Raw genomic sequence first — 104,792 nt, forward strand, 5'->3', positions numbered from 1 at the left:
GTCACATACACATGGTTAGCAGATGTTAATGCGAGTGTAGCGAAATGCTTGTGCTTCTAGTTCGGACAATGCAGTAATAACCAACAAGTAATCTAACCTAACAATTCCACAACTACTACCTTATACACACAAGTGTAAAGGGATAAAGAATATGTACATAAAGATATATGAATGAGTGATGGTACAGAACGGCATAGGCAAGATGCAGTAGATGGTATAGAGTACAGTATATACATATGAGATGAGTAATGTAGGGTATGTAAACATAAAGTGGCATAGTTTAAAGTGGCTAGTGATACATGTATTACATAAAGATGGCAAGATGCAGTAGATGATATAGAGTACAGTAAATACATATACATATGAGATGAGTAATATAGGGTATGTAAACATTATATTAAGTGGCATTGTTTAAAGTGGCTAGTGATACATTTTTACATAATTTCCATCAATTCCCATTATTAAAGTGGCTGGAGTTGAGTCAGTATGTTGGCAGCGGCCACTAAATGTTAGTGGTGGCTGTTTAACAGTCTGATGGCCTTGAGATAGAAGCTGTTTTTCAGTCTCTCGGTCCCTGCTTTGATGCACCTGTACTGACCTCGCCTTCTGGATGATAGCGGGGTGAACAGGCAGTGGCTCGGGTGGTTGTTGTCCTTAATGATCTTTATGGCCTTCCTGTGACATCGGGTGGTGTAGGTGTACTGGAGGGCAGGTAGTTTGCACCCGGTGATGCGTTGTGCAGACCGCACTACCCTCTGGAGAGCCTTACGGTTGTGGGCGGAGCAGTTGCCGTACCAGGCGGTGATACAGCCCGACAGGATGCTCTCGATTGTGCATCTGTAGAAGTTTGTGAGTGCTTTTGGTGACAAGCCAAATTTCTTCAGCCTCCTGAGGTTGAAGAGGCGCTGCTGCGCCTTCTTCACAACGCTGTCTGTGTGGGTGGACCAATTCAGTTTGTCCGTGATGTGTACACCGAGGAACTTAAAACTTTCCACCTTCTCCACTACTGTCCCGTCGATGTGGATAGGGGGGTGCTCCCTCTGCTGTTTCCTGAAGTCCACAATCATCTCCTTTGTTTTGTTGACGTTGAGTGTGAGGTTATTTTCCTGACACCACACTCCGAGGGCCCTCACCTCCTCCCTGTAGGCTGTCTCGTCGTTGTTGGTAATCAAGCCTACCACTGTAGTGTCGTCCGCAAACTTGATGATTGAGTTGGAGGCGTGCATGACCACGCAGTCGTGGGTGAACAGGGAGTACAGGAGAGGGCTCAGAAAACACCCTTGTGGGGCCTCAGTGTTGAGGATCAGCGGGAAGGAGATGTTGTTACCTACCCTCACCACCTGGGGGCGGCCCGTCAGGAAGTCCAGGACCCAGTTGCACAGGGCGGGGTCGAGACCCAGGGTCTCGAGCTTGATGACGAGTTTGGAGGGTACTATGGTGTTAAATGCTGAGCTGTAGTCGATGAACAGCATTCTCACATAGGTATTCCTCTTGTCCAGATGGGTTAGGGCAGTGTGCAGTGTGGTTGCGATTGCGTCGTCTGTGGACCTATTGGGTCGGTAAGCAAATTGGAGTGGGTCTAGGGTGTCAGGTAGGGTGGAGGTGATATGGTCCTTAACTAGTCTCTCAAAGCACTTCATGATGACGGAAGTGAGTGCTACGGGGCGGTAGTCGTTTAGCTCAGTTACCTTAGCTTTCTTGGGAACAGGAACAATGGTGGCCCTCTTGAAGCATGTGGGAACAGCAGACTGGGATAAGGATTGATTGAATATGTCCTTAATAACACCAGCCAGCTGGTCTGCGCATGCTCTGAGGACGCGGCTTCCCACAATAAGTTGGGTGAATTTTGGCCCATTCCTCCTGACAGAGCTGATGTAACGGCGTCAGGTTTGTAGGCCTCCTTGCTCGCACACGCTTTTTCAGTTCTGTCCACAAATGTTCTATAGGATTGAGGTCAGGGCTTTGTGATGGCCACTCCAATACCTTGACTGTGTCCTTAAGCCATTTTGCCACAACTTTGGAAGTATGCTTGGGGTCATTGTCCATTTGGAAGACCCCTTTGCGACCAAGCTCTAACTTCCTGAATGATGTCTTGAGATGTTGCTTACAATTTTTTGTGCTTCTACACCTGCATTGCTTGCTGTTTGGGGTTTTAGGCTGGGTTTCAGAACAGCACTTTGAGATATCAGCTGATGTAAGAAGGGCTATGTAAATAAATTTGATTTGATTTGCTTCACTATATCCACATCATTTTCCAACCTCATGATGCCATCTATTTTGTGAAGTGCACCAGGCCGTCCCGCAGCAAAGCACCCCCACAACATGATGCTGCCACCCCCGTGCTTCACAGTTGGGATGGTGTTCTTCAGCTTGCAAGCATCCCCCGTTTTCCTCCAAACATAACGATGGTCGTTATGGCCAAACAGTTCTATTTTTGTTTCATCAGACCAGCGGACATTTCTCCAAAAAGTACGATCTTTGTCCCCATGTGCAGTTGCAGATTAACGTGGTACCTTCAGGCATTTGGAAATTGCTCCCAAGGATGAACCAGACTTGTGGAGGTCTACAATTTTTTTTCTGAGGTCTTGGTTGATTTCTTTTGATTTTCCCATGATGACAAGCAAAGAGGCACTGAGTTTGAAGGTAGGCCTTGAAATACATCCACAGGTACACCTCCAATTGACTCAAATAATGTCAGTTTGCCTATCAAAAGCTTCAAAAGCCATGACATCATTTTCTGGAATTTTCCAAGCTGTGTAAAGGCACAGTCAACTTAGTGTATGTAAAATTCTGACCCACTGGAATTGTGATACAGTGAAATAATCTGTCTGTAAACAATCTTTTTAAATTACTTGTCATGCACAAAGTAGATATCCTAACCGACTTGCGAAAACTATAGTTTGTTATCAATAAATTTGTGGAGTGGTGGAAAAACTAGTTTTAATGACTCCAACCTAAGTGTATATAAACTTCCGACTTCAACTGTATATATGTGTGTGTGTATATACACTGCTCAAAAAAAATAAAGGGAACACTAAAATAACACATCCTAGATCTGAATGAATGAAATATTCTTATTAAATACTTTTTTCTTTACATAGTTGAATGTGCTGACAACAAAATCACACAAAAATTATCAATGGAAATCAAATTTATCAACCCATGGAGGTCTGGATTTGGAGTCACACTCAAAATTAAAGTGGAAAACCACACTACAGGCTGATCCAACTTTGATGTAATGTCCTTAAAACAAGTCAAAATGAGGCTCTGTAGTGTGTGTGGCCTCCACGTGCCTGTATGACCTCCCTACAACTCCTGGGCATGCTCCTGATGAGGTGGCGGATGGTCTCCTGAGGGATCTCCTTCCAGACCTGGACTAAAGCATCCGCCAACTCCTGGACAGTCTGTGGTGCAACGTGGCGTTGGTGGATGGAGCGAGACATGATGTCCCAGATGTGCTCAATTGGATTCAGGTCTGGGGAACGGGCGGGCCAGTCCATAGCATCAATGCCTTCCTCTTGCAGGAACTGCTGACACACTCCAGCCACATGAGGTCTAGCATTGTTTTGCATTAGGAGGAACCCAGGGCCAACCGCACCAGCATATGGTCTCACAAGGGGTCTGAGGATCTCATCTCGGTACCTAATGGCAGTCAGGCTACCTCTGGCGAGCACATGGAGGGCTGTGCGGCCCCCCCAAAGAAATGCCACCCCACACCATGACTGACCCACCGCCAAACCGGTCATGCTGGAGGATGTTGCAGGCAGCAGAACGTTCTCCACGGCGTCTCCAGACTCTGTCACGTGCTCAGTGTGAACCTGCTTTCATCTGTGAAGAGCACAGGGCGCCAGTGGCGAATTTGCCAATCTTTGTGTTCTCTGGCAAATGCCAAACGTCCTGCACGGTGTTGGGCTGTAAGCACAACCCCCACCTGTGGACGTCGGGCCCTCATACCACCCTCATGGAGTCTGTTTCTGACCGTTTGAGCAGACACATGCACATTTGTGGCCTGCTGGAGGTCATTTTGCAGGGCTCTGGCAGTGCTCCCCTCCTGCTCCTCCTTGCACAAAGGCGGAGGTAGCGGTCCTGCTGCTGGGTTGTTGCCCTCCTACGGCCTCCACCACGTCTCCTGATGTACTGGCCTGTCTCCTGGTAGCGCCTCCATGCTCTGGACACTACGCTGACAGACACAGCAAAACTTCTTGCCACAGCTCGCATTGATGTGCCATCCTGGATGAGCTGCACTACCTGAGCCACTTGTGTGGGTTGTAGAATCCGTCTCATGCTATCACTAGAGTGAAAGCACTGCCAGCATTCAAAAGTGACCAAAACATCAGCCAGGAAGCATAGGAACTGAGAAGTGGTCTGTGGTCACCACCTGCAGAACCACTCCTTTATTGGGGGTGTCTTGCTAATTGCCTATAATTTCCACCTGTTGTCTATTCCATTTGCACAACAGCATGTGAAATTTATTGTCAATCAGTGTTGCTTCCTAAGTGGACAGTTTGATTTCACAGAAGTGTGATTGACTTGGAGTTACATTGTGTTGTTTAAGTGTTCCCTTTATTTTTTTGAGCAGTGTATATATATGCAGTGCCTTGCAAAAGTGATTGTCCCCCTTGGCGTTTTTCCTATTTTGCATTACAACCTGTAATTTATTTTTATTTGGATTTCATGTAATGGACATACAAAAAATAGTCCAAATTGGTGAAGTGAAATGAAATAAAATGTTGTCTTGTTTGTTTGGGGGTGAATACTTTCGCAAGTCACTGTATATATTACTTTTTGGAAAACTCTCAAAGCCTAACTTAATTTACATAAACTGCAATGAAAATCGGTGGTCAGCTGGCTTGAAGGGTGTATTTAGGGCGGTGCACAATTGGCCCAGCGTCACCCGGTTAGGGTTTGGCCGGGGTAGGCCGTCATTGTAAATAATAACTTGTTCTTAACTGGCTTGCCTAGTTAAATAAAATAAATAAATAAAAATTGTCGCAAAATGTATCATTATTCTCCAGGCCATTTAAATGTTGAGCTCAAGGTGATTTAATCCTCCAACCGCTAAAGAGTTTCTGAAGTTAGGGGGTGTCCGATGTTGGGGGAAAATTTGCTAGCTAACTCGAAAATGCATCTTCTTTAGGAGTGCTATTGACTACTGACCATTCATCCACACCCATCATTGCAGGTAATTTATGACAAATGTATAAAGGATATGTTTTATAAACTCATGAGCACCAGCCAGCGTATTAGCCTGATTTTGTTAGCTTAGGAAAATATGTGGTACATTCTTGTTGTATTATATTTCTTCGCCACAAGAGTGTGACATTGAGTAATTTCAGCTCAATTTTTATATATTTTGAATACTAAAATGGATGATAGTTTATTCTGATGTTGTAAATATGAGATTACACGTGGAAACTCTATTTATTTTTAGTGTAGTAAATTAGGAATTATTCGAAATAGTGAAATCCACTATACGATCATAATGACTAATAGACATTTGGATAGTTTTTTTGTTAATATATTAAACAGTAGATATATGGAGAGTTGCTGTGGGAGTGCTATTTATATCCCGTCGACTACTGACCAGTCATCCATACTGTGTGTCCCATCATTGCAGCTTTGGAAATAAATGAACTATCCATCCATTGCTCCTTCCTGTGTTGACTTACTGACTTGAGGGACGGGAACAGGAAGGTCACACCTGCGTGCACAGTGTTAATCGTTACCATGCTTCAGATATAAAGTACTTCAGTCTCCATTGTCAAGTTAATTATATTGTGCCATCTAGAGCACGACATGGCAGAAGATTAAACAAAAAAACAGGAAAATTTCCAGTGCTAGTTGAATGAGTGAGAATGCGGACTTCACCAGCAGACTACTAAAACTAGTGGCTAGTTAGCAGGCTAATGCTAACTTGGGTGAAACAACGGTATTGTTGGCTATCAAGCTTGGGATTAGCAGCAATGCAGTCGTTTACAACACCATCTCCGTTGTCATTGACTGGAAACCACTCAGAAAATTGGCGGAAATGGTAACAAAGTCAGAGGCTAGGAAAAGAGCAGTTTTGCTACACTGCATCGGAGACGACCCACTGGAGATATACAACACAATGGAGATCACATACGCCACCCGGAAAACAAGAAACTGGGAAAACAAAAAACTGTCCGAGGTGATGAAAGCATTTGAAAATTACTGCTCACCACGCAGGAATCCTGTGTTCGAGAGACATCAGTTTTGGGCACACAAGTTCAATGAACAGGCAGGTATTGACTGAGAGCACGCAGCTGTGAGTTCAAAGACACAGAGGATAGGGATGTACCGATATTACATTTTGGGCCAATACCGATATCCAATATTTTCCTTGCCAAAAAAAACTATACCGATAACCGATATTTACAATTTTAGCGGCCTTTTAAGCATTATAGTACAGTTAAATAGTTAACACGCACACACACTGACCAAAAAGTTATTTTGTTGGCATTTACGTATGTCCCCATTACCAGTAAAACATAATCAAAACCTATATCTTTCACTTACTTGCTGTGCTGTTTCATTGTTCATTTGTTCAGTCTCAACCAGGATTTCATCATACATGTCAAGCAGTGAAGTTTCAGCTCTGTCTGTCCGTGGCCTCTCTTCCTTGGTGGGCACTGTCACTGTGTCCGTTTTCATCTTGTTCATCTGTGTCTGTAACATTTCACGTAAACCCTGTTTCTTGTCTGCATCGAAGTAGCAGTCCTTGTACCTAGCATTGAGCATGGTGGCGACACAGTAATGGCTCAGAGAGAAAAAGCCACCGAATCGCTTGTTCACAGCCTCTAGTAGAGTACTTTTCCAATTTACCCAACGGTCTGTGTTGGCATTTATGTTGAGCAGGCGTTTCAATGCCATGACAGGGTATCACGTTTGCTGCAGATGCAGTTGAGCTTATTTCTCAAGTCAGTTGTTCGAATGAAGCTAACTAGTGTGTTCATGTTTCCAAGTTTCAAACATGTTCTCAAATGCCATTGAAATGGCAGCAGCGATATGAGAACCAGCACATTCTTGAGCATGCAATACGGCTTTCCTCAGTACGAAATCCTCATTGACCTACTGTGCTGTCAGACTCGTAATGCTCATGGGGCTGATATCGCTGGTCCAATTGTCTGTCGTGACGCCACGCCCATAGCAAGTAGCTCATGGATGTGAGTTTCAACAATGCTGTGTAACTCCGGTAGGGCAACATCTGAAAAATAGCGCCTACTTGGTAGTGTGTACCGGTGCTCGATCAGTCGGCGAAAGCCAACATCATCCACGACGGAGAACGGTTGATTGTCAAGGGCCATGAATTCTTTGAGTTATCTCTCTGAAATGTTCTTACTTTTTCAAATGACTGCTCGACTTGTTGACTGCTCGATCCACACAGCAGACATTGTGGGCTAGGTTAGGAATGCTATGTTGCACGTGTAGCGCTATATTTTTTGTGGCGTCATTACGTCATGTACCTACGTTATATAGGTATGCACGGTAGCTTTGACATCGGTTTTGCACATCGCCGTTAAACTAGACATCGGGCCGATGTTGGCATTTGTAGCTAATATCGGCCGATTCCAATATGCATACCGATATATCGTGCATCCCTAACAGAGGATCTAATGCTAAAGGACAAAATTGTGTTTAGCATCACAGATAGTGGACTAAGAGAGAAACTACTCTCCATTTCAGATTTAACCCTAGCTAAGGCCATAGATGTTTCCCGTGCAAAATAAGTTGCATCAGCTCAGGCTAAAGCTATGTCAGCTAGCAATAACATAGAACAGTTTGTGCATGCTATGGAAAAAAAGGGCCTCCATGTTAAGCAATCACGAGCACAGTCAGAACAAAGACAGGCCGCTCGCTCAACCAGCGAGCAGCAGACAAAGACTTGTGGAAAAACACACAAACCATAGAGGTGCCCTGCATTTAATGTTGAGTGTAAAAAGTGTGGCAAGAGAAATCACTTTGCAGCTGTGTGTAGGTCAGGGACAGATGTTGCTCCTGTTGAAACAGAGGTTAGGGAAGTGGACATGTTGTTCATAGGTGCAGTGACACAAGCACACAAAAAAAGATGCTGGCTGGCTGGCACACAAACTTGCGTATAGGGGAACAGACGGTCAACTTTAAGTTAGACACAGGAGCTGAAGCTAATGTGCTCACAAGCAATAGCAGACAAATTGTCCAAGCAATTCAAAGTGAAAGAGACTGACACTGTACTCGTAGCCTATGGAGGCACCCGCATCAAACCAAAGGGCATCATGACATTGCAAGTGCACATGCGGCACAAACAAGCCCATCTACAGTTCTATGTTACAGATGCATCTGACACACCACTGCTAGGCAGAGAGGCATGTGTGCAGCTTGACCAAAAATGAAAAGTTGCAACAGTTGCATGCCATGCTCCACCTTGCTCCTTGCTCCAAGGAAGAGCTGCTCAAGCTCTATGCATCTGTGTTTAAAGGACTATGTGAGTTTCCATGCCAACACCACATCTACATTGATCCAAAAGTCCCTCCTGTTGTTCATGGATGTAGGAAAATCCCATATGCTGTGCTTGACAGGCTGAAAGAGACATTGGACATTCAAGAGCAGATGGGTGTGGTCAGCAAAGTAACCAAACCATCAGTGTGGGGCAGCAGCCTATTCCTAACAGAAAATAAAAATTTCTCTCTTAGGGTGTGTCTGGATCCTAAGGACCGGAACAAGGCCATACAGCACCAACACTTCTCCATTCCCACCTCAGAGGATGTGCAATGCAAGAAGATATTCACTATCATAGATGAGAAGGAGGGGTATTGGCAAATAAAGCTGGATGAGGAATCAGATGATCTCTGCACATTCAATACCACATGGGGTAGGTACCGGTTTAATCGCTTACCTTTTTTGCATAAAAAGGTATTTCAGCAGATTAACTCAGTTTTGGTGACATTGATGGTGTCTATGTAATTGCAAATGACACGATAATGGCAGCAGCCACCAAAGAAGAGCATGGCCGCATTCTACAGCAGGTGATGGACAGAGCTATCCATCTGAATGTGAAGTTAAATGCTGAGAAGATATAATACATGGTGAGTGAAGTGAAGTACATGGGGCCCATCATCAGCGCAGAAAGGGTTAAAGCAGACATCTCCAAGGTGACAGCAATCACACAGATTCCCCTACCAAAAGACAGAAAAGATCTACAGAGGTTACTGGATATGACACGTTTCCTAACCCAGTAATAACCAAGATGAAGCAACGCTCACTGCACCACTCAGAATGCTCCTCAGGAAGGACATGGCGTGGCAGTGGCACCCAGAACTACAAGCAGTACTGGAGAGACTGAAAAAAGCCATCTCCACTACGGCGCTGCTGAAATTCTTCCAATTCACAGGAAGATATTGAAATACAAGCTGATGCATCCAAAGATGGAGTTGGAGCTGTTCTGATGCAAAGTAAACAGCCTTTGCATCCAGAGCTCTGTCTGGGGCAGAACAAAATTATGCCCAGATAAAAAAAGAACTCCTGGCAATCGTGTTCGCACTGAAGAGGTTTCACCAGTATGTCTATAGTGTCCCGGTCAGTTCAATCTGACCACAAACCACTTGAGGCTATAACCACCAGGCCTATTGGAAAGGCGCCTGCCTGTCTTCAAAGGATGCTCCTTCAAATACAGAAATATGATATTCACATCGTCTACACCCCAGGTAAAGACATGTTAATAGCAGACACGCTATCCAGGGATGGACCCCAGACTGCCTCACATGAAGTGTGACCTCAGTGACGAGAGGTCACACTTCTCCACACATCAGCCACTGGAGGGTGCTGTTATGCAACAGCTGAGAGCAGTCACAGATGCAGACAGTGAGATGTAGCTGCTGAGGAACCTACACAGAGATGGATGGCCACACAAGAAGAAAAGTGCACCACTGAAAGTGGAAACCTATTGGCACATCAGACTCTCTTTACATTGAAGATGGACTGCTCATGGTAAACAAACGTATTATCATTCCCAAAGACTTTTTAGAACTGAGGTACTTAAGAGGCTCCACATTGCACATCAGGGCAGTGTCACAACCTGACCTTAGAGAGCCTTTTTGTTTCTCTATTTGGTTAGGTCAGGGTGTGATTAGGGTGGGCATTTTAGTTTTTAGTTTTCTATGTTGGCCTGGTATGGTTCCCAATCAGAGGAAACTCTATCGTTGTCTCTGATTGGGGATCATATTTAGGCAGCCTTTTCCCACCTGTTGTTTGTGGGATCTTGTTTTTGTGTAACTTCCTGTGAGCAGCCCAGAACGTCACGTTTAGTTTTTCTTCTGTTTTGTTTGGTGAGTTTGTTATTTATTAAACATGTGGAATTCTACGCACGCTGCGCCTTGGTCCAATCATTATAACTATCGTGACAAGCAGTCAACGCTTCTTAGCGCATGCCAGAGCTCTCATGTATTGGCCAGGCCTCACTGAAGATGTCCGAATGACGGTTGAATCGTGCACTTCCTGTCAAAAAAAAAACGCCCAGCAACCGAAAGGAACCACTCCTACCCCACACAGTGCCTGACATGGCAAAAAATCGCTGTTGATATCTTTGAGTTCCAAGGGCGCTCATTCCTTCTGATAGTGTACTACTACTCCAAATATCCAGAGGTGCTGTCGGACAAGACATCAGGTACTGTCATAGCAAAGTTTAAAGCTGTGTTTACTAGACATGGTATTGCAGCTGAACTGATTGCAGATCATGTACCCTTTTCAAGTGCTGAGATGGATCATGTTTGCAAAAGAGTGGGGTTTCAAAATCATTCATTCTAGTCCAGGGTTTCCCCAGTCAAAGGGAATGGCTGAGAGGACCATTAAGTCAGTGAAAAACATGCTCACGTCAACAGCACAGACAGGTGTTGACCCTCACGCAGCTCTACTGAACCTGAGAAACACACCTGTCATGGGTCTGCAGTACTCTTCTGCTCAGCTACTCATGGGGCATGTCCTACGCTCCAACCTACCTACAAGTAAAGCAGCCCTTCAGCCAGTGACTCCCAAAAATGTCCAGCATGGCTTGAAACGCAGATAGCTGCAGCAGAAGACAATCTATGACAAAACGGCATCACCACTTCCTTCATTTCGGGAGGGAGAGAGCGTGCATGGAGAGGTACAAAAGGATGTCAGCCAGGAACAGCGGTGAGAATCAGAGATAAACCGTGATCATATGATATCATCACACCCGCAGGAGCTCGCTACCGCTGAAACAGGAAGCATCTCAGACCTGACAGAACAGCCAGGTTAACAAAGAAGTCACAATCACTGACTCTGATTCAGACCAGGAGGTCGAAGAGGAAACACAAAGACACAAACTAACACAGATAGAACATGACAAATGACAGAGCACCAGAACCCTCTCATAGAGAATCACACCAGTCAATGCACCAGAGTAGGCAGGTGCTCTAAATTATCAGTGAGGCTACATGACTATGTGCTTGAGTGAGTCAGGGGTAAAACCTGGTATTGTAAGTGAAACTAGACCACCACCTACCTTTGACTCTACAGCAGTATTAAAAATACTATATTCTTCTTAAAAGCTTATGTTTACTTGCAAGCTCTAGCTAAGGGGGGGGATGTAATATTTTTTTAACCTTCATTTAACTAGGTAAGTCAGTAAGAACTAATTCTTATTTACAATGACAGCCTAGGAACATTGGGTTAATTGCCTTGTTCAGGGGCAGAACAACAGATTTTTACCCTGTCAGCTCAGGGATTCGATCTAGCAACCTTTCAGCTGCTGGCCCCACGCTCTAACCACTAGGCTACCTGCCATCCCTGCATCTTTAATGATAGTCCATAACTCCTTTGCGTTTTAACAGACAATCAGTATCAGTTGAAGGTCAAGGAGATATGTATATTAGCTGTCTTGCAGTTTGATATTTGTCTGCGTGAACAGTGTTAGTCGTTACCATGCTTCAGATATAAAGCTAAAAGTAACAGTACTTCAGTCTCCATTGTCAAGTTCATTCTACTGTGCCATCTAGAGCACGACAGGCTCTACTTAGGCTGATTAGAAATCCTCGTGATTTTGTTGAATGATTTTCAATTTGAGCGTCATTTCTATATAGTCTACACTTTCTCGTTCTGAACTTGTAACTTGTTGTGGCTTTGCGACAATGATCAAGAGCAGCTGCTCACCGATTTGACAGCTCCAACACAGTTACACCTCCTGAGTCATGACACTGCTAAAACGTTAGCTATGCAGGTGTCGGCTATTGTCGGTTAATGCTTGATCTGATTGAATCTAGGCCAAGGTGTGTTTCACAGGACAGACTAGTTCCAATGACTACACAGTCTAAAAAACACAAATGATGCATGTTATGGGTTACATCATTAGAATAATCCAATTGAGGACTTTGGCTTTACAAATCCATTTAATTCATTTGGGAGGCATTCTTCCCAAGGACGCATGACTGGTAATGCTGTTAGTGAATGCTGATACACTAAACAGTTACATACATCAGGTTAGGTGCTCACCTTTACTGCAAGGTAGAGGACAGACTACTCATGTATTCTACTACATTAAATGTGTACTGTCTGTGGGTGTGTGCCAGTGGGCCAGATTTCTGTCCACATTATGAGACAAAAGTCCATAGAGAATCACCAGCGCATATAACCTGCAGTTAACTCACTTTGCTGAAAACCTCCTGTGAACATAAAAAGCAACAAATCCCCCTTGGATTATGCTTCTTCCCCATGCATGGTGTTTCTATAGTGAAAGAAGCTTTGGGAGTCTCATAATGGATTGTTAGAATCTCTTTAGGGTGATGCCCTCCCTATGGGATGAATGGAGGACAGATGAGAGAGAACTGATCCCTCTCTCTGCATGGCGTAAATCCCTTGGTGAAAGATGGGGTTTGTATGGGGCAGAGTTGATGCAATACTATGGGGAGGTGGCAGTATTGAGCCTGAGGCAATAGAGAGAGAAAACATTAGCCCTCCGGGACTACCCCCCTTGATGACCACTGATGAAAGTCCTTCACTGTTGTGTAGCGTGTTTACACTGAGACAAATCCATGTCACATATCCTTGAATATAGCCAATTACAGGTTGTGAGTCACATATACCACAAAACAAATTGTGGTTGTTGAATGACATAATCCAGCTCTGAGACACTGTGTATTTTGTTTACCTTTAATTAACTAGGCAAGTCAGCTAAGAACAAATTCTTATTTACAATGACGGCCTACCCCAGGCCAAACCCCAACCCGGACAAAGCTGGGCCCTTTGTGCACCGCCCTATGGGACTCTCAATCACAGCCAGTTGTGATACAGCCTGGAATTTAACCAGGGTCTGTTGTGATGCCTCCAGCACTGAGATGCAGTGCCTTAGACCACTGCGCCACTCAGGAGCTAGTCTACTTGGACAAGACCTTACATGCTGGCTGCTGTTTATGTTCCTTCCCTCACAGAGCAGTGGTGGTATATTTGGAATGGGGTCTTGGGTCAATGATGTATATAAACCCTGGATTGCTGATGCTATGTATTGGCCACTAAGAGGCTTTGAAGCCCCAGGTCGGCCATATTGGCACTCCCCAGTAGGCGCAGTCCTCGATAGGAACGGATGGAATTCCACAGTATTTCAATTAAATGTTTCAAGGACAAAATAACATGTATTTAAGTATTTTTTTTATTGTAGTGGGGACAGTAACATTAGTCATCTAGAAAAAATGATACCAAGATGGAGGCATGGGGGCTTCAGCACAGTGCCCCCTATCAGTTATCTAGTGTATATATAAATCATTGGGTTAAACCTGTGCTTGGAGCTGTCAGCCCGTTGGGTAGGTATGTCCTCCCTTACTTTACTTCCTGGCTGTTTGTTTGTCATCACAGTGCCGTGGCTGCCCTGACCTCTCTAACCCCTCTGGGCCTGAGAGATCCAATGGCTTGATCCCTCCATTCTCGTAAAAACTGTTAAATCCCCTTGGATTGATGAGGAATAGAAAAGTTGTATGGTTGAGAGGAATGAGGCAAAGGGTATGGCAATTAAGCCTGGCAGCCCAACGGATTGGCCTAACTGATACTGCAAATTAAAACTTCTTTGGGACTGGGGGGGCAGTATTGAGTAGCTTGGATGAATAAGGTGCCCAGAGTAAACTGCCTGCTACTCAGGCCCAGAAGCTAGAATATGCATATATATTTATACATCGTTTGACATGTTTCTATGAAGGTTAATGGAACTTTTTGACTTTTCGTCTGGACCTAGTGCCTGCACATCGTGCATTTGGATTACTGGACTAAACGCGCAAACAAAAAGGAAGTATTTGGACATAAATTATGGACTTTATCAAACATAACAAACATTTATTGTGGAACTGCTATTCCTGGGAGTGCATTCTGATGAAGATCATCAAAGGTAAGTGAATATTTATAATGCTATTTCTGAGTTTTGTGACACCTCTGCTTGGTTGAAAAATGGCTATGTTTTTCTGTTGCTAGGCGCTGACCTAACATAATTGCATGGTGTGCTTTTACCGTTAAGTATTTTTGAAATCTGACACAGCGGATGCATTAAGGAGAAGTGTATCTATAATCGTATGTATAACACTTGTATCTTAGATCAATGTTTATGAGTATTTCTGTAATTTGATGTGGCTCTCTGCACTTTCACCGGATGTTTGTTTGAGACAATGCATTTCTGAACATAACGCACCAATTTCAAATGAGGTTTTTGGACATAAAGATGATCTTTATTGAACAAAACACACATTTATTGTCTAACATGGAGTACTGGGAGTACCATCCGGTGAAGATCATCAAAGGTTAGTGATTCATTTTAACGCTATTTCTGTCTTTTGTGACACCTCTCCTTCTTTGGAAAATGGCTGTATGGTTTTCTGTGACTAGGCGCTGACCTAACATAATCGCAAGGTGTCCTTTCGCCGTAAAGCCTTTTTTGAAATCAGACACTGTGGCTGGATTAACAAGAAGTTTATCTTTAAAATGGTGTATAATACTTGTATGTTTGAGGAATTTTAATTGAGATTTCTGTTTGAATTTGGCGCCCTGCAATTTCACTGGCTGTTGGCGAGGTGGAACGCTAGCGTCCCACATATCCCAGAGAGGTTAAGAAATCATGTGACTAAACTAAATAGAAAGAAATAGAAACTACACTATGAAACAAAGATAAATTATAAAAAGAATGATAGTAAAAAGCTTTGGGGCACCTTAAATGACATTTAAAAAAATATATAAAAAATAAATAAAAAGCCCACTCGGCTCCTTCATTTATTGAATCAGATGGCTCATTCATCACAAAGCCCACTGATATTGCAAAGCACTTGAATGACTTTTTCATTGGCAAGATAAGCAAACTTAGGGATGACATGCCAGAAACAAACGTTGACACTACACATCCAAGTATATCGGACCAAATTATAAAAGACAAGAATTGTACTTTTGATTTCCGTAAAGTCAGTGTGGAAGAGGTGAAAAAATGATTGTTGTCTATCAACAATGACAAGCCACCGGGGTCTGACAATCTGGATGGAAAATTACTGAGGATAATAGCAGACAATATTGCGACTCCTTTTTGCCACATCTTCAATTTAAGCCTACTAGAGAGTGTGTGCCCTCAGGCCTGGAGGGAAGCTAAAGTCATTCCGCTACCCAAGAATAGTCCCCTTACCTGGCTCAAATAGCCGACCAATCAGCCTGTTACCAACCCTTAGTAAACTTCTGGAAAAAATTGCGTTTAACCAGATGCAATGCTATTTCACAGTAAACAAATTGACAACAGAATTTCAGCATGCTTATAGGGAAGGACACTCAACAAGCACAGCACTTACACAAATGACTGATGATTGGCTGAGAGAAATTGATGATAAAATGATTGTGGAGGCTGTCTTGTTAAACTTCAGTGCAGCTTTTTACATTATCGATCATAGTCTGCTGTTGGAAAAACTTGTGTTATGGCTTTACACCCCCTGCTATAATGTGGATAAAGAGTCTAACAGAACACAAAGGGTGTTCTTTAATGGAAGCCTTTCAAATAGAATCCAGTTAGAATCAGGAATTCTCCAGGGTAGCTGTTTAGGCCCCTTGCTTTTTTCAATTTTTACTAACGACATGCCACTGACTTTGAGTAAAGCCAGAGTGTCTATGTATGCGGATGACTCAACACTATACACGTCAGCTACTACAGCGACTGAAATGACTGCAACACTCAACAAAGAGCTGCAGTTAGTTTCAGAGTGGGTGGCAAGGACTAAGTTAGCCCTAAATATTTCTAAAACTAAAGAATTGTATTTGGAACAAAACACTCACTAAACCCTAAACCTCAACTAAATCTTGTAATAAATAATGTGGAAACTGAGCACGTTGAGATGACTAAACTGCTTGGACTAACCCTAGACTAAACTGTCATGGTCAAAACATATTGATGCAGTAGTAGCTAAGATGGGGAGAAGTCTGTCTATAATAAATGGGTACTCTGCCTTCTTAACAACACTATCAACAAGGCAGGTCCTACAGGCCCTAGTTTTGTCGCACCTTGACTACTTTTCAGTCGTCACAAAAAAGGACTTAGGAAAATTGCAATTGGCTCAGAACAGGGCAGCACGGCTGGCCCTTGGATGTACACAGAGAGCTAATATTAATAATATGCATGCCAATCGCTCTGAGCTGAAAGTGGAGGAGAGATTGGCTTCATCACTACTTTTATTTATGAGAGGCATGTTGAATGCACCGAGCTATCTGTCTAAACTACTGGTACACAGCTCGGACACGCATGCATACCCCACAAGACATGCCACAAGAGGTCTCTTCACAGTCCTCAAGTCCAGAACAGACTATGGGAGACTAACAGTGTATACAGTACTACGTAGAGCCATGACTACATGGAACTTTATTCCACATCAAGTAACTGACACAAGCAGTAAAATTTGATTTAAAAAACAGATTAAAAAACACCTTATAGAACAGTGGGGACTGTGACGCAACACAAACATTGGCACAGGCACACGCAACTAGCACACACACACACAAAAAACATCTGTAAATGTATTGTAATGTTTTTAAAATTGTATTTTTTTAAGCTAATGGGGATCCATAATAAATACAAATACAAATAAAGACAAGATTAGCTGGAAGTTAACCACTCCTGTTCTCTAAAATTCATCCTTATCTGCACACAAAAAAGAGACGCCAACAAAGGAGATGTATGGGAAAATGGCCAAGAATATGGAACACACACACATACGCTGAAGAAAAAAATACTTAATTTACAATGTAGGCTACTGTATCTAAGGGTGTAAGTATTTCCATAATCTCAATTAGCAGGAAACAGTCAATTACTAAGTTGGCAGCCCTCTCTGGGAGCATGTCATAGTAAAGAACTGGTTGAGCTGATAACTCAAACACACTCACACAGTTGTCTTTACTTGCTGACAGATTCCAACATGGTTCTCAGCTCTCTGACTGAAACAGTCTCCAAACATCTTCTCCATTCAAAATAGTGTCAAAGACACAACTGATAAAATCAGCTAATAAATACATTGTGCAGAAGCTCATACCATATTATGGATACCAGATCATGTTTATTTGTACCTATGTTACAAATCATTAACAATGAGTAAATCTGGACAAACATTTTTTACATTTTGAAACTTTCAAAGATCATGCTTTTTAAACAGGCAGACATAAACACAAACACACATATACATACCTATCTATTGCTCCATCTGCCAATGCATGTCAACCAACCTTAGCAGCAAATCAAAAAGGCAGGCAAGTGACTTACTCCAAGGAAAACACCCTTATCAGACTTTGGAAGTGATTCAATATCCACCCTCTCCAGCATGAGACTCCTTTGGCTCTGAGACAACCTGCTGCGTCTGTCTGTGGGGTCTGTAGTGCCAGGTAACACTCAGCTTATGCAAATACTTCCTCTACCTCGCTCTGTCTCACTCACCCTCCCTCTCTCACTTTCTAGCACTCTCCTCCTCACCTACTCTCTATCATGCACACTGTCACTCATACAGCCCAAGAAATGGTCATTGGGGATACATGGGGATGTCGATTCTCTAAAGGGGGATTTTAGAGAACATTTAACCCATTTTATAACCCAAATAATCACAACTACTATGCGTTAGACCAGAAACCTGTGCTGCCCTAGGAATGCCCAACTTAATACCCATTACACATGATACATTATGACTGCTATGTATGAATACTGGCTATAGGGGTTTAAAACATGAGGAAATTATTGGAAGAGGACATACTACATTGCATATACTATGACCTGCCATACAGGTCAATTAAATGGCCAAGCTTAACTTTCCATTTAGAATACAGAGAATTCATTAAGCACTGTCTAATCTTCCACTACTTAAGTGAGTAACCTTTATCTAAATTCCATTAAACCAGCTTAAGGTTTTATCAGCTCTTCTTGGCATTGGTTGCTCTGTGCTGTACACAAACATTCGATTCTGAGTATGTACAGTACAGAGAAGTGACATGAATTGGCTGAACCTCTCTTTTCATTGGTCTGAACACAGTCACCTTACTGTGTTTACATCCTTTTTAAAGCTGCTTTATTAGGCTGACCAACATAGTGGACAGCTGCTTCTCTACTGAATGACAAACAGGCAATTTAATATTTGTATATCTTTGTCTTCCTATTAGAGCTCATTGTACAATTTAATTGTAGGCTTCTAGAAAACAAAGATACACTGTCTTCAGACCTACTGCCCTCGAGTTTATGTCCTCTGCCTCCAGTCATCACTGTTACTTACCAACAGAGGAAAATACCATTAACTATCACTAGTGACTAATGGTAATCTCATTAGGACTCCTAAGCTCCTGATTTGATCTTTCACTTAACGAGCAAACCGGAGTGTGAACAGGTGGAATTATAGGTTGTAGTGTAGCCAGAGTTTCTCATTCAGCTGTTATATAGAGTGACATAAGTCAGAGGGATAAACCACTATTAAAATCATCTCACTGTGATGGAGCAGCAGTGAGCAGGAAAAGAGACTCCAGGGCTTTTCTGTTTCAAGAAGCTCAAGTAATATATTAAACCCAACCATACACATCAGGTCCTCAAAGCTAGGGACTACAAACACAGTTGCACTTAACGAGTTGCACGTCTACAATAATGGCATCTCTCCGCTCCTGGAGGACTTGTGTTCATAAGTGGGAAAATCGGAAAATAGTACTACTTGTAAAGTGGGAGCAATGAGTGTGCATTTACATGCCTTCAACTCATTGAGAACACCAATTGGCTGATGGCAAACAAGCTGTTAGCTGTACTTTCAGTTTATGGTTATCATGCTTGTAAACAAAATTAGTTAACATGTTAGATGGCTTTTTCTAAATGTTTCGTTGCCTTTTTCTAAATGTTTCGTTGCCTTTAACTGCAGAAAATGCTGTTATCGAGGTAATTTCCTTAGTACTGTATGTGACGTCAGCATGTGGGAGAAGTCGGAGCTCAGATGGTAGACAAGTTTTCCACTAGTAATTAGCAGTTGGAGGGGTGTTCAAGTGGACTTTTCCCAGTCGTATGCTGGTATTTGAGAACACTATTTGAAAAGTCACCTAAAGCGTGAGAGGAATACTGATGCTGAGGCAGAGGGTTCATAATGAGGATGACTGGCTACTATTCTGAACTGTGTGGTGAGCTTTCTGGCACCCAGAGCTGCCGAGGCATCACCCAAGTGGTGTTCCAGAGTGGAAGAGAAGTCCAGTGGTTATAAGAATCAGGCTGGTTCCCAGACTTGCCCTCTACAAGCAGACTCCATCTACCATCCTCTGACCAGCTCTTTCCGCTCAAGCCATGAACTGACCCCCTCCATCTTCAGAGGATACAGCTTTTAAAGACTTGGCCTCTATTGGCTGACCTGTCATGATTGCTTGTTTAAAGCGCTTTGAGATTCTATGAAAAGCGGTTAACTAGATGTTACGAACACAGAATTATATTTGAGAGTCCTGGAGAACATGCTCACACTGTCACAGATCAGCTCTCTGATCTCACATCCCCTCAGCCTTGCCTTTACCCATATTGGCCCAAACTCCAATAAATACACACTTAATTTGTCCATACTGTACGTTGCTTGGTCCGCAGATGATTTCAATGTGACTGGAATAGTTGTGTTGCACTATAATTGCCCTCAAATGACAGCTCTGGCACACTGTCCCTAATGCCCACTAACGAATAAGTCAACTAGCTACCCTTCCAATGGGATCCCATTAGACTGAACATAAGGCGGTTATTGGATGAGGCTTTGGGATGAGCTGTTCTCCTCAGTTAGCCAATTCCACTCTTACCGACCTGCCAAATCCATTTAGCTGGGGTAGGGGTTAAATGGGGGTAACCCTAAACCCGTGGTCCATTAAGGACCCATCTGGACCCCAGCCATGGCCCTGTCAACCCCTAAAACAACATCTCATTAATGTGCCAATCCAACCCTCACCCAGCAGTGAGGTTGTGGCTAACAAGGACAGAGGTAACATTTGCATTCTGAGTTAGATTTTAACAAGCAAGGGCTAGAACTTCGTACCGGAAGAAATTGCTCCATTCCTCAACACTGCAATGTTTCCATAAGAGACAAAACAATTGGATAGGTAGACGCACTTTATTCCTAAAACAGAAGCTGCACCATCTGTAGCGGCACACATTTATATGTACACACATATACACACAATTCTCAAAATCTGTCATATAAAATATATAATCTGACAACCTGTACCTCATATCCCATTTATCTGAATGCATTGAATTACTGTGCAACAGACTCCGCCACTTTGGCTGAGCTGTAAATCATGTCCACTCAAAAGGAGAGGATATAAATGCCCAGCCTACTTAAATCTGTACATCAGGGCAATACCCTTTGAAAAAATAATACTCTAAAAGCGGCCTACAGCAAATTCACTTGAGCGGGTTTTGGTTTTGTAATTGAGAAAATTACTTTACATTTTAAACCAATTCCTTTTAAAGTGAAATGGCAATACACAACCTTTAGATGTTTTATATATAAAAGATAAAGAAATACAAATGACACATTTAAAAACGTACAATAAATAATATATATATATATGCAGGCATTTCATTAAGATAAAATTATCAGAAGATTGAAATCTAAGATTATTAAAAAGACTATTCTCCTTTATGAAAAGTCCCTCATCATCCAAAATGGACACTTGGCATTTGATTGATAGGCTAGGACACCTCCAGTGCTGCCATGGAGCAGCTGGCTGGGGGGGAGATTCCTTATGGCCATGCCCCCAACCTGCAGTGTTGAGGGTCCATCCACTTCAGGGAATCCCCTACCATTTGTTTCATGATGAGGTCCATAGATCTCCCTTGATATCCTTGTTCAGAGCATGTTCATGATAAAGTTGTACATCTGGTTGAGCACCACAAAGTGAACAGGCAGACAGGAGCGCCGGTCCTGAGTGGCAGGGTCACACGTCAGCCAGGAGAGGGCGTTGTACTGCTCCAGCACAAACCTTTCAGGGGAAGAGAGCACATCACTAGGTATAACTAAATATACATTAAATTCACCCCTTTTTTCTGCCCATCAAATCAATGTATTGTCCATTTGTTATTTCATTTGGCTTCCATTCCATTTGAGCAGTGTACCTGAGCACATCTGAGGTGTGGTTGGAGTCCAGAGGGTGGGAGTGTTTGCTGTGGAGGAGCTCGTCTGATTGAACCGAGGACACGTGGAGGTGCAGGGAGGCCTGGGGAGGGACGACAGACAAGAGGTCAGCTAGAAGAACACCTGAACATCGCACCAGTTACATTAGAAAAGGGAAACATTCAAATGACAGGACTCCTGATCAAGTAACGCATAAATGTGCTGCTGAGTTTTAGGACCCGAGAAGAACAAAAGCCATTGCGAGCAGTTTAACTGTCAGGGGAGCGGTAGATAGGTACCTTGAGGAACAGTGGGCACTGGTTCTGTGCCTGGGGGCAGGCTGACCAGAACCAGTCAGGCAGGGGGCCAGCATTGGCTGTGGAGATGAAGTAGCCCAGAGCCATAGGCTGTTGCAGGATGTTCAGGGCCTCCTCATGGGACTCCATACGGTCTGTGCTTTGGCCCTGGAACACACAGGGACACCACCAATCCTTATTCAACCTTCATTTACCAGTAGTCAGGTAAGCATACTCCTGCTGGTAGTGTTGTGTAGGGGCAGAGAGGGGCTTACCTTGCTGCCATCTCCCCCTTGGTGATAGTGTCCACCCGGGGAGTGAACAGGGGAGGTGGTGGGGGAGTTAGGCAGGATGTTGATGAGGTCAGGGTCCACCATGTCGTTATCAAACAGGTCAAAGATGCCCATCCCATCTGAACCATCTATGGAGAGCGATAAACACAAAGAGTCATTCAAGACTATATCCCAGTAGTTTAGACAGAGCTGCTCTGTCTCCCTGTTTCGGGTAACGTTGCCCTGTGTAGAGCCAGACTACAGCCAGAGCCTAGAAATGCATCAACATCTACAGTGTGTGTGTGTTACTGACCAGGGTTTATGGGGTTGAAGGCGATGTCTAGGTTCTGTTCGGTGGTGCCGTTGTTCACCTGCACCATTGCCGAGGTGGGGAACACCAGGATGTGGGTGCAGGACGTGTCCTGAGGAGTGCTCAGCTGGGACGTCTGCATGTTCAGAGTGGTGCTGCGGCCGAACACTGAGCCTGTCGACACAGAGTCTACACAGCAGAGAGAGGGGTTAACACGATACAGACATCACAAAAACATTTCAGGAAACTCAGTGGACTCAGACGGGGGAAGCATGGCCGCATTGTGCTGCCATCACTCAAGGTTCAACTTTTGTTAGTTTTTACCTGGCATGATGACAAAGGAGCCCTGAGGCTCCATGGCGACCAGGCAGGCGCTGAGGATGCTGGGAGTGTCTGCGGCAGAGATGCCACACATCCTGCAGGTCTCCTTGAGGCGCTTGCTGAGAGACTGCAGGTTCCTTCTGCTCAGCAGAATACTCCAATCTGGAAAACAGAGGGAGATAGGTGTCGTCAGTCAGGGCACAACAATATAAATGCAACACGTGACAATTTCAAAGATTTTGAGTCACAGTTCATATGAGGAAATCAGTCAATTGGAATGCCATTTTCTGCTTCAAGGAAGTGTGTACAGATACTTGCGAACATGGGGCCGTGCATTATCACGATGAATGACACGACAAATGGGCCTCAAGATCTTGTCCCTGTATATCTGTGCATTGAAATTGCAATCGATAAAATGCAATTGTGTTCGTTGTCCACAGCTTATGCCTGCCCATACCATAGCCCCACCATGGGGCACTCTGTTCACAAAGTTGACATCAGCAAACCACTCGCCCACACAACGCACGCTGTCTGTCATCTGCCAGGTACGGTTGAAACAGAATCATCTGTGAAGAGCACACTTCTTCTCAAGCGTGCCAGTGGCCATCGAAGGTGAGCATTTGCCCACTAAAGTCGGTTACAACGCAGTCCGGTCAAGACCCTGGTGAGGACGAAGAGCAATCAGATGAGCTTCCCTGAAATGTTTTCTGAGTTTGTGCAGAAATTCTTTGGTTGTGCAGACCCAGTTTTATCAGCTGTCCGGATGGCTGGTCTCATGATGTCGCAGGTGAAAAAGCAGGATGTAGAGGTCCTTGGCTGGCGTGTTACATGTGGTCTGCGGTTCTGAGGCTGGCTGAACGTACTGCCAATTCTCGAAAACGACGAGGCGGCTTATGGTAGAAAAATTAACATTCAATTCTTTGGCAACAACTCTGGAGGACATTCCTACAGTCAACATGCCAATTGCAGACTCCCTCAACTTGAGACATCTGTGGCATTGTGTTGTGTGACAAAACTGAACATTTTAGAGTGGCCTTTTATTGTCCCCAGCAGGGGTCTCTTGGATCATCAAGGTATAAGCAAGGACTAGTAAAATCTTACCTCATTTGCACACACTGTATATAGACTTTTCTATTGTGTTATTGACTGTACGTTTGCTTATCCCATGTGTAACTGTGTTGTTTGTGTCGTACTGCTTTGCTTTATCTTGGCACGGTCGCAGCTGTAAATGAGAACTTGTTCTCAACTGGCCTACCTGGTTAAATAAAGGTGAAATAAAATAAGTGCACCTGTGTAATTTTTATGCTGTTTAAATCAGTTCTTGATATGCCACACCTGTCAGGTGGATGGATTATCATGGCAAAGGAGAAATGCTCACTAACAGGTGAGACAAACTTGTGTAATTTCTTTTAGAGAAATAAGCTTTTTGTGCATGTGAATTTTTTTGGAGATCTTTTACTTCAACTCATGAAACATGGGACCAACACTTTACATGTTGCGCTTATATTTTTTGTTCAGTGTATATCTCCCCCGTCTGGTGGAGTTTGGACTAGTGTGGCATACCTCGTAACTCTCCGTGGCCCATTCTGCCCAGGCGGCCAATCACCACCCTCCAGGGCAGTGATGTCACCTGCACCAAGCCTAGACACCACTCCCACAGCTTCTGCAGGCCCAGTCGTCTGGCTGAACCCTTTTTCCTCCGAGCCCTGGACAGAGGACACAACAAACAGTCACGAAAGAGAAAGATTCCTGAATTGAATTTGTTTGCATGTCAAGTGTCTACCATTTGGCAGGTTGTGTGTGTGTGTCACTGACCTGTTAGGCACGTCGATGCTGATGATGCATGTCTCCAGAAGCTCTCCTGATTGGTCAGTACAGGAGGCTAGGAGCCAGCGTTGGTCATGCGACAGGCAGTAGCCCACAAACAGCACATTGTACTTCTGAGAGGCCTCACCGAACGTCTCCCCCAGCTCTGTCTGCTTGTCCTTGATGGGTGCCAGGATGAACGGTGGTGTGTACAGACGCAGACATTCTGGCCTCTGCACAGGTGTAAAAGTCAAAAGGTCATGGGTCAGACCAATGGTTCCTTATGTTTCACTTAGCAAGCTGTATTTAGTAAGCCATTGTCTTTATTCAACAGAGCAGTGGTCTCTTGGATCATCAAGGTATATGCAAGGACTAGCCAAAGACCAGGATGTTATATTAAACAGACCATTCACATTGTGACAGTTTCTAAAAACCGATCAGCAGTCTAAATCAATCCAGGAATAATATTTGTGAGGTTTTGTGCAGTTTCCTATGTGTGGTGTGTTGTTTACCTCTGTGCTCCTCAGTGCCATGTCGATGGCCAGGCCTGGGCCGAAGCCCGTCAGAGCCTTGATGTTGGTGTTGCCGGGGAGGGGTCGTCTGCACTGGGTGAACACCGAGAAGGCCAGGGACTTGAGGTGCTGACCGTACAGATGGCGCTCCTCAATGCGCACAGGCTGCAACAGGTACTGACAGGGAATGATCTGACCAACAACACAGCATATTGTTAGAAACAGCCTTTTTAAACACACCAACCCCCACAGGGGTTTGAGATAACTTGTCTGTAGAGCCAATGCGCTGAACATAAATGTGAATGGTCTGCAGTCTGGCTACATGTATCAAGTCCTCCATTACCTGCACAGACACAGAGTTTCTGATGTGAGGTGGCAGGAACTGGAGCATCTCCACATAGCAGCGCAGCAGACCCAGCGTCCACACACTGGAGTGGGTGTCCCTCTCCCCGTAGCTGAAGGGGTCCACAATGTAAACCACAATGGATGGGGGGAACGTCACAGCGTGGGACTCTCCGTCTGTAGGGACGCCCACCTTGTCTCTCTCTAATGTGCTGTAGAGAGAGCAGCAGTTGCGTCAAAGGTCCAACAGCCAACTAGCTTTAAGTATTAAAGACATTTAGCAGGCCAAATGTTATTTTCCAGACAAGTCTGGTGCATAAAAATGGGAGAGATGGGTAAGGTTATGCAGTCGTAATTCAGACTATTCCAAGTGCGAGCCAATTACAAATTTAGGGCTACAAGAAAATTTAGGTGCTACAGAAAATCATTTAAACTCAGTGTACATACGTCTCTACGGGCTCGGTGCTGGCCTGGGGCTGGTTGGCAGTGGGGCCATTCTCCCCTGCAGTCTGAGCACCCGACTGGGGCCCATTCTGGGAGACGCTGCCCTGCAGGCCTGATGTCCCATATGGTGTGTAGGAGCTGGGCTTGGCCGACGGCATTCCTACCCCCCCTATCCCTCCCATTGCCTGGGGGCCTGTGGAGGAGGGTGGGGTGCTGTTGGTGTTGGCAGGCTGGGCAGTGCTGCTGCTGGTGGCGCTCTGGGGACCTGAGAAGGGGGTCGTGGGGGACTGGGAGGAGGAGAACTGGGGGGAGGCCACAGTGGGGCCACGCTGGTTCAACAGAGAGCTGTCCAGAGACTGTCCAGCCAGGTATGGAGCTGAGGAGAGTAACAAATAAGTAAAGAAAAAGATAGCCAATGTCAAATATTAAACTCAACTCAGAAAATAACCAATAAAATACATCTGAATATTTGCTTCTTATACAAGCCACATCAAAAATTATAAACCCAAAAGAGATCCCATCTCTTATTCAGTACAATCTCCTGAAATAGAAGACGGCAATCTAATGAAGACGTACCCAGGTCATGCCGGCACACTTGAGCGTACAGTTTGAGTTTGCTGAAGGCTTCGCTGTTCCCGTTACTGCTGGCCATCTTGAGGAACCAGTCACTGAGAGGCTGCTCTGCCCGGTTCCTGCCCTCTGCTGTACCAACCCGCAATATTCCATCTGCATGAGTCTTACAGATTGGTCTGTGCTGACCCAGTCGACAGGCCTGCAAAGAGGAAAAACATGGGTAAATGTACCAATTTTCTCAAACATTTATGTTTTATTAGACTATCGAGGTTGTCTATGTGCGTGAGAGTATGTGTGTCTGCTTACCTCGTACGTGGCCGTAAGGTCCTTGAAGAAGCTCTTAGCCCCACGGAGCAGAGCCTCATTCTCAGGACAGATGACAACATATCCCACGTCCCTGTGGGAGCCGAAGGGGTCCAGCAGCAACTTTTCCCAGTAAGGCAGGCCGAAGGGCGACAGCACCACAAAGTCATACTCATAGCCCACCAGGAAGGTAGGGATGGGGAGGGGCTCTGGAGACTCGTCAGTGCCTAATGGTTCAGAGAGCAGGGACAGTCAGACTCATTGCAGAAGGAGTTGAGGGCGGCAGGTAACCTAGCGGATAGTACCACTGGGCCAGTAACTGAAAAGTTGGCTGTTTGGAATCGACTAGGTGAAAAAAATATATTGACGTGCCCTTGAGCAAGGTACTTAGACCTATTTGCTCCTGTAAGTCGCTCTGGATCAGAGCGTCTGCTAAATTACAACAACAAAAAAGTTAAAAAATAATAATAAATGTAGGTTGTCACATTACAAACACTTGTTTCTTACCAAAAAAATCCTGATAAATCTATATGATCTTTACATATTTAGAGCGCATGTTATACCAGGGATGGAAAATGCTTTGTGTAAACTTAAACCAGATATAAAGTATGTAGAAAAGATAATGGACCTATATATTTTTATATAATATTATATTTGAGAACTACAATCACCAAAATAAAAGCTAGACAATCAGGGTGAACTAAATTTAGTAGTATGGATTCTGTCATTATGTTTAAGCAAAAGAACACAGCATTAGCAAAGTCAAAATTCATGGATTGCAGGAAATTATATTTCAAATGGCAAAGTTGTCAGCTCCATGACAAAATGTAAAATTTAAGGAAATTTGTATTAAACTGCAAAATTCTCTCAGCTCCACGACAAAACGGAGTGGAATAGCACGACATCTGCATTTCTTTTTCAGTTCTCAGCTCCATGGAGACATTTATAGAATTGCAAGAATTCTATTCAATTCAGCCGCACCGACAGGCCACCACCTAAGCCTGTTATTGATCCAGAAAAAACCCTGGATCTTTATGTATTATTATTGCTTAATTTTTTTAAGTCCTTGTGTTTACCGTAGGATCCCCTGCCGGCCATCTTGTGAAACTGCTGCCAGGTGAGAGGTCCCTGAACGCCCCAGGAACGTACGCTTCTCTTCTTCTGGATGGCATCTTGGAGTACAGGCTGGAGGGAGAGCAGCACCCGCAGCACATCCTGAGAGAACAGCCTGCTCACTTCTGCAGCTGGAGGGAGAAACAAGAGGGTGGGAAGGCTCGGCATCATACAAACATACATCTAACCAAGAAGACTGTGTTTCACATGAGAGGAGTAGGAAGAGAGAGGAAAATAAGTAAAAAGTAGGAGGGGAAACAAGTTTGTGCATTATCAATGAGTGAAGGAGCAGACTCACCTTTGCGTTTAGGCCAGTTGTGTAGACACGTGCTCTTAACCAGCGCCTCGTCCACCTTTCCTCCTGACATGTTGTCCATGAACTGCCGGCCATGCTCCAGAGCCATGTAGCAGTCGTTATAGCAGTCCCTCTCCTCTACCCGTAGAGAAGAGTGAGAGGGACCGGAGGACAACGCTTTGGGGTACTCCACCCCAGCCATGCGGGAGAATGGGTTGGTGCACTGGTCCTGCAGCAACAGGATGAGCTCGTCTGGGGGCCTCTCTGTGGGGTTGCCGATCCTGTGAAGGGAGGCAGCGCGCAGCTCCTGGAAACGCCTCTCAGAGTCCCGGCCGGCGTCCGAGCCACGCCCCACCACGTCCAGCTCATCCTCCAGGAAGAGACCGGCCGAGCTGCCGTAGCGACGGTTGACCACGGCGCTGAAACCACAAGTGCAGGGGTACTGGGCCTCGCCGTTGTCGTTAAGATACACGCCCACATCAGCGCCACGGATGTTCATGTTGCACACGCACACGCAGCAGCTGTCAAAGTTACAGTCCTTGAAGAGGTTCATGACGGACTCAGAGAGGATGAGGGTGACGTAGAGGCTGTGGGCCTCAGGGATGGAGGGCACAGTGGCTGGCTCCACTGAGCTGAGAGGTCGGCAAGTGGAAGGGGTGGAGGCGGGCGAGTAGAGGTCAGAGTTGTCGTATTTGAGCGATCCCTGGACACTGGCAGGCCCTCTTGGGGTGCGCGGGGTACGGGGAGTGCGTGGGGTGGGGGCGGAGAAGCGGGGTGTGGCCGGGGAGGGCAGGATGCCCGTGCCGCTGTTGCTGGGTGGGGCACTGTTGGACATGAAGGGAGTGTGGGTCTGCGGTGTGTAGCTCTGGTAGTCTGGCTCCACACTGGGGATGTTACTGAAATAAGGAGACAACACCACACACATTAAAACCCCTGACACACATTTGGGTACATGAGACTTGCATAATTCAAGTGGACCAGTCTGATTGGTTACCCGTCTTTGGTGAGGAGGCCCATGGTTGGCACAGGGGGTATGAGCTCCAGTTTGCCCATGTTCCAGCTGGGTGTGTAAACACAGTCCTCTGGCAGCTTGATGGGCATCATACACTGACTGGGCAGCATCTTCAGCGGAGCAAACATGGAGCAGCCCGTGAATGCCTTGCACGCCTCTGACTTATAAACAAATGAGAAGTCCTGGAGGTATATGTGGGAAGAGAAGGAAAATAAGCCACTAACACTTCAGCAAGTCTTAGCTAAATAAAACTATTGAAGCAGAGACCAGCATGAATAGACAGTGTGTCAGTCTTATCCACCCCCCCCCCCTAAAAAAAACCTTGCACTTGTATTTTCCTACAAGCACCGGCTTGGATAACCCCGGAGGGAAAAATGTACTTAACTGCAAGTCATTCTGGATAAGGGTACCTGCTAAATGACTAAAATGTAGAACTTCCACGCTAGGCTGAAGTGTTCAAAGGCCAGTTAAAGGCCCAGTGCAGTTAAAAATGAGATTTTACTGTGCTTAAATATTTCCACACGAGGTTAAAATAATACTGTGAAAATGATAATGTAAGAGCTGTTTGAAAAGACCACCTGGAAATTCTGCCCGTTTTGGTGGGATGAAGTTTTGGCATGCCTGGCGACATCAAGTTAATAGACCAATAACAAAGAGCATTTCAAACCTCTGCTAATAAAGGCTATTTTTCAGGTTACATATCCCTCCCATTATGCTCATCCAATTAGGCCCCACACTCCAACCACTCCCAGACAGTCCTAACAAAATTCTTGCTTGAGAAATTGCTCTTTGCTTAGAAGCCATGAAGTGCTTTGAAAGGCTGGTCATGGCTCACATCAACACCATTATCCCAGAAATATTAGACCCACTCCAATTTGCATACCGCCCTAACAGATCCACAGATGATGCAATCTCTATTGCACTCCACACTGCCCTTTCCCACCTGGACAAAAGGAACACCTATGTGAGAATGCTATTCATTGACTACAACTCAGTGTTCAACACCATAGTGCGCTTAAAGCTCATCAATAAGCTAAGGACCCTGGGACTAAACAGCTCCCTCTGCAACTGGATCCTGGACTTCCATGACGGGCCACCCCCGGGTGGTAAGGATAGGCAACAACATATCTGCCGCCCTGATCCTCAACACAGGGGCCCCTCAAGGGTGCGTGCTCAGTCCCCTTCTGTTCTCCCTGTTCACTCATGACTGCACGGCCAGGCACGACTCCAACACCAACATTAAGTTTGCCGATGACAAGTGGCCTGATCACCGACAATGATGAGACAGCCTATAGGGAGGTCAGAGACCTGACCGTGTGGTGCAAGGACAACAACCTCTCCCTCAACGTGATCAAGACAAAAGGAGATGATTGTGGACTACAGGAAAAGGAAGACAGAGCACACCCCCATTCTCATCGACGGGGCTGTAGTGGAGCAGGTTGAGAGCTTCAAGTTCTCAACTTGTTCTCACATCAACAAACTAACAAGGTCCAAGCACACCAAGACAGTCGTGAAGAGGGCACAACAAAACCTATTCCCCCTCAGGAGACTGAAAAGATTTGGCATGGGTCCTCAGATCCTCAAAAGGTTTTACAGCTGCACCATCGAGAACATCCTGACTGGTTGCATCACTGCCTGGGTATGGCAACTGCTCAGCTTCCGACCGCAAGGCACTACAGAGGATAGTGCGTACGGCCCAGTACACCACTGGGGCCAAGCTTCCTGACATCCAGGACCTCTATACCAGGCAGTGTCAGAGGAATGACCTAAAAATTGTCAGACTCCAGCCACCTTAGCCATAGACTGTTCTCTCTGCTACCGCACAGAAAGCAGTACCGGAGCACCAAGTCTAGGTCCAAAGGTCTTCTAAACAGATTCTACCCCCAAGCCATAAGACTCCTGAACATCTAATCAAATGGATACTAAGACTATTTGCATTGCTCCCCCCTCTTCTACACTGCAGCTACTCTGTTATTATCTATGCATAGTCACTTTAATAACTCTACATGTACATATTACCTCGCCACTGGTGCCCCTGCACATTGACCTTGTACCGGTACCCACTGTATATAGCGCCGCTATTGTTCATTTACTGCTGCTCTTTATACATGTTATTTTTAATCTTACTTTTTAAAGTTCTTTTCTTAAAACTGCATTTCACTGTCATGTCTACAGCTGTTGTATTCGGCACGTGACAAACAAAATTTGATTAGATTTTTGACCATTTTAATTGAAAACAATAACAGTAAGGTACTTAATTATCACCCTGAAATGATTTGATATCGAGATGAAAATGGCTGCATTGGGCCTTTAAGTTACCTTGATCTCAGAAGGCTTGGGGCTGCAAAAGCCTTCCTCCACCTCCATCTTGTAGTGGCTGCTAAACTGGCTCCCATCCAGCAGAGTGAGGCCCACCCCAGCCTCCAGGCCACCGTAGTCCTTCCCCCCAGTGTTCATGGGGGAGTAGCCCATGATGTGCTGCTCCAGGGAGGGAGGGGTGGGGAACATCTTGTGCAGGTCAGCTGAGCCTGGGGACAGGAAGGTGAATGGAATAATCACCCCATTGTTTGGTAAATTAATGTAGGATACAGTGATGACCTAAAGAGGAACTTTAAGGAAGGAATTGGAGAAAGGGAACATACTTATGCAGGACAGAGGGTCCAGATTTGATGTTTTGTGTTCCTTACTGCCAAACTTGTCTCCATTAACTCCTGCTCTCCTGGATCCAGGCTGTTGGGGACAGAACATTTAGAATGTTTTAAACAGGCTTTGATCAAAACATGTAGAGATATTTTTTAAGACTTTACACAATGTTCTGTTAGCAAAGTATCAACGGGGGATATGGAAACAGACAAAAGGATATGTAATCCAAACGATGTCCCCCCTGTGTAGATGATAACTACAGTGCCTTCAGTAAGTATTCATACCTCTTAACTTATTCCACATTGTTGTTACAGCCCGAATTCAAAGATTGATAAAATATTTTTTCCCCCACCCATCTACATACAATTTCCCATGATAAAGTGAACAAATGTTTTGAGGAATTTTTGTAAATCTCATTTAAATAAGTATTCACACCCCAGAGTCAATACTTTGTAGAAGCACCTTTGGCGGCGATTACAGATTTGAGTCGTCATGGGTATGTCTGTATCCTCTTTGCACACCTGGATTGGGGGATTTTCTCAAGCTCTGTTAAGTTAGATGGGGAGCAGCAGTGGACAGCAATCTTCAAGTCATTCCACAGATTTTCAATGAGATTCAAGTCTGGGCTTTGGCTGGGCAACTCAAGGACTTTCACATTCTTGTTCTGAAGCCAATCCAGCCTTACTTTGGCTGTATGCTTGGAGTTGTTGTCCCGTTGGAAGGTAAATCTTTGCCACAGTCTAAGGTTGTTTGCACAATAAAGCAGGTTCTTATCAAGGATTTACCTGTATTTGGCTCCATTCATTTCCCCCCATCTATCCTTAGTCTTGCAGTCCCTGCCGCTGAAAAGCATCCCCATAGCATGATGCTGACACCACCATGCTTCACAGTAGGGATGGTGTTAGATGTGTGATGAGCTGTGCTTGGTTTTCTCCAGACATAGCGCTTTGCATTCAGGCAAAATAGTAAATGTTTTACTTCATCGGACCACATTATATTTTGCCTTATGCTCAGTCTTTCACATGCCTTTTTACAAATTCCGGTTGTGCTGTCATGTGCCTTTTTCCTCAGGAGTGGCTTCTGTCTGGCCACTCTTCCATAAAGCCCAGATTGCTGAAAGGCTGTATAGACTGTAGAGACCGATGTCCTTCTGGCAGGTTCTCCCATCTCAGCCAAGGAACTCTGTAGTTCTGTCAGAGTGTTCATTGGGTTCTTGGCCACCTCCCTGACCAAGGTACTTCTTGCCAGGTTGCTCAGTTTGGTCAGACAGCCAACTCTATCCAGAGTCTGGGTAGTTCCAATTTTTCAACACTCTAGAAATGATTTTATACCTTGCCTAATCACAATTCTGTCTCCGACATCTACTGACAGTTGATTCAACTTAATTGTGTAGTATCGGTTCTTACATGCACTGTCAACTGTGGGACCTTATATAGACAGGTGTGTTTCTTTCTAAAATCAACTGAATTGGCCATTGGTGGACTCCAATCAAGTTGTAGTAACATCAAGGATGATCAAAGGAAATTTGATGTGCCTGAGCTCAATTTGAACTGTCATAGCAAAGGAGTGCATTTAATTTTCAATAAATTTGCTAAAATCTCTAAAAACATGTTTTAACTTTGTCAGTATGGGGTAGTGTGTGTAGATGGGCGAGAATTTGTATTGAATCTATTTTGAATTCAGGCTGTAGCACAACAAAATGTGGATTACGTCAAAGGGAATGAATACTTTCTAGAGGCACTGTATACTCTACTGACCGCTAGCTCATCTTCGTCTGAGTTGAAGAGGTTGTCCAGGTCGTTGATGGACACAGCCAGGTCTGTCTCATGGATGAGGCTGGTGGAGGGTACAGGCTTTCCACCAGCTGCACCCTGACCATCTGCACGCACACACAAACAGGGAGAGAGAAGACAGACAACAAAGGAAGCCCCCTCTAACCACTCTGGATGACCATTTTATTGACATTCCAATCTTTTATAGTTTTACAAAAGTGATTAAAACAAAGTCTTCAACAAGAAGGAAATGCTCACCATCTGCTGAGGTCCCACTGCCATCGTCACCCTAAGAGAAACAAACACCAGCATAAAACGTGTTATTCTCTTGGCATCTGCTACATCAGTGGTTCCCAACCAGGGGTACTAAGACCCCTGGGGGGTACTTGTCTATCCACAAGGGGTACTTTGAGAAGACTCATGAGGCCATAAGCTTACTGGTAAAATGCACGAGGGAGTACTTCAGGGGTACTACGGGCAAAGCAAAATTCAGTTGGTGGTACAGTAAGCAAAAAAGGTTGGGAACCACTGTGCTACATCATCCCATAAGCAAAGGCGTAGTATACACATCAGTCAACTGAACTAACAAATCCTACCACATTAGGTAAGATTAGGAAAAGTGTATAGGGATAACTATGGAATTAATTATTAGAAACTCATGTTTGATACTCACCTTGTGTCTCTTGCTGGTCTCTCTGTCCGAGCCAGGTTTGTCCTTCTTGTCAGTGAAAGTGAACTCCTCGTCTCCCTCCACGAAGGCGTAGGGGTCTGGTTCCTCCTCCTGGTCCTCGTCAGCCATGGCAGCCGCCAGGTGGCTGTTCCTCCTCTGGGTGTAGGTCCTCACCAGGTCTTCAGACACCTTCAGAGGCCTGCCAGAGCCAGACATCAATCTGAGAGGAGACAATGTTACATAGATGATCAGAGAATCATGTGAAAGGAGGGGAAACTGCATATATAATGCTCCAAGTGGATGTACACAGAGAGAGAGTGGGAGAAACCAAATATCTATCATAGCCACTCATCACCTTAGTGCTTATAGTAAGGTTTAACATTACATGTTGAAAGAGAGGAGGGGTAGTGTACTCACTCTGTGACAGAGACAATGTTCTCCTGCCCTCCTCCTTCCCCGGAGTCATCCTGTAGTTTGTCCACAGGCAACAGTGGTGTGAAGAAGTCTGAGGTCTTCTTCCGTGGCAGGTTGAAGTACTTCCAGGGGTTGTGGGCCGAGTCTTCGTTGGGGTTGATGGCTGATCCCACATAGACAGTGGGTTCCAGGGAATCAGGGTAGGCAGGGGGGAAAGGCAGAGGCAGGGGCTCCAGGTGGGGCTCGTCAGACGAGGTCTTTTGGGGCAGCAGGCAGGGCTCGGAGGAGGGGGGGTAAAAGTGTTGGTGGATGGGTGTGGAGGAGCTCTTCATGGCCCCAGGGTCTTCCTCCCCGCGCTCGCAGGGGTGGGGGCTGAGAGGAGGGGGCTGGGGGGAGCCGGCCAGGTCTTGGAGGGGCCTGTGGGTGTGCAACATGGGGGCTTTGGAAGGGGCCGTGTCCACGTGGTGCAGGCTGGGGTAGGGGCCCTCATCCTGGGTTCTCATACACAGCCTCTGGGGCTCCATGGCCTGCTCCTCAAACACATAGCTGCGGTGGTGGAAGGGTGTCTGGGGCCTCTTCTGCTGCTTCTCCCCCTTCTCCAGCTTCTCGCCCAGCTTGTGTTTGGGCAGCGGCTGTGAGGGCTGGCCCACCGACGGGGGGTTTCCTGAGGTGCTGCCTGATCGTTGCTTCTGGTTTTTATGCCTGGGGTAAAGAGAGACAAATTATTTGAATAGCAATTTACTGAATGTTCACTTCCAAGGTGTCTGTGATTAAATCAGATCCCCTAAAGCATGCATTCCCAAACTGGGGTATGCCAAATAAAAGTGATAATTTTTTTTTTTTACATTTTCAAACAGTCCATTTATATTTTCCAACGGGGCTATACATTTGGGTGAGGTTTTTTCCTTGCTTGAGTAGCCTCGTTTCACTGCCAAAAATAAAATTAAACCATCTAGTGTTCAGCGAAATAACACCACAATGTCAAATACAGGTAGCCTAGTCAAATAATTAACATCCAAACACATTAAACATTACTCTCTCGCGGGAATTCTACTAACGGTCCGTATGTAGCCAAACGTAGCTGCTGCTCATTCCGTTTGCTCGAAAATGGGTGAATGGTAAAAAAGAAAAAGCAAGGCCCGCATCCATAGACACACATACCAGCTCTACTGGTAGTACTGCTACTACCAGCAGTACGACACCTGCACCTGTCGATGACAAGTTGTTCTGCTTCCACGAGCACATCAGCTAGCATTAGTAATTCTACATTTGTTGTTAGCCCAGCTAGCATGGACACTGACAGTTGTGATCTGATGCAGCCGAAGAGCTACTGCCCCCTTACCCGGGAAAGCACCTTACAGACAGGGACGTTGGACCATCGGAGAGGCGCAAATACGATGAGAACTACATCGATTTGGGGTTCACTTATATTGGGAGTAGTGCCTTTCCTCAGTCAGTGTGTTATAGGTGCAAAGGTACTATCTCACAACTCGATGAAACCTTCACTCTTGCGCAGACATTTAGAAACAAAAACATGCCCATTTAAAAAAATAAGCCACGGGAGTTTGAGAGAATTAAGATGACTTTCAAGTAGTAAGACATGTATAAAAGCAACAGATACTATTAATAAGGAGCTAGCAGCGTCTTATATGGTGAGCTACCGAGTGGCTAGGACAGGCAAGCCCCATACTAATGTAAGTCGCTCTGGATAAGAGCGTCTGCTAAATGACTTAAATGTAAATGTAATGTGGGGGACTTAATTCTTCCTGCTGCCGCAGATATGGCTGGGGGAAAAGGCCCCAAAACTATACTAACAATGCCTTCATCAAACATTGTTTCACAATGCATCAGCGACATGGCAGGAGATGTTTTGAAACAATTACTGCGTCGCATACAAGCCAGTGAATTCTATGCTTTACAGCTGGATGAGTCAACAAACGTGGCAGGCCTGGCACAGCTCCTGGTATATGGCCGTTACGTTTATGGGTGGGTCAATTAAGGAAGACCTCTTCAGCAAACCACTGGAAATTATTTTTTAAAGTACTGGAGAGCTTTGTGACATCAAATGGACTTTGGTGGTCAAGATGAGTTGGTATCTGTACTACTGATGGCGCAAAAGCCATAACAGGGAGACATAGTGGAGTGGTAACGTGCGTGTAAGCAGTTGCTCCTGACGCCACTTGGGTACACTACAGCATCCACCGAGAGGCTCTTACTGCCAAAGGAATGCATGACAGCTTAAGATATGTTTTGGACACTACAGTGAAAATTGAGGCTATGATTCAGAAGTTGGAGTTCTTCTCTATCTGCATAAACAAGGACAACAGACAGGTCTTTCCATCATTGTATGATTTGTGTAAATGAACTCAAGCTTACGGACAATGTCAAATGTGATATACAGTGGCTTGCAAAAATATTCACCCCCGTTGGCATTTTTCCTATTTTGTTGCCTTACAACCTGGAATTAAAATAGATTTTTTGGGGGGGAGGGTTGTATCATTTGATTTACACAACATGCCTACCAATTTTTTATTGTGAAACAAGAAATAAGACAGAAAATAGAACTTGAGCATGCATAACTATTCACCCCCCCAAAGTCAATACTTTGTAGAGCAACCTTTGCAGCAATTACAGCTGCAAGTCTCTTGGGGTATGTGTCTCTATAAGCTTGGTACATCTAGCCACTGGGATTTTTGCCCATTCTTCAAGGTAAAACTGCTCCAGCGCCTTCAAGTTGGATGGGTTCCGCTGGTGTACAGCAATGTTTAAGTCATACCACAGATTCTCAATTGGATTGAGGTCTGGGCTTTGACTAGGCCATTCCAAGACATTTAAATGTTTTCCCTTAAACCACTCAAGTGTTGCTTTAGCAGTATGCTTAGGGTTATTGTCCTGCTGGAAGGTGAATCTCCGTCCCAGTCTCAAATCTCTGGAAGACTGAAACAGGTTTCCCTAAAGAATTTCCCTGTATTTAGCGCCATCCATCATTCCTTCAAATCTGACCAGTTTCCCAGTCCCTGCCGATTGAAAAACATCCCCACAGCATGATGCTGCCACCATAATGTTCTCGGGGTGATGAGAGGTGTTGGGTTTGCGCCAGACATAGTGTTTTCCTTGATGGCCAAAAAGCTCAATTTTTTTTTTATGGAAGAGTACCTTCTTCCATATGTTTGGGGAGTCTCCCACATGCCTTTTGGCAAACACCAAAATGTGTTTGCTTATTTCTGTCTTTAAGCAATGGCTTTTTCTGGCCACTCCTCCGTAAAGCCCAGCTCCGTGGATTGTACGGCTTAAAGTGGTCCTATGGATAGATACTCCAATCTCCACTGTGGAGCTTTGCAGCTCCTTCATGGTTATTTTTCATCTCTTTGTTGCCCCTCTGATTAATGCCCTCCTTGCCTGGGACGTGAGTTTTGGTGGGCGGCCCTCTTGGCATGTTTGTTGTGGTGTCATATTCTTTCCATATTTTAATAATGGATTTAATGGTGCTCCATGGGATGTTCAAAGTTTATTCTGATATTTTTTTAGAACCCAACCCTGATCTGTACTTCTTCACAACTTCGTCCCTGCCCTGTTTGTAGAGCTCCTTGGTGTTCATAGTGCCGCTTGCTTGGTGGTGCCCCTTGCTTAGTGGTGTTGCAGACTCTGGGGCCTTTCAGAACAGGTGTATTTTTACTCAGATCATGTGACACTTAAAGTCCACCTGTGTGCAATCTAACTAATTGTGTGACTTCTGAAGGTAATTGGTTGCACCAGATCTTATTTAGGGTCTTCATAGCAAAGGGGGTGAATACATATGCATGCACCACTTTTCCGTTTTTTTTGAACTTTTTTAAATAAGTAACTTCTTTCATTTCCCTTCACCAATTTTGACTAGTTTGTTTATGTTCATTACATGAAATCAAAATCATTTAAAATTACAGCTTGTAATGCAACAAAATTGGAAAAACACCAAGGGGGATGAATACTTTTGCATGGTACTGTAGCGAAGCACCTGAGTGAGTTGGGTGTGCAATTACACGGGTACTTTCCCGAAAAAGATGACACAAACAACTGGATTCGTTATCCCTTTCATGCCCTGCCTCCAGTCCACTTACCGATATCTGAACAAGAAAGCCTCGTCGAAATTGCAACAAGCGGTTCTGTGAAAATGTAATTTAATCAGAAGCTACTACCAAATTTCTGGATAGGGCTGCGCTCAGAGTAACTTGCCTTGGCAAAACTCACTGTTAAGACACTGATTCCCTTTGCAACCACGTACCTATATGTGTGGATTCCCGGCCCGCACTAGTATAAAAACTAAATACAGGCACAGACTGTGTGTGGAAAATGATTTAAGACTGAGACTCTCTCTAATATAACCCAACATTGCAGAGGTATGTGCATCCTTTCAAGCACATCCTTCTCATTAACCTGTGTTGAGTTATTCACAATTTTCGATGAACAAATAAAGTTTTATATTTAAGATGGCTAAATAAAGAGCAAAATTATATTTAAAATATTATTATTTGTGCCCTGGTCCTAATAAGAGCTCTTTGTCACTTCGCACAAGCCAGGTTGTGAAAAACTCACACTCATTCTTATGTTTAATAAATGTATCGTATAGTGTGTGTGTGTGTGTGGCAGGCTTACAATGATGGCAAAAAAAACAGCATTTGAGAATGCGCTGACCCTGGTGCTAGAGGGGGTACGCAGCTGCAGGTTGAATGTTTGAAGGGGTACGGGACTATAAAAAATTTGGGAACCACTGCCCTAAAGGACTCTGGTGAGTTATGGGGGAAAATTCACATCAGCCTAAAACACATAAAATATGGCCCACAGGCCAGATCTGGCCCATGACACAATTCTATCCGGCTTTCACAATGATTAGGGTTGCCAATTCATTTTGGCCCGCTTCCATACCGCACACGACGCGCTGCACTACAAGTCCCAGCAAGCACTGCCAACTTGTTGAGCGCCAAAGGCAGTGCATTGCCACACACACCTCCTCCCAGACTCAGGAGCCAGCCAGACATCTTCGTGTCAAAAATCTATTAGATAAAGGATTCACACAGAGTATAAATTACTACTAAAGGACACACGCGCAAGTATAAATTAGTTAACAGTTGAGTCATCTACTTGATGAAATTACAGCCCGATGTGCTTGCACATCAACTCAACATCAATTGCGCTGTCCCGTTTTGAGCACGTAGCAGAGGGAAAGTACACAGGCAGTCCTCCTAGGCTACTAAAATGTTGCAGTCTGGCTTCGGTTTTTAAAGCTTCACAATGAATAACCCACCCAAAAAACAAAACTTAAATGTTTTACTAGGGTAAAATGGGATGGACAAATATTATTTATCTTGTTTCATGTTAAATTGCTATATAGAGCACCCCATGGTCAACTTCAAAAATTTTAAAGGCGCATATTTTTTCAATAAAACAAATGCCAGTGTGGGTCACAGTTGTATGCACATTATATTCTAAAAACAAACATACTATTTCTGGCCTGTAAATTATTTTTATACAATATGGCCCGTGTGGTGATTGAGTTAGACAATCCTGGCCTACAACAACCCCCACCGTTATAAACATGATCCACAGTACCTTGAGCAGTTGCAGTGTGCCCTATGCGAGAACTCCACAAAATCCCACACTCCTGTTTTGTCCCCCTCCTCCTCCTCACAGGTACCGTTGGTCAATGTAGCAAACTTCCTCCTGACAAAGAACCAGACAAACAGAGCTCAGCAGACAGACTCCTTCAATAGACCAGTAGTATACGAATCAGTAGGGTGAGGTGACGGGTAGTGTACGTACTTGTTCTGGGCCCGGTTGGTAGTACACTCCTGCCACACGCTCTCCACCACCTGGGCAGCCAGCCTGCGGGGGATCTTGCTGCCGTGGATACCGCTGCTGTTGGAGCTGAAACCATCCACTGTCGAGCAGAGCTTCAACCACCTCTGTGCTGCCTGAGAATCTACAGGGGAAAAGAAAGTAACTTACGTGATAATGCCCGAGAAGCCGGTGTTTGGAAGATATATAGGCACAGGTGTTAGTACCGCGAAGAAGTCGAGGGCCGGCAAACCGTGAGAATATAGTCACCAAACACTGGCTTCGAGGGCATTATCACTTATACAACGGGTTACCAACATATTTAAATAATGATTGACATATTTTCCTTCATAAACATTCTGGGGCCTCCCGAGTGGTGCAGCGGTCTAAGGCACTGATCAGTGCACAAGGCGTCACTACAGATCCGGGTTCGATCCAGGGCTGTCGCAGCCAGCCGCGATCATGAGACAGCTTCGTCCAGGTTAGGGGAGGGTTTGGCCTCCCCTAACCCGAAGCCATGCACACTGTACGGTGTTTCCTCCGACACAAATGGTGCGGGTGGCTTCCAGGTTAAGCGAGCAGTGTCAAGAAGCAGTGCAGCTTGGCTGGGTCATTTTTTTGTAGGACGCATGGCTCTCAACCTTCGCCTCTCGAGTTCGCACGGGAGTTGCAACAACAGGACAAGACTAACTACCAATTGGATATAACGAAATTGGGGAGAAAGTGGGGGGGAGTAGCAAAAAAACAAACAAAAAAAGCCCCTTTGTTTTGATGTATTTAGTCATACTATTTCATCTTTCCACAAGATGTAGTCCTGACACAAATCTAGGCTTGCTACCCAAGCCGGCGGGTCATTCGTTCTATCGGTTCGGTTGCCAGAGACATAACCCAGTCGTTAAGTATTTTTGTTCTAAATCTATGGACGCGACTCGGGCGTTCGTTCTAAATGTTCCGTTGCTATTATAACAGTATAGCTTCCGTCCCTCTCTTCGCCCCAACCTGCGCTCAAACCAGGGACCCTCCGCACACATCAACTGCCTCCTACGAAGCATCGTTACCCATTGCTCCACAAAAGCCGCAGCCCTTGTAGAGCAAGGGGAACAACTACTTCAAGGTCTCAGAGCGAGTGACGTCACCGATTGAAACGCTATTAGCGCGCACCCCGCTAACTAGCTAGCCATTTCACATCGATTACACCATGATGGCTGGCAACGTTCTTATCCCTTGCTTGCTAGCCAGCCAACTTCAACTAACAGTCACATCAAACAGTTTTTTGGGGGATACATTCATAACAATGAGCTAATGATGCGATTTCACCTGGCATTGGCTCTCTCGCCAGGCCACTGTTGAGAAGAGATAGCCAACTACACAGCGAACACAATCACTTCAAACTGAAGCAGGAATGACAACAAACTAGCTGCATTATGTATTTTTCGATTGACATATCTTTGTGTGTATATAACACATATACATAAACACACAAATTATGCTGATTCATGATTTCGACTGACTGAGAAAAGCTGCCAATATGTCTGTCTAGTCCCAACTCCAGAAACGCTCATTACTATGGGACAGCAGGTGTTCGAATTTCAATATTGAAACAATGTTGCAAATGTCAGAGATAGACAGCAAGGTTAATACAAATCTCCGCAGTTGAAAACCAAATGTTAGTCTAAAAGAAATGGGAGATAATGTCTAGATGGTTTTTAGTGTAGATCTAGTATATAAATTGTCTGGCTGGGCTGATGAGACTGGATTGCACAGTCAGATGGAACAGAGTAAATAGGCATTTCAACGTCATAGATTTAGACAGCGGTAACTTGTGGAATAGACACCGGCTGAAATGCGGTTTTTACCAAATCAGCATCCAGGATTAGGCCTACCCGTAGTATAAATTAATATAATACTCAGTATTAGTGTACACTACTCACTTATCAAAATAATCAGTTAGCCATTGTGCTTCTACATCTGCATTGCTTGCTCTTGGGGGTTTTAGGTGGAGTATCTGTATAAGCACTTTGTGACAAGTGTTGAAATTTGATTGATTGAACGCATCAATGTTAAATAATTCAAAAGATGGACACTGAACCCAGACAGCTACACTTGCAGAGTTTGTGGTCCTAATAGACTAATTAGTAAAATGGTAAGGCTACCTGTTTGGGCCTCCTCCGGTGATGTGGGAGGGGTAAGGGTGACAGAGGACATGGCAGGGTCTCTGTGGGCCCCCTGGCCCTCACACAGGACGGGTGAGGGGTTGGCTGATCCCTGTGGGGCCAGGGCAGGTAGGTCTGACTGGGGAACCAGTACTAGACAGGCAGGGTACACCATCCTCACTCCAGCTGGAACAGATCAGCATAACACATTTAGTCAGTGAGTCTCCATCAGAAAAACACACAACTGCAATACCACATACTAACCATTAGAATAACATCCACACTGGACAACACACAACTGTAGCAACAACCCCCATCTTACCAACAAGGACCTCCACGGCTGCTAGTGAGTCGTCCTCCCAGTCTGCATCCTCCATCTTGTCCTCGGGGCGGTCCTTGGCGCTGGGGCTAATGGGATAGAACTGCCTCCACTCCTCAATAAGTTTCTGGGTGGGGTGGTCAGACATCTTGAAGGACTGGCCCGTGACCGTCCCGTTCAGACCGTATGGACTCAAGATGACTGTGGAAGGGAGAGAGGGGACATGAAGTGTGAGGTCAGCACAGGTCAGAATAGAGTCTTGACTAGAGATAATTAATTTATGACAGCAGAGAGCAAGACTATGCTTTAATTATAAATACTACTGCATTGCCTTTGACATAAAAAACCTATGGACATTCTAGTATCTAACCAATGGCAGGTAGATCAACTGTTGTCTCAATAGGATATGGCTGGGTGACCAGGATATAGCTGGGTGACCAGGCCATGACTGGTTAGACCCACCTTGCAGGGGGCTGGCATTTTGTTGTGCCAGGCTCAGATGTTCTTCACCTAGCCTCTGAACAGGCTGGTGCTGGGCAATCTCCACGCTGGTGCACACGTTACTGTCCCCATGCAGGAAAAAGGTGAACGCACACGACAAGTGCTCACTGCAGAGGGGATGGAAAAACAGTCATTCTCAGATCAATCTGGAAATACACTGCTCAAAAAAATAAAGGGAACACTTAAACAACACAATGTAACTCCAAGTCAATCACACTTCTGTGAAATCAAACTGTCCACTTAGGAAGCAACACTGATTGACAATAAATTTCACATGCTGTTGTGCAAATGGAATAGACAAAAGGTGGAAATTATAGGCAATTAGCAAGACACCCCCAATAAAGGAGTGATTCTGCAGGTGGTGACCACAGACCACTTCTCAGTTCCTATGCTTCCTGGCTGATGTTTTGGTCTCTTTTGAATGCTGGCGGTGCTCTCACTCTAGTGGTAGCATGAGACGGAGTCTACAACCCACACAAGTGGCTCAGGTAGTGCAGCTCATCCAGGATGGCACATCAATGCGAGCTGTGGCAAGAAGGTTTGCTGTGTCTGTCAGCGTAGTGTCCAGAGCATGGAGGCGCTACCAGGAGACAGGCCAGTACATCAGGAGACGTGGAGGAGGCCGTAGGAGGGCAACAACCCAGCAGCAGGACCGCTACCTCTGCCTTTATGCAAGGAGGAGCACTGCCAGAGCCCTGCAAAATGACCTCCAGCAGGCCACAAATGTGCATGTGTCTGCTCAAACGGTCAGAAACAGACTCCATGAGGGTGGTATGAGGGCCCGACGTCCACAGGTGGGGGTTGTGCTTACAGCCCAACACCGTGCAGGACGTTTGGCATTTGCCAGAGAACACCAATATTGGCAAATTCGCCACTGGCGCCCTGTGCTCTTCACAGATGAAAGCGGGTTCACACTGAGCACATGTGACAGACGTGACAGAGTCTGGAGACGCCGTGGAGAACGTTCTGCTGCCTGCAACATCCTCCAGCATGACCGGTTTGGCGATGGGTCAGTCATGGTGTGGGGTGGCATTTCTTTGTGGGGCCGCACAGCCCTCCATGTGCTCGCCAGAGGTAGCCTGACTGCCATTAGGTACCGAGATGAGATCCTCAGACCCCTTGTGAGACCATATGCTGACACATGCACATTTGTGGCCTGCTGGAGGTCATTTTGCAGGGCTCTGGCAGTGCACCTCCTTGCACAAAGGCGGAGGTAGCGGTCCTGCTGCTGGGTTGTTGCCCTCCTACGGCCTCCTCCACGTCTCCTGATGTACTGGCCTGTCTCCTGGTAGCGCCTCCATGCTCTGGACACTACGCTGACAGACACAGCAAACCTTTTTGCCACAGCTCGCATTGATGTGCCATCCTGGATGAACTGCACTACCTGAGCCACTTGTGTGGGTTGTAGACTCCGTCTCATGCTACCACTAGAGTGAGAGCACCGCCAGCATTCAAAAGTGACCAAAACATCAGCCAGGAAGCATAGGAACTGAGAAGTGGTCTGTGGTCACCACCTGCAGAATCACTCCTTTTTTGGGGGTGTCTTGCTAATTGCCTATAATTTCCACCTTTTGTCTATTCCATTTGCACAACAGCATGTGGAATGTATTGTCAATCAGTGTTGCTTCCTAAGTGGACAGTTTGATTTCACAGAAGTGTGATTGACTTGGAGTTACATTGTGTTGTTTAAGTGTTCCCTTTATTTTTTTGAGCAGTGTATAATGGTCGGTACGATATTCCTTAGAGAAGCAATCAGAGTGAAACATCAAAAGATTCAATGTCTTATGAGATACAGAAAAATAACAGAAAGCTAAATAATTTATTGTCAATTGGATTAACTGGTACCAGGACAAATGACAGGTTACATAAATGCAAAAGAATGTGCAATTAAACGGGGTTAAACAGTGAGGTGACAGGATACTACAGCCAAATTAAAACTACATCAAACAAATCTACAGTCCTATGAGGATGTTAGCAGGGCTGGGGCTTGAAATTAAAAGGTAAACAAAGCTCTGCTGCTGTATGCTGAGTAAAGTCCCATATTCATGATTTCTTGACAGACCAAGCCAGTCAAGATAGACTGGTTTATTACAAATCCGTGCATTCTTCCCTTCTCCCTGACTGAGGCTCACTCATGTTATACGTGCACTGAACAGCTAACAGTAAGTAGTGATAAAAAACAAAAACTATTCCCATTTGTTTTTCCTCAATCGAAAAGGAGCTTAGGTGGTGGGTGTGGCAGGGGGTATGGCAATGGGCTTGGTCGGCGCTGAAATTCTCTACACAATTTCCTGCAATTCTACCATTTTCTCCATGGAGCGATGATCATTTTTTGAAGTTTAAAAGCTAATTTCGTGCTATACTACATATTCTGCAATGGAGCGAAGAGAAAATGTTATAGTTTTAAAGCTAATTTACTGCAGTTATATGCATTTTGCTATGGCTAACGCGATGTTCTTATGCTCAAAACAAAATCAATACTGCTAAATTCATTGTTTTTGGAATGATTAATTCTCCCTGATTGACAAGCTTTTATTTTGGTGATTGTAGTACTCAAAGCTTATTATAAAAAATATATATATACACAGCGCTTTGTAAAGTATTCTGACCCTTGAAGGTCCCCAAGAACACAGTGGCCTCCATTCTTAAATGGAAGACGTTTGGAACCACCAAGACTCTTCGAAGAGCTGGCCGCCCAGCCAAACTGAGCAATCGGGGGAGAAGGGCCTTGGTCGGAGAGGTGACCAACAACCCGATGTTCACTCTGACAGAGCTCCAGAGTTCCTCTGTGGAGATGGGAGAAACTTCCAGAAAGACAAACATCTCTGCAGCACCCCACCAATCCGGCCTTTATGGTAAAGTGACCAGGCGGAAGCCACTCCTCAGTAAAAGGCACATGACAGCCCACTTGGAGTTTGCCACAAGGCACCTAAAGACTCTCAGACCATGAGAACCAAGATTGAACTCCTTGGCCTGAATGCCAAGCGTCACGTCTGGAGGAAAACTGGCACCATCCCTATGGTGAAGCATGGCGGCAGCATCATTCTGTGGGAATGTTTTTCAGCGGCAGGGACTGGAATACTAGTCAGGATCGAGTGAAAGATGAACGGATCCAAGTTCAGAGAGATCCTCAATGTAAACCTGCTCCAGAGCGCTCAGGACCTCAGACTATGGTGAAGGTTCACCTTCCAAGCACATAGCCAAGACAACGCAGGAGTGGCTTCGGGACAAGTCTCAATGTCCTTGAGTGGGCCTGCCAGAGCCCAGACTTGAACCCGATCGAACATCTCTGGAGAGACCTGAAAATAGCTGTGCAGCAACGCTCCCCATCCAACCAGACAGAGCTTGAGAGGATCTGCAGAGAAGAATGGAAGAAACTCCCCAAATACAGGTGTGCCAAGCTTGTAGTGTCATACCCAAGAAGATTCTAGGCTGTAATCGCTGCCAACGGTGCTTCAACAAAGTACTGAGTAAAGGGTCTGAATACTTATGTAAATGTTTTTTATTATTGTTATTAAATTAGCGAAAATGTCTAAAAACCTGTTTTTAATTTGTCATTATGGGGTAGTGTGTAGATTGAAGAGGAATTGCTTTTATTTAATCAATTTTAGAATAAGGCTGTAACCAAACAAAATGTTGAACAAGTCAAGGAGTCTGAATACTTTCCGAAGGCACTGTAGGTCTATTATCTTTCTACATACCTTCTCTCTGTTTTTAGTTGCTTAAGTATACACAAAGCGGTTTTCATCTAAAAATGTAGTTAATCTACTTTGGACATAGGCAGCCCGTCAAGGATTACAACGGTAGAAATCTTTCCAGTCAAGTCATTAAACAAACCTTGATTTGCTATAAGGTTGAATCAAAGATGGGAATGTTGGCACGAGAAGGCACCTGACAGGGTTACCATTTTCAAACAAATCTTTACAATCAAAACTTTTACAGTCTGTGTCACATAGATAGCAGCTACATTACTTTGCTGAAAGGATAATAGTCTCAACATACCAGAAATACACAAGTCACATATAAACTGAAGACTATATGACAGGGTATTGGTCTGTTCCTAGAGCGACAGGACCATGTCTGCACCACAGAAAAAGCTCATTGTCCATGAATGGGTCAGAGGATGGGTGTGAGGGTTGAGAGAAAAGGAGAGCAGGGAAGGGAGTGAGGACCAGAGTGGCAACAACATTCCTCACATATTTGTTGTGCACTTTATGTCATTAAAATCTACCTCCAGGTGCCAATGCCTGCTTACTGTGAGGAAAATTATCAGTGAGGCCTGAGCCCTGGCCTTCAACCAGCATGGACAAGACAGAAGATTATTTTAGTTTCAGTTAAAAGTGATCCTCCAAAACACCAACATTCCTTAAATAGGCCTAGTTAAAAATAGACTATTATGGAATTTAAATGTTAAACAACAAGGCTTTATTTCCTCACGAGTGCTGCACAGCCAAGCGGCTAAACATACCAAAACAGTTCCTGTTGACATGGTTAGTGTAAAACCACAGTGCAGACTCAGCATGTTCCAAAGACAGCCCTGTTTACCAGACAGAGAGTACAGGCGACAGTGAGACCGCTGGATCTCACTCACACCCCCACCCACTCTCATTTTCACCAAGTCCAAGCAGGCACTGCTTCAACACCCACTTGTAGACGTCTTAATCCAGAACATTGGAGGCCAAGGGGCCAATTCTCAAACACTTCACACCTGTAAACACATCGTGACACCTTAACCCCCCAGTGAACATGCATTGCAATCACCTCAATTCTATCTCATTCTACCGTGTGTGTGGGGTGGGGGCTCTGAAATTAACAGAGCAAAACGGAAATGCTTGAATTACTTGGACAGGCAAAACAGACAGGGCTCAAATTAGCTCCTCAAGACACTCCAGGATTCCCCCAGGCCCCATTCAAGTGCAGGGGGAAGCCAAAACTGTGATGTCATTCCCCTTAAAGAACCATTCGGGCACACATTTTTTTCTCGAGGCAAGCCTAAGTCAGTAGCCGAAGTCTATGCCCCTTCATCTGCGATTAGTCAAGAGTAGCGATTCTTCAATAATTTATGTTACCATTCAAGGAGAGACTACTCATTTTTATGCACATTTTTACATTGACAAATATTGCACCAAACAACTTTGATGTAAAATTGGGTGACCAAAATTATCTCTGCAAAATCGTCAAAATTAATGACGGATTTATTGAGTTCTTAGATTAATTCTGACAATTTTCAATAAGTGTATACTGGCTACGTCGTCTCAAAATGGACAAACAGTACCATTGACGTTTTTCCCCCTAGATTTTCAAGCGAAGGTCTTTAAGGGAGTGTGCGAGCACACCTGTTAGGTTGGCCTAGCCGAACTGAAGCATGCTCACGCATAACAGGGCAAGAATTAATACAGTATGCATGTCTACTCTCAGCAGCAGAACAAAACAATCTGGTGCTTGTTCAGCCTGAGACAGGCATAGATTCCCTAATCTTTCCAAATTAATTTAATGGCAGTATAGTAGTTATTTTGGAAATCAGTCAGATAATCTGTGCAGGCTGACTCACGTGAACAAGTATACATTCACCTGTACTGACAAATACTCTACGGACAACAGGAACAGGAAACTCTAGACATCCAAGTAATCCAGCCGGGCTATTAACAGAAAAGAATACCGAAGCGGACATGAACTAAACATATGCTACCTTTGAAGAGCAAAGTGTCCTAGGTCGATTTCAATGAATCCATCTATACAATTTACCTCAGGGTTTGTTTCAAGAATAAATCATAAGGGACAAAAGTGTCAGATAGTGAGTAAATGACAAAGTGTCTACATTTCTATGGCCTGTGTTAGAAAGCATATGCCCAAACATCAAGAGGAAAACTATCACACTAAGAAACGGCTGAATTTCACACTAGACACCAATGCATGTCATTAACAACTTTGATTGGCATCCACTCAATTTACTGTAGGCCTACATTTGTATCCAACCAATTTACTTGGCAGACATTTTAATCCAGTGCAATGCATTTCTAAAATCAATAAGGAAGTACACTGATCAGGATGACTAGTTGACCTGCTGTATACATTTACTAGAAACAGTCAACAGAGCACTCTGCAATACTGATGAAGACATCAATGCACTGGTTACAGAAGAGGGTTATTAAGGGGACTCTAACCTCTTATTGATGGGCTTCTCATCCTTCTCGTAGGGCTTGACAAACCACTTGCCAATACGGACAAAGCTGCGGTTCATGAGGCAACGCTCCAACAGGTTATGGACAGCTTTGAACAGGAGTGTGCGGCACTCATAGGACAAGCCACTCTCCCACTCGCCGTCCTCCTCACCTGAGCCAGGAAGAGAGAAAAGACAGTCAGATTCCTGCTGAATGTTCCATCAACATCACAACTGTAAACAAGAACTCAAGAATTGGTGGTGTCACTTTTTGCCATGGGTTCAAACACTTCAGATAAAGATAGGATGGGAATGTTTGACCATCTGCCAATGTTTACAATAAAACTCAACACATTATGCAACCATGTACATAATATGTTAAAGGGAACTCCACTCAAAAACAAGTCAAGCGGTCTCGCCTTCAAGATATTTGACATTCAAGAACCAAAGTGTCACCACCCACATCATGAAGATATATATTTTTTTGCTTTGTCAGTGGCAAGGCCTATAAGATCTAGCCACCAGGCAGCCCCTTAGCTCCCTACAGGGTAAAGCTAACTACTTTAAAAGGAGCTGCGACCACAATGAAAAAGCTGATGGGAGATATAATTTATGCGTTCATATGATTGGTATCGTGATGTGCAAACCCACTCCCAACAACAGGCAGAACTCAAAACTGTAGGCCCAACATGTAAACTACTTGCATCTTTTGTTAATGAAAGATGCAGGCAGTCATTGAAGTGTGTCAGCCTGTGGACTACTGTGGGTCCTCAACTGAGCAGTGTCTCTCCCCATTTGCATGACACTTGCAGCCCCTCTCCCAAGTATCAACTGAGAGTTCATCCTAACTCCAATGCCATGTGAGCAACAAGCAACCCTTCCTGTGGCAGAGGCTAGCCCTTACTTGACAGCTCGTGGTGGATGAGCTCGGCGAAGCTGGGGTCATCCCCCCACCAGAAGAGCCAGAGCTCGCGGCGACCCGGGGTGTGGTGCCTTCGCCACACGCTTAGCACATCGGCCGCCAGGCACCGACTGAAGCTGCACAGGATGGGGTCCTCCTCCGTCACGGGGAACAGGATGGGCGAGGAAGTGGGCCCCTGCCACACAAAACGTCGCCATTTTATCCCAGTCAGGTCAGCCTGGGGGACAGGGTGAGAAAAGAGAGCTGAGACAGAGGCCCAATCCAAAAAATGAACACTACACCATGTGCACTTGTAGAGATTTGAGAGGATTTGACAGGTGCAAAGAATATGGTACTAGCTCCACCTTGCCATCTGATAGGCTAGGTGGAAGTTTCACCATATTGCTTATACCAACCAAATCCTTTCAGATCTCCAAAAGTGCATAGGGTCCATTTGGGATTGGCCCAGAAAGGCTTCAAGCCCGCTGAATGCAAAGCAGTGCAGTAGTAGCCTGACAACTTTAACAGCTGCACTATCCAATCAATGTGAAGCACCTCCAAATACAAAATGTAAAGGAATGCACCTGTTCCTTCTGTGCAACCTAACCTTCCAACTCATTAGTCTTCAAAGGGTGGGAAATCCCTTTCTATCAAAGTAATTAGTGCCAATGGATATTACCTGGAATACCTTTGAATGCTATGCAACACATTTGCCAGAAAAATAATATAGTACCAATTCAAAATATGACAAGATATTTCTTATATCCTAGTTTCAATAAAATATACAGTTTCAGAATCACTAAAACTATTTGTTGTTTTTGTCACAATGCGTTAATGCGTTGCTTTATCTTGGCCAGGCTGCAGTTGTAAATTAGAACTTGTTCTCAACTGTCCAACCTGGTTAAATAAAGGTGAAATAAAAAAATAAAAAATAACTAGTAGCCTATAGTTCATATTATGTACACTTATCTGGGTACCCTGCTTAAAGTTCTATCCATAGGGGAGTACCACATAATACTACAATGAGGAAGTGTGCAACTCAGTAGATTCTTGAGTTGTAGTTGACAGCATTGGCAATAGGAATGCTCACTGAAGAAAACAATACTGTAGACATAATCATAGGCTGACTCATGATATTGTTGGCCTAAAAAGTTAGCCATAACTAGCTAGCTACCTAGCCAAGCATCAAGTTGTAAACAAACAAGGAACACCATGACTAGTTACTAACTAGTTGGATATATGCAATTGCAGTCAAAATACATTGCTAATGGTGCTGATGTGAAGAATAATAAACAAATCTCACAATGACAGACATCACAAAACAAACTGAACCTAGCAAGCCAGTTAGCCAACATTAGCTAAATTAGCTAGCTAGTGAGCGACATGATATAGGTAACTAAGTATTTTTGTAGTTGAATCTGGTGAACTTCAATTGCTATAAACTAACATGTCAACCAATACTAATGTTAGCTAGCTAACGTTAGCGCACTTGCAAAATTGCATTAGCCAGCAATCTAGAACAGGCCTTGACGCCTCCACAGTCAGCTGTAGTCAAGCGGTTTAGCTTGCTGACTGGCTAGCCAAAATGGCTTTCTGGCCTCAGTTTGAGCTAGCTAACGTTAGCATGCTAATAGCGAGTTTAATCACTTACCAGGCAAAATAGGTTGGAGTGGCAGTCCTCCAAACTGGCCCCGTTTGGTACAAAACATGAACTCATCCTCACAGAGTGGTTGAACAATCCATCGTCTCAGTTACAGAGAAGAGCAATATTCAGCTAAGTTTTAAGCTATTTAATCTGGATAGAGTATTTCGTCAAATACCCCATAAAACTAAGATGCTAACTGGCTAGTTATTTATACAACCGGTTGATGATGGCTAGCCACTACGCTAGCTAAACAATATCGCTGTCTTGATAGCCAGCTAACACAACTAGTTAGCTTTCTACGCTAACAAATTCATCAACCCCACTTCGAGTCCGTTTTCTTACTTTACTACACAATACGTTTAATAAAATATATACACGAACCATACCACAACCTCACCATAAAGTAATCTACTAGTAATCTTAAACAATTTCAGAGCAAAGAAACTCTCCCCTCTTGAGTTTCGCTAGCTAACATAGCCAAGTCAGACTAAATAAAAACAGTTAGCTAACACCACCCTTCTATTCCCCATAGTCGCCGGAATCCGATAAAACTATAAAAACTTTCACTCAAATACTGAAATCATGATGTAAATGTCCAGTATGGTTAAGCATTTGCGTTCACTGATTCTCGGGTCCTGCAGGTTTCCATTTGAATTCATGGATTGAATTCTTTAATGGCGGCCAGGAGGACAACTCTGCCTCCCAACTCCCATTGGCCAATGTGTGGTAACGGGAAAAGAGGGGGGGGGGGGGGGGGGGGGGGGGGCTTTTGGAGTTTTCCCTGGCAATTAAAATATATATATATTATATGAAACATTTCTAGGTATACCCTTGTACTGTATACCTAGAAGGGATAGATATATAGATACAATATAAATCTGTTTTTATAAATAACACCTACTACTATCAATAACATACAGTGGCTATTTCTATATCACTTTTGTGTGCATCCTAGATATGGGTGCTGTTGCCTACTAGAATATATGGGAAATATATGGGAAGGTGAGATAAGGAATACCTGGGAGAATGCGATGAGAATGCTGACCTTGAGTTTGTCTGTCCATCAGGGAAACACTAATGCTCTGTGCTTAATGGAAATAGTAAAAACATAACCTCTCATCCTGGCCCAAGGCAGTCCTGAGGCTGCACCTGAACATCGCAGGTAACCCTCAAGACACATAGGTCTCCTGCAAAAAAGCCCAACATGTCACCAAAACTGGGCACATATGTACTAAATGTTTGAATTTGTGAAAGGTTTCTCATGTTATTTTTCAGAAGGTAACATGACATAAGGTAGATTCAAAAGGTAAATAGAGGTTAATGAAGGGGAATCATACCTCAAACATACACATAACTGCATGGGGGAGCTCTGACAGAATTTTGTCTTGATGCGTGAAAAACACTAAAATCGTTCCTATGACTTGAATGGGATTTATGCCACAAATGCTAAAACGTTATCATGGAATCAGTGCCAGGGAAACTAAACAAAAAAAAAAATGAATTGCTCTCATATCTTGTCCATAGACTGCTTACAGGGTAAGAACACCAATGTGCCATTTTGTAGTTTGGATGAACTATCCCTTTACATTTAAGTCATTTATCAGATGCTCTTATCCAGTGGTGTAAAGTACTTAAGTCAAAATACTTTAAAGTGCTACTTAAGTAGTTTTTTGGGGTATCTGTACTTTACTATTTATATTTTGACAACTTTTACTTTTACTTCACTACATTCCTAAAAAGAATATTCTACTTTTTACTCCATACATTTTCCCTGACAACCCAAAGTACTCATTACATTTTGAATGCTTAGCAGGACAGGGAAATTGTGAAATTGACACACTTATCAAGAGAACACGTGGTCATCGCTACTGCCTATGGTCTGGCGGACTCACTAAACACAAATGCATCTTTTGTAAATAATGTCTGAGTGTTGGAGTGTGACCCTGTCTATCTGTACATTTTCTAAACAAGAAAATGGTACTGTCTGCTTTGCTTAATTTGAGGAATTTGAAATGATTTATACTTTTGACACTTAAGTATATTTGAGAAATTACATTTACTTTTGATACCTAAGTATATTTGAGCAATTACATTTACTTTTGATACTTAAGTTTATTTAAAACCAAATAAATACTATTTTAAAGTACTATTTTACTGGGTGACTTTCACTTTTACTTGAGTAACTTTCTATTAGGGTATCTATATTTTTACTCAAGTATGACAATTGGGTACTTTTTCCACTACTGCTCTTATCCAGAGCGACTTACCGCTGCAATTTGGGTTGCTCAAGTGCACAGACAATAGTTTTTCACCTAGTCGGCATGGGAATTCAAATTCCAACCAGAACATCAATACATCCACTTTTCATCTAATAAAATCTCATAAAATCTTAAATACGTTTGAAAAAGCAAAAGATAAAATTGATTCATTTCACAAAATATATGGTTCATTATGAGTCTCAAATAAAAAGTGTCTATCACTGTTTTTATCTGGCAAAATCCAAACAAGTGCACCGTGTCATGCAGTACCACTTATCACCATGTGGCAGTAGCACCAGTAAGATACATTTATTTTTACGGAAATTGGCAGCAGCCACCCCGTCTGACTCTCAGACTGGCTACTGCTGGTTTAGAGGGGTTTAGTAGCATAGAAGACATCCTCTTCCACAGCGAAGAGGACGTCAAATAATTCATACATGAGGTTGTTGACACTGGCAAATATTATTCAAGGAGAGCTGGTACAACAGGCTGGAATGCTGAGTTACTTGAACTGGCCATATTTACTTTATGCCAAGGTTGGCCACGCAGCAAAATTTAATCTAGGCAGTATACAAACCAGATGAGGTTTAACACTTTTTAAAGTCTACACTACCGGTCAAAAGTTTTAGAACAAATACTCATTCAAGTAAAAAAAAAAAAGGGTATACTGAAGATAGCCCTATTTGGTAAAAGACCAAGTCCATATTATGGCAAGAACAGCTCAAATAAGCAAAGAGAAATGACAGTCCATCATTACTTTAAGACATGAAAGTCAGTCAATATGGAGCATTACAAGAACTGAAAGTTTCTTTAAGTGCAGTCTCAAAAACCATCAAGCGCTATGATGAAACTGGCTCTCATGTGGACCGCCACAGGAATGGAAGACCCAGAGTTACCTCTGCTCCAGAGGATAAGTTCATTAGAGTTACCAGCCTCAGAAATTGCAGCCTAAATAAATGCTTCAGAGTTCAAGTACCAGACATCTCAACATCAACTGTTCAGAGAAGACTGTGTGAATCAGGCCTTCATGGTCAAATTGCTGCAAAGAAACCACTACTAAAGGACACCAATAACAAGAAGAGACGTACTTGGGCCAAGAAACACGAGCAATGGACATTAAACTGGTGGAAATTTGTCCTTTGGTCTGGAGTCCAAACTTGAGATTTTTGGTTCCAGCCGCCATGTCTTTGTGAGACAAGGTGTGGGTGAACAGATGACCTCTGCATGTGTATTTCCCACCGTAAAGCATGGAGGAGGTGGTGTTACAGTGTGGGGGAGCTTTGTTGGTGACACTGTCAATGATTTCTTTAGAATTCAAGGCACACTTAACCAGCATGGCTACCAGAGCATTCTGCAGCGATTACGCCATCCCATCTGGTTCGGGCTTAGTGGGACGATCATTTGTTTTTCAACAGGACAATGACCCAACACACCTCCAGGCTGTGTAAGGGCTATTTTACCAAGGAGAGTGATGGAGTGCTTCATCAGATGACCTGGCCTCCACAATCACCCGACCTCAACCAAATTTAGATGGTTTGGGATGTGTCGGACCGCAGAGTGAAGGAAAAGCAGCCAACAAGTGCTCAGCATGTGGGAATTCCTTCAAGACAGTTGGAAAAGCATTCCAGGTGAAGCTGGTTAACAGAATGCCAAGAGTATGCAAAGCTATCAAGGTAAAGGGTGGCTACTTTGAAGAATCTAAAATAGTTAGATTTGTTTAACACTTTCTTGGTTACTACATGATTCCATGTGTTATTTCATAGTTTATGTCTTCACTATTATTCTACAAAGTAGAAAATAGCAAAAATAAAGAATAACCCTTGAATGAGTAGGTCCTAAAACTTTTGACCAGTAGTGTAGGTCATAGTCCTTGGACTTTGTCACAGTAATTCTAGTCCCACTAAGCAAATGGTACCTTCCCAACAATTAAAAATACACTATGACAGAGCTATTCATTTTAGTGTGGTGCATATTGTTTAATATTAGAGAATGTGCATGTACTCATTTAGTTCTTACCCAACAACATTCTCTTCTCTATCAGTACAATAATACAAATGTAATAACCAAAAGTCCACATTCAGCTAGTAATTCAAAATGTAAAAAGTAAACATGTATTTTTATTGAGGCCCTCATGAATTGATCCATCATTGATATAGCACAGTAGATGCATCCCTTTTGTAAAATACTTAAGACATAAAGCTATGTTCAGAACCTCAGCTTATTGATACCCCTCCCAATCATTTGTTTTCAATTAACAATAATTTGTATGATTTCTTCCTGAGCCAGGAAGCAACCTTCAAGAAATACTGTCAAATCTCCCAAGTGTTCAGTGGAAGCAATTCATTCCTCATCAGCAGTCAATCATCTAACATGAAGGACTTTGGATGATGTTTTATATACTGCACGTTAGTGTGAATTGTGATGGGTCACATTTGATACGTTTTATCTCATTCCTTTTTTTTGTGGTAGGATGGAGTAATAAAAAAAGTTAAATATCCATAGTGATGCCCCGTCCCGCTGGTCCAGTCCTGTTAGGGGTCAGGCTGCAGAGGTCAAGGGGACCTGAGGGAGTGGCCTCGTCTGCCGAGCTCAGCTGCAGCACACTGGAGGTTACAGCCTTGGGGAGACTTCAGGTAGTGATTGTGTGTGTAGAAGTGAAATTTAGATTTTCATTGTCTCTAGTGTCCTTATCTTAAAAAATAAAGAATAATTATAAACAAAGAAAAAAAGTCCTCTAAGATGAGCTGCTGGTCATAGGTTCATGCGTAAATGCTCGGGCCTCTTGGCCATGACGGGGTAGGCCTGTTGTTTGAACTGGGACAGGTTGGCCCCCGTAGGCTGGCGGATGGGTAGGGGGGCTGAGGCCTCAGAGCTGGACTGCACATCCATCTGTTCTGGGGTTGACACATACATGACCTGCTCCTGTGGCGACTGGAGACATAGAGAGGATCCGCCGGGCATCAATGGGCCCCGGGGCCACACGTCACCGGCAGAGAACTTGAGAGGGCTGAAAAGGAATAGGGGACATACCTTGACTATGTGGTGATGTGGCATACTCAATGTTGTACAAGATATTTAGGAACAGCTGAAGAGGCTGAAATGACAGAATACCTGACTGGTGTTCTTGGGCTCCCCAAAAACCGTCGGGGTGAGCGGATTTTTGGCTCGAATGAGAACTTTTCCTTTACATTTTCCAGTACTGATGGAGCAACATACGTAAAGCCCTGCAGGAGCAATAACAGAGGGGTTACTGTCACCAGTACTGCCTACCAAGGTATAAGGAGAAATTAAGGTGAATTCTGTCATATCATGCTTTTGTCTTATGAGCAAAATTAACACAAACACATGTACTACGCGATTTAGACAGGTTCCGAATTTATGTTAAACAGCACAGCTGAAAAATATATGGCATATGGAAATCATAAGAGGGCGGTTTACGGAGACAGGTGGGATGGACAGAGTAGCCGAGAGGTGGGTTTAAAAGCTCATGTTCTATAATAGTTATGACTGAAAACATGATGTATAAGTACTGTCTAGATGTAATGTATATCAAATTACTTTATTCTTGCTATGTAAAAAAAAAAGTGTAATGTGTATGTTACAAAATAAAAAGCTGTAAAAAATAAAAACATGTAATCTCTAACAAGATATGTAGCAGTCTTACCAGAAAGGCTTGGTTGGCGCTTTCACTAAGCGTAGAGTCGTCTGGGCTGTCTACTGGTGTCTGGCTGGTGAACTTGGAGTCAAACTGGCTCACATCTTCAGCAGATTGCTATGGATACAAGAGATCAGGTATGTTACAGAGTCTAATGCCTTTGAGAGCTGGAAAGGTTGTCTAAAACAAACGGAAGCTCTTCTTCTGCTTACCAGGAAAGGCTTGAATGGAGCCTCCACTTTCCTGGCCAGGAGCTCTTCCCAGTTAATGTGTCGGAAGAAGGCATGAGCCTAAGGGAAGATAAGCAAGCAAAATATTATAATAATAGCATTTTAATTTCAATACTTCCCTGTCCCCTCTCACTTTTGAACACTTCTATTTAGGGTCATCTTTTTTGTTGTATTGTGATCAGAGGCTTGAGACAAAGTGTTGCTTGTCAGAATGGGGTAGAATCTCGAACTCAAGGTTGAGGTTACATTTGTCTTGTCAGCATCAAGTCACTCCATCCAAAAATGTTCCACTCCTTCTCTTGTTCTCACCTGCACCTCTGTAGCATCTCCAGACCCTGCTCCAAGCCTTGACGAGGCATTTCTCTTCAGAAGCTGAAAAACAAGAACAAGTAATAATACATATGCGATAACCAAAATGAAAATAAAAAGGTCAAATATGTTAAAATAGTCACCCTTTTCAGGAGATCTCTGGCTTCTTGTGTGAGGTAGGGTGGGAGGTTCAGCTTGCATTTTAAGATTTTGTCAATGGTCTTCTTCCTGTTTTCACCAGTGAAGGGTGGCTACATTTGAAAAATAAAATAACCTTGGGTCAACACTAGGGCTGTGGCAGTCATGAAATTTCGTCAGCCGGTGATTGTCAAGCAAATAACTGTTGGTATCACAGTAATTGACCATTAATTAACATTAACACATTTAGCATCTCCTGGCTTCCACACAAGCCACTGTTGCAGACCGTTGGAACATCTACATTTTAAAGTCTAATAATACCATGTAATACCTGCACAAAAAAAACCCATCTATTTTAAACAACTCTAAAGAAGCATGACATGAAGAAAATGTCTATTTCAGAAAAGAATAACATACTCCGAGTTGTTCTCCGGCGCCATCTTGTCAACGTATGGACAAGGCTGACATTTTACGTATTCCTAACCAAGTGTTTTTTTTTGATAGTTTCTTTGCGTTGTTTAACTTATTTGTACACAATGTTGCTGCTACCGTCTCTTATGACCGAAAAAAACTTCTGGACATCAGAACTGCGATTACTCACCACGGACTGGCACAATGCTTTTTTCCTTTAACAATTCCGACGTGAATGACAGATTGCTTTCCCGGGAACAGGCCCGCTTTCAAGGAGCGGGACTCTAACTCAGAAGCTTAGAAAAAATCCTTCTATGCCCTCAAGCATCAATACAGGACTAAGATCGAATTGTATTACGCCGGCTCTGACGCTCGTCGGATGTGGCAGGGCTTGCCAACCATTAGACTACAAAGGGAAGCACAGCCGAGAGCTTCCTAGTGACACGAGCCTACCAGACGAGCTGAACTACTTCTTTGCTTGCTTCGAGGTAAATAACACTGAAACATGCATGAGAGCACCAGCTGTTCAGGAAAACTGATCACGCTCTCCGCAGCCCATGTGAGTAAGACCTTTAAACAGGTCAACATTCACAAGGCCGCATGGCCAGACGGATTACCAGGACGTGTACTTTTAGCATGTGCTGACCAACTGGCAAGTGTCTTCACTGACATTTTCAACTTCCCCCTGTCCAAGTCTGTAATACCAACATATTTTAAGCAGACCACTATAGTCCCTATGCCCAAGAACACTAAGGTAACCTGCCAAAATGATAACTGACCCGTAGCACTCACATCTGTAGCCATGAAGAGTTTGAAAGGCTGGTCATGTCTCACATCAACGCCATCATCCCAGACCCACTCCAATTTGGATATTGCCCCAACAGATCCACAGATGATGCAATCTCTATTGCACTTCCCACCTGGACAAAAGGAACACCTATGTGAGAATGCTATTCGTTGTCTACAGCTCAGCGTTCAACACAATAGTGCCCTCAAAGCTCATCAATAAGCTAAGGACCCTGGGACAAAACACCTCCCTCTGCAACTGGATCCTAGACTTTCTGATGGGCCACCCCCAGGTGGTAAGGGTAGGTAACAACACATCCGCCATGCTGATCCTCAACACAGGGGCCCCTCAGGGGTGCGTGCTCAGTCCCCTCCTGTACTCCCTGTTCACTCATGACTGCACGGCCAGGCATGGCTCCAACCTCATCATTAAGTCGATGACACAGAGGTAGGCCTGATCACCCACAACGAGACAGCCTATAGGGAGGTGGTCAGAGACCTGGCCTCCCTCAACGTGATCAAGACAAAGGAGATGATTGTGGAATACAGGAAAAGGAGGACCGAGCACGCCCCCATTCTCTTCGACTGGGCTGTAGTGGAGCAGGTTCAGAGCTTCAAGTTCCTTGGTGTCCACATCACCAACAACCATGGTCCAAGCACACCAAGACAGTCGTGAAGAGGGCACGACAAAACCTATTCACCCCCAGGAGACAAAAGATTTGGCATGGGTCCTCAGATCCTCAAAAAGATTCTACAGCTGCACCATCGAGAGCATCCTGACTGGTTGCATCACTGCCTGGTATGGCAACTCCTCGGCCTCCGACCGCAAGGCACAACAGAGGGCAGTGCGTACGGCCCAGTACATCACTGGGGCCCAGTACATCACTGGCTTCCTGCCATCCAGGACCTCTATATCAGGCGGTGTCAGAGGAAGGCCCTAGAAATTGTCAAAGACTCCAGCCACCCTCGTCATAGACCGTTCCCTCTTCTACTGCACGGCGGTAGAAAAGGTCCAAGAGGCTTCTAAACAGCTTCTACCCCCAAGACATAAGACTCCTGAACATGTAATCAAATGGCTACCCAGACGATTTACATTGCCCCCCCCCCCCCCCCTTTACGCCGCTGCAACTCTCTGTTATCTATAGACAGTCACTTTAATAACTCTACCTACAGCGCCTTGAAAAAGTATTCATCCCCCTTGACGTTTTTCCTATTTTGTTGCATTACAACCTGTCATTTAAACAGATTTTTATTTGGACTTTATGTAATGGACATACACAAAATAGTCCAAATTGGTGAAGTGAATTGAAAGAAATTAAATAATTAAAAGCAAAAGTGGTGCGTGCATATGTATTCACCCCCTTTGCTATGAAGCCCCTAAATTAGATCTGGTGCAACCAATTACCTTCAGAAGTCACATAATTAGTTAAATAAAGTCCACTTGTGTGCAATCTAAGTGTCACATGATCCATCACATGATCTCAGTACATATACACCCATTCTGAAAGGCCCCAGTCTTCAACACCACTAAGCAAGGGGCACCACCAAGCAAGTGGCACCATGAAGACCAAGGAGCTCTCCAAACAAGTCAGGGACAAAGTTGTGGAAAAGTTCAGATAAGGGTTGGGTTATAAAAAACATCAGAAACTTTGAACATCCCACGGAGCACCATTAAATCCATTATTAAAAAATGGAAAGATAATGGCACCACAACAAACCTGCCGAGAGAGCCGCCCACCAAAACTCACAGACCAGGCAAGGAGGGCATTAATCAGAGAGGCAACAAAGAGACCAAAGATAACGCTGAAGGAGCTGCAAAGCTCCACAGCGGAGATTGGAGTATCTGTCCATAGGACCACTTTAAGCCATACACTCCCCTGAGCTGGGCTTTACGGAAAAGTGTAGCCAGAAAAAAAGCCATTGCTTAATGAAAAAAAATGTGGGAGTCTCCCCAAACATATGAAAGTAGGTACTCTGGGCAGATGAGACAAAAATTTTGCTTTTTGGCCATCAAGGAAAACGCTATGTCTGGTGCAAACCCAACACCTCTCATCACCCGAGAACATTATGGTGGCAGCATCATGCTGTGGGGATGTTTTTCCATCGGCAGGTACTGGGAAACTGGTCAGAATTGAAGGACTGGAGGATGGCACTAAATACAGGGAAATTCTTGAGGAAACCTGTTTCAGTCTTCCAGAGATTTGAGACTGGGACGGAGATTCACCTTCCAGCAGGACAATAACCCTAAGCATACTGCTAAAGCAACACTTGAGTGGTTTAAAGGGAAACATTTAAATGTCATGGAATGGCCTAGTCAAAGCCCAGACCTCAATCCAATTGAGAATCTGTGGTATGACTTAACTTCTCTAGGGTAGGGGGCAGCATTCTGAATTTTGGATGAAATGCATGCCCAAATTAAAACTGCCTGCTTCTCAGGCCCAGAAGATATGATATGCATATAACTGGTAGATTTGGATAGAAAACTCTAAAGTTTCCAAAACTGTTAAAATACTGTCTGAGTATAACATAACTGATTTGGCAGGTGAAAACCTGAGAAAAATGTATTCAGGAAGTAGTTTTCTATTCAATGCCATTACAGTATCCATTGACTTAGGACTCAAATTGCAGTTTCTATGCCTTCCACTAGATGTCAACAGTCTTTAGAAATTGTTTCAGGCTTGTACCCTGAAAAATGAGGAAGTAAGAGCAGTCTGAATGAGTGGACCCTAAAGTGTCACGGAGCTTTTTCATGCGCAAAACCGAGAGAGTGCCTTTCTTGTTTACATTTTATATTGACAACGTTATTGTCCTGTTGAAATATTATCGATTATTTAGGCTAAAAACAACCTGAGGATTGAATATAAACATCGTTTGACATGTTTCTATGAACTTTACGGATGTAATTTGGATTTTTTGTCTTCATGTTTTGACTGCGTTTGAGCCTGTGGATTACTGAAGAAAAAGCGAACAAAACTGAGATTTTTGGGTATAAAGAGACTTTATCGAACAAAAGGAACATTTATTGAGTAAATCAATGTCTGCTGAGTGCAACCATATGAAGATCATCAAAGGTAAGGGATTAATTTTATCTCTATTTCTAAATTGTGTAACTGTTCTACCTGGCTGGTTACTGTTTGTAATGATTTGTCTAGTGGGCTATGTTCTCAAATAATCGTAAGGTATGCTTTCGCCGTAAAGCATTTTTTAAATCTGACACCGTGGTTGGATTCACAAGAAGTTAATCTTTAAATCTATGTAAAATATGTTTTGTTTTCTGAATTTTTATAATGAGTATTTCTGTATTTGAATTTGGCGCCCAGCAGTTTCACTGGCTGTTGAAGAGGTGGGACGCTAACATCTCACGTGCCCAAGAGAGGTTAAAGATTGCTGTACACCAGCGGAACCCATCCAAATTGACAGAGCGGGAGCAGTTTTGCCTTGAAGAACAGGCAAAAATCCCAGTGGCTAGATGTGCCAAGCTTATAGAGACATACCCCAGGAGACTTGCAGCTGTAATTGCTGCAAAGGTGGCTCTACAAAGTATTGACTTTGTGAATAGTTATGGGGTGAATAGTTATGCATGCTCAAGTTCTGTTTTTTTGTCTTATTTCTTGTTTGTTTCACAATAAAAAATGATTTTGCATCTTCAAAGTGGTAGGCATGTTGTGTAAATCAAATGATCCAAACCCCCCCCAAAAAATCTAAAATCTAATCTAATTCCAGGTTGTAAGGCAACAAAATAGGAAAAATGCCAACGGGGGTGAATACTTTTGCAAGCCACTGTACATATTACCTCAACTAACCGATGTGCCCCTGCACATTGACTCTGTACCGTACACCCCTGAATATAGTCTCGCTATTGTTATTTTACTGCTGCTCTTTAATTACTTGTTACTTTTATTTCATTTTTTTTTTTTTTTACTGCATTGTTGGTTAGGGGCTCGTAAGTAAGCATTTCACTGTAAGGTTGTTTTCAGTAAAACCTGTTGTTTTCAGCGCATGTGACTAATAAAATTTGATTTGATGTTAGGTCCTGATGTGGCTATGGGCTACACTAGTTCATTCAGTAAACAAGATTTGCTTAGAATTCTGTGGCATTATTTTATAGTATGAACAAAGCTGAATAAAATATAAATATTTTATCCAAAAGATTTGCACATGCAGCTATTCTGTGTTGAGCAGTTAACAAATAAATAGGTACTCCTATTTGCTTAATTTAGAGTTATTAATGTAACTTTAGTTGTTCTACAAACATTGGGCTATAAGTTTTGATTTTTAATATATTGTAAGGCTGCATGATGAGACTAGTAATGATGATTTTTTTAAAAAGAAAGGCATGAGCTCAGCTTTGTTTTTTGCACAGGCTGTACACACTCCAATAGTCTCTCATTCACAATTTGACAAGCACTTGATAATGACTCGAATTTCACGGCGGCATCCCCTTTGTGGCTGTAATGCACCCCCAAAAATTCCATGCCTTTTGCGGCCCGGAGTGCTGCCTTGTTCCCTTCTACCTTAGTGCTGCGCAATCCGAAGCGCCTCTCACTCACATGGCTCTCCATCACGTGATTGGGTCATTCTCACAAGCTACAAGGGAAGACAGACACCAGGGACGCAACTGCACGCGTCCTTATCCAATTCAGAGATGTATATTGAAGACAATGGAAGAACTTTCCACATTTACTTTGTCAGCTAACAAGATGAGTAGGCCTAACAAACAGCAAAAGCACTAGCCTATGTCAATCTACTATCCCCCATAGTACAAAAATGTACCTATGCTATTGGTCAACTTGACCTTCTGCATAAGAAAGAAATATTCCAAACATAGTCTGGGACAGTTGTGGGATGGGATAGATCCCAAATTTATACAACCACTAGCATCAAAAAAAAACAGAACATTTAGCTTAAAATGTTGATAATCTATAAGGCTATTTCTTCACATTATAAGCGCAGCAATGCGCACATGGCAGTAGGATATAAGCGCGAATGTTCCATTAGCGGGAAAACACCATTATCAAAATCTGACCGCAAATGCGATTATACATGTAATGCTTTTATTAAAAAGGACCATTTATATGGTGAAAATTATCTTCCCCAAACTTGAAACTCAAGTGCTGCTTATGTATGTCAGTTGGGCTCTAAACGCCTTGTAAAACTGATTAATGTGCTTCATTTTAAGAAGTTATTTGGCCACTTCAGTTGTGATACACACCTTATCAAAACATATAGGCCTTTGGGGTAGGCTACATGAGGTATGCGACTATGATTAGAAAAAGTTGCAAAAAAATAAAATATATATCATTCACAAGTGACATGCTAATATTATCACCCATCAGACTATTCTGATTTCATCTTGTCTTTACATATTCTAAATAGTATATGTGACATTTGTTTTGATTTAGAATGGACCATTATCATGCACCCGTCTCAAAACTTAGGCAGCAGGAAAAAATACATGTCATCTATGCACTTAAATAGCCAGGTAGACTATACTCCTGTGGTAAAGATAAACAAAGTGCTTAATATTAGGAAAGTTGAGAAATAAATATAGTAGGACTAGTCTATAGAAAGCTGATGTGATCCTCCTCTTTTTGATAGAGGCCATCACTCTGTTTCCTCAAGCAATCAGAGTGATTAGAGGGACAATAGAGTGCTGAGTACCAGGCAGTTAGCAAGTTTGGTAAGCTACTAATGACCATCAGGAGCATCAGAGCTTGGAGAAGCCTAATTACCGTGACTAAACGATCACGTGGAATTTGACTGCCTTCATGACTCGGGACCGCCATTGTGGCAGTAATACAGTCACTGCAACACCCTAGTCAACACCGATTGATTGTAACAGAAGTTGTTGTATTACTACGTCATTATAAACAGAAGTCTATGAAAGAAGATTTGCACTAACCGCTCCAGTCAGCATGTCGTACATAAGCGCTCCAAGACTCCACCAGTCCACTGCTCTGTTGTGTCCACTTCTCATCAGGATCTCTGGAGCCCTGACACAACAACAGTTTTTTTTTTTTAACACATCTTTTCATGATAAACCGAGGCAGTAAATAGATAAAAATAGCACAGCTTTCAACAGATTTACATGAACAACAGGTGGTGTGTATTTTACAAAGTATGACTTACATGTACTCTATGGTGCCACAGAAAGTATGGGTGACTGTGCCGCCGTGAATGGACTCTTTACACAGCCCAAAGTCAGTCAGTTTCACATGGCCTGGAAAAATACACAATACAGAAACACTACAGCCAATTTCACTTTGAGGTGGACATGCAGAACATTTTGTAAATTACATTTCCTGCGGAATAAATCAAATCAAATGTTATTAGTCACATGCGTCGAATACAACAGGTGTAGTAGACCTTACAGTGAAATGCTTACTTACGAGCCCCTAACCGACAGTGCAGTTTAAAAAAATACGGATAAGAATGAGAGATAAAAGTAACAAGTAATTAAAGAGCAGCAGTAAAAAAAATAACAATAATGTTGTGTAATAGTGATATGGGGAAAATTACATATCAATTACATTTTGGACAATATTATACCAATATTTGACTCCAATTATCAATTTATATTTGTTTGCTACGGCAGGTAGCATTAGCTAGCGCTAGTCAGCTGTACCAAAACTTTGTTTCATCCTATAGCTTGTTTTCCATCTTCTTTTAAATAGTGAGCCAACAAGTTTTCACCACTTGTTGAGTTTTTTTTTTTTTTTTTTTTACAGGGACAGTGCACATTAATCAACGTTTCAGTAAAAGTGCCGGTTTTAGCCAGCCTGGCAAATTTTCAACCGCAGTCACTGGGCAGGTTGTGTCTGCTCAGGGACTAGCTCTAATGTCTAACATTTGTGCATATGCATGCACAAATGTGGATGCATTTACAGCTAATGTAGCATCAAACATTGTCTGACTTGCAGTGCACATGATTGCAACTCAGGACATCTGTTGTGACATCCTTGCCCAGCATTACCTTGGTTGTTAAGCATGATGTTTTCAGGCTTCAGGTCTCTATAGATGATGCCTTTCTGGTGCAGATGGCCCAGAGCCATGGAAATTTCTGCCAGGTAAAAGCTGCAGATAAGAAACCACATTTACATTGTATGTATACACCAGTGGTGGGCCGTCAGGGCCAGCAAGGCCTTCTCTGCTGGCCTAAACATCATCAGAATATATATATATATACATTTTTAAATATATTTTCCCACAAATATGTATTAAATTATTCCCCAGAGTAAGAGTTATACTCTTCATTTCATAGCTTTCCTCTTGGTTGCACTGCTTCCAGCCCCAGGTTGAGATTTGGAGGGCTGGTCTTTATGTTAGATCTTTTATCCAATCATATTCAGCCATCATGTGTTGCCAGGGGTCTAAAATCTGCCCTCAGGCCTTCAGAATCAACAGTGCGGGCGCTTGTAGCTTAAAGTGAATGGAAATGAAAATTTAGTGTCAACCAATCAGCTTTAGAGTTGGCTATTGTACGCCTGCTGGCTGGCTCCAGTGTTATACAGGAGCCAGCTAGCAGGCGTAGTGCGTGCACGTCTTTTGATTGGATTACCAATATTGAGAGGCAGGTCCTATGGGCAGGTCTATGCAGAACCTCAGAACTAGGAAACTGAATTTGATAAACGAATTAATTCGCGTACTACTAAGCTGTTTTTTCAACCCACAATGGCGGAAGGAGGAGAAGATATCGATTTGGTCGAGGATATAATTATAACGCCATTCTCAAGACGAACTTTTCAAGAAAAGTTAGACATTGTAAGGAGAGGTCGCCCGACGCCACAAAGCCTGTCACAGGCGGGAAAGTGCTTCGTTCGCTCGCCACTTTCAAAGTTTCAACTACGAGCGCTATCAATGGCTCACAGGCTCCGAGAAGCACTGCAAACTGTACTGCTGGGAATGCCTATTATTTGCAAGTGATCGATTTGGTGTTTGGAGCCACACTGGCTTTGCAAACTTGAGTTGTCTAACCAAGGCAGCAACGAGACACCAAAGTACGGCTGGGCACTTACAAGCAATGGTGCTTTTGAAAACTTTTGGGGACACCCGAGTGGATCTACAGCTCAACGAACAAGCGCGCAGGGAAATGGAGCTGCACAATGAAAAGGTGAAGAAAAATAGGGAAATATTGAAAAGACTCTTTTTCAATTTTTTTCTTTTTTTCCATTTTTCTTTTTTTCAATTTTTGTCACTTTCAAGGTGACGCAACGCCAGGTTATACTGCGTTTCTGTCTAAATGTATAGTGTCTAGAGCCATGGCATCATAATGATGGTAATAAGAGGTCGATTAATTCGGGTGGGACTGTGTAGGACCTCACTGAAGGCCCAGGCCCCAGGCCCACGGCACGCCACTGGTATACACACACACAGATTTTTACAAAATTATTTTCTGTGCCAGACACAGCCAACACCTGGTAACCTAATCTTAAGTTTACTGCTTTTGTAAATAGCATTTTCCCTTTCACCAACTAACATACTGGTGTAGGTTATTCCAAATATATGTCTTAGTACAGTGGATGTAAGAAAACTTAGACTGGTATGACTACATTGCCATTTGTCATCTCTACTCACCAGGCTGTGTCTTCCATAAAAATCCCTTCTCTTTCCAGTTGCATAAACAGCTCTCCACCTGAAAAGTACAACAAAATTAATTAAAACTGAAACAGACATAAAACAAAAAATATTTGTAGTGTTGCACAAAATAGTTGTGGGGAGACTACACCAACTTGACTCTTTCACCCATTTAATTTTGAATTCTGACTCTGACTTTCACATACCATAGTGTGCATTCTTCTCTGTAACTCTAGAGGAGCACAGACAGGAAGGGATAGTGGACAGGATGTAGGCACTATTACATACATTATGGTTAGATGCAATGAGCAGAGGAGGCCCATTAAGTGTTCATGTAAATCATGCAAAGGCCAACGTCCTGTGTGAAACAACACATTCAGATGATTTGAATCATATTTTTTGTGAAACCATCCCTTGGTCTCAGAATAAGAGAAACCATCTGCATGACTGGGACTGCTAATGTGTAAAGAGATTCAGTCGGACTCCCCAGCAACTCTTGAGCAACAGGAAGAGTGTGGAGAGAATGGATGGTTGATTATCTTTGGGTGAATAGGTTGTTTGATGTAACTGCCTGTGTGACCCCTGATTTACTGACCACTGAGGTACTCCAGGATGAGGTACAGCTTGCCCCCCGTCTGGAAGGCGTAGATGAGATCCACGATGAAAGGATGCTTCACTTCCTCCAGGATGTTCCTCTCTGCCTTGGTGTGGGCCGTGTCCTTAGCATTGCGTACAATCATAGCCTGCAAGGCCCCAAAACATTTATGACCATTAGTCATGCTAATACCGCTAGTATGCCATTTAAAAAGCCACATGATAAAATACATTTCATTATCAGTTCTAGACAAGCCACCACTGTCAAGAATGTGCTAACATTGAATTCAGTGTTGCTTAGAACATTGGAACAACATTGGCTTTTCTGGGAATTTTTGCAGCATAGCTTGGGGGACAAATCTTGATGAAGTGGTATGTGACTGCATCTGTCATGCAGTCACATCTGTCAAGTCCATTTCACTGATCAAGCAAAAGCACGATCTATTGTGCAACATCGAATGGACTGAAACAGCTTCTGAAATGCCAAGACTGCAGCAGCGAAGATGGCAAACTACCAAAAATACCAACAGGCTTCAAGGAAAGCCAATATTTTCACAGAAGCAACATAAAACTATATTTACTAAGTTTGAGACAAAATTGAGAGACTTGATAAATATGCCTGCTGCCAATTATGAACTAATTGTAAATAAATGTGTCTTTGAATATTATTTTTAGGTACCTTCTTTAAAACCTTCATGGCAAATATCTTCCCCGATGCTGCTCCAGCAACTTTTCGAACTTGAAAAACCTAAAAAAGAAGAAGGGAAGAACCAGTTCAACACAATGGGCCAGGCCAAATAATGACAAGTTTGACATGGAATTTGAATAAAACTTCATAAAAGCCAGTGGAAAAGCATTTTAATGGCTCTCAGGGGAACAGCACCATACCTTTCCATAACCGCCCTTTCCCAGCACCCGCAGCAGCTCAAAACACTCTGGCCTGATGTTCTCTTTTCCTTGGTTGACGTTGTCCTCAGATATCTCAATCTTCTCACAGTCGTCCATATTGCTGGGGAAATTATTAATGTAAAACTAAATTCTCACTTACAATACACTGACCGAAGCACGGTACAATTACTGTGACTACTCAACATAATTATTTAATCTACCAGGCATTCATAATGTTAAGGGTCAACACTTACAATTCAAAGCCACTGCACTGGTCCATGAAATCGTTGATCTGAGCCTATGACAGAAAATGTAAATTAGAACATTGTAAAAATAAATCTGCTTTATAACTGAAATCACTGCAGAGCCATAGAACAGCAGTAGCACCTCATTAGAGTCAACAGGAATGTTGATTATATTACTTTTTTAAAGTGTTAAATCTTAGACGCAAGGACATCAACTGAAATCAATGCAATGTTAGCTAAAACATTAACTCAACATAGACCAACATGAGAGAGTATAACATCATGTGAAAGAACGTTAAATTCAAATCTGTTTAGTTCGCATTTATTTCAGAACCCTGGATAGAGGATCTTGAGCTGTAGACTGCTTTTTTTGTTTCTCGACAGCCTTGGAATTGACCCCAAACTTATATTTATTTTGTTATGTTTACAAATCTTTATGGAGGTAAACATTTTACACCCCAAAAAACATGTAACGTGATATTTAGTGTAGCCCAAAATCCTTGCCAATGGGCACTGAACATGAGATGTTCAATAGAGTACGAAATGTTTATGATAAAATTGTAATTCTTGGTAGCTAACTGTCAGAGCATGAATACAGTTCGTTCATACCATGTAAACTGTAAACATGGCCGTATATAGCCAATTTACTAGCTAGCTATCACAAATAGTTCATAGATAGGTCTATCAGAACGGCGCATGTCCACTATAACCCATCATTAAATCTTGTCCAAATTGGGATTTCCATGTGTCCACATAAGAACCTCCAGTCCATATTGTTCCAAACTGCAGAAGTACCAAAATAAACTGTTGCACGACAGCAACCAAAGCACGCTTGCCTTTGCTGCACATTGACTGTCTAGCAAGCTTGAAAATATTATATTCAATATTCGTATAAAGTATGCAAATATATTAATTGTATAACAACTATCTCCCACCAGCTGAGAACAAGTGACAGCTCATGAGTGTTAACTGGCTGATCTGTGGCTAGCTAATGTTAGAAGGCTAGCTTGGAGCGTTGTCAAAATTGGGCCTAAAGCATTGGCAACAATCCAAGACGACAGGCCTATAGCTAGCTAGATTGGCTATCAGCAATTACATCGAACACTCGTGCAACACCCGACAGAATCGACTAAATTACCTCCTCGAGCTCATCGTCGGAGACATTTTCCTCCGGCTGATCCAAATCGATGTCGAATACACCCGCCATCAATGCTTTCGTTCAGGTTCAGTCGGTGAGAATAGCTCGCGCTCATCCGCCTCATGGACAAACACACATCGCCGCCGCCATAACCGGCTACTAAACAGAGCATGCGCACCACACAACCAACCAAGTGAAGCGCGGATATGACAACACTGTGTTTTAATTTCTTTGCGTGGAGATACTGTGTCCATGGACCACGTCATGAGGAGGTGGTGGTGGACATCGTGAGGAGAGAGGTGGAGCGCTATGACCGTATGGCAGGAATCATGACCATGATGAGTGTGGCCGGGGGCACAGGGTCAGGGGTGGGCACATACGCCACTCGGTGTCTCCGGGACACCTACCCAAACTCCTTCATCCTCAACCACCTGACATGGCCCTGTGGCACTGGAAAGGCAAGAGGCTTGCTTCAGCACCTGGAAAACATCACAGATCTGGCAGATAAAGGCCTACTATTTATGTTTTACAATACAGACATATTTCCTATGGTCTAAGAAAGTAATATTTCAAAGCATTTTATTTTTTACATTTTAGTGATGAATGAGCAATCTGATTCAATGAATGATGGAGCGGAGTTTGCCTTTTTGCCCATAATTTCATTTAAGGTGCTCCTTTAGGCATGACATGCCAGCAACAAACGCTGACACTACACATCCAAGTATATCTGACCAAATTATGAAAGACAAGCATTGTAATTTTGAATTCCGTAAAGTAAGTGTGGAAGAGGTGAAAAATTGTTGTCTATCAAGCAGACATTCTTATCCAGAGCGACTTACAATTAGTGCATTCCTCTTAAGATAGCTAGGTGACAAAGAAATTACACGGTTACAGTAATATAATTTCTGAAGCCAGAAACAACATCATCATCAGTACTCTTTGGATGACCAGTTTTCACTAACTGCTGTTTTGGGTTTTCCTTTGAAGGTGATTGTCCAGAACTACAACTCTGTGCTCACGCTGTCACACCTCTGATGCCATCCTCGTTCACGAAAATGACACAGTGCACAATATCTGTACCCAAGTCATGATCAAACACATATCATTCAGTGACGTCAACAAAGTAATCGCCCACCAGCTAGGGAGTGTTCTGCAGCCTGCACTCACTGGTGACTTCCACGGTGTCTACAATAGAAACCCCATAGGTGAGCACTGAGCATCAACACTACTGCAACAAATGAACCAGTGCCAAAGTCTTGAAGTTGCATATCACACACTGTGCACTGTGTTTCCATTTGAACTGATGAGCGGCCTGGTGTGTCACCCAGAGTACAAGCTGCTCAGCTTCTGCAACATTCCCCAGGTGTCCAGCTCCTCCATGGCTTACAGTGTGTTCACCTGGCCAGGCTTGCTCCAACACCTACATCAGATGCTTACTGCGTTTTGCATGTTACTGTTTAATAAAAATAAAATGTGCTGTGTAGCCATAGTGCATTGGTCAGAAGTGAGTGCTGTACTAGTTTTGAACACCATGGGGAAGCATTGGAATGAAATTCATAAGTGTGAAATTCCAAAACAATTGATGTCCCCATGCAACTCAATATGGGTCTATTTACAGTACCAGTCAAAAGTTTGGACACATCTACTCATTCAAGGGTTTTTCTTTATTTTTACTATTTTCTACGTTGTAGAATAGTGAATACATTAAAACTATGAAATAACACATGGAATCATGTAGTAACCAAAAAAGTGTTAAACAAATGAAAATATATTTTATATTTGAGATTCTTCAAAGTAGCCACCCTTTACCTTGATGACAACTTTGCACACTTGGCATTCTCTCTGCCAGCTTCATGAGGTAGTCACCTGGAATGCATTTCAATGTACAGGAGTGCCTTGTTAAAAGTTACAGTGGCTTACGAAAGTATTCACCCCCTTGGCATTTTTCCTATTTTGTTGCCTTACAACCTGGAATTAAAATGGATTTTGGGGGGGGTTGTATCATTTGATTTACACAACATGCCTACCACTTTGAATATGCAAAATCATTTTTATTGTGAAACAAACAAGAAATAAGACAAAAAAACAGAACTTGAGCATGCATAACTATTCACCCCATAACTATTCACAAAGTCAATACTTTGTAGAGCCACCTTTGCAGCAATTACAGCTGCAAGTCTCCTGGGGTATGTCTCTATAAGCTTGGCACATCTAGCCACTGGGATTTTTGCCCATTCTTGAAGGCAAAACTGCTCCAGCTCCGTCAATTTGGATGGGTTCCGCTGGTGTACAGCAATCTTTAAGTCATACCACAGATTCTCAATTGGATTGAGGTCTGGGCTTTGACTAGGCCATTCCAAGACATTTAGATGTTTCCCCTTAAACCACTTGAGTGTTGCTTTAGCAATATGCTTAGGGTCATTGTACTGCTGGAAGGTGAACCTCTGTCCCAGTCTCAAAACTCTGGAAGACTGCAACAGGTTTCCCTCAAGAATTTCCCTGTATTTAGCGCCATCCATCATTCCTTCAATTCTGACCAGTTTCCCAGTCCCTGCCAATAAAAAACATCCCTACAGCAAAGTGGGAGACACGCTAGACCCAAAGTGTTATAGACCTAAAGTTGAAGTCGGAAGTTTACATACACATTAGCCAAATACATTTCAACTCAGTTTTTCACAATTCCTGACATTTAATCCTAGTAAACATTCACTGTCTTAGGTCAGTTAGGATCACCACTTTATTTTAAGAATGTGAAATGTCAGAATAATAGTAGAGAGAATGATTTATTTCAGCTTTCATTTCATTCATCACATTCCCAGTGGGTCAGAAGTTTACATACACTCATTTCCTATTTGATAGCATTGCCTTTAAATTGTTTAACTTGGGTCAAACGTTTCAGGTAGCCTTCCACAAGATTCCCGCAATAAGTTGGGTGAATTTTGGCCCATTCCTCCTGACAGAGCTGGTGTAACTGAGTCAGGTTTGTAGGCCTCCTTGCTCGCACACACTTTTTCAGTTCTGCACACACATTTTCTATAGGATTGAGGTCAGGGCTTTGTGATGGCCACTCCAATACGTTGACTTTGTTGTCCTGAAGCCATTGTCGATTTGGAAGACCCATTTCTTAAAGTTATTTCACCATTATTTAACCAGGTAGGCTAGTTGAGAACAAGTTCTCATTTACAACTGCAACCTGGCCAAGATAAAGCAAAGCAGTGTGACACAAACAACAACACAGAGTTACACATGGAATAAATAAACATACAGTCAATAACACAATAGAGAAAAAAAAGTCTATATACAGTGTGTGCAAATGAGGTAAGATTAGGGAGGTAAGGCAATAAATAGGCCATAGTGGTGAAATAATTACAATTTAGCAATCAAACACTGGAGTGATAGATGTGCAGAAGATGAATGTGCAAGTAGAGATACTGGGGTGCAAAGGAGCAAAAAATAATAACAGTATGGGGATGTGGGAGTTGGATGGGCTATTAAAAGATGGGCTATGTACAGGTACAGTGATCTGTGAGCTGCTCTGACAGCTGGTGCTTAAAGTTAGTGAGGGCGATATGGGTCTCCAGCTTCAGTGATTTTTGCCAATTCGTTCCAGTCATTGGCAGCAGAGAACTTGAAGTAAAGGCGGCCAAAGGAGGAATTGGCTTTGGGGGTGACCAGTGAAATATACCTGCTGGGGCGCTTGCTACGGGTGTGTGCTGCTATGGTGACAAGAAATATACTGAGATCATGTGACAGATCATGTGACACTTAAATAAAGTCCACCTGTGTGTAATCTAACTCATGTTGTGACTTCTGAAGGTAATTGGTTGCACCAGATCTGATTTAGGGGCTTCATAGCAAAGGGGGTGAACACATATGCATGCACCACTTTTCCATTTTTATTTTTTAAACACGTCCTTTTTTAAATTTCACTTCACCAATTTGGACTTTTTTGTGTATGTCAATTACATGAAATCCAAATAAAAATCAATTTAAATTACAGGTTGTAATGCAACAAAAAAGGAAAAACGCCAGGGGGATGAATACTTTTGCAAGGCACTGTAATTTGTGGAATTTCTTTCCTTCATGCATTTGAGCCAATCAGTTGTGTCGTGACAAGGTAGGGGTGGTGTACAGAAGATAGCTCTATTTGGGTTTGGGCTATCTGCGTGAATCAAGCCTTCATGGTCAAATTGCTGCAAAGAAATCACTACTAAAGGACATCAATAAGTAGAAGATACTTTCTTGGGCCAAGAAACACAAACAAATGGACATTAGACCGGTGGAAATCTGTGCTTTGGTCTTATGAGTCCTAATTTGAGATTTATGGGTCCACCCGCCGTGTCTTTGTGAGACGCAGAGTAAGTGAACGGATGATCTCCGCATGTGTGGTTCCCACTGTGATGCAGAGGTGTGATGGTGCTTTGCTGCTGAGACTGTAAGTGATTTATATAGAATTCAAGGCACACTTAACCAGCATGGCTACCACAGCATTCTTCAGCAATACGCCATCCCATCTGATTTGCGTTTAGTGGGACTATCATTTGTTTTTCAACAGGAGAATGACCCAAAGCACACCTCCAGGCTGTGTGAGGGCTATTTGACCAAGGAGAGTGATGGTGCTGCATCATAACCTGGCCTCCACAATCATCCGACCTCAACCCAGTTGAGTTGGTTTGGGATGAATTGGACAGCAGAGTGAAGGAAAAGCAGCCAACAAGTGCTCAGCATATGTGGGAACTCCTTCAAGACTGTTGGAAAAGCATTCTTCGTGAAGCTGGTTGAGAGAATGCCAAGAGTTTGCAAAGCTGTCATCAATGCAAAGGGTGGCTACTTTGAAGAATTTCAAATATAAATTATATTTTGATTTGTTTTACACTTTTTTTGGTTACCACATGGTTCCATGTGTTTTTTCATAGTTTTGATGTCTTCACTATTATTCGACAACGTAGAAAATAGTAAAAATAAAAAACCCTTGAGTAGGTGTCCAAACTTTTGACTGGTACTGTATATTGATTCTGTTTAAACATAAATACACTGTATTCTGTTTTTTTGTGTGTAGCCATGTTTGTACAATATAGTTAGTATAAGCTAGCTTCTCCATCGTGTTTACTGTTCCATGTCCAGATATTCATGTTAATGCTCTGAGGATTGTTATTTTTCAGGCATCGACTGGCAGGTGCGAGCACCCTCTCTCCAGCCTGAAGGGGTAGAGGACCAGGAGTCACAGACAACCTGGCTTCAAGACGTCCCCAACCTGCTCATACTGCGGGGGAAGGATGTGAACAGAGCAGAGATAGGTAAGAGACCAGTACATAGGTGTCTAACTATTATGGGACAATAGACATTAATACAGATACTGGTTTATTCATTCTAGAATCCAACACTCCTTTCAAATGTTTTTATATCTATAGGTGGATTTCATGATCCAACCCTATATACCCCCTGGCTTTCAGCGTGTGGAAAACCCCAGTCCCCTTAAACAAGTATAAGTATCCTACACTGGTCAGCAACAGCCAGGCTCTGCTGAGGCCTCTGGACAACATGGGGTGGAAAGCCTATAATATGTTTGCTTCCAGGTAAGGTTAGGCACATCATGTACAAATAATTTTTAAAAAGGCATGCATGCTCACTTATATTGATGTTTTCCAACAGGATGAGTCATTGTCAATCATTGCAAAAAGATTGGTAATGGCATTTTACTGTTCTAAACTGCCTCATTCCCAGGTTATTGGGTTTCCACATATTGATGTGGTGTCTCTGCTTCCACAGGGCCTACATTCATCTGTACACTAAGTTTGGGAACTCAGAGGAAGATTTCCTGAACAGGTAATCCCTAGCTAGTCAACTTTGGACAAGTAAGATACTGTTTGGGATTCAATCCGACCGCAGATTTGGACAATGCACTTTGAAGGTAATTTCCAATAGAGCCATCATATGCAGCGTTTACTACGAATGTGTTCTCTGAATATTGCCTTTAAACCATGCATTGCAGACAAAGCGCAATCATATTGTATTCCTGCCTAAGCCAATTAACTTGCACAGAGGTAATACTATATTGGCATTTTAAGAACAGGAGATTGGTACAAGTAGAATATGTGTGTCTAATGGTCAAAGGAGTCATGTTGAATGAATGACATGTACATTTGAGGGGTATAAAAAAACATTTTATATGAACAAGGCGATTTATTGAAGACAGCATGATTTCTCAGATAAGACAACTGATTACCTACAAATGCACACAACAGCCATGACGCCCTACAAATGTCTGTTGGGAAGTTGTTTGGTAGCTAACGGACCAAATCAAATGTACTGAAATTAACACATGCTTGAAAGTTTGACTATGGTAAAAAGACTGCACTCTTCAGATGGTTAATACCCAGAACTTCAGACAGCTTACAGACCGTTGTCGCCATGTGATTCAAACAGTCAACACCAGTCTGATAAGCTATCTGACAGGATGGGAGATGGAGTACAATACCTGCAACAACCAGGACCAAGTCTATACAAACCAGCTTCAGGAAACTCATTGCCACAGGACAATAAGCATTGCTTTCTTTAAAACAATAAGCCATGATATATATCTAGTTTCTAATTACAACTTATCAACTCCATATTTTCCATAAGATTGTTTTAAATACATTTTACCAAATTTCAAAAAGCATCCGGATTGCTATTGGAGAATCTTGACACTTACCTTTTGGATGTTAGTTCTCTGAGAGGTTCAAACATTTTTTCTATCCTGGTGGTCTGATTGCCTAAGCATCCTTAACTCAACAGCAGAAGATGCTTTATACAATAACATGGGGCAAGCTTACAATGGGAGCAATTGTTTACATAGTTAGACCTACAAAGAGTAAAATAGATGGAAAAACTCAGACATGGAAACAAGAAAAATGATTTAGGCATTTTATATATTCTGATCAAAGACTCAGTAAATGTACAGAATAAAAATGACACCAAGTTAGCCGAGTGTAATGTAAGTTCTGTTTTGGTTCAAGTTAGTTTGTCCAGATCATTCTAAATGCATGTGCATACATACTGCGCAAAAAATATTTCCAAGATGTGCAAACTATCAATAACATGTTGAGACGACTTGATATTGCTATTTCCAATTGCAAACTTGAATTTCAAACAAATCCAAGAAACGCGAATGACAGATGGCCTATTTCTGATCAACGGGACAAAAACGCAAGAAAAATGTAACCCTGAAAACATCCTTAGCATCATATCAGCACAGAGTCCACCCATACAGTGAAAAATTTACAAATCAAGTCATGATTAAGAACTGTGTTCAATGGAAGTAGGACCCTCCACCTTGCATAAGGCATCGCAGCTGGTATAGCTGCCAGCAAAACAGTTAACATCCAACTGCTGCTTCACTGCTCATATCCTATCATTATATTATTAAAATCACACACTAAACACAAATGAGGGGAAACTATAAAACCATAAGAGGGACAAACAAACAGCACATACATCTGTAAGGAAACACAGGAAAGTGCCAGTTCAGCCTCTTAAGAATGGAAGGGCGAGGTTAGTTTGAAACAGAGCTGAGGGACTCAGCACGGTCTGTTGGTGAGTCTCGTCACTTGGTTTTCTCCTCAGAGTATCGCTGCTGCCGACTCTGTTGTCGTCGCTTGGCGTAGCTCTGAGCCATGGAGTTGATGATAGAGAAGATAAAGTAACAGACCATGACCAGAACCACCTTCTCAAAGACCCACGACAGCCAGTTCTCACTCTGCAGAGAGACATGCATACAGAGGAATATTACACTTTTGACACTAACACATTACAATTTGTATTATCTTGCCAATCAATACAATCACATGCTTTGTCTCGACATAGAAAGGATGGATGATGGTAGTAGTGCTCTTACCGCCGGGGTGCCTTCTCCAGTGTGGTGGTGGAGTTTACTCCTCTGGGCCTCCAAGTACTCACTGAAGGGCTTCTGTATGGAGGGACCTACCCTCGGCAGAGACCTGACACAGTGGCAGGGCAAGGACATCCACAGGCAGGGGAGATACGAGGAGGGGAAAAGAGAGGCAAAGACGGAGACATGATTATATCCCAGAGTACATACCAGCAGTATCCCTTCACATGGTAAAATAATTAGGCTGTGTAGAGGGAACCCTTGGTCCAATAGACCAGGGTTTAAAGAGAACAGTCCATTGCTCAGGATGTTGAGAGTTCCATTTCCTATGTGTTTCTAGTTAGGCCTCAAGCTGGGAGTTCACACTGCAAGTGTAGTTGCTGGGAGCACGCAGCAGAGTGAAGTGAGGCAGTCCTCCCCATCGCTCTTATTTATCCCGGAGGTTCCTATAGGAAACCAGTCTGAGCCCAATAACCAGGAAGTGACTCGATATGCTGTCATCACAGTCTTATGGGTGGAAACAGAACAAACTAGGCGTGTTCATCAATATGACTGTCCATATATGGGAGATAGCGCAAAGGATTAGATCACTGTGGGTCACCCAGTTCATAGGGGCTCTTAAGATTATAGTTAGAGAATGCAGACAATTTAATTGGAAGAGAACCCTCAGACCGTGAGGTACTGTACCTTAATAAATCCACAATCATTTGTAGTTGACAGCACTATACCAACAATAATTGGAATAGTCTAATCAATGTATCACAACCATAATTAAATAGAATATAAATATGGATACAATCAGAGTTTAGTTTTAATTCAGGTGTTAATATAAACTTCCACATTTAAAACTTGACTAAACCATTTCAATACTATTTACTATCAGGGTTAGAAAAGTTACAGGTAACTGTAATCGCTGATCTTAAGGGATATGGCAAGCCCATTCCCAGGCTAACTGACTGACAAACTGCTGCAATTACAAAAAGTCCCAATTCAGCATTCAAGCACCAGTGTAACACATCATAGCGAGTCAGACCAGTCAACCAATTGCAATGGTAGCAAGCAAGGGTTATTCTCATGCAACTAATTTTAACTGTGAATAAGACGGCACTATAAACTAATAGGGCGGCTCACAATTGGCCCAGCATCGTCCGGGTTAGGGGAGGGTTTGGCCGTCATTGTAAATAAGAATTTGTTCTTACCCGACTTGCCCAGTTAAATAAAATCATTAGTTGTGAGTACGATTTTAAATTTGATTTGTTAATGATTTAAAAAATGGTGAGAAGAAAAAGCCAAGGAAGTTGTTAGATGTGTAATATGGAAGTGATTTATTGTTCTTAAATAAACCCTGCAGTTATTTTGTTTCCCTGCTGCTGTGGAGAAGATTCTGGTGCAGTCAAAGCTAAACTGCTGTGAGTCAGAACAGAACAGAAGACATTCCATCTGAGAAGACCCCACAAGGCTGGCTGACCACCTATGTGGGGGATTAGTTTCTGTGTAAGGGAAATAACCTTAATGGAGGGGGCAAAACACACACACATCTGACTTTGAGGTTATGCTTTTGATGCCATTTGTTCAGAATGGGAATGATCAATCCATCAGCAAAACTGGTTTCAAACGTATAATCCTAAATTCATACAACCGCTGCACATATACAGTATCAGTCAAATGTTAGGACACCTACTCATTCCAGGGTTTTTCTATATATAGATTTTTAAATGTTCTACGTTGTCGAATAATAGTGAAGACATCAACTATGAAATAACACATGGAATCATGTAGTAACCCAAAGTGTTAAACAAATCCAAATATTTTATATTTGAGATTCTTCAAAGTTGCCACCCTTTGCCTTGATGACAGCTTTGCAAACTCTTAGCATTCTCTCAACCAGCTTCACCTGGAATGCTTTTCCAACAGTCTTGAAGGAGTTCCCACATATGCTGAGCACTTGTTGGCTGCTTTTCCTTCTCTCTGTGGTCCAACTCATCCCAACATGCATATCACCTACACTTTGACATGTAGGCTTTAACATATGTTTAATGTACATTAAAAACAGATTAGAATATTAATCCAACTTTGGCCTCTGATCCAATTCTGATCAGAGTAATTGTTTGATATTTTGATGTGATTATTACATAACAAGAGGACAAACAAAAAATGTGGAGCCCTGCTCCCATTAAAGCACAGAGGAAGGATGCTAACCGGGCAAAGCACCTCTCTTCATCTATACACATACATTAACAAAGACACATACTCACCCGATCAGAGACACCATCTGTTCCACTATGTGCTTGCTGAACGTTATGATAACAAACAGTTTCTGTGGGGAGACAAATTAATCAACTGGGTGATTAGTGATCAGTCTCAGACAGAGAATGAAAACCTGACTCATCATCTCCCCCGAGGTGGGGGATATATCCTGTGTCTGCTTTGAACACAGTGACACATGCCGTCCCAGCCAAGTCTGGACAGTAAAAGACCCTTGAGGTCTTAGGAGAAAGCACAAAGCATCCCCCCCGGACCCTGGTCCTCAACCCTGGAGGGCTTTGTCAGAACTGGTGAGATCACTGGCTGGTACCACAGGATCAGCTCTCACCACCACAACTCACAGAGACACACAGTCTGGGAGTAGATTAGTCACCGTGGCAGACTCAACAATACAGCCGACAACTAAGAGTTTGATCTGGTTTACAAAAAGCAATGGTTCTCGTTAAAGTGCTCTCCATACTCATTTCATCTGGAATGGTCTTCAATAGCAGCACTAAAAGTACTTCAAAAACACAGAATTACAGCCAACGGAAAATATTCGGACAATGTCCATGTGTCTAATTGTTAAGTACAACTAAAATATTTACTTGTATGTGCATCTTGATGATGGCTTTCCCAATAAGAGTCGCTCCAAAGAAGGTCCAAAATGGTACCAGGAAGTGGCCACATGTTATACCAGCAAGGTCAAACAGAGGATTAGGGATCTGAAAGACAGGTCGTAACACGTCAAAATATATTCTGTAATAGAGTGCATTCGAATTCTACCTTCATTGTCATAACTTCATTGTAACAAACATACACTACATGGCCAAAAGTATGTGGACACCTGCTCGTCAAATTCCAAAATCATGGGCATTAAATATGGAGTTGGTCCCCCCTTTGCTGCTATAACTGCCTCCACTCTTCTGGGACGGCTTCCCACTAGATGTTAGAACATTTCTGCGGGGACTTGCTTCCATTCACACAAGAGCATTAGTGAGGTCGGGCACTGATGTTGGGCGATTAGACCTGGCTCGCAGTCAGCGTTCCAATACATCCCAAAGGTGTTTGATGGGGTTGAGGTCAGGGCTCTGTGGAGGCCAGTCAAGTTCTTCCACACCGATCTCGACAAACCATTTCTGTATGGAACTCGCTTTGTATGGTGCATGGTGGCATTCTCATGCTGAAACAGGAAAGGGCCTTCCCCAAACTGTTGCCACATGTTGGAAGCACAGAATCGTCTAGAATGTCAGTGTATGCTGTAACGTTAAGATTTCCCTTCACTGGGACTAAGGGGCCTAGCCTGAACCATGAAAAACAGCCAGAGACCATTATTCCTCCTCCACCAAACTTTACAGTTAGCACTATGCATTGGGGCAAGTAGCGTTCTCCTGGCATCCGCCAAACCCAGATTCGTCCGTCGGGACTGCCAGATGGTGAAGCGTGATTCATCACTCCAGAGAGCATTTCCACTGCTCCAGATTCCATAGGCGGCGAGCTTTACACCACTCAAGCCGATGCTTGGCATTGCGTATTGTGATCTTAGGCTTGTGTGCGCAGCTGCTCGGCAATGGAAACCAAATTCATGAATCTCCCGAAGAACAGTTATTGCTGCGGATGTTGCTTCCAGAGGCAGTTTGGAATACAGTAGTGAGTGTTGCAACCGAGGACAGGCAATTTTTACTAGCTACGCACTTCAGCAGTCCCGTTCTGTGGCCTACCACTTCACAGCTGAGTCGTTGTTGCTCCTAGACGTTTCCACTTCACAATAACAGCACTTACAGTTGATTGGGGCAGCCCTAGCAGGCCAAAAAATTGACGAACTGACTTGTTGGAAAAGTGGCATCAAATGACGGTGCCACGTTTAAAGTCACAGCTCTTCAGTACGGGCCATTATACTGCCAAGGTTTGTCTATGGAGATTGCATGGTTGTGTGTCTTATGTACAACTGTTAGCAACGGTGTGGCTGAAATAGCTGAATCCACTAATTGGAAGGGGTGTCCACATACTTTCGGCCACGAGTGTACAATATTCAGCGATGCGCTTTAATAATAAAGGCCTACATTTTAAAACAGTATTAGATAAGAGTGCAAGTCAAGTCATCAAAAGGTTGCCTGCGATGTAGTTTTGGATTTACCGAGGCACAGGCTAGAATCCCAAAGAATCCCACTTTCTGCACCATGTTCTGAACGCCCAGTTTTGCTCTAGTAACAAAATCCTGAAAACATAATTCAGTTTACAATCAAATATTAATTTATGCTTCACACATTAAACAACTTCTACAATAATATATCAATAATGATACAGTATAACCAAAATAAAAAGCAAAAGTCTAATGTAATTCTGAAAAAGGAGTTACTTGATAAAGAGTTCATGTGGTATAACAAATGCTATCAGATGGGCTATTATCTTTTCCTTTGATCTATTTTAGCAGCTCTGGTAAAAATCCAAGTCAAGAGTTGTTGGCAGAGAGCTATTGAACTCATTTGATCTGATTGATACACACTACAAAAGGGAGGTGAAATATTGTGGGTTTCATGGTAAGGGTGCAAAAAAACCCACAAAAAACATTTGGTTATGTTACAGCCTTATTCTAAAATTTTGTAAATTGTCTTCATCCCCTCAATCTACACACAACACCCCATAATGACAAAGCAAAAACAGGTTTAGATTTGCAAATGTATATTTAAAAACTAATTTACATAAGTATTCAGACCCTTCACTCAGTACTTTGTTGAAGCACCTTTCACAACAATAACATCCTCAACTCTTCTTGGGTATGACTCTACAAGCTTGGCACACCTTTATTTGGAGAGTTTCTTCCATTCTTCTCTGCAGATCCTCTCAAGCTCTGTCAGATTGGATAGGGAGCATTGCTGCACAGCTATTTTCAGGTCTCTACAGAAATACCTTATTTACATAATAATTCAGACCCTTTGCCATGACTCGAAATTGAGCTCAGGTGCATCCTGTTTCCATTGATCATCCTTGAGATGTTTCTACAACTTGGAGTCCACCTGTGGTACATTCAATTGGTTGGACATGATTTGGAAAGGCACACAACTGTCTATATAAGGTCTCACAGTGCGTGTCAGAGCAAAAACCAAGCCATGAGGGGAAAGGAATTGCCCGTAGAGCTCAGAAACAGGATTGTGCCGAGGCACAGATCTGGGGAAGAGTACCAAAACATTTCTGCAGCATTGAAGGTCCAAGAACACAGTGGCCTCCATCATTCTTAAATGGAAGAAGTTTAGAACCACCAAGACTCTTCCTAGAGCTGAGCAATCAGGGGAGAAGGGCCTTGGTCAGCTCTAGAGTTCCTCTGTGGAGATAGGAGAACCTTCCAGATGGACAACCATCTCTGCAGCACTCCACCAAATCAGGCCTTTATGGTAGAGTGGCCAGATGGAAGCCACTCCAGTAAAAGGCACATGACAGCCCGCTTGGTGTTTGCCAAAAAGGCACCTAAAAGACTCTCACACCATGAGAAACAAGATTCTCTGGTCTGATGAAACCAAGATTGAACTCTTTGGCCTGAATGCCAAGTGTCACGTGTCACGTCTGGAGAAACCTGGCACCATCCCTACGGTGAAGCATGGTGGTGGCAGCATCATGCTGTGGGTATGTTTTTCAGCGGCAGGGACTGGGAGACTAGTCAGGATCGAGGGAAAGATGAACCGAGCAAAGTACAGAGATCCCTGCTCCAGAGCGCTCAGGACCTCAGACTGGAGCGAAGGTTACCTTCCAACAGGACAACGACCTTAAGCACACAGGCAAGACAATGCAGGAGTGGCTTCGGGCCAAGTCTCTCAAAGTCCTTCTGGCCCAGCCAGAGCCCAGACTTGAACCCGACCGAGCATCTCTGAAGAGACCTGTAAATAGCTGGGCAGCGACGCTCCCCATCCAACCTGACAGAACTTGAGAGGATCTGCAGAGAAGAAATGGGAGAAACTCCCCAAATACAGGTGTGCCAAGCTTGTAGTGTCATACCCAAGACGACTCGATGCTGTAATCGCTGCCAAAGGTGCTTCAACAAAGTACTGAGTAAAGGGTCTGAATACTTATGTAAATATATTATTTTTTATTATTTGTAATGACTGTCATGTGAGGATCACAATGGGTCAGAGCAGCTTGACAATGGCTGACAATAACCAAACCCTATCCCACCCGCAAGGGGTGACAGCTAAATTAAGTCCGAGTGGGCTCTCTTGCTCTTTAGTATCAACCAAAGGAATGTCTGATCAGACACTTTTGCCCACCCAAAACTCTAACATCCAGAAAGTGAACAACGGAACACTATTTCTAACGTAATGATGTGGGAAATGGTCAGTGGGGAACTATGGAAAACGAATGTAATATTGCTTTTCATTTTGTGATGATATTAAAAACTGGATGGACCAAATAATTACTTTTTTAGGAAATCTGAAATCTCGACAATAAGTGTGCCTTTTTCTCTTCCCCCCCTCTCCATTATGGTGTAACAAGCCGTCATTTCTTTCAGTCCACTAGGGACCTTTGTCTCATAAGTGTGTGTATTCTGTGTTATTATATAGTTAGCTAGTAAATAAAATGATTAAACCAATTTGTGTAGTACTGAATAATGCGCAAAGCTGGGTTTTTTGCAGATCCAAGGTCACGATCGTTCAGAATGAGTATTTGATAAGAGGTAATGATTAATAAGATGACTGTTTATCGATGTTATAGTTAAAGACCTTTACAGTTTAATTCAGAAGGTGGTAATGCTAAACAACTTGTTCCATGGTGCCCCAAATCCTAATGAGTTAATTGTTACATGATTAAAGACTTTATTTAAATCTAGCAACAATTAAACAGTTGATTAAATGACAGTCATCAGATTAATGAAAGTAAAGTCACAACATATTTGCAAACATTTCTAAAAAACAATTTTTGCTTTGTCATTGTGTAGATTGATGAGGGGAAAAAATGATTGAATGAATGTTAGAATAAGGCTGAAACGTAACAATGTGGAAAAAGTCAAGGGGTCTGAATAGTTTCCGAATGCACTGTGTGTACACTACACCCCCCCCCCCCCCACCGTAAGGGGCAGTCATGTTGTCAGTAGCCTGTTCACATTGCCTGTCCCACAAATGAAAGGATCATGAAAAGAAATGCCTCCGGGATGATTACAGGGGAGCTTGTTTCACCGTGACTCACTCCACTAGCAATGCCCTTACTGGAAATGGTGGGAGGGGCTTTCAGAGAAGTCATGTGATAACTGGAGGCCAATCACAGGCCAGATAGAGAAGTCAGTAGATAGTGATGGACAGTTAAGTAGAGTCAAATCCTAAAATCAAAGACTGAAGGAGAGAATATAGGACTCCACAGATTTGGGTGGAATGGGGCATTCAAGAGGCAGGCTACTACACTCAGAGGGGAAAACAGAGTCCCCACTCACCTGAGCAGTCTCTGCCTGCCCCAGCATCTCCTCAAACTCCTCATAGTCTTCGTCATCTGGGTCTGCTCCAGATAGCCTGGCCGCTCGAGCCATGAAGTAGGGCGGCAACTCCCCAATGGCTGTGCCTGCACCCTGGAGAGACAGTCACACACTGGGTTAGCTTAGCACTGATTCATACTCTGGCTCATACCAGAGTCAGGCATAGCTCTATGGTAGATGTCATAGTTGAGAATACGTGATGTCAACCAATGTTGAGCACTAAAGATGCCCTTATTGTTCTAAACCCAAAAGGAGCGGTTTCCCAAGGAACAGATTAAGTCCTGGACAATTTAAAAATCAAAATAAACTTTTTAATGGACATTATCCATTAAGCGTGTGTTTTTTTTTGTCCAGGACTAGGCTTAATCTGTGTCCAGGAAACCGCCCCATAGAGTTCACTAGAACGATGAACCTAGACTTTAGTTGAATAAAGACACGTTTCCTCACCCACATACAGGCCTCCAGCCGGACCTTTGAGATGATGGACCAGAGTGAGATGCTGCCCTCCATTCCTCCTGCCTCTGGGCAGATGATCTGGTCTGGGTAGGGGGGCTCGGGGAAGTCTGTAGACCCACACTCGTACGCAGCCAGGGTGACTGATGCTATGTGTGGACCCTGAGAGCCAGAGGATGGATGGGCATTCCATAATTCAACTGAACCTGGACAGTTGAGACACAATAGAGCTGGGATGATAAACCGAAAATTACAGACATCACCTTCTTACCAAAGCATTTTGCTTACATTGGTAAGTCTGTGATTTTGCTACACAACGTTCCTAAAGATTGTTCTAAAACTATTATTTGGTCAACAGTAATAGCCTACACATTGTTGGTCCCTGCCGGCTGCCGACTCACTCCCTCTCCCGACTGTGCGCACGGAGGACGGAGAGATGTATTCTGAGAAGCACAAGAATACAGTGCATTCGGAAAGTATTCAGACCCCTTGACAATTTCCACATTGTTACGTTACAGCCTTAATTTAAAATTGATGAAATTGTTTTTACCCCTTCAATCTACACACAATACCTCATGACAAAGCAAAAATACGTTATTTTTGTGGGGCAAATTTAAAAATAAAAAACAAATAATCACATCTACATAAGTATTCAGGCCCTTTACTCAGTAATTTGTTGAAGCACATTTGGCGGTGATTACAGCCTCAAGTCTTCTTGGGTATGACGCTACAAGCTTGGCACACCTGTAATTTGGGGAGTTTATCCCATTATTCTCTGCAGATCCTCTCAAGATCTGTCAGGTTGGATGGGGAGCGTTGCGGCACAGCTATTTTCAGGTCTCTCCAGAGATGTTTGATCGGGTTCAAGTCCAGGCTCTGGCTGGGCCACTCAAGGACATTCGAGACTCCTGCGTTGTCTTTGCTGTGTGCTTAGGGTCATTGTCCTGTTGGAAGGTGAACCTTCATCCCAGTCTGAGGTCCTGTGCGCTCTGGAGCAGTTTTTCCATCAAGGATCTCTGTACTTTGCTATGTTCAGCTTTCCCTCGATCCTGACTAGTCTCCCAGTCCCTGCCACTGAAAAACATCACACAGCATGCTGCCACCACCATGCTCACTGTAGGGATCGTGCCAGGTTTCCTCCAGACGTGACGCTTGGCATTCAGGCCAAAGAGTTCAATCTTGGTTTCATCAGACCAGAGAAGCTTGTTTCTCATGGTCTGAGTACTTTAAGTGCCTTTTAGCAAAACTTCAAGCGGGCTGTCATGTGGCATTTACTGCGTGGCTTCTGTCTGGCCACTACCATAAATACCTGATTTGGTGGAGTGCTGCAGAGATGATTGTCCTTCTGGAAGGTTCTCCCATCTCCACAGAAGAACTCTTGAGCTCTGTCAGAGGGACATTCGGGTTCTTGGTTACCTCCCTGGCCAAGACTCTACTCCCCTGATTTCTCAGTTTGTCTGGCCATCCAGCTTTTGTTAGAGTCTTGGTGGTTCCAAACTTCTTCCATTTAAGAATGATGGAGGCCACTGTTCTTGGGGACCTTCAATGCTGCAGAATTTTTTTGGATCTGTGCCTTGCCAATCCTGTTTCGGAGCTCTACGGACAATTCTTTCGACCTCATGGCTTGGTTCTTGCTCTGACATGCACTGTCTAATGTGAGACCTTATATAGACCTTCTGAAATCATGTCCAATCAATTTACCACAGTTGGACTCCAATCAAGATATAAAAACATCAAGGATGATCAATGGAAACAGGATGCACTGGCGCTCAATTTCGAGTCTCATAGCTAAGGGTCTAAATACTTACACATTTACATAGTTTATTTTATTCATAAATTAGCAAAAATGTTAAAATAACCTGTTTTCACTTTGTCATTATGGGGTAGTGTGTGTATAGATTGATGAGGAAATGTTTTTATTAAATCCATTTTAGAATAAGGCTGTAACATAACAAAATGTGGAAAAAGGGAAAGGTTCTGAATACTTTCCAAATGCAATGTATGCCCGTTGCTCAAAATATTGCAGAGTTCAATGCAACTGTGGTTCTACACTGTACAAAAACATTAAAAACGCAAAAAGTGAAGTGTTGGTCCCATGTTTCATGAGCTGAAATAAAAGATCCCCAAAATGTTCCTTACGCACAAAAAACTTCACATTTGGGCACAAATTTGTTTACATCCCTGTTAGTGAGCATTTCTCCTTTGCCAAGATAATCCACACACACCTCACAGGTGGGGCATATCAAGAAGCTGATTAAAACAGCATGATCATTCATGTTGAGGAAGCATGCAACTGGCATGCTGACTGCAGGATTGTCAACCAGAGCTGTTGCCAGATATTTAATGGTAATTTCTCTTACCATAAGCTGCCTCCAACGTAGTTTTAGAGAATTTGGCAGTTCGTCCAACCGAACTTACAACCGCAGACCATGTGTATGGTGTTGTGTGGGCGAGCAGTTTGCTGTTGTCAATGTTGTGAACCAAGTGCCCCATGGTGGTGGTGGGGTTATGGTACCGGCAGGCATAAGCTACACACAATGAATACAATTGCATTTTATTGATGGCAATTTGAATGCACAGAGATACCATGATGAGATCCTGAGGCCCATTGTCGTGCCATTCATCTGCCACCATCACCTCATGTTTCAGCATGATAATGCACAGCATGTCGCAAGGATCTGTACACAATTCCTGGAAGCTGAAAATGTCACAGTTCTTCCATGGCCTGCATACTCAGACATATCACCCATTGAGCATGTTTGGGATGCTCTGGATCAACAGCGTGTTCCAGTTCCCGCCAATATCCAGCAACTTCGCACAGCCATTGAAGAGGAGTGGGCCAACATTCCACAATCAACAGCCTGATCCACTCTGCGAAGGAGATGTGTCACACTGCATAAGGCAAATGGTGGTAAACCAAATATTGACTGGTTTTCTGATCCACTCCCCTACCTTTTTGTTTTTATAAAGGTATCTGTAACCAACAGATGCATATCTGTATTCCCGGTCATGTGAAATCCATAGATTAGGGCCTAATTAATTAATTTCAATTGACTGATTTCCTAATGGGAACTAACTCAGTAACATTTTAGAAATTGTTGCATGTTGCGTTTATATATTTGTTCAGTATAGTTATAGAGAGGAGAGTCACAACATTCTTTAAGTATGTCAACATATTTCTCGCCTCTTAATATTGAGTTCATGGCACCACTTTACAACCGGAGTAGGCTGTAGTATAGTTTTGATGTGCCCACGGAGCAGAGCACTATTTGCCTACAAGTAGCCTAGGCCTAGCGCTGGAAAGTTTTTGAAGGACATTGATTAATTTATCAGAAAATGTAGGCTAATCAGTCTACATTGCTATATAGTGTTACGCACGCCTCTTGGAGGGAACGCAACACCCTGCTACACTCAACTCCCCGTGGAGTGAAAGAGGTATGTGACTGCAGGTGCGGGTAAGGATGACAAAGGCAGAATATATTACCGTTTACAGGGAATTTATTTCCTTCACACGGTAATTTGGGGAAAAGGGGCTGGATGGAACCAAATCAAACCAAACCAAAAAAAAATACATCTGATAATTCCAGATCCTATTTTGACAGGCTGCACATCAAAATATAAAATCATGCATTTGCTGGATGTGCTCGATGAAATAGCCTCTTTTTTTATTATTATTATTTATTTATTTTTTATAAATCATAGACTACCTCAATTGTCTTACCTGGCACTGGAAAAAAATGCTAGAGCCGTGGTGCTAATGTAAAGTAACTGTCCATAAAATAAAATTGTTTGTTGTTAGAGCAAAACCGTAACATTAATCGCAATATGACTTTTTGTACATGTCGCCCAGGTCTAGCACACTCCCAAAAAGAAGTCGTCATCACAAAAAAAAGAGTCAATTTATCACAATATGGATTTGTCCATATTGCTCTCGCACACACACAGCCCGGTATGCAGCTCCATTAATCAGAGCCCAGGCTTAGCCACCTGGCTTCATTGGCAGTCAGGGCACCTGAAAACACAGCACAGGAGGTCTATTATGCCTCCTGTTGAGATACCACGGTGACAGGAGATAGAAGACAATTAGTCAGTGCTGATCCCCATAGCTCTCCTCGAGAGAACGAGCAAACATGCTGAGGAGTCTTCTTTTCACAATACGTGTTCACAAGGTCTCAATCAATGCCTTTCATTCCGTTACAAATCTATACTTGTTTCACCATGATGGTGAATCAATGATAAGACAACACCTTTCCATTATTTAGAAATAATCCTAGAAACATAGCAAATTAAACTCACAGTGGCTATTGCCTTGTTTGATTTCCTTTGTTTAGCAAAATACGAAAACACAGTCCCTACATTTCCATCTGAATCCAGCATGACCAGACTCATGAATCATACAATTATGCTTGTAATGCCCAGCAAAATATCTCCGCTCCTAACTATGGGGTATCTAATTCTTTAGGTCTTAGGTAAATCCATAGCAGCTCTTCAGAGGGCAGATGTTTCTGGCACCCTTCAACTAGGGACTTTTCAATATGTTGACCTCACCTCTGAATTATGTGTCTGGTAAAGTGTGCACAAAGCCTATTTTAGCAGGGAGCACAACCTCGCTCTTCTCTAGATATTAGGAGACATTGTTTCCAAAAAACAGTCTCATATATAGCACTCTCATATAGCAGCACATATTTACACAAGTGGTTGATATTTTAGTGATGCCTTGATTCAAATAACATACTGGTAATATCCACATTTACATTTATACAATAAAAAGTAGGCCTACTGCTATAGAAATCATGACACTGCATTAATTCATATAGGATAATTTGAGTGTTTGTAAGTTGCATTAAACAGCTACATTCTCATTTTGGAGAATATGACTGAAAGCTGATGGAAATAGCCTCCCTCACATCGAGTGGAGAGATGTGGGAAAGGGAATGAGGTCATACACACATCTATGGAAGATGACACGTCGTGAGGTCAACACCACCAACACTACCATAGGCTGTGGTTCACAGGCCCGTCTCTACTAGTGGGTTTGGGTAGTGTGTGTAGTGAGGAAAATGGGTAGTTAGGCATATAATTGGAAAGGCTACAAAAGTAAAATTGTATTTTCAAAGCAGCTATTTCAAAAGTTTAGTAGAAACCTTTCAATTTCCTATTTGTAAATGTGGAGCTGTTGACTCAAGGGTACATCATAAGATCTAGTGAACAATGGCCATGTCACTGAAAAAGTGGGGACCTCGGTAGAATCACTTGTCTTCATCACAGTTGAATGCTTCATTTCCCCACAGCCAAGATGGATGTCACAAACAAACCACAGAGAGGAAGGAGCGTGACTCAACCACAGTCACACTGTTCACTTTCACTCATCAGAAACTAGGGCTGTGGCGATCATGAAATTGTCAGCTGGTAATAAATAACTGCCGGTCTCAAGGTAATTGACTGTTAATTAACACTTAACATCTCTGGGCTTCCACACAGACAGGCCACTTATACAGACCTTTGGAACATTACATTTTAAAAATGTCTAATAAATCCATTTAATATAGCCAACACCATCACAATAAATCCATTGTTAATTTTCGGCTAAACTCGCTGTCATGTTCCATGCAATGTTTTTCCACTCAATTGTCTAGTTTTGTTGATTGTGTGCCCACTGGAGCCGCTTCTTGTTTTTAGCTGATAGTAATCTTTCAGCTTGCCCATTCACTCTCAATGTCTAACATACTGTGCATTGGGAAAGTATTCAGACCCCTTGACTTTCACTTTGTTATGTTAAAGCCTTTTTCTGAAATAGATCATCACCCCCCCCCCCCCCCAATCTACACACAAAGCAAAAAAGTTGACATTTTTACAAATGAATACATAAAATAACTCAAATTTACATAAGTATTCAGACCCTTCACTCAGTACTTTAAGTACCTCTGACAGCGATTACAGCCTAGAGTTAAGTTCCTCGGCGTACACATCACAGACAAACTGAATTGGTCCACACAGACAGCGTTGTGAAGAAGGCGCAGCAGCGCCTTCAACCTCAGGAGGCTGAAGAAATTCGGCTTGTCACCAAAAGCACTCACAAACTTCTACAGATGCACAATCGAGAGCATCCTGTCGGGCTGTATCACCGCCTGGTACGGCAACTGCTCCGCCCACAACCGTAAGGCTCTCCAGAGGGTAGTGAGGTCTGCACAACGCATCACTGGGGGCAAACTACCTGCCCTCCAGGACACCTACACCACCCGATGTCACAGGAAGGCCATAAAGATCATCAAGGACAACAACCACCCGAGCCACTGCCTGTTCACCCCGCTATCATCCAGAAGGCGAGGTCAGTACAGGTGCATCAAAGCAGGGACCGAGAGACTGAAAAACAGCTTCTATCTCAAGGCCATCAGACTGTTAAACAGCCACCACTAACATTTAGTGGCCGCTGCCAACATACTGACTCAACTCCAGCCACTTTAATAATGGGAATTGATGGAAATTATGTATCACTAGCCACTTTAAACTATGCACTTTTATGTTTACATACCCTACATTACTCATCTCATATGTATATACTGTACTCTATACCATCTACTGCATCTTGCCTATGCCGTTCTGTACCATCACTCATTCATATATCTTTATGTACATATTCTTTATCCCTTTACACTTGTGTGTATAAGGTAGTAGTAGTGGAATTGTTAGGTTAGATTACTCGTTGGTTATTACTGCATTGTCGGAACTAGAAGCACAAGCATTTCGCTACACTCGCATTAACATCTGCTAACCATGTGTATGTGACAAATAAAATTTGATTTGAGTATTCTTTGGTATGACGCTACAATCATGGCACACCTGTACTTGGAGAGTTTCTCCCATTCTTCTTTGCAGATCCTCTCAAGCTGGAGCAGGTTTTCATTAAGGATCTCTGTACTTTGCTCCGTTCATCTTTCCCTCGATCCTGACTAGTCTCCCAGTCCCTGCCGCTGAAAAACATCACAGCATGATGCTGCCACCACCATGCTTTACCATAAGAATGGTGCCACGTTTCACCAGACTTGACTCTTGGCATTCAGGCCAAAGAGTTAAATCTCGATTTCATCACACCAGATAATCTTGTTTCTAATGGTCAGAGTCCTTTAGGTGCCCTTTGGCAAACTCCAAGCGGGCTTTCGCCAAAGACGTGGATGTCGATTAAGGCAGCCCCCCGCACCGCTCTGATTGAGGGGCTGGGTTAAATGCAGAAGACATTTCAGTTGTACAACTGACTAGGTATCCCCCTTTCATGTGCCTTTTACTGACGAGTGGTTTCCATCTGGACACTACCATAAAGGCCTGATTGGTGGAGTGCTGCAGAGATGGTTGTCCTTCTGGAAGGTTCTCCCATCTCCACAGAGGAACCCTAGAGCTCTGTCAGAGTGACCATCAGGTTCTTGGTCACATCCCTGACCAAGGCCCTTCTCCCCCAATTGCTCAGCTCTAGGAAGAGTTTTGGTGGTTCCAACCTTCTTCATTTTAAAAATTATGGAGGCCACTGTGTTCTTGGGGATCTTCAATGCTGCAACACAATCGACACAATCCTGTCTCGGAACACTACAGACAATTCCTTCGACCTCAGGGCTTGGTTTTTGCTCTGACATGCACTGTCAACTGTGAGACCTTATATAGACAGGTGTGTGCTTTCCAAATCATGTCCAATCAATTGAATGTACCTCAGGTGGACTCCAATCAAGTTGTACAAACATCTCAAGGATCATCAATGGAAACAGGATGCACCCGAGCTCAATTTGAGTCTGATAACAAAGGGTCTGAATACATATGTAAAGGTATCTTTATTTTTAACACATTTGCAAACATTTCTAAAAACCTGTTTTTACCTTGTCATTATGGGGTATTTTGTGTAGATGGATAACATTTTTTTTTTAAGTTGTCAATTTTAGAATTAGGCTGTAACATAAAATGTGGAAAAAGCCAAGGGGTCTGGACACACTATACATACCCAATCCAAGTCTCAATTGTCTCAAGGCTTAGAAATCCTTCTTTAACCAGCCTCCTACCCTTCATCTACACTGATTGAAGTGGACTTAACAAGTGACATCAATAAGAGGTCATAGCCTTCACCTGGTCAGTCTCATGGAAAGAGCAGGTGTTTGTAATGTTTTGTACACTCCGTGCATGTGTGATTATTTTTGTTGTTGAATGGCACACAAAAAAAAAAAAGCAGCCTGCACTTGAATAGCGAATGGAGGAAGCGCTTCCCTCGGTTCCGTTTTTAATATGCCAGGTAAGCTACGCCAGTTATAAAAGAGGTTTAATGTGATTACATTTTAAGAGTTGAGCAATAAATATAGCAGCACGAGAAAGCTGGGATCCTCTTAAATATTGGCCAGTCAAAACTGTTTTCAAACTCGATTGTGCAATGACTGCAATGATAAGTACATGTTTCACAACTCTGTAGGCTAAAGGCTATGCTTAGACATTTGGCCATTTTAGTTGTGATACAAACCTTATCAAAACATATAGGCCTATGGACTAGGCTACATGATGCATGTGACTGATTTGCCTTAGACTACACACGCTGGGCATCATTCACAAGTGATAATCATAATATTCTCACCCATTACACTGTCAATTTAATCTCGTCTTTACGTATACCAAACAGTGTCTGTGAAATTAGTTGATTTAGAAATGGGCCATTATCAAGCACCTGTCGGAACAGACGCAGAAAAAAAGACATGTCATCCATATGCACTTGAATAGCGAATGGAGGACACTTTCCCGCGTTTAATTTTCATGTCAGCCAGGTAGGCTACTCCGGTTGTAAAGCGAAGCAATGTGATTAATATTAGGAAAGTTGAGAAATAAAGTCAGCCTAGTCTAGAGAAAGCTGATTGGATCCTCTTTTTAAATGGAGACCATCAAAACTCTGCGTGAGAAAACAATTGCATAGCCTATAGAAATGTTGCAAAACATAGGCTTACAGGAACACATTTAATTCCATGCATCACCCAACTATGAGGAGCTGGTTCTCGCTGCCCAACAGGTGATCATATTCCCCTCAAACTGAATGCCAGGGCTCTCATGAAGTGTTTGATTTTCGATTGCATTTGCAGCAATGTCAGAGCGATAAAAAAAATATAATAATAATTGCCCAGCACATCATCGGAGCCAAGCCATGACATCCAGGACCTCTATACCATGCGGTGTCAGAGGAAGGCCCTAAAAATTGTGAAAGACTCCCGACACCCTAGTCAGATGGTTCTCCCTGCTACCAAACAGCAAGCAGTACCGGAGCGCCAAGTATAGGTCCAAGAGCTAAACAGCTTCCACCCCCAAACCATAAGACTCCTGAACAGCTAATCAAATGGCTACCCAGACTTTCGCACCCAGTTCATCAAAAGTTATCTGGACTTAGTCCAAATAGAAAAACTTGGCCACAGAGGTGAATGGCAGTTCTATTTGGACCAGATCTATGAAGAACTGAACACACTGAAAGAATGAGATAGGATGTATGAGGCCACCCACTGGACAAACTGTGGATATGTATTAAGTTTCTGGCAGTGGTGACTCAAATGATGGAAATACCCTGTGCACAAAATGTGTCCCTCTAGGTCAAAGAGGACAAGCACAAGCCTGTAAACTAATTCACCGCAACTACAATTTTTTTTGTTGGTCTATCGTGCTAGTTATGGAACAACAAGCAGAGCTAACAGGCTCACAAAAACATCCAAAGTCACATACTGTACCAGCGTTCTCAAAAAAAAAAAAGTTAATACTATTGTGGACTACAGGAAAAGGAGGACCGAGCACGCCTCCATTCTCATCGATGGGGCTGTAGTGGAGCAGGTTGAGAGCTTCAAGTTCCTTGGTGTCCACATCAACAACAAACTAGAATTGTCCAAACACACCAAGACAGCTGTGAAGAAAGCACGACAAAGCCTATTGCCCCTCATGAAACTAAAAAGATTTGGCATGGGTCCTGAGATCCTAAAAAGGTTCTACAGCTGCACCATCGAGAGCATCCTGACTGGTTGCATTACTGCCTGGTACGGTAACTGCTCAGCCTCTGACCGCAAGGCACTACAGAGGGTAGTGCGTACGGCCCAGTACATCACTGGGGCTAAGCTGCCTGCCATCCAGGACTTCTACACCAGGCTGTGTCAGAGGAAGGCCCTAAAAATTGTAAAAGACCCCAGCCATAGACTGTTCTCTCTACTACCGCATGGCAAGCAGTACCAGAGTGCCAAGTGTAGGACAAAAAGGCTTCTCAGCAGTTTTTACTCCCAAGCCATAAGAATCCTGAACAGGTAATCAAATGGCTACCCGGACTTTTTGCACTGTGTGTCCCCCCAACCCCCTTTTTTACGCTGCTGCTACTCTCCGTTTATCATATATGCATAGTCACTTTAACTATACATTCATGTACATACTACCTCAATTGGGCCGACCAACCAGTGCTCCCGCACATTGGCTAACCGGGCTATCTGCATTGTGTCCCACCCACCAACCCCTCTTTTACTGCTACTCTCTGTTCATCATATATGCATAGTCACTTTAACCATATCTACATACTACCTCAATCAGCCTGACTAACCAGTGTCTGTATATAGCCTGTCTTCTTACTGTTGTTTTATTTCTTTACCTACCGATTGTTCACCTAATACCTTTTTTGCACTATTGGTTAGAGCCTGTAAGTAAGCATTTCACTGTAAGGTTGTATTCAGCGCACGTGACAAATAAACTTTGATTTGATTTACAGAGATACAGCAGGCTTTTCCAATGTCTGAGCACGATAAGTTAGCTTACATTTTTGATGGCACAGCTGACAGGCAAGGGAAGGGTGGTTCTCTTACTTACCAGGTATAGCAGGAAGGTATGCAGGCCAGTCCCAAGGCCTACTGAGGACAGGATGCCCAAACCTACCCAGTAGGCACACCACAGGAACCTCTTCTCCAGGTACTGCACATACTGCAGATGAGAACAGACAGGAGGGTGGAGAGAGTAAAGAGAGTTTTAGGCTTTTGCATGGACAAAGAGCAATAACACAACATTTATCCTTAGGAGAAAACATTGGAGACCTACAGTTGAAGTCAGAAGATTACATACACCTTAGCCAAGTACAATTAAACTGTTTTTCACAATTCCTGACATTTAATCCTAGTAAAAATTCCTTGTCTTAGGTCAGTTAGGATCACCACTATTTTAAGAATGTACAATGTCAGAATAAGAGTAGAGAGAATGATTTATTTCAGCTTTTATTTCATAACATTCCCAGTGGGTCAGAAGTTTACATACACTCAATTAGTATTTGGTAGCATTGCCTTTAAATTGTTTAACTTGGGTCAAACGTTCCACAAGCTTCCCACAATAAGTTGGGTGAATTTTGGCCCATTCCTCCTGAGAGAGCTGGTGTAACCGAGTCAGGTTTGTAGACCTCCTTGCTCGCACACGCTTTTTCAGTTCTGCCCACAAATGTTCTATAAGATTGAGGTCAGGGCTTTGTGATGGCCACTCCAATACCTTGACTTTGTTGTCCTTAAGCCATTTTGCCACAACTTTGGAAGAAGTGTGCTTGGGGTCCATGTCCATTTGGAAGACCTATTTGCGACCAAGCTTTAACTTCCTGACTGATGTCTTGTGATGTTGCTTCAATATATCCACATAATTTTGTGAAGTGCACCAGTCCCTCCTGCAGCAAAGCACCCCTAAAACATGATGCTGCCACCCCCGTGCTTCATGGTTGGGATGGTATTCTTCGGCTTGCAAGCCTCCCCCTTTTTCCTCCAAACATAACGATGGTCATTATGGCCAAACAGTTTTATTTTTGTTTCATTAGACCAGAGGATATTTCTCCAAAAAGTACGATCTTTGTCCCCATGTGCAGTTGCAAACCGTAGTCTGGCTATTTCATGGCGGTTTTGGAGCAGTGGCTTCTTCCTTGCTGAGCGGCCTTTCAGGTTATGTTGATATAGGACTCATTTTACTGTGGATATAGATACTTTTGTACCCGTTTCCTCCAGCATCTTCACAAGGTCCTTTGCTGTTGTTCTGGGATTGATTTGCACTTCTCGCACCAAAGTACGTTCATCTCTAGGAGACAGAATGCGTCTCCTTCCTGAGCGGTATGACGGCTGCGTGGTCCCATGGTGTTTATACTTGCGTGCTATTGTTTGTACGGATGAACGTGGTACCTTCAGGCATTTGGAAATTGCTCCCAAGGATGAACCAGACTTGTGGAGGCCTACAATGATTTCTTTTGATTTTCCCATGATGTCAAACAAAGAGGCACTGAGTTTGAAGGTAGGCACAAAGTAGATGTCCTAACCGACTTGCCAAAACTATAGTTTGTTAACAAGAAATTTGTGGGGTGCTTGAAAAACAAGTTTTAATGACTCCTAAGTGTATATGTTAACTTCCGACTTCAACTGTATGTTATGCCAAGGATAGTGATGGAAAATTAGGAAATGTGAACAATTTACACACTAATATCAACACATTGGCTAAGATACATCCAATGTACTGGCCTGAGCATCAAGTAAAAAAATATTGCGCAACATATCTCCTCAGGTGACCTTTCCTCCAGGAATGCCGTGCATCTGAATAAACAGTTACATATCTTTAACCATCCCAAATAAATATATTACAGAGGAGATGATAGGAGTTTGTTTCTCTCCTTCCTTACCTTCTGGTGTGCTCCCTCAGTGGAGTAGGCAAGGGAGAAGAGTGAACACAACACCAGGAACAAGAACACTGTACCCCTTCGTCGCCATAACCTGCAGAGGGGAAGAAGTGGAACAGTTTGATACAACTACCAAATGGCTAGACTGGTAGTGTTACTTTAAACACAACAGAACTGAGACAACTTTCAACTAATCAGTTGGTTTCTAGTTTTACAGTCAAGTAGTGGTGGTTTACTTTAATGTCCACTCCTTTAGTGTGATGAAGGTTTCCAGGAGGAAGTAGTGTAGTGTGATGAAAGGCCGCCTCCACAACACCAGAGCGAGACGCTCCTCCCGATCTTTCTGCCTCCTCTCACTGACCGCAGAGTCTGTAGATACAGGAGCACACTCCTGAGGTCAGATTCATCTATAAAAGTAGCCTAGTATCAAAAAAGCCATAGCAATATCCCCTTATATTGATGGACATAGGCTAGCATAAGCCTTTGATAAAGTCATGTCACTTTGTCTAGGCCTAAGTAGGAACATAACACTAGCAAATGGTGGAGTTCACTAGTCTAGACCTTCGAATCAAGTATAATTATTTTGTTTTTTCTAAACTATGGAATTAATAAGTACACAACGGTTTGGGACCATTCTGACAATACTGTAACGTTGTAAGAATTCTCAAGATAACAATTTGTGCATTGCTGCATACCTTTAACAACACAACCCTTCTCCTTCCTTGGTAAAATTGTTAATCCATTTTCCATAAACACAGGCTAATGCTGGTTCACTTGGAGAAGTTTCACAACCAACCTGCAAAATATCCATTCGGTTTGTCTTTGGTTCCTCGCTTCTGTGGTTGTTCACAGCTTGCCCCATTCGTCGCCATCTCATTCACTTTTGAATCGACCAGACAACACAACACGAGGACATGACCAGCAAATATGTTTTAATGGGTTTTGGCCTATATCAACTGTAGGAAGAGCATTCGTTAGTTATTACTTGTCACTGACTGACAATTAGTGGCAACATCTCCCACACGCTAACGTTAGTTAACTAACCGGCATGCATGCTAACAAAACAGCTGATAACAAGTAACCTTTATTCACGACTCCAACTCCATTGGATTACATTGACCGGCTGTGTAAACCACCGTGGGTTCTCGTTAACTAGCTAGCAAGTAAAGTGTGTAATAGTTAGCTAGCTTGCGGGCTTGAGTTAATAAAAACATAACTAGTTAACTACAATTAATTGTTCGATGTTTATAATTATGAATTATAAACTACAGTAACCTATTGCATGTACACGTCCCTAGTTAACAAGGTAACGTTAGCTAGGTAGTATTGACACTGGGAAAATATAGGCTACAACCATGGAAATATGTTTGGATCAAGTTACTTCGGTTGTTGCTGAGACGTAAAATACTATAATGCCAAAACGTTTCACAGTCGAAAATGTTACATACTATAAACAAAGATTAATTTGTTAGTCACACAAATTGAATGAAACGAGCTCATACCCCAGAGCGTCTTCTTCCTGAAGCCGTGGCAATCACTTCCGGGAAAATATTTCCTGCCAAGTGAAGGTTCTCTTTACAATATATATTCATCAATATTGAATTGGTTTCTGCATATTCATAAGTGATAATTGCATTAGTTACTTTAAAAAAAAATGTTGTGCACCATGAACGTAGAGTTGAATCTAGCCTTTGATCATAACTAAGTTCCATTACACATAAGAGTCATTTCGTCAAAGGCCTCTTCTGTAAGGTGATGTTTTGTTAAGCGCACGGAGGCTCGGTCTTAACGTCAACCTGCGTCGCTTGCGGTACGGGTTTGGAAGCACAAGACCTAATCTTTCATGTCAGCGAGAAATAGTTTTCAAAACACAAAAGGTTAAATTGATACACACCTTTATAGGGTTAGGGTTCCCACACGGCCATATCTCCATGTTACATATCGTGTTTATGTTAGACATTGGTACCACCTGTGCTAATTAGCCATCTAGCATGCTCTGTACACCTGTGTGTAACAAAAGGCCGCCAGAAACGTGTTGTGAATGAAAAATACTGTTTGCTGCAACTGTGATAAAGCTGGTTAAAACAGTGTACAGTAAGTGTAATATTTGCATTTGTGAAATTATTTTGATATGAACGTAAAGGGCTTTATGTTTCTAGGACCGTATCACAATTGAGAATCGATCCACGTTTGGACGGAGTATTTGGCTGCCAGAACCAGTCTACTTATGCAAATAACATATTTGGACCTTAAGGAGTAAGGGTAGATTCCTTAATAGTACATCTTGGGCTAGTTTGAATCTAGAGGCATGGACTCACCATATTAATAGTATAGTGTGATTATGGGAAGGATATTGATAAACCCCTCACATTGTTCAAAGGTTGTAGGTTGTTCAAAACAAAATGCACAAGGAATCGTTAATCACAATACTTGTAAAACTTGTTCAGTATTTAATGAAATTGTAATTATTTTATTTCATTAAAGTCAATTCTACAAGACTGCTCCTGCAGAATCCCATCCTAAAATCTATGACTTTTAAGATGTGTATTCAGATTTCCCCTTACAGAAAATCTCTTCCCACACTTGTAGCACTGGTGAGGTTTTTCGCCAGTGTGAGTAAGCGTGTGTCTTTTAAGGCCTCTAGCCGTAGTAAAACGTTTTGTGCACAGGGTGCAGGGGTATGGACGCTCTCCTGTGTGAGATCGCATATGAAGTGTTAGATGGCATGATGCTTTGAAGCCCTTTCCACAATGTTTACAGGTGTAGGGACATTCTCCGGTGTGCGATCTTGTATGCAGCCTCAGTTCTCCTGAGCTAAGGAATGCCTTACCACAGATGCTACATAAATAGTTTTTCTCCCCTGCATGCATCCGCATGTGTCTTGCTAGATGTTGGACAGATGTTTTCCCACAAATAGTGCAACAGTAGGGATGCTCTCCAGTGTGTGTGCGCACATGCCATTTGAGTGAACCTGCACACATGAATTTTCGGTCACAGTGAGAGCATTTGAATGGTCTTTCCCCTGTGTGAACTCGCTGATGTTTTTTCAGACCACACCTGGAAGAAAATCTTTTCTCGCACTGGTTACAATGGAATGGCAATGTGTGAATTCCTATATGTACTTTCAGGGTTTTGGAGCATTTGAAAACTTTACCACAATGAGTGCATTTGTGAGTCTTGATTATTGGTACATAGGGGTTTCTTTTAGTGCTGCTTGAGGGAAAGGGGTGATCAGTCCCAGATTCCTTAGAACATAAAAGCTTCCGGTCCTCTCCTCGATGCCTAATCCTGATGTGCTGGTGGAGTTTTGCAATTTCAATGTGATTGAATGGGCATAGGGAGCAGGCAAGGATGCGGGATGACATGTCATCATTAAATCCTGCAATGACAAGATCAGGAATGTAGATTGTATGACAGATGTTATCAATAATTTGTTAACATGAGATCAGTGTTTAAATTCCTGAATCCCCTTACCGTTACTGGGCACTGGGATACACAGAGCAGACGTTTCTGCCGTTGAAATGCCCATCTGCTCCTGTTGCTCCAAATCCTGCCTTATATAACTTATTTCATTGCAGTCTTCATCTTCCCAGTCCTCTTCACTCCGTCTCTCTTCCATTTCCTCCTCTCTGTCCACATTAGGTTGTCCTCTCTCTTCTCCATCTCTCGTTTTGTCAGAGCTGGGCTGCTCAGAGCCAATGACAACTCTTATTGTTGGAGGGAGGGACAGTGTGGATAGGATGCTATCTGCAGTGTAGTAAGAGAAATAACCTACGAAAGACAGCACACGTTACTCTTGTTATATTTTTCAGCAGCGTTTTCCTTTCTCTTACCATTACAGCTAAGATGATTGCCACTGACACCTGCATTATCAAGTTCAAATGACAGGAGTTTGGTTTGACTGGATGGAGACTTACTCTTTTTCAGGTTTCCATGATGCTGATGGTGCTGCAGAAGTGTCTTCAGCTCTTCAGTGTCAAATATGGCGTGTCCACATTCCTCCAAGACAGAGGGGCCTGCACCGAGCCATGCTGCCGTCTGAGGAGCAGGGAAATATAGTGTTAAAATACAGTATGCCAGACAACTGATATTTTATACACATGGAGTATATTCCATTCAGTTGTACTCCGGCCATCTTTGTAAGCTTAAAACCTAGTGTAGACTAAAAGAATCAAACTTATACTGTGATGCTTTATTCTGTACCTGTGTGAAGTCTGGTACAGGTAGCAGCTCCTCCAGTCTGGAGAGGAACTCCCACACCAGTACCCGCAGTGCTGTGTCATACCGAGGGCCGTAGTGTACTGGGAACACCACCTGAAAAATAGATAATTTTTGACAAAGTCCTGTGCCAATGCTGATACAAGCAATAGGCACCTGCAAGTCACAAACCAGAAAGATCTCTTACCTGAAAGAAGTGCTCCCTCTCGGAAGGGTCTTCCAGCAGGGTTTGGACCAATTCTACAAAGTTAGACTCTGTAGCCTCCAACTCATCATCATTACTCTGTCAGTAAGCATAAACAAACGACATCAGACATGAACTCAACATGTGGGCTGAAAAAAATACGAAATTTTTCTAAATATGCTTCAAAATAAGTTAACTTACCTCTTTGTGTACAGAGAATTCTGTCAAAGAATGGATTTTATCCAGGTGAGGCTGGATGGTCACGAGGTCAGCTGTGCATTCATT

At 43.1% G+C, this 104,792-nt stretch overlaps 3 protein-coding genes and 1 pseudogene across 5 annotated transcripts; 1 reads left to right on the forward strand and 3 right to left on the reverse strand.

Moving 5' to 3' along the window:
- Nucleotides 1-20,581: 20,581 nt before the first annotated feature.
- On the reverse strand, nt 20,582-52,860 carry LOC120028278 (mediator of RNA polymerase II transcription subunit 13-like). Its single transcript, XM_038973456.1, has 30 exons — nt 52,200-52,860; nt 50,552-50,786; nt 49,652-49,820; nt 43,449-43,594; nt 42,990-43,187; nt 42,668-42,853; nt 40,500-40,659; nt 40,290-40,400; nt 34,707-35,405; nt 34,293-34,509; nt 33,878-33,908; nt 33,605-33,726; nt 31,847-31,934; nt 31,524-31,732; nt 29,187-29,386; nt 28,196-29,088; nt 27,861-28,028; nt 26,788-27,011; nt 26,485-26,680; nt 25,912-26,284; nt 25,466-25,676; nt 25,123-25,314; nt 24,620-24,843; nt 24,368-24,510; nt 22,808-22,966; nt 22,487-22,672; nt 22,177-22,322; nt 21,905-22,069; nt 21,608-21,708; nt 20,582-21,474 (listed from the first exon to the last, which is right to left on the reverse strand). Exons 1-30 carry the CDS (start codon nt 52,263-52,265, stop codon nt 21,342-21,344), a joined length of 6,351 nt encoding a protein of 2,116 aa, XP_038829384.1. The 5' UTR covers nt 52,266-52,860; the 3' UTR covers nt 20,582-21,341.
- Nucleotides 52,861-56,539: 3,679 nt separating this feature from the next.
- On the reverse strand, nt 56,540-71,589 carry LOC120028826 (ribosomal protein S6 kinase beta-1-like). Its single transcript, XM_038974072.1, has 15 exons — nt 71,420-71,589; nt 70,291-70,334; nt 70,037-70,157; nt 69,828-69,896; nt 69,150-69,297; nt 68,555-68,612; nt 66,954-67,054; nt 66,110-66,200; nt 65,883-65,973; nt 58,789-58,896; nt 58,646-58,708; nt 58,319-58,396; nt 58,116-58,223; nt 57,563-57,675; nt 56,540-57,458 (listed from the first exon to the last, which is right to left on the reverse strand). The coding sequence occupies exons 1-15, from the start codon at nt 71,486-71,488 to the stop codon at nt 57,203-57,205; spliced, it is 1,518 nt and encodes a 505-aa protein (XP_038830000.1). The 5' UTR covers nt 71,489-71,589; the 3' UTR covers nt 56,540-57,202.
- A 36-nt stretch (nt 71,590-71,625) lies between these two features.
- Nucleotides 71,626-77,249, forward strand: LOC120028448 (annotated as a pseudogene).
- A 1,062-nt stretch (nt 77,250-78,311) lies between these two features.
- LOC120028382 (vacuole membrane protein 1-like) lies at nt 78,312-101,786 on the reverse strand. Of its 3 annotated transcripts, XM_038973610.1 has the most exons (13): nt 101,771-101,785; nt 101,608-101,660; nt 100,902-100,985; nt 100,342-100,474; nt 100,109-100,199; nt 98,284-98,394; nt 87,436-87,603; nt 86,950-87,081; nt 83,671-83,751; nt 82,142-82,258; nt 81,545-81,606; nt 79,296-79,398; nt 78,312-79,157 (listed from the first exon to the last, which is right to left on the reverse strand). In XM_038973610.1, exons 3-13 carry the CDS (start codon nt 100,975-100,977, stop codon nt 79,005-79,007), a joined length of 1,227 nt encoding a protein of 408 aa, XP_038829538.1. In that variant the 5' UTR covers nt 100,978-100,985; nt 101,608-101,660; nt 101,771-101,785; the 3' UTR covers nt 78,312-79,004. The 3 variants fall into 3 exon arrangements, with proteins under 3 accessions (XP_038829538.1, XP_038829539.1, XP_038829540.1); XM_038973611.1 differs by lacking the exon at nt 83,671-83,751 and having other exon boundaries at nt 101,771-101,786; XM_038973612.1 differs by lacking the exon at nt 101,771-101,785 and having other exon boundaries at nt 100,902-101,061; nt 101,608-101,669.
- Nucleotides 101,787-104,792: the final 3,006 nt, after the last annotated feature.

Source organism: Salvelinus namaycush, chromosome 34 (assembly GCF_016432855.1).
Source record: "Salvelinus namaycush isolate Seneca chromosome 34, SaNama_1.0, whole genome shotgun sequence".
NCBI lineage: Eukaryota > Metazoa > Chordata > Actinopteri > Salmoniformes > Salmonidae > Salvelinus > Salvelinus namaycush.

What these genes read in the sequence shown, in the direction of transcription:
- LOC120028278 (XM_038973456.1), bottom strand. Translation starts at nt 52,265, where the DNA reads ATGAGTTCATGTTTTGTACCAAACGGGGCCAGTTTGGAGGACTGCCAC. An exon ending in ACCGGAGGAGGCCCAAACAG is followed by an intron (nt 40,660 to 42,667) that starts GTAGCCTTACCA and finishes TTTCCCCTGTAG; the next exon opens with ATTCTCAGGCAGCACAGAGG. An exon ending in CCAAGCCTTCTGAGATCAAG is followed by an intron (nt 29,387 to 31,523) that starts GTAACTTAAAGG and finishes ATATACCTCCAG; the next exon opens with GACTTCTCATTTGTTTATAA.
- LOC120028826 (XM_038974072.1), bottom strand. Translation starts at nt 71,488, where the DNA reads ATGGCGGGTGTATTCGACATCGATTTGGATCAGCCGGAGGAAAATGTC. An exon ending in CATCATGCTTAACAACCAAG is followed by an intron (nt 66,201 to 66,953) that starts GTAATGCTGGGC and finishes GTATTTTTCCAG; the next exon opens with GCCATGTGAAACTGACTGAC. An exon ending in CTCCATTCAAGCCTTTCCTG is followed by an intron (nt 58,224 to 58,318) that starts GTAAGCAGAAGA and finishes TTGTATCCATAG; the next exon opens with CAATCTGCTGAAGATGTGAG.
- LOC120028382 (XM_038973610.1), bottom strand. Translation starts at nt 100,977, where the DNA reads ATGGCGACGAATGGGGCAAGCTGTGAACAACCACAGAAGCGAGGAACC. An exon ending in GGCAGGCAGAGACTGCTCAG is followed by an intron (nt 83,752 to 86,949) that starts GTGAGTGGGGAC and finishes TTATGTTTTCAG; the next exon opens with GATTTTGTTACTAGAGCAAA. An exon ending in TCATCAAGATGCACATACAA is followed by an intron (nt 81,607 to 82,141) that starts GTAAATATTTTA and finishes GTCTCCCCACAG; the next exon opens with AAACTGTTTGTTATCATAAC.